The sequence below is a fragment of the Megalops cyprinoides genome, chromosome 8, assembly GCF_013368585.1.
Source record: "Megalops cyprinoides isolate fMegCyp1 chromosome 8, fMegCyp1.pri, whole genome shotgun sequence".
Taxonomy (NCBI): Eukaryota; Metazoa; Chordata; class Actinopteri; order Elopiformes; family Megalopidae; genus Megalops; species Megalops cyprinoides.
This window is the reverse complement of record NC_050590.1, coordinates 19,846,587-19,990,765: the sequence shown is the minus strand read 5'-3', so window position 1 is coordinate 19,990,765 and position 144,179 is coordinate 19,846,587. Positions and strand designations below refer to the sequence as shown.

The 144,179-nt window shown below is 38.8% G+C and overlaps 1 protein-coding gene and 1 long non-coding RNA gene across 6 annotated transcripts; one reads left to right on the top strand and one right to left on the bottom strand.

The window, feature by feature from the left end:
- Positions 1-80,376: 80,376 nt before the first annotated feature.
- On the bottom strand, positions 80,377-81,243 carry LOC118781580. Its single transcript, XR_005005112.1, has 3 exons — positions 81,077-81,243; positions 80,571-80,646; positions 80,377-80,488 (listed from the first exon to the last, which is right to left on the bottom strand). It is a non-coding gene; the product is annotated as an uncharacterized LOC118781580 (long non-coding RNA).
- A 309-nt stretch (positions 81,244-81,552) lies between these two features.
- On the top strand, positions 81,553-142,914 carry LOC118781718 (phosphorylase b kinase regulatory subunit beta-like). Of its 5 annotated transcripts, XM_036534728.1 has the most exons (32): positions 81,554-81,632; positions 84,580-84,682; positions 88,032-88,118; positions 96,355-96,493; positions 97,970-98,069; positions 100,987-101,094; positions 101,806-101,886; positions 104,148-104,263; positions 106,140-106,203; positions 107,836-107,931; positions 108,332-108,529; positions 111,470-111,527; positions 112,044-112,121; positions 112,659-112,817; positions 113,133-113,227; positions 121,063-121,118; positions 124,838-124,931; positions 128,579-128,662; positions 129,223-129,327; positions 131,829-131,911; positions 132,220-132,310; positions 132,832-132,893; positions 133,025-133,187; positions 133,761-133,842; positions 134,659-134,716; positions 135,748-135,838; positions 138,589-138,791; positions 139,110-139,244; positions 139,425-139,554; positions 139,840-139,947; positions 140,286-140,426; positions 140,797-142,914. In XM_036534728.1, the coding sequence occupies exons 2-32, from the start codon at positions 84,628-84,630 to the stop codon at positions 140,944-140,946; spliced, it is 3,270 nt and encodes a 1,089-aa protein (XP_036390621.1). In that variant the 5' UTR covers positions 81,554-81,632; positions 84,580-84,627; the 3' UTR covers positions 140,947-142,914. The 5 variants fall into 5 exon arrangements, with proteins under 5 accessions (XP_036390623.1, XP_036390620.1, XP_036390622.1 ...); XM_036534730.1 differs by lacking the exons at positions 84,580-84,682; positions 135,748-135,838 and adding an exon at positions 137,335-137,425 and having other exon boundaries at positions 81,553-81,632; positions 140,809-142,914; XM_036534727.1 differs by lacking the exons at positions 84,580-84,682; positions 135,748-135,838 and adding an exon at positions 137,335-137,425 and having other exon boundaries at positions 81,553-81,632.
- Positions 142,915-144,179: the final 1,265 nt, after the last annotated feature.

Sequence of the window (144,179 nt, the reverse complement as noted above, 5' to 3'; positions counted from 1 at the left end):
ATCAGTCCTCTGCGATAACCACGGATATGAGAGATAAGGCTATTTTGAAAGAAAATGGAGCACAAGAAAGCATTGATTAATCCACTGATTACAGCCCTGATAGAAGGCTTCTTAACCCAGTCTGGTGCTGAATCATCCACAATCTCTTCTGCTCTTACTGGTTCTGTTCTATTAACTAGCTTGACCTGGACTCTATATGATGGACAGCACCACAGCATTTGCCCAAGACCAACCTATTAGCCTTGCTCACTGGATGCATTCTTCAGGAACCCATTGGAGTCCATGAAGGTGTACATGACATAGGGACCAGGGCATAGGGACCACTCCAAAAGGCTGCATAAAAAATTGAGATGGGAAAAGGTTTGAAGAAGCAGGAAAAAAGCACCTCTGCTCACATTTATGTCACTGGTGAGGATTCTAAAGCATGGCCATTCAGATGATGGGACTCTGAGCACCATAAGCCCACAAGTAACGGAGCTTCCGTCAAAATAACATGGTCAAGTCCATATATGACGTATCAGCTATGGCATATCAGCTATGATGTATCAGACATGACGACTGATATTCAGGGGAGGGCCATTGTTACTTCAGATCAAAAAAAATGCCATGCTGGCTCATGGATGTCTATTCAAATAATCTTCAGCGTTACATGTTTTGACACATACACAAGCACAGCTGACAGTCTGAACCTTGGCAAATACACTGAAGGGGTTCAGCTACAAAAATAATGTGCTTGCCACTTTCTCTGATGTCATATCAAAATATGGCACACATCCAAAACTCTGGGTGACCTGCTCCAAAACCAATGGGCAAAATAAAAGGGGAATTCAATTGGAGTTCACCAGAGAATATGACTGAGAGTTCTTCAGAGAATCTTTTTACTCTGGGAGCTTCAGTAGCTACATTTTCATCATCAAGGTTGTATGCCACATCTAAAGTTATTTTCACACTGTTTTGCAAACTGATATGATCCTCAGATTTATCAACAATTAAATAATCTTTTCACATGTGACCTTTTCACATATGGCCCTCAAGCTTTATGTTAAATTTCTCAATTTCTTGACAAATTCCATTTCTTGAAAATTACTGTCTGGAAAAGGGTTAGGTGGGATCTAATGTTTCTGGCACACAGCATGCGGGCACCAAGTGAACAGAACCATAGGTGCTCTGTTCATCTAACTTATGTCAATCGAGTTTATTTCTTCTCCACATCATTCCCAGAATTCATCACACTAGGAGTCTCTCAAGCAGGGGAATCAGGGGGCCATCAGGAAGACATGACATGTCTTCGTTAGAAGGTTGACACCTAATAAAGAGAACTATTTGTCTGGAGAGGCTGTGTTTTTACTACTTAATGAAAAGATATTACAGTCTGTCACCTCTGTTACCACAGTTGACAGGACACCACCCTCTCTCCCTCTCTCTCTCTCTCTCTCTCTCTCTCTTTTTGTGTCTCTCAGTAACTGCTCAGAGATGACAAGACTGACCTGTGAGGTACCAGTCAACACTCGACTGCACTTTAAGACCTAGACATGTAGCGTCAACCACACCTGTATTTTTAACCGACAATCACATCTTTATTAATGCCATCTTTCCTATTACTCCCAATACGGGAAGTCCAATTGTATTACCATACTTTTTTTGCCACAACCACATTGCCACAACCTCCTGCAACAATCCACAAGAACGCAGGCAAGCATGTGATGAGAAACATTTGATGTCAACTCCTGCTTCCCTTAACACCACAGTGTGCAGTGCACAGAAATGAGTCGGTGGAAGACACTTCGTGTACAGAGGACAAATCCTTCATGAGATGGCCAAACCCTGGCTGATCCATGACCCCTATCCCCAAAAGAATGAATACAATTTATTCCACTGCTATGGCCTCCTGGTTTTCATTGACAGATAACACATCAGGGATAGAACCCAGGCTGTAGATGTCAGCTTGCATTCGAAGGGAATGCCTTAACCACTGAGCTACTCTAGGCTTGTCACCAACGAAACAACAACCAGTCAACCTACTCAGGAGCATGAGGCGAGACGTATGCCACACAAGCATGCCTACCATGACTATTTTTCACATTCCCACAGTGCAACAGGATGCAAATTCTATTGGAAGATAGGTGCATCTGCTTGACAGTATTTGAGTAAGTCATAGACACCCAAGCAATACCCAGGTTACATTGGCGTGATGAGGGGATCCTGGTTCATGTGGGCTCCCAATCACTGTTGACAGATGACATGGTCAGTTTCAAACCTGGGGTGTAGGGCTCAGTGCATGTTTACGGTATATGAGAGTAGTGGCTTGTGGGAATGAGTTTGACCCTGTTTACTGTAGATATAAGATGCCCCACACTCTCATAGTTTGAGTGAACTCCAATAAGCTCGGTGGTGTATTCCTGAATAATACATTGTTATTCCCATACTTCAGAAACCTTAAAAACAGCCTTACTTTCCCTCTTTTGATCTCTCCCAAGCTCTTTTGCCCCTGCTGAAAGAGAATAGCTTCTAACCTAATCTTGTTCCAAAAAACTACTCCAAAAAGCTCCAAAAACAACTCTATACAAATCAGCCTAAACCAAGAAGGCAGTGGTCAAACACCCACAAACCCTAACAACACATTTCCCCAAAAATTCCACAGAGGTTTGGTTTCCAGTTTCTCACTATCGAACAGGACACCATTCTCTCCTGTAATCCAAACCACTTGTCTCTCACCTCTGAGCTCCATCATGGAGAAGGATGGATCTCATGCATCCTCCCCTTGACATTCCCTGGGCAGTCTTTGGATCATAGTCCACTGAGCACTGTTAAGAAAATATACACATACAAGAATGTCATTTCATCAGTGATGTGGCAAATAGCAGATTTAATTCATATCATCAGAAAAGACGGGTCCTTTTGGACATTTTATGGTGTTTTTAGTTGATGCTTCAACTAGGTAGATATGAAGGTAGATATGTTGGTGCAACATGGCCAATGGTCCTTAGGGTCCACTTTACTTTGAGATTGGCACATACATACCCTCAAGCAAATGAACACTCTGTCAAAAACAGTACCATTGTAATACCTAGGCAAAGACTGTTTAAAATGTACCTGACTAACGCACATTGGTGTTTCAGATGAATAATGCCTTTATAGCTCTATCAGGGTTGAGAAGGGCCCAGGCTATTTTGCAATTTGAGAGTTCACTGCTGTAGTCCATACCCAGAAAAATTCAGCATGCATCCTTAATGGCATGACAAAGTGCTGTTTAGAAAGACTGCATCTGTACAGCACTGGCTGCAATTTTAACTAAAGTCTATACTACATCAAGCTAATTACTCCTGATAATGGAACTCCAACAGTCTGAAAGTTTGTCAGGATATCATTTTGCCATGTTGATCACTGAGAAACAAAACAAATAAAACACACTAACATGCTTCAAAAATTGCTGCTACATGTTACATGAGTAAATGTAATTGCCCATTTCATTTTGTTAAAATGGGCTGTTATTCTTGGTTAATAAATGTTACTGAATATTAATCTGAAATACTTGTTTTCTCTGCATTTTTAAAAATTCATAATACTTACCAAATCTAAATAGGTCATTTAATACAATCTGAAGTTAAGGAGGATGCTTTACTTATTCTGAACATGATAGTTACACTGTTTACTCCACATACATATTCCTTATTCATACATAGTTTTATCAATAGGTGAAAATGTTTGGTCTGCCAGCACAACAAATATCATCCCCTGCCCCCATGAAAGAGTAGCTGAATCTGTTCACACAGTCCCAACAGGTTCCTACTGAGTCTAAGGAAAAAAAATAACCACCCTATAACAGTAGGACCCAATTTTAAGATTCATTCACAGTTGTTCCCTTTCATTTTTCAACAGCTGACAAAGACATGTATAATTACCATTCACCCAGCCAGATGCAACACATGTTTTATGACAAAGTCAGAGGTTTCAGTCAGGTCCACAAACTGGTATTACTTTTTTTTTTTTTTTTTTTAGCAAATCAGAGCTAGGAGTCAAACTAAGGAACTGATGAAGCATCTGACTTTACTCTAATTATTTATCCCTTACAGCTACCCATAAGCACAACCACAAAATAGGCACCTCTGAAGAGGAGGACTGATTTTTAAGATTTGTTCATGGTTGCTTTCTTTCACTTTTCAATAAGTAGCTTAACAGTTAATGGTAACACAAATCATGCTTGCCATTTTAAATGATGAAATAAAAAGTCTTCTAGTACATCCAATGGAAGCAGTCAATCTTAATAAAAGTCACACATCTCTCTAAAAGTTTATGTCTCCTGTCACTTAGGATGAAGAAAGTGAGACACAATTCCATTTCCATAATGCACAAGAGTTTGCACACTGATGAGAAATCATACATTCTTAATCAAGAATAAGAGGAATTACTATTAGCATACTGATTGAGTTCTTTGGACTTCGCCTATTAGTGTCTGGCTGGTGAGTGCAGCTTTAATATTTCTCCAGTGCTTATGCATGCTCTTGCAGCAACCACATCATTCAAAATAAGCATAAAATTCTTCTTCAGGGAGAATATACACAGTCAGATACATCAGGAGCCGGATAGATGGTGAGAAGTGTTGAATGCATGTCTGACATCTGGAAGATGTCTATGATACACCACATCCATCTTATAATTAGAATGAAACTAAAGCTGCTGAACTCAGTTCACAGAAGAAAAAAATATATTATTGTACTATTCAAGAAAGCATCACACAAGAATGAAAGCTGAAAGAAAAGTGATCATTTCAATGAAACAAACCAATTAATGGTGCTGAACACTTTTCTTGCACTGAATCAAAGGTTTCACACTAACTGCAATGAGATAATGGAATCCAATTCCAACCACTCTCAAACATGAGAGAGACAGGGGATTGAAGATTATCTATCAAGGATGTAAAAGAATTATTTTCAGATGTTGTAAACATCCTAAGACAGGGAGGAGCTTACAGACTATAATATCCTATAGTCTGCACAGACTGTGCTTTATACTGTATAGTTTTGCTCAGAAATTAACTGATCCTTTACCAGAGCTCTCTTAATGTAAAGGCCTATACAAATTAGAATTCTTTCATGAAGTATTGCATCTAAAGTCCTTACTGCCTCAAGCTATCTTGAGGAACTATCTTGTGACTACCAACTCATCAGGACATTTTAGTAACTTTGAGGTCAGACATTTTACATGTCTTGCCACAATCAAAATGGGTTCTCAAACTGAGCCTGCACAAAAAGAGCACAGCACTTATTTTAACCCGACTTGTCCCCACCATATCCGATTGGCTTAAAGATGTCCAGAGAGTAGAGGAGATTATATATGGAGTTTGGAAAAAATGGGCCCTACCATCTCTCATTGTCACTTTGTCACATTGTTACATTGTCACTTTGTCAAATAATTATATTGGGAGTTGTTGAAATGGGTCGGACCCCTACAAACCCAGTTCCCAGACAAGCTGGCTTGCTCTATGAGACACTTAAAACTTTCCTTCAAGGTAGGCAGGTTCTATTCAAGATTTTCACCGTCGGTACCAAGTGTTTAACATCAACATGCCCTGTAGCAGCTATAATACTTATTCTATTCAATAACATCATATGGGAGAGGACAATTGCAATTGTGAAACAAAGCTCTGTAACTCTAAAACATACTTTTTCTGGCTGACATATCTATGATGTGTATTTTTCTTTATATTCAATTTTATTACTATACACAAAAACCTCATCATTGCTTTCATTTTGAGATTCCACAATCTCAATAATAGCTGGTGTTGCTTGTGTACAAGTCTGAGAAACAGCAGGTAGTGCACTGAATGGCACACTCCTTCAGGCAAAAGCTGCCTAACAAGGATGAAGGTGCCTATATGCTTTTATTGACAGCTCTATTCCTCTGAACAGACTTCACTGTGAGGGCAGCCTTACTCCAAGCTGGCTGTCCTCCCAAAGTGAGAGCCATACACAAGCTCAAGGTCAGGGGTCACTGGGAGCTGGTCTGGTTAGTACATGGCCTCTCATTCTTCAGCAGCACTCTATCTCTCTCAGTCACTTTCTCTCTGGCTTCCATTCACTCCCATGAGACTGAGCCGTCAAGGCCTGGTGACTGATCAAAGGCTTCCAATTAACCTTTCACATCTCCGTGAAGTAGTCGGATTGTGGTCTGCTTTGAAATGGCCCGGCAGGGACTAATGATCGTGTGGGAGACTGGCATGCATCATCTTCTATGCCTATAGTAGAGTGTGGGTGGCTGGGAGATTAATACTCTCAAAGTGCCCTCAGTCTTTTGCTGTGCAGAGAGTGCAGTCACATCAGCATGTCTGAGAGTAAAGAGGAATCATCAGCAGGCTCTTTCCCACTTCACTTTAATTTAACATCCTTCTCTTGCAAGTCTCTCCCTGTGTTCACATCGACTCACAAACTTTATCAGTAGAGTGGCTTTCCAGTTTCACCTGCCAATATGGAGCTTTTGATCACAGCTAAACTGAAACATAAAAACTAAAAACAACAAAAAAACATTATTAAAGCTTGAGAACATTTCACTGCTATTTTTTGCTACAAAAATCATATGTCCAGCTCCACTTACATTCCCTCACATTGTTGAGATCTAGAATTAGACCACATCATGAAAAACATGCTGAAATCTTAGCCACCTAACACTGTTGCACGATGGACTAAATAAAGGCCTAATAAATCATTATTGCTTCCCTGTTATGCCACAAAGGCCTTCATCAGTGATTTGTTTCTATCTCTACTGAAAGGTGTACTAATAATATAACAGAAAAGGAATTAATTGGTATCTCATTGAAATTCAAATCATGACAGAAGTGATGCAATTAAAAATCATATCCCTGTAAGAGTGAGTGAAATGTATACTCCATATATGGATTTTCACTGAGTAAACCAGCTGATGTAAAACAGATACATACAAAGAGAATAAAAGCTTTCACTCCAGCAGTCAGCAAGAATGTGTTCTACTCCACACACCATACGTGTAGTTTAGTTGTTTTCTTGAAGCACAGAAACATGCAGCAGTCACAAACTAAAATAAATAAAACATGGGAATTGGTTCACCTGAATGTTCATTGAAGTGTTATTGTGTTCTTAAATGCACAGGCTCTATGCTGCCGTTTGCACTCACAGACAGAGGCTGCATACAGAAGTCTATACAGTGCACTGCATATACTGTCAGACAGAGGCCGAGAGGCTGCTTAAGAGAGCCATTTCTCACTGAGTGCGCTCAGACGAGGGCAATGTCACAGCTGATGGCAATCACACAGCAGGGTATGCACAATGAGCAGGAGGATTAAATGGTCTGCTCTCACACAGTGAGTCATTTCAGAACAACCATTTTCAACAGTGTGGAGGTGGAATAAAAGAAATTTTATTGAGATCACAAAGAGAGAGAGGAAAAAAAGTATAAACACTGAAGACACAATAATCCTCAAATCATGCATTAAAATATGTATTTCACAATTTTATGGATTCATCTGATGGATTACAAACTCATTCTGTCTTACACTGAAAAGCTTGTGGATGCTCTGGCTAAATCGTCCTTCGAATAAAAAGATGGGACAATATATAGCAGGCAACCACTATTTTGATTAAAATGAAACAATAAAAAAACAGTAAAATTAAATAATTTCCATTAGATAGACAACCATATCATTAAAGTTGTATAGACATTCATTAAGTCAGTTCTCTGAAAACAGTGGACAGAAGGTACTTATTTGTAAATACAAAAAGTAAGAAAATAATATTACTAAAATTGTGTGGCAAATTTATGATTATGCTATTCTGTAAAACATTACATTAAAGAACACAGCCTCGAATTCAATCAATACTTGTCCTTTACTAAATGAAAGTGTTACTTTTGTCTTACCAGGAACAGTTTGGTGAGATGAGCAGTCACCAAAAATTAGTTTATATTGAAAAAAATGACATTCATTTGTAACGGAATAATATTCCTTTTATTATTTATTTCATTCATTAATTTTATATTATCTTATGCAACACACACACACACACACACACATTCAGTTAGCTCAGCTAAAGTCCCCATAGATTGACCTGCACAGCTCAATGAGGGGACAGAGAGCTGGACAGTTAACTTTCTCTTCACTCTTGTCCAGTGGGAACAAGCAAGAATAAAGAAAGGCATCCATTACCCAGATATTAAGTGAACAACACCTACAGGACTTGAAAACACCCTCAGAGGGAGGGCCCCTTAATCAGTTCCCATCCCATCTGACTGAACAGAGTTCTTGGGTTACAGAACGATTATACCAGAAGACAAGCCTAGCCAGGGCCCTGGGGTGTTATAGATGTGTCTGGATTTCTAATGAAACTTTAAGTCATGTATATGGGCATCACTGGAGCAAACTATGTGTTAGAGAAATCCCTAAGTGTGTATTAATAGGCTTCCCTGCCTTCCTATTTTCTGTTCTCTCCTGCTTATAGATACTGCACAACAGCCTTCCCTCAGTCCCATACCAGAGGGATACCCCCAAAAAGAACACAATAAAAAGTAACATAAACCATATTGTGTCCAGCTGTTGCATTTCCTTCCCAGGGAGTAACAATGGGCCATCAAATGAGCAAAGCAATAACATTGTAGGAGCTGTTGATTACATTAAATCTCATAACTAGGCAGAGGAAATAATACAATTGCAGACAGCACAGTAGTCCAGCAGCATTACTATAATCTCACATTAGTAGCTTCTTGAAGATTTAGAAATGAATTTTCCCAGGACATAATCTGAGCTGGCGGTGGTAAACTCCAGATGGCTGGTATTACAATGTAGAAGAACATAGACTACTTAAGCAGGGATGGGGTATGTCCTCACTCTCTCCATCTCCATACCCTAGTCCCAGTTATGTGCCTTCTACCCTTAAAAAAAACAAAACTAACCACCCTGCTTGGGAAAGATAATTACATGAGGAAAAAATCACTTTCAAGGGTATGTATGTAGAGTTTTATGAGAACGTGCAAGAAAAGGACTATGCAGTTATCCTGATTTTCCCTGCAGACATGTCAATGCCATCTCCTCACTGCACACTGAGATCATTCCCTGGCCACGCAGAAGGGATACAGCTATCAATCAACAGGATGTTAAATATTCTGTACATACTTACTGCTTCAGCAAACATGGATGGGGATTTAAAAGGGAATAAAGAAACAACATAAGGGAAGATTTAGCATTTTATCACAGCTGCAACACTCAATTCTGTTTCAAAGTTATTCCCCTGCAGCGGGGCTAAAGAAAACATAATGGAATGTTTCCCTTTTCAAATCTTCACATTACAGATATCTCTATTCTTCACAGATTTAACTCTGACAGATACCTCTGACAGTGTTACACATTCATACTGTTTTTTGCCTGAGCAAATGAGGGTAAATGCCTTGTACCAGTGTGTAGCAGAAAATGTCCTATTTAGGATTCAAATGGCTGGTTTGAACATTTAATATTTCATCCATACATAAGGCTGAATATTTACTCTGAGCAGGAGACGTTGCTCCAGGGAACATACAGCAATGTCACACAGGATTTACTCCTTCTGGTTTTAAGCCCATTGTCTTAATCATCCTCCACCCCTCTGCCGTTTTCCCTCTTTAAGGTTCCTCCATCAATTTTCTACACAACTGTCCTCCTCCACCTCAGTAGAGACAGTAGAGCAGTCAGATCAATCCTTAGTTTGCTCTACCTGCTCTGACCAAGGAAGATCTTTCTTTCCTGCCTCTTCTGTGCACTTGGTGCTCCCTGGAGGACCATCTCCAGCAGATGGGAGGACTTGGAAATGCCACTTCAGTAAACTGCAAGGTCAAACACTTTCCTGGAGGAGGTGCAGTCTGCTCCTTCTGATCCAGAACACAGTCATCCAACATCCAAGTGAAGAATGCTGGGGCCCTCCTTTATGTTGTCATAGGTGAATACTGTATACTCAGCCAAGGCCCTGAGCTAAGACTTCTCCGATAGTTCATATTGCCACCACATCATCTAATTCCTCTCATGTCAGCATCTGCAGTATTTACAAAAAAATGGCATGCACCTGTCCAGAGCAACAGTTTACACTCGCATCAAGTAAATTCAAATTCTTTTGCATTATGTCTATTGATATCAAAGTAATACAGCACTGACAATTTGAGATATTAATATAACTACTTGAATAGAAATCACAGCATTTGTTGCCCATAAGCAAATAGCATGTACATGCATTGCATTGCATTTTCAGCAGACAAGTCAGTAAACACCTACATAAAATGGAATTGTTTACCATATTTGGCAAACATCATTATAAAAACATTATAAGGTAAAATGCACTTCCAGGTGAAGGAAAATAGATGTTTTGCTGAATTTCACATACATTACAATACAAGGGAAAGGGAGAAGCAACATTGTCTGCCCTTATTTTGCACACCAGAGGGAAAAAACAATGTGTTCTTGAGTGTTACTGGATAGTATGCTTTACAAGAAAAATGTGTGACATTCTTCTCTCTCTATAATTATGTGAGTCACCCGATATAGAACTTCTGCCAAGTTCCTCTCTGGCCACGTGCAGCAGTATAAATGTTTCCCTGTACCACAGATATTCAGCGTTGACATCAGTCTCTCTGCAGGGCTCTAGACTGAGTTTACAGTACATACCTACACAGGATGTGTAGTATTGGAGAATTACAGCCTCTCTTTCATTTACTAAACTCAGACACATGGGAATAAATTATTGTGACACTAACACTCTCTCACTCACATCACCACTCACTACACACCAGGATGTGTACCTGAGTCTCCCCACCATTCATTAAAAATGTATATCAGGAAGAATGGGTCTACCATATATACTGTCTCCACCATTCATTAAACATGTTTTCCAAGAGTAAAGGGTTGACCACACACACTCTCTACTACTCATTAACCATGGATACCAGGAAGAAAGTGTCCACCACACACACATATACCCACTACCATTCATTAAATCATATGCAAGAAGGCAAGTGCCTCCCACGCACACTGTCTCTACTGCATATGTATAAGACGAGGAAAGGGTGTACTACACAGTGACGAAATGTGTTCTGCACTGTCTGTACCAATTCCTCACACAGTCAATACCAGGAGGAAACAACACACTACATATGCCTGCACACACATGCACATATGCACACATGCGTGCACACACACACCTCCTCTTTCTCTCTGTCTGTCTCTCTCCCTCTCTCTCTCAACATCTCTACTGCTTCCACTCCTTACAATCACCAAATTGATAGGACTTTCAGAAAGATGATGTTTCATTTGTGAAAGGCGGCAGAGACTGTTCTGAGAAAAGATCTGCCATGGTTGTAACAAAGACTGCAGATGTGTTTGAATCCTGGGTAATTAGCATCCCAATAGGCGAAGCAGGAAAGCAATCAACACCCTTAGTTTCCTCTCTCTCCCGCTCTCTGTCAGAAGGTATCTGTGAGACAGGATATGACACAGTAGAGGGACCTTATTTGCAGTTCTGTCACCTGGGACTTCACTGAGTGATGTACACTATGATTCCTAACACTCGTTGAACACACTCTCCACAAGCTCTTCATCCATCACAGTTTCGACCTCTGGCTGAGTACACTACAGGTGGTGATGCCTAGGTACCTAAAATGATCTGATGGAACCATTGGAGTCTTTCTTTTTCTCATTGTTATAGGCGGACATGTTCAGCCTCATTGATGTACCTCTTTTCTTCTTTGTGTTTCTCTCCTCTTTCTCTCTCAGTACTGGAGGGCAGAGGTCTGCGTATCTGCGTATTCCCAATGACAGATAAGTTATTATTTAAGTGAACAGTCTGCTGAAAGACATATGACAGGCATAGGTGTGAAAGCAAAAATAACTGGCATATGGCTCAACCACATCTCTTGAGCTCTTCTCGTGCCAGCTGGAACAGGTCACATTATGTAACCTGCTTGTGGTGTCTCAAATGACACAATGAGACTGGCATCACCTGCAAATGAGTCTGTCCTCTGCTGGACATGTCAGAAGGTTGATTACTTCCTCATTATGGAGCAGTGTATAGTGGCAAACATTCGTTGCCTTAACCACATTCATCTGTAGATCATATGTAGAGCATCTGTTGAATTAGATTGGACATCTGTATTTCACCAACAATACTGACAAACGATCTGACTCTTCTGCCTTCCTCCATATTTGAGTAATATTTGAGTCTTTCTGGGTAATTGTTTATATTCTGTCTTTTTGCACGTTTTTACAAAAGTGAAGAAAGAGTCACTTCACAGTGTCATCTCACAGTATCAGATGACAAAAACACAGCTGACACACATCTAGACAGTATTGTAGAACCATGATGTGAAACCTGTCACTGCCATAAATAAACACAACTATTAACTTGTAACACACAAAACACACAAACACACAAAATAACACTACAGCTTAGGTAAATACAGGAGATGTTAATACTGACTGTTGAATTATGTTTTATAAGTCTTCATTATGGTAATTGCATTTTCATGAGGAAGGCTCTACAAGATGAGGGTTGAATTACAGTAATAACATGGACACCACATGCTGAGTTAATGTCAACTCCTTCACCCCTCAAGCCACGGGTAGCCTCTTCATTTCCTCCTCATGTGACACATCACTCCCAGATCAATTTCCACTTTATTAACTCTTCTAATTGAAAAGCCAGTTTGAGTTAACAAAAACCTAAATGACAGTGTGATTAGAGTTGATTTTTATAGCCCAATAAAGAGCAGCATCGGCACAGTAAAAACAAAGCAGGCAGTCTGCGCAAACGAGTGCAGGAGGGGAGCCCTGTGAATTAACTGCTACCAACAGCTCTGAAGTCATATTGGCTGGTGTTTGAAGATGCATTTCAAAAGATCAATCCTGGTGAGTAATAGTGCTCACTGCAGCAATTAACTCCATCTATGAGCCATCCTGAAAACCATGTTTTATAATTTCATTCTCTAAGAGAGTCAGACTTAAAGTCAATACTACAGCATGATGTTCAATAAGAGCTCAGGGGATTGATGCTGACGGATATCTGCCGATGCCCCTGTGGGTGAAGAAAAGAGTGCCACTGCACAAATGATGGGGCAGACAGAATGACTGTTGTCTCCTCTGACTGATTTCACCCTTCAACCCAGCCATGTCAGTACTTCTGTTGTTTTGGTGTTTCTTCCTGTCTGTCAGTGTCGTCCATGTGCTTTTGTTTACAGTTCCCTTGTGATCCAGCCCCGCCCTGCTCTCCACCCTGTCTCTGCCCACCTGATTACCTGATCACCTCCACCTGCCTGCCTGCCCACCTGCATCCCAATTCCTCGTCAGCCCAGGCATTTATATAACCTGCTTGTCTCTGTCTTGTTGCCAGTTTGTCTCAGTGTTTCCTCTGTTACGTTCCTGCCTTGTTACTCGTGCTGCTGATCCCGTACCGACTTCTGCCTGACTTGCTACCTTGTCCCTGCCTGCCGCCCTGCCTTGGCTGCCTCATCTGCCTGCCTTCCCGGTTTTGACCCGGCCTGTTCCTGTTTTGATCCCCGCTCCCTGTTTGTTCTGCCTTGGACTGCCTTCCTAGTTTTTGACCCTGCCTGTACTGCCACCACGAACTTGCCCTGTGATTCGAATAAAGCTGCTTGGAACCTGAATTCGCCTGGTCTGCATTTGAGTCCATGCCTGTGCCCTGACAAGCCAGCCAGCCAGTTTCTGCCCTTCACCTGTCCTGCCCTGTCATGCTCCAGCTTAGCTGTGTGCCTCACACCTTCTACTCACATCTCACCCTGCAACATTTCATTTATGATAGTTCAGATTGTAGCATTGTGCTTCCAGGCAAAAAACAGTGGACACCATTTTAGGGCGTTCCCGTGGGTTGGATTTATAAGCCACTGATGGATTCCCATCATGGAGAGGACAGAAATCACAAAGGAACATGATACCATCATACCAAGAAGGGTAATCCTGGAGAAGGGGTAAACATTATAAGTGAACACTGGGGATAGTGTACCAGCAATTGTAATGGAATGTGTGTTATTTTTAAAGCTCAGCTAAAATAATCTGCCTGTGTGAAACACATGTCAACTCTACTCAGAACACCTCACCCCCTCATTTTGCATTACATAAAGGTAACCTTGTCTTTAACAATACTTTGTTATACAGTGCTTTGTATAACACTACATTGTTGACTGTGATTGGGATGACTGTTTCAAATTACCACAGAATTTACCCTAAACTTTGAAAACACTTATTTACTTGTCTGTTCTGGCCACATTGATTTTAGAATGACAGTCATGCTTAGTATTTAGTAGTGCAAAGTACCTTCATAATAGAGAGAGGACTTTAGTTAAATAGGTAATGTGCTAGTCTATGGTGGGTACTGGCGGAGTAAGTTTAAATCTTGTAATTTATATAGACATAAACTAAAGAACATTTTTAGTTAAAACAAAAAACCTTTCTTTTGTGAAGGGCATTAAAGACCTTACAAGTTATTCTTTTGGTATAGTGATGGTGGCAACCAAGCTGATGTTAGTTGGATAGTTAACATATCACACAGTATGTGAACGACAAATAATGCATAATGTACAGGGGCGGGAAGCAGGGATGAGATGCTAGGAGAAGATAAGGAGGACAAGTGATGTTTGAAAAGAATGGGGATGACATCTCAGTAAAGGATAAGGTCTGAAGATCAGACGTTAAGACTTTATCACAGATACACTTGCACACACACACACACACACACACACACACACACACAGACATACACACAAACACACAAACATGTAGTACATTTGCAAATAGGTATGAACACACAAACAACCACATTTCTCAACATCCTCTCTTCATCTGAGGATGCACATTCACATTAAATCACAGTTGACATTATTATCTCATCAGTGTGTAGCTGTACCAGCACAGAACACATGTTAGCTATTAAGGCTTTACTGAAGATCAATAACCAGCAGCAGACAGCCTTCTGGGTGACATAGACCTTTAGGCCTGAGCTGGGCTAAGTAAACATAATAAGCCTAATAAATTGCTGATCGATGGAGATGGCTAATCTGTGATAAGAGGTGGTATGTGTATATAGGGCTGAGTGAGCCTCCCACCTTTCATTGGACAAAACAACAAGAGAACACTGCCAGGGGTGTCCAGGAGAGAATACACTGCTGTTCGGCCTTAATTAAAGCCTGGGAGTCAGGATTAAAGGCCATTTATCCTCTTTTGACAGTTTTCGGTTTCTAAAATGTCAGCATTTTAAATGCCATCAATATGAAAACCACCACCACTAACCTAGTATGAGTGTTTTCTTAATATGGAGAAAAGAAAGACTTAAAACCTGCAGTTAGAAAAAAACACTGGCAGGGATGCTAGAAAAGACAGACTCTGTATTCATCTGTGTTTTTATTGATGCATATCTGACATTACAGTCATGGCCCAGATTAAACACGCAGGACACAGATATACCTTGATATTTTGAAAACAGACCGTAGGTGAAAGATGTGACTTCTTTGGTGTCCTATATTCTATTTATCTATCAGTGGCATTTGCCTACTTTATGACTATGCTTATTTATGTCTGAGCCATGTCTGAGGGAGAGTCAACTCAAAGGGTTTCCGTTGGTGAAAATGCTAATATGGTGCTCTGTCGATCACAACTGCACTCTGGATAAGGGTGCAGCATTTCTTATCTATGCAGAAAGCACATGATGGCATGAAAAAGTGGAAATTGTTTGAAATGGGAGTTTGAGAGGAAGCGAGTTTTTTGACTCAAAGTAGGCGTCAGCTTCGAAGTTGTTCTTCAATGCATAGATTGTGAGTTCCCCTTTCGCTCCTCCTCTGCTGAGGATGATCATCTCTAATATTCCCTGCAAACGTGAAATAGGAATTAATCTTCCACAAAGCGAGCAAAAGCTGGGATTTTCCCCTTACTTTCTAATGTGCCATTTCATCTTCTTAATGGACTAAAAAAAGATCTTTCATTATAACTGTAATCCGTAATTGTCTTAGACTTTCATGGGATTCTAAACTGATTTTAAGAAAAAGGGAACAGCTATTTAACTCTTTTTTTTTCATATAAATGAAAGCAGGCTTTGGTAGTTTTGCTATATGCATCATGAAAAATAGAAAACAAACACAATAGTTAATTACACAGTCATATCGCAACAACTGTGGTTGAAAAAAGCTGATATGGTTGGTGATGAGGGGGTTAACTCCCAGATGACTCTTTGGTGGGGGGGGGTGGGGGGGTGGGGGGGTAGGAAGACTGTGTGTGAATAAGACATAAGCTGTCCCAGATGGTGCATCTTTGACAGGATGAAAGCTACATGTCTATTAAAAGACTGAATAAGACAAAGATGCACTCTCAATCTCCGGAGCAGACTGTGAGCTGCTCTGGTGGTCTGCAGGGAGAACGACCCCCCCCCCACCACCACCACCACCTTTTGCTCCTGACAGGGTGATAAAGGCTGTGGGGGGGTGGACTACGAGATAATTGGGGTCCTCAGGGGACCAGGGCCAGGCGCTGACTGTCATGCCCTTTTGCTTCATGGTGCCAAAGCAGTGCTGGCATCCGGAGCTAATCGTGCCCTGTAGTGCCGCGCTTGTCTTGGCAGATCCTCGTCTCGGCTGAAGGAGGATTATGGAGGAGGAAAATGCAGCTGTAATCTGCTGCCAGACGCACAGGCGTCTCGCGAGCTATTTGCAGTGCATGTACTGCCACTTCGAGATGAGATGGTCAACAAAAGACACTTCCATGGCACCGGCAAAGCCTAGTAGAACAATTAAAAGAGATGATTTGATCCTGCACATATCGAAACTCACTGAAAATTTTAAATACATACATTTAGAGCTTGTCAGAGAAATCTACATTTTAGCTGTAAAACAGCAATGCAGCTATCAAACGCAAAGCCCGATGTGATATAAAGGCTGCATGTTTCAGTACAGTCTGGCTTTAACCCATCATCTGTCTAGCTGTCTCCAGTCAATTATTTCCTACAGGATAGTGCCCGATTGTAATTTATCACTAACCTGCCTGTTATGAAAAGGTTTTACTTTGATTTAATCTACAGTTATTTGGAGTGGACTGCTCAACTAGGATCCTAGTGCAGACACAATGTCACACCAGTAAATTGGTTAATTGTGAGATTTAAGCCTCTGGTAATGAATGGGCTTCCCCTAACTAAATCACAGCCATTTTTTATTAATCCCTTGTTAGGCATGCGGATAAGAGGTTTTGTTGGAAAATGCTGTTAATTAAAAAGAGTCCAGAGGACACAGGGTGATACTCACATCCTCACAGATGTTGAAGAAGGTGGCCACCACAGCTCCTGGGATGGAGGTGAGGTCAGACAGGCCATAGGACATTGAACATGCAGCCAGCCTCCCTGCAGCTGATGTTGCCGCATTGGACATTTTCCAGTAGGAAAGCCTGTTGACCACTGGAGAACAAACAGTGCGGAGACCAACATCAACACACAATCCAAAGCAACCCCTGAAAGAAAAAAATATATCTACAGAAAATATACAATATCAGGACTCCATCAACTCAAGACCACACATGGAAGAGGACTTTCTCTGGTTGGGATTCAAATTTTTTTTGATTAGGGCAAATTATTAATTTGTGTGTTGCTTTTCATGATTTTCCCCAGAGGATCATGGATTAAAACACCACACCTACACATTATTTAATTCTTTATTCCCAGTTCCTATTTCTGATAAGAAGAGGCTAGCCACATCTGCTGCTTCAGATCTCTCACTGTGTCAAACTGAAAAAAAAAGCGCTGTCTAAAAATAGAAACAGCACTGAGGATTTATTTTATTTCTCCTGTCTGTATTTTCTCTCCCTTTTTTCTAGCTGTGGTTTTCATGCACAGCATTGGTGGGTGAAGCTGTGTATGACCACTGTGGACAGCAGGCTGAGAGACACATTGACCATGGGAAACTAATCAGTGATGCAGTCAATAAAAGATAACTCTAACAGCAGAGTTGGAATGGGGAGTGTAAAGAGAGAGAGAAAGTGAGAGAAAGGGGAAGAGAGACAGTGGGGATAGAGAGAGAGAGAGAGAGAGAGAGAGAGAGAGAGAGAGAGAGAGAGAGAGAAAGAGATCACTGCGATCACTGTTACAGATGGGCTCCAAGCAGCACAAAATTACACAGACCTGCAACTGACATTAGTGAAATCAAAAACATTCCAAATCACACAGGATCCAAAGATCTGTGAAGGCTGAAAACCACAAAGCCTAAATTAAAAAGAATAAATCTGAAAAATATCAAAACAATACATTTAAAGAAAACTGGTTTGATGCAGTCTAAAAAAAAAACAAAACAATTATTTATACAAAAATATACCCTGCTCAAACTCTTTAAGTTGGAATATTTTTGGTAATATCTGAAATCAATGGATAATGACATCAATTAGTAATAGTACAGACAATCTTGACTTAAAAAAACTATAGAGACATCATTGTGAACTATAATGTGGGGAAGGTGTTCTATACCATAATGAATCCCTGCATACTGGCCTTCCTAACCAAACACAACATCCTGAGTAAAAGTCAGTCTGGCATTCTTCCAAACCACATGCATCTAAAAATATTTGCATCCTACATGACCTAATGAACAAATGTGTCTAGCAGTTTAGTTTGTGTGAAAAGGCTTTTTGATTCAATTTGGCATGAAGGTACTCTGTACCTTATACAAAGTGCTGTAAGTGACGAAGAATATGACATCAGAAAATTGATGTACTCCTGAAAATAAATACTGTGTAAAACTGAGAATCAAAGAACAGATTTCATACATGTAGAGTGAGACAGGGCTGCCACCTGAGCCAAAAGCTATTCGGCATCTACATCAATGAATTAGATATGCCCAAGAAGTCTGCTGGTCCTGGACGTACTCTGTATGACACTGAAGTCAGATTCGTGCTCCATGCAAAAGACCTGGTCCTGCTGTCAAAGCCTGGGGTCTGGCTCTGTTAGAGCAGTACCACCAGATATGGGCCCTGATACTAAACATAAGATTGCAGTCATAATATTTCAGAAAAAAAATCAAGTAAATCATAGGTAAAATCACAAGTAATAAATACCATTTTACTCTGGGCAACAATACCCTAAAGCACACCTGCTAGTGGTTGCTTAGAAAGAGACACACAGAACTTGTTGAGCCCATCAATTAAATTTCACCTCAAAAATTTTCAAAGCATCATTCAACCAATTACCCTTTAGGATAATGAGGTGTGGGGCGCCATTACAAAACTGGATCACACAATTGGGATCTGCACTATACCAAAATATTGCATGCAGAAAACCCCCAAACAATGCGTGCAGGGCTGCATTAGGTATGTGTGCCTTGGTTATTAACACTCAGAAAAGAGCATTAAAATTGTGGACTAACTTGAAACACAGTGATCCATTATAGCACACTGCAATATTGAGCTAAGCTCAACAAGAGTCCTGTCTACCAGTTGTTTCTGCAGACAAACACCATCACCAGTCATCTTCAGGATAGCGCTGCAACAAATCCAATTAGAGCAAATAAATGAAAAAAAAAAACACCTCAAGCACTCTTATCTGGACCATTTGGAGACACACTAAAACACAAAACAAAATTGAATGGAATGCAATCGGCCCCTTAAATGAGATTACACCCTGGCAGAATTTCAGATCACCATCAAAAATGTAAAGTAAAGGCAGGTCCCGACCAATTTCGCCTGAGGGATCACAGCCTGGCTATTGAAAATGGCTGACACCAGCAAATCTGACAAGCCAGAGAAGACTGGTGATCACTGCAAAACAGGAAAGGCTGAGACAGACATCCACTTTCATTTAAAATGTAATAAATACTCCCAAGTCCTCCTAAGTCATAAAAAGATACCTGATACAGAAAAGATGTCAGCCATGCAAGGAGATGGCCCTATAGCACTGCTATTTATATGTATTACAATGTGTTACAACATCTTACATATATCCCTGTACGTCTGTTTGCATACATGATTTTGACATTTCATAGTTGTACTTAGATATTATATTTGTTTATATTATTGCTCTGGCAACACTGGTTTTGTTTCTCCTGTCAATAAAGAACAATTGAATTGAACTGACATTAATTGAAAGAGGAGAGAAAAGAGACAGCGAGATGAGGAAGGAACAGGGACGGGGGTGTGTGCATTCCTGGCGTTTTGCTGTATTCAGTATGAATTTAGCACAGACTCAACTTTGTAAGAATTCTGTTCTTTTTATGCCTTATTGTTAGTTTGAATCCTCCCAGTAATACCTTTCTTGAATAACAGAGCATTCCTCGCTGTGATTAGACATACTGATATCCACAAGAAATGCAGTCTCCAGTGTAAATACAGGCCTTTTTCTAACCTTCCTTCAAATCTACTTTTGATTTTGGTTTATGATTAGGGACAAATTGATCAGGACTACTTTGATTTCAATCCATACTGTGTACTCCTCAATCACACCAGTCCTTGTGGGTATTGATCGATTCCTTTGCCCTGTTCAAGTCCTTTAAATGCACACTCCAAGTCCACACTCTGAAAGAGTTGTCTAAGGAAAGCATGTGATGTTTCATAACTTAAATAAAAACTTTGTAGTGCAAGATTGCTATTCAGTGCTTGTCACCTTCTACTGTGGACTTTACTTTCATCAAAAGAACATTTCTTTTTCAAAAGATACATGAAGGCAAGGACTCTCAGGGTCATTGCTGCATTTTGACACACAGAAGGATGACCAGAGTGTATGTGAGACTGAATGATCTCACACACGCCCACATGCGCTCACACACACACAGACAGACACCACAGTGATTCATTCTTAAGGATCATTACCAGTCTTTCACTGATACATTGACCCTTCTGAAATCTGAGACTTACTGCAACCATATTGCCAAAAATATGGCTAAAATATTGCTTGCTTCACAATTGGTCAAAGGCTACTTTATCATTCTCCTCTGAAAAGTAGCATTAATAGCCCACTCTTCCATTTGAAGTCCTGACTCTGTGGGAACATAATTATGGAGAGTGTGCAACATTCATAGTATATCTAGTCTACAATCAATCCACATTCAAGTAAAGGATAGATTTCTATTTTGCTGTGCACAACAGAGTATAAGCAAAACAAAAGATTAGACTTCAAGTGAGCTTGCATGATTCTTCAGCCTTCAGCCCAATGGCCCATTAGCCTGACAGGGCAAACCATGCAAAAATGGCTAGAATTATTCTAGTGTTTTGTTTACTTCACTTCTAAAGAAAGTCTTTACATCTTGAGAGTCAGCCAACTTCGTACTTATGGAGAAGGTAACATATAAATAAAATATGCAAATAAGTGATTTGGGTCGGAAGAGAATGAATTGAAGGGTCGAACTTGATTAGTCCTTTGATGGGTGACCTTCAGGTGAGCCAGTAGGTCTTTGTCTGAGACAAACAGAAAACCAATGCAACTGTGACGGGGACATAGTGCTGTAGGACACTGATTCTCAATCCAGCTCCTGGGGGCTCCCTGCTCTGCACGTTTTCCATCTTTCCCTGCTCTACCTACCTGACTGAACTCATCAGTGGCACTTTTCATTAGCTGAGCACACCTGATTTAATCAAGAGCACACACTAATTTCAATCAGGTGTGTTTGGAGCAAGGATAGATAGAAGATATGCAGGACAGGGGGGCTCCAGGAGTAGGATTGAGAAACACTGCTGAAGGAGATCAGAAGGAGAATCTGAAGGAGATCAGTATTCATTCATTAAAAACCATGCTACATGACTCAAACATGGTGTTGTTCTGTTGCTAACTTTTTTATATCTAACTATAGAACACATTCACAGGTCTAGCATTTCATTCCCTGTAAAAAGCACATAGGGCCTCTAAGGCCATTACAATTCCTTAACTCATGGTAGCGAATAAATATGCATTTAACAGTAATGGATTCTGCTCTTATTACAGTCTATAGGTCTAGAGGTATACAGATCATTTTAGAACTTCCATAAAATCCACACTAAACATTTCTAAAGATGATACTAAGATTTCCCATATTAAATGGCTAATCCCTCTCTCTCCATGCATTGAGCGGTTTGAATTTTGGTGCAAAATGGCGGTTGAGCATCATGCAGGTGGGACTAAATGCTGTTATCAGTTGAGGTGGGTCATCCTCACTCATTGTCAGGTGCTATGAGATACACTAATGCACTAAGGGTATTATGGACTGTGAATCAGCATTTTTGATCTGATTTTTTTTTCAAATTATTATTGAGAACTGGTTTTACTTTTCCATTTGGTCTGAGACAGCAAAAAGAAATGATAGTCCAGATTTTCATATGTGTAAAGAAACTAAATGTTTAACAAACAGACTGTTAATTCATTTCCTTGTGCCTTCATATGTGTGTTGTGTGTACATGCAGGACTCTGCCTAGTGTGGCTGTGCTGACAATGGCAAATGCTGTTAATGAAGTAACTAACAATTTTTTTTATTTTGGGAAAGCTAACAGACAGGCAGAAATACATTCTATTTCCCATCACTATTCATGCACACAGTGACTAAGGGCATATCCCCCTCCCCCAAATACACACACACTAAGCTTAGCACAACCATTGTTAAAAACCTCCTAGCTCTAAGGTGTGGATCTCTAACTAATCCTTTGTCTTCACTTTAGTCACAGTCACTGTCATGATGTGCTGCTGTCTGCAGGGTAGAGCAGGTCTTCACCAGTGTTCAGCAGACAAGTCCTTTGTTCCAATGTTGTCAGGGAGAGCTAGACAGGGAGAAATGACCACTGACGTGCTTCACAGTGACCTCCTCAGTCATTTCTCCACTCTCTTCACACAAGTGCCTTCACTTTGCTCTCCCTCTGCTTTGTAGTCCCATAATAATGCCACATCAAAGAGACACAGCAGCGTCTCCTGCCCAAGTCAAGGATGCTGTGAGAATGTGCAAATGGAGATTCACTTATCTCTTATAACATTTCTTTCATTCTAAATCTTACTAGACTGCTCAGAACACCATGACCTCTTCAGTGCCAGGTCACATTTTATGCTCTTAGCCACCTGTAATCAATCTCTGGATGACAAACATGTGATACCAGTTTACACTACCTATTCCAATCAAACGAAATGCACACAAAGTTTTATCTCAATAAAAGTAGCTCAACAGCTGGCAACAACTTGCATAAAACAAGGAAACCTGCAGCACGGAGCTCAGTGTAGTTCCTCAATATAGCACAAGGTGCACTGTGAAGCCGCATGTCCAGTCCTCCAGCCAGCCTGCTCTCATGCTGTCATAATGCTGGGTGCCGAGGACCACCACTAATTGGCCCGGTGCCAGAGCCAAACTGCTCTAGACTGACGGGGAGCAAATCACCTGGGCCTCTAGCAGTCAGCACTCAGGAAATGCTGTAGACAAGCTCTTCTGGAGCGTGGACTCTGTTTTGAGCGGGAGGGTGCAATCCAACAAGTGTAATTACTGGCTTGCCAGAAATGATTACCTCTTTAAACATTTGCTGGGGGGGAGATGGTGAAGGAAATGAAAGTGAAACACAAAGCAAAAAAAAAAAAATCTATGCCAGATACCTGAAGGGGAATCACTTTGAATGTTACCAGACTATAACAAAAAGCTGCATCTCAATATGATGATTATATATGAGTGAAAACAGTCAGCAATCGCCTGTCCTCTTTGTTTCCTCCCCACTGTTCTCTTTTCTAGACAGGAAATGAAATTCTTGGAGGGTGAGAAAGAGAACGCCTCCAGGGGGTGTGCTCTTCTTTCACAGCAGCATAGGCGCTGCTACCATTGATTCTACAAATCACATTAACACCTGCCTTTTCCAACCTGACTCTCATCAAGTGAAGGACTTCTCCTCCTCCATTACCACTAGGCTGCAGTTTCCTAAAGAAAACAGGACAGGAGGACCCCCTGCCATTTCAAGTATTTGGGAGATATTGCTACCTAACCTGTCACCACAACCATCACTTCTGTTGTTTCTCCTCTCCCTCTGTGTGTGTATGTGTGAGGGTGGGGTTCAAAAACCTTTTCAGTTTATTGCAATAATGCGGGTATTCCTGTGTACAGAAGCCTGCCAGAAGCACCAGACTTTTGGTGACCAGAAGAAGGAAGCAGAGCAGAAGGTGCGGAGGGCTATGCTTGCACTGTGAGTGTCTGACACAGATGTGCCCACATCTTTCATGGGCTTTGTGTGAATGCTCTCCATTTTTCTATATATGTTAAGGTTGGCTCTTGCAAGCCACATGCTTGAGTGTATTGTCAAGCAACTCCATGCTATGGTACAAAATAAGTTATTTAATCGAATATGTTTACAGGAAACTCTGTCTGAAATCATATATTCAAAACTGATGCAATGCTGTGGACTCTGAAATAGCTTAGTGGCATTTGCCCTGAGCAATAACTCAGCTCTATGGTCCAGGTTTGATCCCAACTGAATTATCTGCTGACAATGATTGGAAGCCCACAGTGGAAGAACAAATTGGATTCCACTGGGGACAGAGGTGGGTAGGGAAGCCAGGATGACTGCTCTAAGGTACCCCATGACTCATCAGGCACTGGCAATTTGCTCAGATGATGCCAGTGAAGTAGTGCCTATCTTCCAATGAGTGCCCACTTTGCTATATTATACCGTGCCAGAAAAATCTGCTGGTTGTGTGAAAATGTGGTCGACTCATATGAAGACTCCTGTATGAGTACAGAGGTTGCTGTGGTGAGACAAGCCTACAATACAAGTTGCCAATTCCAAAAGTAGGCTTTCATAAATGTGGAAAAGCAAATAAAAAACATTTTCTTTTATAATGGATTTGTCCTATACCAATCACTGGAAAAAATGCTAAACTAATATACAAATACAACTTATTTTTTTTAAAAAAGGCATTGCAAACTAACCAGGTGGGGTTCCAAATGGATGAGATGTATAACAGGTACTTAGCACAACTGCAGTACAATTAGAGGATCTCACAAAAGACTTTAAATACAGTATGGCTGGTTCATCTGTATTTGAGTGATAGTGACTTCCAAGTTGTTAGGAATGATTTCTTGCTGATTACTCCCTGTGTACTTATGCAATCTGCAAGTGTCAGAGTTTAACCAGATTATTAAGTGCAACTAAACTGCTTCCTATTGACTTGCTGTGCACGGAGCTGCAAATAAATGCTTGCAGAGTCTCTTTACAAAACCAGCCCAGCCAGTAATATGTCTCAAGCACATCTGAAAACCAAAACCATGATCTAATGAAAAAAAAAAACTTTGTATTATGCTGAAAATGGTGCTTCTTATTAAATTGAAGTTGCTTCTTTTTTCCAATTATTGTTGTTTCACATCTTGGTCGTTAGCAATTACTTCCCTTCCTTACCCTCTTTTCCCCAACCCCTCTAACCCCGCAGTCGGTGATATGGCATTTGAAGGTTATTTTTAAGGAGAATTGCAATGCAGCACCCATTCCTATTTGGACAGCCATTCAGGCTGCTGAATGCTGAAAATGACAGGGACTGCATTGTGTTGCCCTCCGGCTGCCTGCTCTGGGGAATGTCACTGTTATCTTAGCAGCTGGGTCCTCTCTTTCCTTTCTATTTCCTCTGTTTCACCCAAATAAATGACTCCCTCTAAATGTACTCTTTAGTGGCACAGTCGGCCAAGATGCTCGTTATGAGCACAGGCTTAGTCCTATAGCTCAGACTCCTATTCAAATCTGAGCTGAGACATCTGCCATAGTGGCATAACACAAAAGGGCCCAGTTCCACCAGTACAGGGTAGGGTTCATTGGCCAATGTGCTGCCATCATACCAGTCTCCTGGCATCCTGTGACTTGTCAGGGACCTATGTCTAAGTCACTCATGACATCAGAAAGAGTTCCCTCTACTCCATTCAGGATCTGCCTGGTGCAATGGGGGGCTTATGGTTTGAAAAATAGTTGTGGCTGGCACCTTTGTGTATTCGCAAGGCCATAGCACTCCAGCAGACGTACAAAGGATGTCACAGTGAGATGACCATGATGTACAACTGATGATTTCAAAACATTCAAAGGTGGGAAAAAGCATTTTAAAAAATCTATCTCTGAGCTGACGGTCCTTTTTCTTTCATACGATGTCAGAGGACTGCCTCACCCTGACTGGTCAGTGTTGTATACAGTCCCAGTTATATATAGTGTAGTATATATATATATATATATATATATATATATATATATATATATATATATACACGCATATACTACATGTCTATAGAGGTATATGTACACACACATATGCGTCCTCCCGAATATAAACATGGAAATGCACTTACAAAGAGGCAGAGACATACGGAAGCCTGCTTGCGCTGATAAGAACCCAGTCTCTCTAAACAAATTACATTTACGATGACCAGAGCATTCACTGCATGCTCCAATCAGTAACTGGGAAGATTTCACACATTTAAAAAACTGAAAGAAGATGGTTTTTACTAAGATGAGTATGCCATATAAAAACACTGAGAATTGGAGAGAAAAACAAAATATGAATAAACAGTTACTGTTAAATCAAGAGCCTTTTTCAGTTTATGAGTTTCAGAAAAAAAATACACAAACTCTGACAAAGAATGAAAACAAATATTTTGACCACAAAATTGCAAATGTACCAAAAACACACACACATATGCACACAACACACACACACGCGCTTGGGCACCCATTGACACCCATTGTGCACTCATTGATAGACATAAAGCAAATTTACAATCAACAGGGATGCCCACACATACTAAACATTACAGCTTCCGAAATGTTTTCTGATTAGTGTCAAGCTGTTCCACAAACATATATTTAGAAAATTTTACGGATTGACTATAACTGTTGAAAAAGATCATTTTCCACTAAGATGAAGCAAGAGCTCTGTCCTAGCTGGAGTAAAGCCCAGGGGAAACAGCCCTCTGGCTGGCTGTCCTCTTTACCACTACCTTGACTGCTCAGGGGAGTCATATGAAATGCCCCTAAAAATATCAGATCTAAATCATTTTTCCATTTTTCTGACACTAAAATGGAAGCTCGGGGGCCTACCAACAGTGGTAGTGGTGGTGGGGGTGGGGAGGAGGGGGCAAAATGAAAATCAGTTGCCATCAATGTTATTAAGTCCTTTTCTTTGACAGAAATAAGAGAACATTTTTGGGTGACATGTATTGTGTTGTGGAGACATGATTGGCAGTTAGGAGTTGAAGAATAAGGAACACAGGGACGAGTCATCACCTGCGGGGGCCGCTGACACACACCTGTTGTTGAGTGAGAAGTGTGTTCACCGTAGGGCCTAACAGCTTTTCACTGCATGCTCTATTATCTGCTGCTAATGGAAATCTAGAGCACTCTGTGGGAAGGAGGGGCCTAGCATGGCCCAGGAACCACAACAACCGCTACACGTTCCACAGGGAGAGACCGAGATGAAATCCCATTTGTTTATTCATCTCTGTATTGATTCAATTATTCATTCATTTATTCCAACTGGAAAGGTGAATGGAACTGAAAAGCATCGCCCTTAAAATTCAACAAGGTAAATAAGTCTCATTTGCAGTTCAAACACTGCCTCTTTTTCCTCCAATCGATCATGCTCTGAGTGACAGTGGGAAGCAGATGGCTCAGAGGAAGTGGAGAAGATACTGTGGGAGGAAGGCCATTGGACAGCTCAGTCAATTAAACTGTGACCAGCGGCCATGGTCTCAGCCCGGGTCATATGGAGAATTTAAATTTGTTGAAAGGATCAACACCAAAACAGGAAAAAAAAGTTTTGTTTTTTTTAATGCAAAATTCAAAACACTAATTATATATTGACTAAGTTAAGTATTTTGGCTCTTACATTGTTGTCACCCATCTAGAATTCTAGAAAACAGACCTTCAGCCTTGATGCTGGGCATTTCCTCTGTTATTTTATCCATTAAAGGCATATAAATTTTATCTTTACCATGACCTTCATCCTTTATATTCAAATTTAAGGAACTTATGTACCTTCTTTTGATTTTTGTTGCCTTTCTGGTCTGTAGGCTTGCTGTACATATGTCACAGTAGCTTTTTAAGACATTAAAATGAATAAATAAGACAGAATTGACTTTGACCTGAAAGGTTTCTGCTTTGGGAAGGGCTTCCGGGAACTAGCCCCACCCGCATTATAAATCAACTTGCCACTTTCTGCCACAGGACCTGCTGTTGCATACTGCCCTTGGCCCATTGCAAATAAAATTGAAACCCCACAACACAGAACAGGACCTAGTTTTCAAAAGGTTGAAATAAATGGATGGTGGACAGCATTATCTATCTCATAGCTAAGCTGGTCCCATGAAGTGAATTTCACTAGTGGCAGAGAATGACTTTGATCTAAAAAAGAAAAAAAAAACAAAACAAAACAAAACAAAAAAAAAACACTTGAGTTAATGGCTCTCTTTAATCTGGAGTACTTTCAGAAAGGGCTAGTCTGGTTTAAATTTAAATGCATATCTGCAACCTGTTGGGAACAATTGTTAAAATTAAATAATTTGTCAACATTTATCTCTTCTAACAAAACCTCCTTGTTCCACTGAGTGGACTCCCAGAACACAAAGCATGGAAATTGAAAGAACAAAGTGTGTAGTTACTGGTGCTTCCACTATCAAATGCTTACTCCAGCTGTTGATTTTATTTCTATAAATTACCTCTTGATTTCAGGGGCAATTTTGAGCTGCCAAACACACAACACAGTGAGTCAGTACTATCCCAAATCAGAGGAGGTAGCAAGTAGATCACAGAATATGGTTTCCTTTTCTGAGTGCAGATGAAATGGAAGGGCCAAGGGGAGTAACATAACATCAGGTACGGATGGGAGTCACCACTTGTGTCTGACCTAGCGGCTTGACCCTTACTTCTAGCACATTGCATATTGTACTGCATGAAGCCTGTTGTTCATGTAAGGAAGCTGAAAATATTAATTTGGGCTTTTCCACAGAACTTATGACTTCAGCTCTGTGATTGACAGGCATTTTTTATGATCTGATTTGAGTGCATTTACTAAATTCAGCCATATTATTACTGACAGATCACGTCAGCTGCCCTGTTAACCCTGTATAACAACATACAGTAGAATGGGATGGTAAGCGGGGGTGGAGTGGGTGTGTAGTGATGTGAATGTGGAAACGGAATGAGAAGAGAAAGTAAAATGGTACAAGGCCTGCCTGTCAATCATACCCACTGCTACATGAGACTGCTTGTCAGTGAGTATTCCTGTGTTGTTCCACCATGATAAACTGTCAAGATAGCAGGGAGAGAAAAAAATAACCTTGCAGTAAACAGAAAACTCATCTCACAATTGCACATTTTAAATGGCTAAGAACAACACAGACAAATAAATAATGCGTGTAAGTCTGCCTATTATGTGAACCCTAACGTGAGTGTAATAAAGAGCAGCAGGGAGAGTTTTATATGGCACAGGGAGCAAAAACACACTTATTAAAGTGTGTCTGCTGAGAGTACTACAGGAGGGAGAAGCACACTTCAAACCACAGCATGCTCTCTGCACTCAAATAGCATGGCAGAACAGACCGATAGCCACTCCCACTGACAGAAGGGTGCTGGGCCTTTCATGAGAAAGTCTTGGATCTGAATCTGTGCAATTTCAGGCAGATGGATCTTTGTCCTAATGCTTCATACTGTCACTGATGTCCTCTTCCACTCATCTTTATCCTGCCAGCACTCCAGCTTGCCACCTACGTAAAATAATATCAAAAAACTTCTTTTTTGACTGTATTAATTGAGGGAATGACAACCATGGAGTAGTACAGAGGAAAATGCATTTGCAGTATTCATAGTGCTGGCACCTTCCAGTACTGAAGTCAGACATAGTGAGCTTGTGGCCTCTGCACAGATAGAACATCACAGCATCTGTCTCTTAGGCTCAGTCCTACCAATGACCTCATCTCTATGTAGGCAACAGGATAGGAAATATGGTGGCAGTTTATTTTTCTGAGGATGTTAAAACACACTACCTCTGATTAATGTAACTACAAGGTGATAAGCAAATATTCAACATGATAAAAAGCAACAAAATCACTTTTTACTTGAAAGATAGAAAGCTGAATCTGCTGAGCCCTAGATTCACTGACAATCCCTTCAAAGTGACCTGTTACTGAGGTCAGAACTTAAGCATGGAGCTGTTGCCTGTTGATAGGGCAATAGAGCAATGCTGGTAGTGAGGTGATTACAAGGGAAAGATAGGGTCCTTCACTGACCTGACACTAGAGATACCGCAAGGTGATTATATGGGCAAGTCTGGGCTCATTGGTGAGTTAGGAGTGGTGGAGAGCAGCGGTAATTATGTGAAGAGGCCTGAGCTTGGCAATGGGCCAACCCTGGGGAGGAGCTGAGGTGATTATATGTGGGGCCTGTGTCCTGTGATGGGCCTACCTTGGAGATGACTGGAGTTGATTATCTGGCAAAGCCAGGAGTCTTTCGCTGGGCCTACTCTGGGGGTTAACAGAGGTGATTATGTGGGCATGCCCAGGTTCTATGAGGGGTTAGCCCTGGGGATAAGCAGAAGTGATTACATGGGGTAGCCTGGGTCCATTGTTAGGGATGATTACATGAGGAGGCCTAGGCTTGACAACTAGCTAACAGTGGGGGGCAGCAGCAGAGATTATAAGGAGAAGGCTGGACCCATTCACAGGCTGATTCTGGGGATGAGCAGAGCAAATTACATGGAGAGGTCAGTCACCAGCTGCCAGGGAGGGCAAAGATATGGGGAGAGCAGCATGAAATAACCTGGTCACGGCATACACACACAGTGAGCAAACTTTCATCTGTCGCACTGTTACACCACAAACATCACCTCACTGCTTTATCTGACAGTAGGTTTTACATCCACGGTTAAAATACTGTTTACTTGAGACATTCTTTGGGGACGCATATCCAAAAGTTAAAAATAGAATATTATTATGTGACAATTTTTCTATTTCACTGCAGAAGAAAAGTCACTGATGCCCTGTGGTGAAGACCTAGAAGAGAAAAAGGAAACAGCCCAGAGCAAAATCTTAAAAAAATTATTGTGTAAAATAGTAAGATTGATGGGCTTCACTCTATACTAATAAAAACATTTGCATTGGCTTGATGTGTCAGACAAGTAATTTCAGGACCTCCTTCTGTTCCCTTTTACAGCTACCTCTTTTGCTTGGATTCCACAGGGTGACATGATCACATTCCATATGTAATGCAAAGAATTGTGAATCTACCAAGAAAATATACAATCCAGCAGATCCAAAGCCTGGCCCAAACTTATGTTTTGCATAAAACACAGATTAATAGCCTCATGAATAAACACCAGTGAAGGCCATTCATGCGTGATATATTCTTGCCTGATGTTTATCACATTTAAACCATTTTCATTTCAAGAAAGTTAAATGACAATCTCTTTAGCAAGGAAAGAACTGGAAACCACTCTCATTGTTTCTCAGAGGGTAGTAATCACTGCTATAGTTCTATGCTGCTGTCAGTACCATTCATCATCTATTTTTGTTTATCCTTTAGTTTGTAGAATTTATGGAGTTGCTGTTTTTTTGCTGCACAGGCAACATTGATTTCTTTCTGGGGCTCCTTTGAGGACTAGTTTTCAAGTTATCCACCTTAAAATTCAAATATAAATACATTCTGCAGAGATGGACACAAATGACTTCAATCCAAAACGAAACTATGACTAACAAAATCCAGCATTTTACAACTGAAGGGTGAAACATCTTTTGACTGTTAGTGTAAATTCTGGATAAAGGCTGGCAATTAAGGGGAAAACATCTCTCTCTCCCTCCTCTCTTGCTCTCTCTCTCTCTCGATGTATATATATATATATATATATATATATATATATATACACTCATGAGTCACGACATTATGACCGCTCACAGGTGAACCGAATAACGTTGATCATCTCCAAACAAGGGCACATGTCAAGGTCTGGGTAGATTAGATGGTAAGGGAACAATCAGTTCTCATAGTCAACGTGTTGGATGCAGGAGAAATGGGCAGGAGTAAAGACCTGAGCAATTTTTTCAGAGTATATCTGAAACAGCAAGGCTTGTGGGGTGCTCCCGGTCAGCAGTGGTGAGTACCTACCGACAGTGGTCCGAGGAGGGACAAACCACAAACTGGCGACAGGGTGTTGGGCGCGGCACCCAAGGCTCATTGATGCGCGAGAGCAACGAAGGCTATCCCGTCTGGTCCAAACCGACAGAAGGTGTACTGTGGCACAGGTCACAGAAAATTCTAATGATGGTTACGGGAGGAATGTATCACAATACACAGTGCATCACACCCGGCTGCGTTTGGGGCTGTGTGGCCGCAGACCGGTCAGAGTACCTGGGGAAATGATGGTACCAGGATGCACTGTGGGAAGACAACAAGCCGGTGGGGGGAGTGTGATGCTCTGGGCAATGTTCTGCTGGGAAACCCTGGGTCCGGCCATTCATGTGGACATCAATTTGACACGTGCCACCTACCTAAACATCACTGCAGACCAGGTACACCCCTTCATGGCAATGGTATTCCCTGATGGCAGTGGCCTCTTTTAGCAGGATAATGCGCCCTGCCACACTGCACACATTGCTCGGGAATGTTTGAGGAACATGATGAAGTGTTCAAGGTGTTGCCCTGGCCTCCAATTCTCCAGATCTCAATTCAAATGAGCATCTGTGGGATGTACTGGACCGACAAGTCCGATCCTTGGTGGCTCCACCTCGCAACTTGCAGGACTTGAAGGATCTACTGCTACACACACACACACACACAAACATATAAGCAAACAGTAATGACTCACAACATGTTCAGTCGTTCCAAACAAGAACAACAGATGCAGCTTAAATAGACAAAACACTGACAGAGCTTCCTTAGCAACACAAAATTTTGCTTTTATTAACAAATAATTAAATAAATAATAAAATTGAAAAGATACATTCCATTTTAGTCAATGATATTTTGTTCCTGCTGCTGCCACCCTACCCAGATGGATCTGACATGTCATTTGTGTTATTCATTTATTTATTTATTTACTTACTTATTAATTAAAACCCACTAGTGTAGAAGTCAAACTTCATGGAACAAAGCATAGACCAGCCCCAAAAACACTATGAAATTCCATCACGGACACACAACATGAAGACTGCAGCCCTCAAAAAAAAAAAAAAAATCCAAAGCAATCTTTAAGAGCCATATGCTTGGTGAAGAAGGGACTGGTTAAAAAAAAATGTTACTGGATGCAATGATGCGGTGCAGGATGGAATTAAGGGTCTGAGTAAGACCTGACCATCTGTGTACTTTGAGAAAATAAAGCTCTGCTTCTCTAGCAATTTTAGGAGAGATCAATCCGGTACAACATCATTATCTCCTCATCGCCAACATGCCCTCTCTGTATTGACTGTTCTGGCTTTACATATGTTTGCTTGGTCACTCCCCCTGCCTGCTCCACCTTCACATGTGGAAAGACCCAGCTGTTAAAGATTCATTCTGGTCATGGAGGGTGAAAATTTGGGTGTGATTAAATTGTCCCAAAAGGCCGTAAGCCATCTGATGAAAATGACCCAAAGGGAAAGTAGGGTTAAGCTCTGGTGCCACAGCAATTAGTCTGGCCTCAGCTCCAAATCAGTGTTCTTTGAGTCAAAACCCAAAGATATCAAAGACCATGACACTCTGCAATCTTCTACGGAATTATTTATTATGTCATAAATAGTCATCTTTTACCCCTTCTAGTCTCGCCAAAGTCTACATATGTAAACACACAAGCGGGTTCGGGCACTAAGTTAAATCATATCTACATCTCAGTTTTTACTCAGACTGCACACACTTCCTGCTATTTAAATCTAATCTTTATATCAATCTTACAGGCCACATTGAGCCTCTTTGCCCGTCCAAATCAATACCTAGACATCCAGTTGTGTGATGGGTTCCAATAAAAGCAATGGCTAATTGGTCCAATGAATTAATCAGTTACATCTATTAACGCCTGCTCATTTCACAAAACGCACTGCAGTCGAGGCCATATACTTCTGGTGTACAATGAACACACACAGTCTTCATCTCTGAGCCATCATTTCCAAGAATTTGAGATGAATAAATAATAGGACATTTAAGTTAATAAATGGAGCAACGGCAGATGAAAGACAAAAAAAAATAATTCAAAGCAAACTATATGCACCTGGCTTTCCAGGAATAAAATTTGAGAGCCTGCCTCTGAACAGCCATGAACAGCCACTCACTCAACGCCCCACATGGCGTTCATCCTCTCAACATCCTGGAAATCCTGGAAATCTGTCAAGATGGGAATCTACTGGAACAAGGAGAGGGAGGGGGAACCTGCCCGACAGCACTTGCAACAGTTTGTTCAGAATAAACACAAGACCATTTATTCTGAAAAAAAATAAGAATGGCATTAATGTTTGTGTTAGGACCAGAAACAGAATACAACGATTACAGGTTATACAAAACAAAAACCAATATTGACTCTGGCATAACACTATGTAGCAACTGCACATGAAAGATAAGATAAATACAAGCACATTAAAAAATATAAGCACAGGGATAGATGGTTAGAGGTGTGGTAGCAGCTCCAGCCACAGAAGGGGCATTTTGAGCCCTGTTTCCTCACAAATGATCTTTGCCTTGTTGTGGTCGCAGCAACTCAGCTCTCAGGGTCAGATTTTACAGGAAGGTGTTACTGCTAGTGCTGCTCTGCATTCCCCCCGGCATCAAACAGTGTTCTCAGCATAGCAAAGGGGAGTGAGCTTTTTCCAACAGCACAGACGCTTTTCGTTATTAGGGTCAAAGGGACAAGAAACTTCAAGAATGAGGAGATTTTATCAGGCTATCACTCCACAATGCAGTCTCAGAAAGAGAAAAATATGTCCATTGTAGATTTAGTGCTTTACATACTGTACTTTGATTGATGTGATAGTACATCTATGGATTTACAGACATAGAAGTGGAGAGGTCAGTTGAAAAGAAAAGATTAGAGGAATATTCATTTCTGCTCCAGGTACTATGAGCAAGGCTGTCTCACTTGAAGAGGTTTGATCAGAGAAATGTATTTTAATATTGCTGCATGTCTGCAATTCTGAATCCTTCTGATTAGCCACTCAAGCAGCAATGAACACAAATCAGTCCTTACAGCAACAATCTCAGTTAAATTAAAAATGAACTCTGAGGCATCAGTACATAGAATAGTGATTGATATCATTAAAGGTAATGAGGCTAGTAATTAATGCACCACAGATACATTCAACTTAATTTACTTGAGAAATAAATATGTAAAAGGATAAAGGATTATGTCTGATTAGTTGAGGGAAGTGTGAAGAGAAATTTGCATACTGAAAATAGCCACAGTGTCTTCATAGCACATGTAACAGGACATGATTTTCACCCTGTTACAATCAATGAAAATATATTCTTGTATTAATTTATGCACAACATATCAAACATTATCAAACATTAAAGACAACAACAATATTTGCCACAACAACACAACAGAAGATGGAACTGTAATATATCACATAAATAACGTGCAATCAGTTATTCAGATCAATAACTCACTTTGGGAAATTGATTTAGCAGAATATACACTAAGAAAGCGACTGCGTGGAAATGGTGCAGACTGTAGTTGTATGCAGTCTGATATTGGTCCGGTGCAGACAGTGAGATGCTGGCCAGCATTACAGTTGTGTCAGTTTGGAAAGGTAGCAGTATGCATGCAGAGATGCATGGTTAGGCAGTGAGTGCAGAGTAAGTCTGATACAGCATTGTGATGAGAGAGAGGAGCATGATGAATAAGTAAAGCAGCCTCTCCAGCTCTCCTGCAGGGAAAGGGCAGGGGTGCATGCCTGACTGAGCTGTGTGGGCCAGCTGGGACACATTGCAGCCTGAGACAAACTAGACCGGTGCCAATCTAGCAGGTCTCCCAGCTCTTAAAGTCAGGAAGGAGGGGATCAGCTACGTGGGTATAATCAAAGCAATGATTACATGACTCCATTAATTTAGAGTCTGAGACCAAAAAAGGCATGCAGACTTTGCAGCCCTAGGGACCAGGGTGAGTAGCTCTAACAGATACCAAGGAAGACATGCAGGCTATCCAGAAGACTGAGTAGACCCAGTTAACCTGCATGGCCACATGTGTGTATGTATGTATGTTTGTTTGTGTGTGTGTTTTCTTTGGAGCTGTAAGATTATTAAGTATGTTTCCATGATGTAAGATCAACCTATAGTTGTGTATCATCAGTTAAGTGAATAGACCGGCATTTAAATTTGAGAGATTCCTGACAGGGTGTCTGTAACCTGCTTACATTATTTCTTGATAATTGGGCCTTCCTTAAACACCACATGTGCACTAATGGAAAACACTTAACAGCACGGGATCCGTGCATGACCTTGCACTCATTACATGAGCCACTGAAATTCCGCTCCTCTTGTCTGAAACCATGGTACATCATTTACACACTGCTCCTCTGATCAAATGTCAATGAATTCTATTTCTATTGTGTATGATTTTGAGGAGTGTGAAAACCATAACATTCTGGTAAATGGAAGCAAAGCTATTTTCCTCTTGAAGGCAAAATGATATTTTGGAGGGGAGGAAAGCAGAGGGAATACAAATGCATGTATCCATTCTTGTGAATTCGCTTCACCCCACTTCACCTGTCTGTCCTATTGTTTATTAAAGTGAGAAAGCCATGATATAAGCAGATTGTAGTTCTATCGATTCTTCATGATGTGGGGTATGGCTCATTAGTCCAAGAAATTAACATTTCAGAAATCTGGAATGCAGCAAAATGTTATTATTTGAATACAGTGTTTGGTCTGGAGAAAAAAAAAAAAGCTTCATGAGGGGAGGTAGCAGTAGATAATGAAAGAGGACACTAATGTACTTCTGGCTTCAAAATCTGTTTATTATAGTATTACAAGGGAAGTTCTCTATGTAAGGCAGAGACAGTCATATATTAATCTAATTCCTTATGAGCTGTTTCACTATATACGTTCTACCCTGTCAAAAGTATATTACTCAAACAGAATGTAAACATTTAAATGTAAGATTGTATAAAGCATGTCCCATCTCTTTAATAAAATATACAGAAGGATCATGACATAGCTGAGATAGGTTTTGCAGATGATGCTAATATTAAATCCACACACAAATGACATGGCTGGAACGAGTGCACTCTGTTGGACAACATCATAGTGCAGATTAACATAAAAACATGTCCCTGGTTATAGCCTCAGGGGAATGCTTGAATGGACCTTCCATGTAAGATATGACTCATACACTGATGTGAGGAAAACAGTGTCGCTTGGAACAGCAACTCACAGGAAGAGGGAGAGGGAAGAGAAAGAACTCAACTCAGACCAAGAAAACTGTATTACACAAGCAGCAAAATCCTGACTGCCCTGTTATCTGCCACATACACTTACACACAGAAAGACAGGAATGCACATTTCTCTGAGCCCACTCCCACATAAAGGTGGCTAAAAGACATGCATACACACACATATAAACAGAGGTGTATACACACACTTCCTCTTGTGAGCAAACACACAAACTCAAGGATAGACTATGTACCCACACACTGTCCTGCAATTATTTAATGTGATTGCAAAGCTCATAAACACCCACCATTCCTTCCAATAGGGACTGTGCACTTTGCTGCTGCACCGTTGTCCTAACACACTGGGTGGAGCCACCCTACAGAGAAGGTTTTCTCCCCTCTGCTACTTAGGTGACAACGCGCCAGCTCCCCTCAGACAGTGGCTCTAATGCATCTGCCATGCCAAATGGCTCCCAGCACCGGTTTGTGCAAAGGGAGCACAGTGACAGAGTGAGCCAAGCTGGCCAGTGACAAACTATGTGTAGGCCTGATGAACCTATGTCAGTGTGAGAGAGAGTGTGCTTCTGGGCTGACACCTGGAGCAACGGCACACTGTAGCAGCCTAACTCTGTGTGAGAGCTTGATGTATTCACCTGTGCCAACACCATGGTGGAGGACTTGGCAACATGCCCTGTTAGTGCAAAGCAGGAGTATTAAAATGTGCGTAAGTTACTCAAACAGAGGTTCTAGTGATTGAAGGTGCTATACACCAAAATTTGCTCCTCCCTAGGGGGCATCAGGACCCCTAGGAGACTCACCTGCTGCTGCCCCTGTCCCCTGGTGCCCTGCACCTCCAACAGCCTGTTATGCAAATGCCTCATTAAAAGCAGTAGGGCACTCAGGTGACAACATAATGAGTGGGGGAAATCTGCATTGCTGCATAACACACCACACTCAACCTTGAAAAGACCTCTCACTCTACCCCTCAACTAGCAATCTCCTCCCCTCCCAGGACTCTTCTGGCAGTTTAAACCCTTGCAACTCTCATATGAAGGTAGAATTGTGCCTTAAATACGAAGAAGCACAGAGTAAGATTTGCGCTTGTAAACGGTGAACTGTAAAAGCGAAACACTAATTGCAATTGTAATTCACAACTTGCGAAACCGTATTTTGAAGTTTGCAATAGTAACTTCCAATCTGTAAAACTGCAAAAAACAAATTGCAATCTTAACTTCATACTTGCAAAACTGCACCACAGGATTTGCATTTTGTAACTTCCGGTCTGAGCGCTCATGAGCGTAATCTTTCACGTGATTTTTGGCCACTTTCTCTCGCCAGTCTGAGTGCCAAAAATGAAAAAAGCGCGACTTACTCTCATGAAACCGTAAGCTGTGGCTGTTCTAACACAAGTATCCAGTAGGTGGCAGTGTACACGATTGATTGGCTAGGAACCTTGCAAGAGTCATGCAATGCTGTTCTGCTCAATGCAAGATGAAGGGAAGAGAAGCTCAACAGCGCGTAAGTAACGTTATGGTTTGAATAATAACTGCGAAGTCATGGGTTCAGGTAAACACTGTTCCCACCCAGTTAGTAAAATTAACCAATTTGTGAGAAGAAAAGCAGCCTTGAGGAGTAACATTAGTTAGCTATCTATCATAGCTAGCTAACAATAGCTTATCTGGGTAGATTTGAATTACATGTTAAACTTACAGACAAAGGTTATTTTTTAGTTAAAAACATGGGGACCATAAGCAAGATTGCATTTTGTTTGCTTATACATGGAAGCAAGGGTACATCACATGGTGACTATTTTGTGCTTCTGCTGTACTTATCCCACGTCTTGATATTGTCCTAGCAATCCAAATTTTCAGATTTCAATAGTTCATATATCACACACAGTACAAGAGGATCTTCATTTTACATATGCCTGCATGTACTCATGCATTTAGTAGCTATAGCAAGTTAACTTACAAATAAATCTGATGTTTGCAAGTGTTAGTCTAAAATGTGAATTTTAACACCCCCCCCCCACACACACACACCTTGTTCAAAGGGATTTAACTTTGCTTAATTTTAAATACTGTCAATGAAATTCTGAAAATACATAATATACTTCATATGTGTTGAAAATAAAACTAGCAAGCTAACATACCCAGCTATCCTTACTATGACCTGGCTAAGAATGGAAAAGGTACCATTTTCAAAAGTACTTTATTTTTTACATGATGTCTCTGCTTCTCCAAACAGGGCAGTTTGTCTATATGGGACGCGGCACCGAACCTCCCATCTGTCTTACAACCAATCGTCAGGCAATTGTTAAGTGAACCTGAGGCAACATCTCAACCTGAAAGTACCCTGACTCCAAGACAACAGCCTACAGTTCAACAGGAAATGACCAGTTTAGGACCTTCCACAAATGATAGTAACAAAGATAAACCGTTCTACTACTGATAGAAGAAAGAAACAACATTCTGTTTGTGCCGATGGCCCTGTCCCTCTCTTCTCGTGATATTTATGGCATTAGGGATGATATTGATAACTGATGAAGGGTGGCCTCTTTTTTGTGACCTTGGTTTTCTGAGACTCAACTGAGCTTTGAATATTCAACTGAAATTTGAATAGGTCTTGTTGCTATTAACATTTTATCACATTTTGAGTAAGTGGGAAGTTGCAATGCTTCAACACATAAGGTGTTTGACTTGTCATTAGATTTAATAGAAATATCAATGAATCCACTACACTAACAGCAAAGGTTTTCCCTAGTCAAGACATTGGTGCATTTCTTTTTTCCCTCAGTACAGTATGGTACTATGGTAATCATGCATGTATTTATTATTGTTTTTTTTTCCCATTCAGGTAATTTCCTGGACTTTTCCATCGTGAGCAAAGGGGTAGGTAGAGGCCACGTTCTGGAGCAGGGCCAAAGGTGTTAGTCTCCAAGACATGTGCTCTTAATTTCTACCTTCTCCCAAAATCTATGACACGGACACCACAGCCATGTGATGAAGTCATTTACTTGATGGCAGGGCTTGGCCAGAGGCACCTGAGTATGCCAGAAGACAGTGATCATGCTCAGGTACAAATTAATTGACGGCTGACCCCAGGGCCGGCCCGATGCATAAGTGAACTAAGCCCTGCTTAGGGCCCCCCGTGGCCACCAGAGGGCCCCCAAGAGTTCTTGAAATGTCCCACAAGAGACCTTGAAATGTTTTTTTTTATTATATGTCAATGATAATCATACAAAAATTCAATATTATGGTAACGGGCTGGCTAGCTAATACTACTGGTTTAATCAATTCCCGCTGCCTCTGTCAGAGCTGGTATCATGCGCACTGTAATGGACGTTAACTGCATTTTGATGCAAGCACCCCCGTAGCCAGCTATGAGGTCGCCCAGGTCTGGACCTCAGTAATTTTTTCACTCTCAGGCTGATGTTTTGCATTATATGTGTGTATGAATTAATCTGATTTTATTTTGTGAACGAAAGTGTTTTGACATCATTATAAATCCCACTGCCGACGTGCATAACCTGGACAGAACAGAACAAATCTGAGCGAATTCTCTGTAGGCCCTATGGTCGTATCGATCCACCAAATAAGACTTATTTCAGCCAATTAGAACTTATTCCTCAGTAATAAGCTACCGTGTTTCTGTCACATCTGACATTGAATGACATTTTGTAGCAGCTAAACGTTATCAAGCTAGCTAGCTAGCTAATTAGCTTGCGTTAGCTAATGTAATCTAATGTTAGCTAGCTAGCTAGGCTTGCTAGCTAACGCTCACTGTTATCAAACGCTATGTATAATACTGCATTGTATGGTATACTAACTGACAAAAATGATTCAGGAAGAGCCTGCCTAGAAGTTTTAGAAAAACTGTTTGTTGAGGAAAGAGTGTGAGAGAGAGTGGTAGCAGGCAGCGCATACATACATTTGAGGCAACTGTCAAACGTTTCTGAAACAGCTAGCTAGCTTGTAACGTTAACCAAACTATAACAACCTCATCAGTAATCACAAGGACAGCACTGGCTGGTACTCTGCCTCTTGTCAATGTGATTTCATCTTACAGCACTGGCTAGCCTCATAATTTGACAGCATTAAAAATTATTGATACCTGTGCAATGTGGACCAATGCAATGTGGTCCAACAGAGTTACGATATGTTGATATATCAACTAACTTACACGACTCAAGGCTAGCTAACGTCGGTCACCTTGGGCCACTGTCTTTTTTAACCCATTCATGTCCATAACAGAAACATGTTTGCTCACAAGAAGGGACTAGGCTACTGATTTTACAGGAATGGTTCAAAATGCCTTAAAAGTGAGTTGATGGTAAGAAAGAAGGGATGTTTGTTTAGCCTACATTTTTGTTACACAATAGCTTATTAGAATTAGCCTACAAATTTTCCTGGGAAAAAAGTAAAAAAAAAAAAAAAGTACAAATGTACAGCTATAAAATAAACCCGCTTTACTTATGTTTCTGGACCTCAGTTAAAATTTTGCCCTGGCTACGGCCCATCATGCAAGCACAGTCAGTCAGACTAACGTTAGGTTACAGTCCATGCAAATGATCAAGCATTGACAATAGTCAATAGTATTGGTGGCGCCAAGGCGATGGGGGGCCCCCAAATCAAATTCTGCTTAGGGCCCCATAAAGGCTTGGGCCTGCCCTGGCTGACCCAATATTATATGTCAGCCTGTACTACATCTGTCTTGGGCTTAAGTTTCGCCTTCTGCTAGATCACATCACAGCTAATCAAGGAGTTCCCCAAAATGGAGGGTTTAACAGGGGGATGGCTCCTCTACAAAGCGACAGGTAGTATTTGCTGAAACAGAACTCAGGTTATTCCATTTAGATCAAAGTTATTATGAAAGAGTTGCGTGGATAATGTATACCATTGTGTAATTGTTTTTAGGAGGGACCGGACGATGAGAATTGGGCTTAGTTCCTTCTGAAGCAGAGGGGTATTCAGCAAAACAATTAAAAAATGTTTCATACAGTGGCAAAAACACTTATATTCATAATGCCTCTACAGGATGAGACACCACTCCCCTCCCACAAAATGACAATGTTTTCTCCAAAATGCCCAAAAGGGCCTGCAAAAAATGTGGGTCAAGCATGCTGGTACAGGTTCTGCTACTCCACCTGGAGGAATGTCATGGGACACAACAGGTTAACTCATTTACTAACAAACCAAAAATAATGATTACTATTATTATTATTACTCTAGTATTATTATTATTACTCTAGTATTGTTTACAAAGCATCCATGGTCCTGCTGTTATTTACAATACAGTATACAGTTATTTACAAGACAAATAAAAACCATCTCATGACTGTAGTTGTAAATGACTTCCTAAATTTTTCTGTTTTACTTTTTAATGTTAGGAATCTGTTACTTATGTTGCTCCAGTAACAAAAAAATGTAACATGAATTTTTTTTTGATTACTTCCATGATCATAAAACTTATAGAGTATCTAAATTTGAGTTTTCTTTCCAATACAGGTTGTCATTTGATGATGGCAAGACATTTAAATAATCTTATATTTGTAATGTCATATCAACTGCAATAGTGTTACTAGCCTTCCTCCTAAAAGTGATAATTATCTCTTTGGTTATGTTTCACAACTTTATGGAACATTTTACTAGGGCTGTACTGAAAAATTCTAAGCTTCGAAGCTTCGTTCATTGAATTGGCATTCGATTGTGAAATTAAGCATTCAATTATTAGGATGGGTGCTCAGTTGCAGTTTTAAGGTTATTGCTACTGTAATACAAGAAATTTAGATGTTAAAGAAGCATACTTTTTATTATCATTTAACATAAACAATTTTGCCAATAAACTGTGGGGCACCAAGTGTAACAGACCTTTTTTCGTAGACAGAATGCCTTCTGTGCTACGAAACAAAAATTTATTATGAAACCATGTAACATCTTAACGTGTTTTGTCCACGAAAAACACAAACGCATTAGCATTGTGTCCACGAAATATTGAAGAAAGCACATACTTTCGTGCACAGAAAACAAAATGGATAATTCCTTTTGTGCACTGAATTGACCGTTGTGCTTTTCATTTTGTGGACAAAAGTAATTCTGTCCACGTGATAGATGTCCTGGGCCAGCATTTATGCACGAAATGCAGAATGCGCTGTACTATCATCATTTTGTGCCATCGAATGTACATTTTGTTCACTTAACTGTTTTGCTATATTACTGAAAGTATGATGTGCAAGAAACGGATTTAGTGCAATATATTCCGTGACTCGGCAGTTACAGAAGGCATTCAGTCCACGAAAGCAAAGGCTGCTTGAACTTTCGTAGACATCAGTGTTTTGCTTAAATACAAAATTAATTATGTTCATAGGCTATAATACTGAAGGTATGATGTGCATGAAAGGGCTTTGGTCCAATACATTCCGTGAGTCAGCAGTTTACAGAATGAATTATGTCATGAATTCACAGAGGAATAATTCTGTACACTAAAGTAAATGCTGGTTGAACTTTTGTAGACAGAACTGTTTGTTACATTCATTTGGCCAAAACGATGAAGTCACATCACAGACATTTGAAGCTTCATTTGAAAAAGGTTGGCTAAAATTCGAATGGCAAAAAATGGCATTCAATACAGCCCTACATTTTACTGAATATAAAGCGTATGTGGTTATTTTGTTCACCATTTCTTTCCAAATTCAGGCCTCTGAAGCATGTGACAAAATGCCAGAGTACAACTTAATCTGTCCGCTGTGTTTGGAGGTATTCTCTTCAAAACAGATAGAAATGCATGCCAGCAGGTGTGGTGAGAGGTATATGCTTGTTTACTTTTTTGGTCGATTTCCAGATGAGTACAGTTAGTCCAATAGACGGACCATCCTACCCCTGCAGTTCATAAAGTGATGGAAAGGAGCTGTGTACCACACCATAGTTGCCACGATTGTCACCGTGCATATCACAGAAATGTTACTTCCTCGTAAAAATGTACATTTTGTACATACTTTCAAAGATGTGAACCTTTTCGAGAATCTTTTCACACTTTTTTGTAATTATATAGTTTTTGGAAATTCAGCTTTACTATCTGAATATTGAAATGGGGTTGTGAGTGGCAGAATTACATTAGTCAGTGTGTTGTGTTTATATAAGTACAAGGGACACCCATCCATCAGATGTTGCAGTTGGAGGCAAGCTGGAGGTCATGGAAAGTCCATACACTAGTTTCTCAGTAGCAGCTCCTTGTTAACAAGTATATTTGGTCAAACGATTTATCATGGGCTACACACCTGCCTGGTAACCACCATAACTGGTTAGTTAATATGAAAACATGAAGAGCTTGTGTATTTTTGTATTATTGTTTATGTTCCTCCCTTTACTGTTTGAACAGAGTGGCACACAGTCTCGGATCCTGTCAAAGCAGCCTTGCTGTTCAGAGAGGTTCTGCTCAAAACACATGAGTTTGGACCCACACTGTGTTTGAGCATGGATTTAAGAAAGAGCTCAGAGGATCAGGACAGGATGCTTATTGCTTTCTATAAAGCACCCAGAAAAAAACTGGGCAGGCCCATTGACTTGCAAATTGGAGGGTAGGAATGAAGCATAGATACATACAACTTTTATGGGAGAAGGTGAGAGAAGAGCAAAAGAGCCCCACCAGGGATGTACAGTTAATCTGGGCACGTAAAGCCTCAAAATGTTTTTGCCTCAAAACAAAATAATGTTATCCATAACCAAGGAGACTGTATTCTCACAGTAGATATGCTCTGTGTTATGTGATGTGTTGTACTGTTTCCCATTGTTAAGGTCATTGGACGCACCACCAGACAGGTAAAGCAACTCAGTAAGGGTCTAAAAAAGACCCTTCTGTGGCATCTTATGACAGAACGACCTGACATGGTACCCTGCATTTTTCCAAGAGAGACAGATGCCGCATTCACTTCAGAGGTAAAAAAACAACAACACTGGAGTGCAAAATGCATAGCCTCTAAGTAAAGCTGTGGTTGATCTCAGGTCCACATAACTGCCATTCTAAAAATGTTTCATTTTAGGCCATTCTTCATAGTTACCTGGCACTATGCTTGTGACGAGGACTCCGATGATGAATTTCCAGCAGCAACAACATGTCGCATACCAGGATGCCCTTCGTGAATTTATTGAGACCCGTAAGCGAACACAGAAATTTGTAAGAACTGTGGACTACCTTCTACTAGGGATGCACAATGATATCGGCATGACATCGGCATCAGCCGTTAAAAAATTAAGAAGTTAGTTATCGGCATCAGCAGATATGAAAATGTCTGGGCGATGTGCCTGGCCGATAAGGTGACGCGTTAACTATGCACACACGATGACACTAAATGTTTATTATGAGCGCCAGCAGCAAGCTTCAACATGTCAGCTGTATGGAAGTATTTCAAAGTATCTGAAACAGATAACAAAATTGCTATTTGCAATGCTTGTAAAGCACCAGTGATGCGAGGAGGGGTAAAATATATAGCTACGTTTCTCACTCTGGGAGGAGCTAGCTGTGTGCTGCTAAGCTTCTGTTTGCTTCTGGAGGGGCGTGAGACCATTTTTAAATAGTAAGGAGAGAATGCGATTTGAAATAAAACAATGTAGCCCACGATCGCCAAGCTCGTGCTTTGGGACTCGAACGGAGGTCCTAATGATTTTGACCGACCTCTAGCTAAGTTTCTCACCCTGGGAGGATGCTAGCTGTGTGCTGCTTTCTCTGCTTCTGGAGGGGGTGTGAGAAAAATTTTAAATAACGCGGCACAGGAATCAGAGATGGCAATGGGAAATAAAACAAGACAACCCGCGATCGCCTGGTTCCTGCTTTAGGACTAATAGCCTATTATTAGGACTCAAACAGAGGGTGTAATTTTTGTGTTTGTACACTTACACAACAACACTGGACAGACCATTTTTAAATTACGTGGCATAAATATATATATATATATATATATATATATATATATATATATATATATATATATACACACATGCCATGAATAGGTGCACGTTATCTGAAATGTCTACAAGACCATCATCCTCCAGGAAATGGAAGGTGTTGTAGAAGCCATTTGTCACTGACCATACATCCCGCCACAGCCTCTCTATGCTAGGAGTACATAAAACATTCACAAGACCAACTCAATACGTCACACCATACAGTTGTATGCAAAAGTATGGCCATCCCAGTGGAAATGACAGATTGTGTTGATTTTTTTTAATGAAAAATATAAAAATGTAACTAATTGTGGCATGTGCAAAAGTTTGGGCATCCTACTAAGTGTGAACCTAGTAACACTCCATTTGTAGATATTACAACTTGTTTTAAATGTTTTTTGAAGACGGCTAAGAGTCTATTCTTGATTTATGAATTATCACCCACTCTTCCTTGCAGATCATGCTGTTTTATCTGAAATTTTGCTTGGTCTTCCAGATCTCATCTTGACAGCCATTTCTTAACAATTCAGTCATTGGAAAATGCATGTTAGAAATGCTTTGATCTCTTTTTTAAAACCTTCTGCTGCTTTGTGGGCATCAAATAGTTTCATTCAGGTCTTTTATCAGTTGCTTAGAGGAGCCCATGTTTGTTGAGTGTTACCACAACATTTGAAGAGTCAGAGTTTATCAGCTCTGGAATTGTCTTACAAGTCTTAATGAGCTAAATGAGGCCTAACAAGTTGGTGTTAGTTCTGAGACTTTAAAAGTGGAAGGGTGCCCAAACTTTTCAAAATGCCGTAATTACTGTTCGTTTTTATCAATTTTTAAGTTCATGACATAAAAGGTAACACTGCATTAAAATTTGAATAAATACTAATTTCCACAGGGGTGCCCAAAGTTTTGCTTACAGCTGTATATCCCACTCAGACATTGATTCATTCAATGATGATTAAACAGTAATAGCAAATGGCTTATATTTGGTCAATGGAACAGATTTAACCACAAGCTAACAAAATGTTTGTGTTAAATTGATGAAAATTACATAATAAAATACACGTGGTATTATTCTCACACAGGTTAGCCTTTTCTTATATTACCTTTAGTGCCAATTAACTGAAGTGGTTGTAAGCCATCTCAGAACTTACTGCTGATTGTGTACACTCTTCCCAGCTATAAAGCTGCCTCTCCCTGTGCCACAGACGGAAAACATCAAACGAGCCACATCAACGTTTTCTACACCATGATAAACCAAAGTATCCTATTCAAATTATTTTCCTAATTCTCATTACTTTGATGTGTGCTCAATCATTTCTGTTTCAATGTTGATTTACATTTCAAAACACCATTACCATAGTGGGAAGCCAAACTGGTCCAGTGCTGCCATGAAGAAGTCCAGGGTGGTCGAGGCTAGATTGTTAGAGGCAGCCCCTGGATACATGATCTGCATTGACACATCAGACACACACAGTTTGTAAGCTTGAATATTTACCATTAACACTGAGTTGTCAAAACTTGTGGATGGAGATCTGGCACCAGAGTTGCAGTCCTGATCCCTATTCCACTCCAATTTCTCCAACCTCCCTCATTACCACTCTGGCTGCTTGTTGCAGTCCTGTTCTGATTTCCCATATCTTTTCCCATATCACCTCATTGAAACATGAATGGCATTGGCCATAACACTCAATGTGGCGGTTGCATTAAGTGAAGTCCCGCTTTTCCACCAAAAGGTCAATCTCTGTGTTGGTAAAGGCGTAACCTAGAAAAAGCCAGGCCTATCATATTCTTAAGGCAAAAAATGAATGCCCACAGCCCACTCTACTGTCACAATTATAGCTACGCAGCACACAAACTGGGCAAATCTACACAATAAGTAATATTAGGTACCAAGCTAACGTCCTATATAATGTCTCTGATGGAGATCGGCGCACTATTGCGCCAGCTTTTCTGCCAAATATTACATGTAAAAGACAACACAATTGTGTCTGACAGAATTAAAGTATAGTCCATTTTTAGATTGTATGATCGTAATAGCGTGAGCATTTATTAACATTTGGCATTTATTGTGCTTTTTTCAACTTCTATCGAAGCAGAAATTAGCTTGCTAACTAGGTGTATCAATTAGCTAGCTAGCTTGCAAGCTAAAGTTAGCTTTCTAGTCACCTGCAGCTAGCTCTCGGCAAACTGAAGAAAGTAGCTATAAAACAAACAACAACATGTTGAGCATGATTCGGGAAGGACTCGGCCAGACACTTCTCCGTTCTCAGCTGAGATGGACGGCATAGCGCTGCAACACGTGTCTTTCAGTTTAATGAAAGGCATTCATTTTAAGGATTCTGTTATTCTACAGTATTATTGTTAGTACAGTCATGCGCCGCTTAACGTCCATTCGGACAATGTCCGTTCGCACATACGTCCGTAGTCCCATAAGGTTATGATAAAGTTTAAAAACCCAATCGCAATCGCCGGCTACTTTTCATTTCCCATCGCCGTCTCTGCGATATTTGAAAATAGTCTCACGCCCCTCCAGAAGCAGAGAGAAGCATGGCATCGCTGTAGCTAGCACCCTCCCAGGGTGACAAACTTGGGGGTTGGTCGAAACAATCAGACCCACTGTTCGAGTCCCAAAGCACGAGTTCGCCGATCACCGGCTAATTTCCTATCACCGTGATGTTCACGGTGTGAGTGAGAGGGATGTCAGGCGCTGAAGCTGACAGTGCAATTAAAAAGTATAAATATAATAAAAGAATGTGATGACAAAATGTATTTAGCAGTTCGCCTTTGTTGATAGCCTACATTTAGCAAAAAAAAAAAAAAAAAAGAATATCCGAATAGTCGAATATTTGGGTCCAGCCCTACAAATGATACTATCAAGGAATGAAATCTGAGAACCAGTTTAGATAAGGGGCCTGGCCCAATCCATAAAACACAAATCCCTGATGCAATTCAAACAGCAGCCACCTACCCCTAATTTGTCTAAAATGGTCATGTATAAGAAAATTACATTTTCTCAACACACTTATGTAAACCGCTTCCAAAGATGTGGGAGGTTGTGAATCAGGGTTTCCGTTATCCGGTAATTACCCCTTTTTGCCTGGTAAATTTTATAAAAAACTGATAAATCAAAAACTCGCCAGTCAAAATGTCCAGTAATAATGCTCATACAAAGCGTAGCTATAATGAAGGGTATCCCTAAATAGGACATTTGTGTTTTGACAGCGAAACGTGCTTATTTATGAGTTTTTTTTGTTTTTTTTTGCAGTTTTACAAATTGGAAGTTACAATCGCAAACTCCAAAATGTGGTTTCTCAAGTTGTCAATTACAATTGCAATTAGTGTTTTGCTTTTACAGCTTGCCGTTTACAAGCACAAGTCTTACTCTGCGCTTCTTCGTATTTAAGGTACGATTTTACCTTCATACCCTCACAACTGCACACTTCCATGAGCACAGATAGATGTGCACTCAAACATACAATTAACACATTCTTTCTCTCTCTCTCTCTCTCTCTCTTTCTCACACACACACACAAACTTACATATTCTCACAGACATGTGCTCGTGCATCCACACACATTGTCACGTGTGCACACTCATACACTTTCACACACAGTCATATCTGCACACTGTGAAGGAGGGCCTTCACCACCTCTTCCTTGGACTAAATGCTAATTGTAAATTGTCAATTACTAGCTAATTGATGTCAATCATTGTTAATTGTGTCAATCATTTGTTAATTGTGTGCACTTGTGTTAATTTGTGTGGGGTATCAGCCTATTGGGTAATGAGCCACACCTTGCTAATGGAAGCCTGATTGAATACAGGTGTGGCTGGGGAGGCTCACTGTGTCTCTGTTATTGGCTTGCATAGACTGGTTTCTTTGACTGTTTGATTTTAGAATAAACTATTGGTGTTTAACCTTTTGTTTCTGGCTCGTTTATGGAGAAGTGTCAGCCAGCTTATCTACAGACACGTACAAACAAACACACACACACACACATGCACAGCAGTCCACTTAGTACAAAGAGCTGGACTGACCATATTTTACTCTGGAGTGGTCTTGGGATGTGGGCTACTGGAACAGCAGACACTTTTCGGTGTCATTAATTTTACACTTCTGACTTAGTATGGAACAATGCTCTTATCCTAAACCTTCCATTTTATATATTCTCCATATTATATAACATGGAAACAGTGAAGACAAATGCTAGGTCCCACCCAGATATTTGGTATGAGTCAATTCTCCACCCACTGTTCTACAATGCTGTGCTTGTTAGATAATTGTACATTTCATACAATAAATCTCGGAAGATGCAAGTTCAGAGGACACTCATCAATCTATAGATACTGTTGTTCTCAATAAACATTTCACTCCCAACGTTCTCCCTTCAGACTGCAGGGCAACCCAAGCTGGGATGGCAAAGTAATGAGAAAAGGGGTGCAACATAAATATTATTTATCAGCTTGAAGATGGGGAAAAAACACTGATCAGGCAAGTGGCTGAAAGTGTCAAGTCAATTTTGTGACAAAGATGCTATTACACAGTACATGAAAATGAAATGAATAGCTGTGTGATGAATTAAGACTGCAGGGGAAGTGATATCTCTCCTCCTCTGGGACTCTGGCATTCTGCACACATCCCGCAGCACCTGCTCAAAACCTCCTCAGACAATACACAGCATCGCACTGTGTCTGCAGTTCAAATATGAATAATAGATGGATGTCCCTTGCAAAATGATTTAGATGTAATCAAAACCCAGGGCATCTCCAAGCCCAGATTCCCCCATATTTCCATAGCTCGGAGGCTAATATCCCTATCAACATGTATAGATCACATCATGACAGGATTTCTTTTGGGATAAAATCAATGAAATAGCAACAAAACCCCTCACTAGCAAACAAGAGGAAACATAGAGCTAGTTGTTACTGGAACAGACGGGCTATAAAATAACAGCAGCTGAAAGGTTAGGAAAGAAAAATGGTTTTCTTTAACACATATGCAAAAATCATTAACTACAAAAACATAAAGTACTATCTAAACACATTCCAAAAAGCACAATGTTGGTGCAGATTTGTTATATTAGAATTTATTTGTAAAAAACTTGACCCTTATGTTTTTTGGAACAATATTCACTTTGTGACATGAACTGAAAGTATAACAGAAAACAGATAAACAGAACAAAATCATTCATTGTAGTTTTTTTGTAATATTATGCTGACTATTCCGCTTTAATCTGGGGAATGAATATGAAACTAACACACGTTTTCAGTTAGCAAATGTGTCAACAAAAATGTTTATTCAATGCATAACAAGTAAATTTGCCCACAGTGTAAATGAAACATGCATCAATTTAAACTGGAGCATGAAAGAGAAGGATATAATTCTGTGCTGCGCTGTCTGATGAGGCAGGGCGATTGCTTTTGTGCTGCTGTGGACATCCACACAGCGGTGGCTTCTGTTCACCTCAAATGCAATTATATCACCTGCTGTAGCTCAGTCAGATCCAGCACATAGCTTGGAGCAATTCAACACTGTGCGACTCCCCTCTGAGGCCACTTGTTATTACTCATGTAGGCTCTGTCTCATATCACAGCCCTCATTTCAGACTGAGAAACAGTAAGATGGGTGGATACCATCGCCCTTGACAAGCACACAAAGGCAGGTGCTTTTTACAGATGCCTGCCAAAGTGTGAAGCAATTATCTTTACTTTCAAATGGCCATTTGTCTGCGCATCTGTGCTTTGTGATGACTGACTTCCTAATATAGTCTTGACACAAAGGCATAAAGCTGGGTGTAATTATGAGACAGTGTTATGATTCATTCCATCTTGCACACTTCATACTTTGAGAGTAGATTACTTAGCCAAGACGGACAGTTTCCAGAATGAGATCTTTCTTTTTGTGTTTGGGGAACAAGCCCATTAGGCATTCAAAATAACAGTTAAAGAATGAACACAAAAGGTTGATGAGGAATTTGTGTATTTGTGTATGTGTACAAACTTTTTCTACAGGATTAACAATGCCTTCTTTTCTGTGGGCTTAATCTGAAACACAGCTTTCTAAGTGCTTCTCATAGCTATGCAATAGCTTTCTGACCCTCTCTGGATAAACACACACAATCATCAGCTCACCACAAAAAAAAACTAAGTGGAAATGGCCTTGGTACCTCAGCTTCACCAGGCTTTGCCAGGTAGATGGCACTTTTCTGACAGATATCATCCATACACACAGGGAGCAGGTGGTCCCATCTGAAAGGAGAGAGAGGGAGTGAAGGAAGGAGAGGGGGCAGGGAGAACGGGAGGGAGATAGAGAGTAGGAGAGATAAGAAAGAAAGAGAGAGGGAGAAAGGGACAGAGAGGAAGGGAAAACACATGGTGAGGAAGAGTCATGATGTAGGATGGCATTCCTATTGACATTCATGGGATACAACAGAGACCCAATAACAATGCAAATCAGATACCAGCCTGGGAGAACTCAGCGGCCAGCAGATGCACACCAGGAAATTACAAGCCCTGGTCTTTACTTTGTCCCTGAGCCTGTGGTGTTAAAAGCACTCTGCTCTCTGATCATGTCTGGGTGGTGTAAGGCAAGGACAGTGGCATGGGTTGACTCTATGTTGACTGATGGGTGAGCGATGGTTGAGGATGAGGTGAAATGCATTTGATTTGTTAACCACCTGAAGAAGACATCATACTCCCAACTCCTTCAGTTTAATTAAACACAAAAACACTACATTTCCAATCAAAAAATACTTGCTTTTTCAACCTTTTTTCCAATGCAAAGGGAAAATAAGGTAGATTCAGTGTTTCATTAACCCTTGTGATCAATATTGCAATCAATCTAGACTGTGACTTATCAAACTTACTCATGGAATTAGGGTGCTGTACATCCTGAGAATTTTACTGTATTTATTCAACATAAATTGATCATGTCTGAAATACCTAGGCTTTTGATAATATGCTTTATCGTATTGCCAAATTCAAAGTTCTTCAAATGTGCGTTAATCTTGTCAACTTCCAATATTGTTACATTGTCTACTGCGAATACACATACAGTACACAAAAACCTGAGCTGTTGTGTGACTCAGAACATTTTGGTCCTAAATGTCACATCACAGCATGAGGCACTTCTGATTAAAAATGAATGCATAATGCCAGTATGCTAATGCAGGAAGTTGTTTTGTACATTTTATCTTCTTGGCAGCAAACTCGTCACCGTGTTCCTTGATTGTGTAAATCCCATTAATGAATTATGCATTGGGGTCCTGTCACGTTTAAAAAAAAGCAATTAATGCTATAATAAAGCAGATGGAATGTTTTGTCTAGCATATGTTCTGCATCTATTAAGTCTTCAGCTGCATTACAATAAAATGAAAGGCTGTGATTTAACCATTGTGATCAGTGCCTCAGTATACTTCAAAATAATACAGTTTGATGAATACATGGTGCCTCCTACTAATTTTTTAATGTACAAACAGACACATAAAGCTGAACTTTAGAGGATTAGGAGTCAATGGTCAACCCTGAGAGAAATTGAACACACTGTGACGATAATAAAAGGACCAAAGATGACCGATATATATATATATATATATATATATATATATATATATATATATATATAAAACGCTGTTAATCCAAATATGGTCACACAACAAGATGGGACAAACATGTGCACAGTTTATGGCACACCAATTCGGAGCATTCAAAGAGGGTATTTATGAGCTTGAGAAGAGTGTCCCTTTTGATTTTTATTGAGGTGCACTGACTGCTGTCTTTGCCATGAAAACACACTCATAAGATTTTATTTATGCATCATTAACATTGCACTGTTATTAGAAAGTAGGAATGAGGGGAATGTGGCTCTGTGGTGTTATTGGATAGTTAACAGCAAACTGTGTGTGTGTATGTGTGTGTGTTTATTTTGTTATTCATTTTGTTAGTTATTTATTTTTAACTGACTTAAACCTCCTCATACACAATTATGTTATTTTGAAGCTGAAAACACCTTACATTATTGGTTATTGTCTGTATTAATATATTTACACTAACATTTATTGGTGGGAAATGATCAAATCAGTAACAGAATCACTGCACAGTACACAATTTAGGATTTAAAAGGGAAATGTTTTGGAAGAAGGCTCATAGATCAGTGCAGTGGCTTGAAAAAGGAGTGAAGCCGAGGAGGGGAATGAGAGTAAAGACTGACGGGAACAATGCATTCTACACTTCCCTCACACCCCTCCTCTTCATTTCCACACTAATTCACTGCTTTTTCCTTGTTTCAAAAGACTTGATCCCAAAAAATCCTTTTCCTTCTTTCTTTGATTCCTTGAGGTAAAACCTCTGTTTCCAAACAACACAGGTTCCCATTATGAAACACTTCTTTCATTAGCTGAGTTATACAACTCTAAATCCAACTCAGAATAGATGCTGTTGTTTGGAACAATGGTGAAATCACAGACAATGAGCTTTGAAGACCATCATAATCAAGCCCCATCAAACCATTACCTAGTTCAGTGGAATATATGAACAACAGTATGAACTTATAATGTAACTTCTCTTTGGAAGTGTGCAAACTGAAGTGCACTGGAGTCAGGCTGTATGTGTTTGAGTTGCTTTTTATTTTTGCTTTTCACTGTAGTGGAAGTGCACTCTGTTCCCAACAGAATATTTTCATTCAACCATGTGCCAATGTTGCAATGTCTCTGCTGAATATGGAGCCAGGATCCTTACATAAAGATTGTCTTTCCATGGTTTTATTTAATACCAGAGCTTGCAGAAAACTGTCTGTAATACCATTCTTAATGTTACCATGTACAGTATACATTAGTGCACTGTAATGAGAAGGAGTTTTTCCAAGACCCAGAAACTAAAGAAGAGATCTAATACAGATGCACAGAACCAAAAACTTTCATCATTTTCAAGTTTCAGTCTTGCTGTTATATGATGTTCAGGCTTTTTCATTCTGTAGATGGCCTTGTTTATCTTTCAATGACCAGGGATCAGGAGGGCACACTTCCACAGTGTTCCATTCCAAAAACAGCACTTCTATTCACAACCATGTACTCCTGCTTTTTTGAAAGGCCTGGTGAGTCTTCTCCCACATACTGGGACATTGATAGATGTCTGTTTCAAATGTGGTTGGGTCCAGGACTGGCTCCATGTCAATCAAAACACACTACGATCAATGACAAGACCTTCTGGACCTATTAACATTAAGATGCCTTTAGCATCTTAGTTTTGAGATGAAATGTCAAATACAACCAAGAGCGCATTAGGATACCAATCAGATGTTCTGGGAAAGAAGTGATGCTCATGAGTTATATAATGCATTTTAAAGATCCAGCATCTGCATGACTCTAGTGTAAGTTAGTGTACAGTCAAAACATGTCTCTGCTGCCTTTTTTCACAGCTGGGGTACCTGGCTGTTCAAGCTGAAAGAGAGCATCTTCAACTGATTCAGGAATAAAGAAATGTTGTCATATGAGAACACTTACTGTTGGAAGAATGTTATGCATCCAGCCATATTTGCACAGCAAATTAGAACATTAGAACAAAGAGTACAAGATATAGAAAAATGGCGCAGAAGAAGAGACAGTGGTGTTGCATCATCCTGTATCTATTGTTTATGCTTTTGAAGCCACAGTGATTGATTTTGAATCTATGCCCCAAATGAGGCCTGTCCCAATGAAATCTGAAAGTGAATGTCACTACAATCTACCCTGCAGGGGAAGCCTGCTTAAATACTTAGCCTCTTGAGGTTTGATCATCTAAACCATAGCAACCAATTGAGATGACATTTCCGAACTGAGAAAGAGACTGAAGAAATGAAAGCTTCTTGCCACTCAACTTGCAGTACTTTCAACAAAAAAAGGCCACATATATGTCACCTCACATTTGTAGTAAATTATTAAAATGACATGAAATGCTCCTTCAACTGCTATTTCTGTGTCCCATGATACAATGCTGTTGGGATGATGACATTTAAATTCTAAATTTTTAATGGTCATCCCTGTGCTCCTGAAAACACTCAGTATGTGATCTAGAGTTCAAGGGACAATAGAGAGAGACAAGGGAAGGAGGGCGAGAAGGGTAAACTAGTCATATATTAAAGTCTATTGCTGTGATTGTAATGTATTACATCTACATAAAAGATACATGAATGAGAAAAACACATGAATGACAGGAAACAACGGGACCTCCATAACCTTCAGTAATGACACAAGTGCACATTGATTCACACTGAGTGCACATTGAGTCACTGCTGATGTTATTTTCACAGTGGAAAGTTGAGGACAAGGCCAATTTTATCCAAGTGGAGATTTGACATGTCATTTCCTTAGAGTACAGGCAAACATAAAAGAGATTTAAAGACAAAAAAATTATGATAATGACAGAAAATGATGCACTAAAGTTAACTGTGAGATGCCATTTTGTTCCCTCACACAAACTTCATGAAGACACAGAGCTGGTGGCTCAACACACAGTCCAGCTGGGGTAGGGGGTATTAAAATTGGGTCTTATCACATTCCATGAAAGCAAACTGGCCAACAATCTTGACATTGTCTGGTGTGCATCCTGGAATTGTTTTGGTGAAGCTTCCATCCTGGTAAATAACAAACAGACTATTTTAAAGGAATGGCTGCATGATACCCTTAAGAGCATAACAATGAAACACAGAGAACAACTAGAACATATGTGTTTTCTACCTGTAGGCAAGATGTTAAACTCTGTGTTTCCCTGCATGCATTGTCCTTTTCTCCTGTTAAACCACACAACCAATGAGCTGTTTCTAGAAAAAAAAAATGTTTTCCTTTGATGTAATACACCACAATTAGTGGGGCCATACCGAATTTGTATTACTTCATCCAAAATGACTAATCCAAGCAGACCAATTAGGCAGCAAGAATACACATTTTGTTAAGGTTACATCACTTAATATGAATTAATGTCTTAGTTATGAATAAATGATCAATTTATGTGTGACACAGCACATAGGTAATGATACATAAACATGAATTCTGCACTTGACGCCAAATGTTCCAAAGCTAGTTTGGTTATAATGACATTAGAAGCTGACACATTAATTACACATTAGTCTTAACTAATGTAACCTTAGCTTAAAGAGTTACTGGACATTTTTGTGCGCATAAGTAAATGATTTCAATTACACAGGCAAATGCCTGTACCTGTTAATTGTAACAATGTAAAGGTTTCAATTAAAAAAAAGAAAACATAAAAATGCCGTATGAGTATTCTACATGGCATGGCACGAGCTAGCTAAGGTCAAGGTCAAGGTATCGTTATTATCCCCAAGGGGGCAATTTGTTTCACAGCCAGCAGACAAGCTCAATCATCATCAAGGGCATAGAAGATATAAAGTGGACTGTACAGGACGTAAAAAAAAAAATCATAAAATACAAAAAAATGCTAAAATAAAATAAAAATAACAAAGATAAAAAAAAATAAAATAAAATAAAATAAAATAAAAATGGTAAAATGCTCATGTGAGGGTATTTAGGAAGCCAATAACAGCAGGTACAAATGAGTTCTTGTATCTGTTTGTTCTACACCTCCTTGAAACAAATCTACGGCCTGACGGGAGCAGAGAGAACTCTAAAAACAGAGGGTGGCAAGAGTCAGCCAGAATTGACTGGGCCTTCTTGACAGACCTGTTCTCGTATAGGACAAGCTAATGTCAGATAATATCCAGACGAAGATACAGATACAGATACTTTGTACAGATACTTTCAAAACTGAATACATTCACACATTACAATAGACAATACTGCACATAAAAGTGAGGGATAACATCTGTGATCTTCCTGGTGTCAACAAACTATTTCCATACCAAATGTGTCAACAGCAGTCCTGCCTTCACGGTGATCGCTGGTCACTGTTCACAGAAATCTTCCACTCAACTAAGAGCTCATTCTCCCACAATGTCATTCATAGACTTGGAGTCACAGCTGTCAACACAGATTCATAAATGCATGCATCTGTCCAGTCTGGCTTGGTGTGCCTTTTACAGAATAGAACAGTGGAATTGAAAAGACTAGAACGGACTGTAGGGGTGAAAGCACAGTGCATCCCCTGTTCCCCTGCGGGGTAGAACCATCTTGGAACACAGGGAAGAAACAGTTGTTAGGGGGTACCTGCAGGCTGGCATTCCCCCCTGTAGGGTATTTCTGAGTGAATTGGGTTGTGCCTCTTGATTGACAGGGGAGACAGAGCACAGTAAGAGGCTTGTTTCTGACTGACAAGAGGGTGGGAAACTGGTTTTAGCTAATGGGTGGGGGAGACTGAACACAGTGGGAGACTTACTCCTGCCAAGTGTCAGCTTGGGTAGAAGTCCACGGTGGGGGCACCTCATGCTGAGGGACGCTGGAACATCATGGTATAGCTGTTCCTGCTGATTGATGCGCTCCTGCAGCTTAATACCAAGGAAGACGGGAACAGCACGCAACTCCACATGATAAGCCTGATGCATCAATAAGCTACCCCATTGCAATGTGCTGCCAGGAACAGCACTTCACTGACTGCAGACGAAAAGCAAAAGGGGTCTGAACTCAATTCATAAAAATGCAGAGGATATACTCAACAAAACATCTATTTTCAGTTTAAAATTAGCTGCACGCCACACCTATGATGGCAGTAATGACATTGGATATCTACATAATAGACAATGAAAACCCAGATTACATAAGGATTTCATAATGAGGAAGGAAAAGAGGGATTACAACGTACCATGACTCTAAGGTTGGCACAGATGCCTGTAGCACTTAATACAGCTTGCATTTGTCCTTTTAAGGTTATTGATGGCACTCTTGAGGTATACAGAGGGATCCTGGAAGAACACATGACTGTATCTCTTTATCTCCAAGATAATGCAGTGTTTCCTTGTCTATACATTACAGCCCCTCACAGGAAAGCAAGTCATAAGGCATTCTTTCCTTCCTTCCCACCCCACTATCATTCACTAATGCATGCAAAAGATCAAAATATTTAAAATTTGAAACGTATCACAAAGTTAAACCAATATATCAAAAGAAAAATAATATATCTTCTTACTGTGGTATAGCTATCTCACCTTGGACAATAATGGCTGAGACAGTACAAAAGACCAAAAAACCAGATTGTTGAAATTGTTATTACTCTGGAGTCTTAAAAAACTATGAAAGCAACTAGAGACTATGTTCAGACATAAAAGCTTTCACTTCATGTTTACACTTTTTTTTTTTTTTCTTTGCTGTTTCTTTCCCCTTCTGGGCCTTCCTTGAACAGCACTCAGCTCTGGCAGCCTGTCTCTTCGCAGCAATGCTGCACTTGATTGACGTAAGATCATAGGTGTTGCCACTGGCACCGCCTACAAATGCTTACCATCCTTTTGCCATTTTCCATCCCAGCATTTTATTGAAAAAATTGTGATACTCTTCTGTCAGGGATCTTCTTCAGTTCTTTTCCTCCATTTAGTTTTTTGTGCACCATCTAATAATTCCAGATTTATGGTAGCTATCTTACATGAAGAATAATTTTTGAACTCCTAATAATAGGATACAGCTAATGTAACAATTACACTGTGCAATTTTATCTCTGCGATCATGTCACCACCACCCTATGAGCACTTCCAATAGCCCACAGGAACTCAGCATGAATGAAAAGCTGATAAAAGTAAACAACAGTCAGAAAGATACAAAAGACTGAATCATTGAGCTATGGCAGGACCAGGACTGTCTATTTAACACAGGAATGGCTATCATGACCAGATGAAGAAAGATAGGGTACATTCAGCCATTCCTACATCTCAAATTGGATGTGTAATAAACTGACAGCTTGTGTGTGTGTGTGTGTGTGTAAGAAAGAGGTCAAATTACCATATATTAAGCACAGGTTGATCCCCTTTTTGGTCTGATCCTGCTTATTCTTGTACCAAATTGGAAACAAGTGTTTTTACATCTGAGGAATTTTAATCAGACACTTGCATCTGCGCTGTGCAATCAACTAATGTTCTACATTTACTTTTACTTTTACAATTGACACAAAAGGAATAGAAATACACGGATAAAGTGTAATTTTTATTACATTCCTTTTTACAATGAGTTAAATGTCTGATGAACTTCTTTTCCTTTTTTTTTGAAGTTGTCAATATCAGATGTGTTTCTGAAATGCACACACGCTTAAAGTATATACACATACCTAAAAATCCTATTACTGCCCTTTTTGTGATTCTACTTTTAGTTTTTTGACACACAACATAAATAAACTGACAGAAATTAGATATGCATTGATTTCAACAAAATTATGTGTACCACAGATATAATAAAAAAAAATGTCTTCTTATTCTAATCCCCCTCTTTGATCTCCACTTTTTGTACTTGATGAGGGCGTATGGCTGCAATTAAGTAGAAGGAGAGCCAGAGTGGGTTTCACAGGCATGGCAGAAGTCATACAATGTAAGCCAGACATTAGTTTTTTAAAGTGTCTGTGTTGTAGCTTCATATTCAAGACAACAATTAAACCATTAGTACTTTCTTTAATTGTTATTTATTTGGATAAATCTAAAAAAAGACCTGACTCACACTGACCTCAATCAATTTCCATGTGCTGTAGACCATGACCTTGTCATCTGGTCACTCCTGAGGGTATGATGTGGAGAGCAATAACACACATCTACACTTGTGGTTTGAACTTTGAGCCACAGGCCTCATTCTTCAATTAATGCTAAAGTCCTGTGCCAAAGTACACCAGAATATTTGTGCTTAGAGACTGGCATCACACCAAGGTGCTTTTATTGACACGCACTGGTGAGTGCTCTTGGAACCCATTTGCAATTGCACAATTGGGCAAAAATACTGGTGAGAGCAGTATAGTGCACTCCTGTTATCCACATCAGGACACAGATATGACCTTTACCCTTTTCCTTGAGCCATAGTGAAAGGGCTCTGAGGAAAGAGGATACGTACAAAGACGCCATCTTGCCCTTTAAGATGAGAGCACAGCACCATCTGAACTTTTCACTGGAGAGATATTCAGCCCTGTAGGTCTATGCAGGAGACAGTATAGTCCATTAGAGCCTTTAGAATATGACACTGTAGGGAAAAATGGTGTGATGAATTGGAGGCAGGCAAAATCTAAATGTCCAGATGTGACATTCATATGAATGGCAAATGTGCTCACGATCTGAAGCTTTATGTCCTGATCTCTTCAAACTTATGAGAATCTTCTGACCTTCTCTGTCATGTTTTTATGGACCCTCAGTGTCCAAAAGTATTTCACACTCATGATAAACTAAGCACAACACATTTAAGTACACAGGGCAGTGTGTTCAACACAAATGTCTATACAATAAAACACTAACACCTATGAAAATGACAATTCTGATAACACATTTGATTTTATTATGAAAGAACAAACAAAGAAAGCCATGGGAATGTCTGCATCAACTTCTGTAAATTCACAGTCAGAAACCCAGCTTTAGATTTAGACAAAATAGAATAAGTAAATCCAACTTAAAAAGAGGGAAAATTCTCAGTATACATTTTCTCTTCTTGTCCTCTTATCTCTCCTTCCCTTCTGGAGGAGCAGATGCAGAAGCAGAGAAGCCAAGTGGTCGGAAGGGAGCCTGTGATTCTGCCCATTAGTGATTTATGGGAATCTTTGGGGAAAAAAAAAATAAAAAATAAAACGACCTGAACTATTTCACTGCTGGTGTTTATTAGATCCTAAAATGATTCCGTCTGTTGGGCAAAATGCAAAAGAGCAGTTTGCATTACTTTGTCAACTGCTCCATCTGATCATGGAATACAGATCATTCACCTGCTCTGACAGCTCTATCAATAAGCAGCAGCCAGCTGTATTCATGGAGATCCCCACTGAGTTTGTGCATCTATTTTCCACTCATGACGCACTGTTTTAATTGCATTGCAAAAAACAATAAATACACATGCTGTTATGATACCTCAGTCCTCATTTCCTTTAATATTTACTTTGTTCAAACAAATGCATTTCAAATGGTTTGGAAATGACAAATGAAATCTATTGGTGTGATAATGCCTTGCGGGTAGCTCATCATCACTGTGTACTGGTTTTGTCTGTTGTTTTTTCCTTTTTTGATGACTTTTAATTTAGACGATTACAAGAAGCTTGTCTCTGTAATCAGGCCTAGAATGATGCTCACGCGGGTTTAGCAAAATGCAATTAAAATGAAGTAGTGAGAAAGGGGCGTGCAGTGGCCCACGGCGAGCCACACTTAAAGGAGAGGGTGTCTAACAGAATGGGAGGCAGGGATTACTCTGCTGTAATACACAGTGTAGTAGGAAATGAGTGTCCTCATCTGTTGGAGGGTGTGGCAAGGACATGCGCCAGCGACACAGAGGCCAGCTTCCAGCTTCATTATTTACCATCAGTTTGCACCTCAGCTGCAGAAAAACAGGGTCAGACAGGCTGAATTATTTGTGAACCCTTCACACCATTTAATTATACATCCAATTGAGCTCTCCTGGATTAAATCTCCAAGTTTACCTGGGAGACTTAGGCAAAGCCACTTTTACCTTGAGGACATCAGGGTAAAGATTACAGACTTCTGAGAGAGGGAGTCATTTTCACTCCACTTCAAAGATGTTCAGTCAGCCAAGAGACCACAAGAAGGAAAAAAGTATTCAAGGAGTTCCTGACCTTTCCAGGGTCTTATGAAAGTCTTTTCCAGGGTTCTGAGGTGACAGTGGGTCTTTGTTAGTGAGATCTCTCTGCCTGCATTTCCACTGAATCCTGGGGGTTCCTCCTCTCCAAGCCTCACGGAGCATTAATCACGCAGGGCCAAAACACAGCGATAAGGCCGAGCACAGCACTCCGTGTGCAGGTGGTGAAATGCACTCACTGAATGTTAAACAGCCAAAAGAGCTACAGCATTTGGAGTGTACAGCTGCCTGTGTAGCTCCTTGCTAAATGATGTACAGGGATAACATTTTACAAGAAATGCTCAATACTTAATATTCTGTCAGTTTATGTGGATACACCACCTCTGTGGTAATGCTTGTCTTCTTTTACAGTTCTGAAGGAAAGGCTTTAAAAGTGCACATCTGCGTACATGCATAGATGTATCTAAATAGTAAACAGAGCTGATTCCAATTATAAACAAAATGCAAATGCACTCTATTTTTATATGCATACACAAAAGAGGACAGGAGAACATTTTTGAAGATGGACAGTCAATTCTGATTGCCTGGCTAGTGTTTTGAAAGAAATACAAGCTTGCAAGCATAATTAGGAATTATTTGATTATCCTTTTCAAATGAAGCTGTTCAAAGTAAAGACAAGCCAGTATGCAAATAAAAAAAAAAAAAAAAAACACAGACAAGGAGACAAAGAATAACCCTAGCAAAGCACTGGGCCAATGCACAAAAAATGTCAACAGTAACAGGATGCAGCATTTCAGAATTACTGGTCTTTATACAATAATAAGGAAAACAGTGTACCAAGTTGTCATCCTCTAGGAGTCTAGGTCATCATCATTTTGTTGCCATTTTAAACATGCTTAAGCTGTGTGTTTATCTTTGTGTGCATGGCTTAACACACACACACACACACACACACACACACAGGTCCACAATCATGCACAAACTAGTGATGGTTGCTTAGAGGAGGCAAGAAAAGCCAAGCCTCCTCTAAAAATTTTCACCTTTTTTCTTCTATAAATCCCTGATTAAATATAAATATAAAGCAGCATTGTATGTGCTTTCATCTGTCAGTTTAACTGTTTTCAATTTTTGGTGAAACTGAAAGCTTTATGAAACTGAACTAAAATCCCCTCTTGTACAGTTCAAGATGTCCCATGGAAACCAGGCTTCCCATTGAAATCTATGAGAAAAATAGATTTCAGCCAAGGTCAGGTCTGAGATGTTTTGTTGGACTCTGATTTGATGGTAACGACATTAGGATGAACACTATTATATTAATTTTGCCTGGCTTCCCAAGGCATCCCATAGAAATCCATGACAAAAAAAATATTTCAATTGAAGTCAATGTAATGTTTTATCTGGCCCTGACTGGACAATAACAACATTTAGCCCCTCAAAATCCTGAGGTCATCCTGCAGTGTTAATTACATTAGAGTGCACCCCAAAAATTGCTATCTAATTGGCTCAAAAGTCTGGATGTAGAAACTTCCTTTTTCAGTCCTTCTATTATAACAAGGTAGAGTGACTTAAGCTGACTGCTAAACCAATGTACTGCTGACAGGTGGCTGTGATGATTAGTCAGTATATACTTTTGTGGATTCATTTATAATGAAAGCAAATAATTTGCTTTATTCATTTTCATTGGTAGAAGTGAAGGATAGCATTCAGTTCAGGAGAGACATAATTCACAGAAATCTGGTCTATCCTGAAATGGTAAACACTTTGAATGCTTATACAATTCTGAGATTGCAATTGATAAGGTGTATAAGATATTTTGTGTTCAAAGATCTGAAGAATTGAATCCTGTGTTACTGTTGCTTTTGTCCTTTATGAAAGAGCATTTTTCTAAGCCACTGTCTCCCTGGTCTTGCTTTTGCAGATTTTAAGCATTTCACAATGTATGAGGACATGTTTCCAAATGAATTGTATTAGATATTAATTGTAAGTAATGAGCTTGTGCAACACTGTATTTTGTTTCTGAAAGAGTAACATTCTCCCTCGAAAAGTCACTGAGACTAACAATTCCCTGGAAACCCCTCCAGCCTCCTCCTCATGTACACACATATGCCAGGGCCTTCAGTGAACAAACCTAATAAAACTATCACAATCTACAGTAACAAGCAACCGTAAAATAAAGAGTCAGAGCACACATAGTGAGCAAAAGCATGTGCCTTTTCAGTTAGTTACTGGTCAGCACATTCCCAACACACAACAAACACAGACTGTAGCCCTGCAGGAAACAGCTCACATAAAATAGTTGCTTGTTGTTGGCACGTTACAACATTGCATGTTTATTTTTCATTGTCTGTAAGCAGTTTCTCACGGCTCATGAGAGCAGACATTTTCTACAATTTCTACATTTCTATTAGACTTGAAAACTGCTGGTAGGTGGTCTTATACTTTACGATGAACATCCAACCAAAGCACAGTTTCAGAGCAGACACACACCTCACAACAAATTCACAGCAATTTGTAATAGTTATTACAAGAGCTAAACTGGGACTAAGACCATAATAAGCACAGTAGGCTTTAAAACATAGCGATAAACACTTTCCTGAACACAGCAACACATGCTTTATGGTTTCGGAATACTGTGATTATTAGAGTTAATGTTATTTTTTAAGGCTCTGCTTGGTAAATGACAGGATATCAGTACACGATCCAAGTATCCCAAAAGATTTACTCTACTATACCTTATTTATCCATGTTGTAAAAGTTGTACTTCCAGTAGCATCCACCATTGTGAGAAACAAATCTGTAACAGATAAACAAAACACATGTGCTGGAATAGTACCTGATCATTGTTTTAACTGAACATACTAGCACGTGAATGAACCAAACTGAAAGATTTTTACTGCACTCAAAGAGGCACTGCTCAGTGTACACACTCTTTACTCTTCATACAGTCCTTTATCGCTGATTTCAGCTTTTGCAGGATCAGTGTGAAATGCTTCATTACACTCTGTGAGTCAATAATTGGGCCAATGGCAACAATTTCAGAGAAATGAAAACCAGGAGCAAATCAAAGCTGAGCCTTTTCATATTTTGTTACACCACTACACCACAAAAACATGTGTGAGACTGGAGGATATTTCCAACTCAGAGTTTGGAGGTCAGCAAACCAAGCTAGGCCATAACTGCTTATACATACACAGGCACACACAGGCACACACACACAGGCACACACACACACACACACACATACGCACGCGCACACACACACACATACACACACACACACACACACACACACACATATACACTCCAAGGGACAAGGCCTATAGCGGGCAAAACTGATCCAGCTATTATAACCCACAGCAACAGAAAGCCTACAACAGCCTGGGCACACACGGTAGGCACACACTGAATAGCAGACAAATTTGTTCAATTAGTTACTGGCCAGCATCATGCTAAGCCAACAACAACAACAAAAAAAAACAGCTGCTTTGAAGTGTCTCATAAAAATCTAATCAATTTCAGTTTACTTCAGGATCCAAATACAAACAAAAACCTAGATTGTGTTAGAGCTGTCATGTGACTTATATGATTGAATTTCACAGCCATGTGGAACGCATATTTGTTGATGTGGGTAAACTGTCTACTCTTAATTTTTTTAATCTTCATTTTTAATCATATAAGTACAATATTTTACAGCAATAAGTCTATTTCATGGTTTCAGGCCTCAGCAGGATACAAGATTGTGGCCAGATGAAAGGAAGCAATGTTTTTCATGCAAAGATAACTTTATCTTCTTCATAGTCCAATCAAAAAGACAGGCTGAACCTGTCCGCCTAGGAAGATGCAGTGTGTTCGTTGGAGAAGATTAATCCATGCCAATCAGAATTGCTTCTCAAAGCTACTGCTGCGTAAGCAGCAGCTGAAAGACTTTGCCTCTGCAGGTACTTCTCTGGCACCTCCACACAGCTGATAAGGTTTTGTATGCTCATCAACAGGTGTATGGCAGCATTCCTTGAAAGTTTCCCCACAACAACTTATAACACGCCATCCAGGCTTTCTTCTCCATCAACAATAGCATTTCTTTGATGCGGCCCTGTATTCACTCCCCAAGGGAATACAATGTTTCCATAGCAGTTACCACTTATAGGATGCATCAGATAAATCAAACTATACTGCCATTCACCACTAAGGCCCTGTTTACACTTGGTTTTAAAATGCGTCTTGGGTGATCGGATCACAAGTGGACAGCTGAGACACATCGCCGTTTACACCTGTGTCTATCATGCGTCTCCAAGGTGTCCAAGGTGACCACTTGTGTTCAGATTTCGTTACTGCCTACGTCACCCCACCTACGTCAGTCTCTGTCGCCAGACAAGCGCCAGATTTGTTTAGCATGGGCTAGCTAAGAAAACAAAAACGTTTCAAGAATTAATATACATGGGCTATTCCAACTGTTGAGATTGGCAGGACAAAGTCATTTGCGACTTGCAAAAGAGCGCAGGACAAGACGAGAAAGGAAGAATGTTAGAAAAGCAAGCGTTGGCTCGCTGTCACCAAAACAACCACCACGTCCTGCATTGATGACATATTCTCCTGTTACGTCCTTGTCGGGGACGCATCAGTACACATTCGCGTTTACACTACAAAAGATATGTGGTCAAATGCGTCCCAGACCACCTTGGCAAGTGGTTTGAGTGATCGGATCACAATGCGTCTTGGTGGTTGTTTACACTTGTATTTAGCGCTGTCCACTTGTGATCCAATCGCCCAAGACACATTTTAAAACCAAGTGTAAACGGGGCCTAAGTTGCATCACTTATGACCTAGAGCAAATCTGTTGCACACCGTCTGTTTCTGCTTCCTGCTATTTCAATGGTTCTTTTACTGGGTAGTCACAAAAGACTAAAGAGGTTATAGAGTTTGTTTAATCATATTGATCCGGCATTCTGACATGCATGAAACATGAACAGAGTTTGTTTTGTTGTTTTTTATTGAATTTATATAAAAATGTCAAGGCTCTCTTCAATTAGGATCTAACAGCATCACTGCACAGCCAAATTGATTTGTATGAACATTAACACATTAGCATCAAGATTAAATAAATGACATGTGATATTGTGAAAACCTATAATGTCCCACAAGACAGACCTTTCCCAGATCAATAAGATGTTGCTGAGGGTGGCTGGCCATGAGGGTGGCTGCTTGATGCATGCACGACAATGTAATGTTTAAACACCAACCAATCTGCTTCCCGTTTACGTTATTACCACATACTTCCCTTCAGAAAGAAACTGACACAATAATTTATCACAGGATGAACATTACCATGTCTGTAATGGTGGCCACAGTAATCTCTATGTGTCAATGTTATGTTTTGACACTTCTCTACTTTGGTTAGTTGTGTCACTAGCTCTATGAAAATATGCTTTGCTGTCAAAGAGGCATTGATGCAGTCAATTCATTCAGCTATGCTGCACTTTTTTTGTGTGTCAAGCATTTTCATGGTTTTTAAATTTTAAACAAATTTTGCCAAATTCTATTCATATTTTCCTTGAAAATTTCATAACCAGCCCCTGCTACTTTACCTACAGTACTATCCTACACCTTTACGAGAAGAATGATTCCATTTTAACTGTTGATTAAGTGCACATTTTATTTGTTTTGACCATTAATTCAAATAATTGATTATTTGCTAAATCCCTGCTGTAACACATAAAACAGGGTATACCTGTATTCTACTTTTCCTAATGCGGGTGTAATGATGTGCCATGGCGCAGGTGCGAACACTCTTCCCAAGATAATGTGGCCGAAGTCCTGACCTTTGTTACACCCTCTGCTCATTAAAGAGTTACTCAGAGCCCACTTGGGCTTTGGCTGCAGGCACTTGCACCATTAGAATACCAAATGTGATTCGGACATATCTTTTTGAAAACTGCATTTGCTTGTTGTGTCTGTGTTTGAAAGATGCACTGACCGTACTGAAACAGGCCTTTGAATCATAGGTACAGTATGTTTCGAGTTTGATTAATTTGGAGGTCTGAATGATGACAGTTAATTTGATTAATTTAATTAATTGATAGTTAATTTCATGATAACATCACAACTATCACTGTAACTTAAAGGGGTTATAAAAAGCCAAGTGAGAACACAACATTAAATAGAAGCACACATCTAAGCGAGGACTTCACTTCCAAAAGTGCATCATTAACTGCCTACTTTTAATTTAGTGAGCAGGAGCAAAAGGCCAAAAACAAGCCTTTATTAAGTGGTCAAAGTTCTCAAGATAAAATGTGCTCATTTTATTGCATATTTTAAATCAGATAGCAATAAAATAACTTCTAGCTGTGCATTTTGTAGTATATATTTCTGAGCCCGGTACTGGCCCTCAGCTTCCCCTAAGGCTGAATTACCATCCCAGGCCTGAGCACATATTAAAAGAACAAATATTTTTTCATTGTTTATTCCTTACATATTCTGCATAGGTTCCATGGGTTGCATAAGAATAGCAGAATGAACAACCAGGAAATACAAAATAAATAGGAAAGCACAACTAGGCTAATACATATGACAAAGTGATTTTTACTTTTTTACATGTATGGTGCACTACTCTGAATGACAGAGCTTATATAGCACTGACAAATATATCAGCATACATAAGTGTAAGTCAAAATAATATTTCCAAATCCAATTTATTTCACACTCAAATTCCCCCTCCAAGCCCCACTATTCCTCTGAAGACACTAAAATGAAGTCTTGATGAAATGAAATGAAATGATGAGAGTATGTAAGGGAAAAGGGTGGAAGTGGCTCCCCATGTAAAGAACATCAAATGCTGAGATGTATTACCATACTCTTTTGCTTGGCAGCAAAGCTGTTTTTCCTCAGGCGTGTTTAGAATAGGAGAGGCAAAGTGAAGCAACTATTCAAGGGGAACAATCCCAGCAATCGTAAGAGTAAAACAGCTACACACTAGATTTTGTCTGCTCTCCCTGCAATTTAATGACAGAATCTAGCGAGGCTTTCTACAGCACATGGGTGTAAATTAAGGCTGTTCATGGCAGCTGAAAGATATGACTAGCTTCATTCTGGAGACTGTGACAGTGTCTGGAACAGATGGAATCAGAACTGTGTTTTTTTTTTTCTGTGTTGAATGACTAATGACTAAAGTCACTGCCAGAGCATTTCCGTCAATCCAAAGAGCAGACAGATGGTTGTAAGGGTTCAACAGTTCCAAGTGATTTCAAGGCCTGTTTGGTTTATTTATCAACTCACTTTCACAGTAGCTCCAACTATCTGAGGCTGAGAGGGATGTTTTTTCAGTGATTTTGTGAAATCATTCACAGGTAACTTTATCAACATTTGATCTCCACAAAAACAGGTTTCAGTTTTTACAAAAACAACACGTAAAAAAATACTTTTTGCTCTTTATGGAAGTAAAACACCTGAAAATAAGTCCAGCATTAAAATAGTTGATATCAAAATGAAGCCAGGTTACCACAAACAATTTGCAACACATAACCTCACACTAAACAAACACCATTCCAGAGAAAACATACTCATAGTTTCCTAAATTCATTCTTATAACATGGCCTTGTCTTTTTTTTTTTTTCATCACAGACAGCAATAAACACCTTAAAATTTCAGGTCAATCAAAAATGTAGTAAATCACTTCTATTACTGGCAGACACCTCCAACCACCCACTGTCACCTTAAATCCCTGCTTACTTGCCACAGTCCCCTTATTTACCCATGTCAGGAGCTTCTGTTCCCTGAGTCCAAGCTGTCAGAGTGGAAAGAACACAGGCACTCACATTGCTGCAGTGTAATCTCTATATCAGCGTACAGCAGAAAGTAATTTCTGAGAATTATGTTGCCTGGAATGGCCACCAGCCTCTCACTCCTGTTTGAAAACCAAGTAATGAACTGCCCATCTCCAGGACAGTAGTGCTGCTAAAGTTAAATGCTGGATGCCTCTAATACAGGTTCAACCCTCCCTTCAAGCACTTCTGTCCTCAAAGAAGCACTGACATGGGGATTTCACAAAACCAGGCAGTGGAAGGTTTTGGAATGTGCTACAGATCAAAATATGATGGTATGAATAAAATAATCCCAGTCTGATAAATATATAGCCCAAAATAACAAGATAATGAGGGCAGAACTGCACTTCTGCAGTTAATTATAGCCCATCAACTGCTCCTTCCAGCAGCAATTATTACCTTGATAATATCTGCCCTAAGCACCCGACACCCCCCCCCCCCCCCCCCCCCCACACAAAACAAAAAAAAATTACAAGTTTGTCCAAGGACAGCAATAGATGAACTGGTCTTATTCCCCTCAACGGTTTTGCATTAGAGTCTTCTGAACAGTGGTGCTCACAGATTCCACCTGTCCATAGATATCACTCACTCTCACTCCTGCCTTATTTCATTTGCCAAGCACATGGGAGCTTTATGCTTGTTTCTCCCAGGGTTTAATGTTTCTCAGCAGACTTATTTGTTTGGCAGTTGCTCTCCTGACATGCAATAAGTTCAATTCTCAGACAGTGACAAATTACAGAAATAAAAGTAATGCATTCCCCTCATCAATATTGTGATAGGATCAAAAATGGGCTATTTGCATTGGAAGACGAGATGGGAAAGACATACACAGTAATCATAACAAGTGAATCTGTTAGCCCTGGAGAATAAGTGGAATGTGTGCTTGCACATGGGTGTAGTGTGTGTGTGTGTGTGTGTGTGTGTGTGTGTGTGTTTGTGTACACATGTATATATGCATATCATACTTAGACAACCTGAAATAGTATATTTATAGTCTTTGCAGTACAACAAGACTGCACTCTCACATAGACCTACACAACACTTTTCTATCACAACAACAGCACCACAAATTCACAACAAAAAAAACCCCCCATCCTATACCACAAAACTGCTTTTTCTAAGCTGCTGCATTAAAATACTAGCAATTATCATAAAGTGATAAAGTGACGGACACCAGATAGGAGGTGGGCTCATGAAGCTTATTTTTTTTATTTGGAGGATTTAAGATGATGTTAATTAATTAACTTAAACTAAAAACTAAAAGCAAAAAAAAAAAAAAAAAAAAATCAAGGAAGAAAATAAAACAAAACTTTGAATTTAAGTCACAGGGCACTTCCTTCCCTTGTACATCTATTTTTCGTATTCTTTAATACATGAAACGTTCATAATTAATTAGAATAGTTCTTTTTATGTAATTACAAGGTGTAATTATATAGAATCTGTCAACAAGCAACATAAATGTGACCCCTGCAGCAGTCACAATACAACTAACTCATTCTATATGCATTTATCAAGCCGGTCGAGCAACAGATGCAAAGCAAAGCTTGTTTTTCATCCAATGTGATCTCCTTGGTGAATAAATTCAATAACATGGATTCTGATTCCAACTAGAACTTGAACACAGTAAGAGTTTCAGCAGTCACTGAAGTGTATTAACCAAATTAAGCACACCATATGGAGATATGTTGCACCCCACTACCCCATCCTGAAGATCATGTCCTCAACATTTAATGAATGAACGTCTCCCTATGGGTGGTCCAGTGCACACCACAGTATGTGTGCCTAGCCAAGCTTTAAATTAAACAGGGTCCATATGTATACAAAAGGTCATCCAACTGTGACAGCATGTCAGCAATTCAGCATTATCCTAAGTCAAAAAGTTCAAAATGGTGTTTCTGGAATTACTACGAAATACAGAAGATACAAACAAAATGAGGAATCTGAATGGTTTGAAAAAGCCACAATCCCCACTGTTAAACAAAAACACTGTCCAATGAGAGGACCAAACACAGCAGTCTCTATGGTGTTGTGTTCTCAGGCTGCAGAACACAACACTGTCTAAGGCAGCATTGTGGTGGAGGAACTGGATGTGTAAGCTAGACTAATATTGACAAATATAATATCTACAGACTTGCTTGCTTAAATCCTGAGTGGTTTGCTGCTGTTGTACCCTTGGTCATGTTTCCTAACCTAAATTATTTCAGTACATTTCAAGTTGTAAAAATCAATATCAAATGTAAGCCATGTAAATTAGATAACACTGGTGTATCTACAAAGCAAATACAAAATGGAAAGCGATGAAGAAAAATACTGATTAAACGTATTGTCATTGCAAAAAAAAAAAAGATGTGCAAAGAGACTTGATTCACTGTGTTGTTTTTTATAGGCTAGGGTACAGATTTCCTATCATTTCCTGTAAGTCTTGCTGATAATAAGGAATGTGTGTGCTTCTGAAAGTGGAACTGCTTCCCTCTTATCCAGAGCTAAGGCGCATGAGCCTACTTTTGCCCAAGGCGACACAAACACAGCTTCATTTGTTCCTCAAATCTGAGATGCTTATTTTCAGAGCCCTTTTAATACAGAGGAACGGGACTTTGTAAACAGTCATCTGTGCCAAAGGCATGCTTTTTACTTGCTTGAAGACTGAACTCTGTAGTGTCAATCTGTAAAGAACAGAGAACAGCCCTATTGTGTCCTCAGGCCTGTTACTGAGTAACACGTGCATTAACACAAACGACTTCCATTTCTTTTTGGTTACCTATGCATACAGTATTTCATGATCATGTTTCTGAAAATGAACATTTTAGACTTTCCATTCATGCCTGTATTCAATCTAACTAAAAAATGCTCTGCTCACTTACTTCTTACCAATTCATCAATAAATCCATAAATAAATAAATAGACATATTGGGTGGGTGCTCTTACCAACAGTGACTTGCAATGCCATCAGAGTGGTATTCATGCTATGTATGTCATTGGAGCTGGGAACTGGAGCATAGTACAGAACACATTTGTGACAAATCAGCAAGGTAAATAAGCAAGATGAGCACATAGGGTCACTAAAACACAGATCAACCAATGTCTCATGCCCTGTGGTCTCAGGTTCACTTTCACCAGCTGTTAGCAATTATTCTGTAATGATTCATATGCAGAAATTAGAAATTTACATTCTGTATCGCAAGTACTTCTTTAATATATAGGTTTCCAACTGACCTTGAAAATGTCAGCCACAATTTTATTAATTTTGAAGTGAGTATCTTATCAGGAGTTGGTCTTTGATGCAAAGAACCTGCATTACAATCGGATGGATCAAATGTGAAAATCTCAGAGGCTGAATTGAAGATGTGTAGGAAATAAAAAATGCCACTCAAAGAAAAGACCAATCAACTGGACTGAATCATTATCTGGGACTGAATGGAGATCTTAGTCACATTCTACACACACATACATGCTCTACATGTCTTCAGCATCTCAAGCCCCACGACATAATTAAAAATACATAATAATCACATCTAAACATTAAAACAACAATGTGAACTTAAGGGGATTAATCCGATATCGCTTATATTTTATTTCACGTTGTGGGTCCTTGATTGTCACTTTATAAAAGCATAATTAGGGTACTGCAATATGCAAAGTGGGCAAAACCCTGTTCATCTGTATAAAACTATGCAATTCAAGTAATTCTCATGACTTTCCTTCAAATACAGCACATAAGCAAACCACAAAAGTCAACAGAAGTTACCCCAAATAAATGCCATATAAATAATATGAGTGACAGGGATTTTGTCATGCTAATGGCATACAGCAGAAGCAGCAGAGACCTTTCGGCACATTTCTCTGGAGTCTACACTTTCCAGCGCTTTCACCTGTTCAGCTGGAAGCCAGGATCAGTACGATATGTTTTTTTTTTTTTAAAGAAAACCTAATGTTTACCAATCTAAATGATACAAATTTCTCTTTGATACACTGCCAACAGTCAATGGCCCACAGTTAAGACATCAAGGCTCTGGCTGGTCCTTTGCCAGAACATCTTGTGCCTTTCAGTACAAACATAAATTCAGAAATTTAAATCAACCCTGTGTATTCAATTTTAGATAAGGATGATAACCATACGACAGAACTGTGTAGTCAGTAATAATGTCATGTCTTTTCTATTACACCCAGAGTTGTCTGATTAAGTGTGGAAAGAAAAGCACTGTTTTCAATATGTTGATGGTTTTGTAACTGGTGAAACGTTTGTTAAGCTATTATTAATCACACAAATTGTTGCTTTTTAAACAAAGATGCCACCTGAACTTGCCACCATTACTGCTAACTGGGCTTCTGAAAGCAAAAAAGGATAGCAATACTGGCAAAATCCCATGTCCTGCTGCATGGATGGTCTTAGGACTGTGCAACATTTTTCTGATATTGCCACTGACCAGTGCAACCTATCACACCATCATTTTATGTGGATCTAAAGAAAAGACAGTGTTGAGCCAATTTACCATTTTTTAATATCGCCAATGTAAGGAGTAGAAATAACACAGATCTGCCTACATGATATGTCTCAGTTAAAAGAAATGCACCCATACATGATGTACAGCATTTTAGAGCACACTCTGATCTGTAGCAAACGTCCTTCCTGATATATATCATTACCACCAACACCATATTAATAACCTTACTATCATGTACATACAAATTCACTCACAATTCTCCAAAGCACTATCTATCTGCATGCTCCACTGAGCAATGAGATGACAGCTCTGCATAAAGTTTATATTTTTCTTTCCTTGCTTTCAAATGAATGTCAAAGTTTCAGAAGAACACAGGCTATCCAGCAAGAAATTGAATGATTGAGATGACTGAGATTCTGTTCACCAGAAGTAGAGGGCCAAGGTTAGTAAACAGAATTCATTAAAAGGCATTCATGGCTATTCATCGCAGGAATTATTTTTTAGGAACGAACTTAAATTTTATTATTGAAATTGTAAGTAACTCAGAGTTGAGGACAAAGCACCCCCACCACACCATTTCAATGTCTCTACCATTGGCATTATTAAACAATTATAAATGTATAAAAATTATGCTGACACAACAAACAGTCAGAATAATTTTTATATGAGGTTCTGAACTAAAGATAACAGGTGTCTCAACTGCTTGGCCTCTTAATCGAAAGAGCAGGCTATGAGACATTGCCTACACCTTTCTGTGCTGTAATTTACATCTGGAGTTAATCCTTTCATGAACTCTAGCTCCAGCAACCTCTTCATTTGGCAAATCTGTTTTCCTTATATGACAGTACAAGACACTGCAATTATCTTGTCATTCCCACAGAAAAGACTGCCTAAATGGTTGTTGCTGAGAGCACCTCAATGTGATGCTGCTTAGCAACCAGTCCTACTGCATTATCATTATCTATGTGTGTATTTTTCTGTAATGACTTTTCCATAATTGTTTGGCTATAACAACCTAATTTAAATGAACTGGCCCACAGCCTCTTACCAAGACTTTACAGAAACTTATCAAGATGTGAAATGAGATTTCGATTTCAAAGTAACTTCATGTTGAAAAATCAGTTTTTCCACTGGGTAATTCTCTAAGATGGAAGATTATCCAAACTCATTTCCTTTTCAAGTATCGTTTGCTCCTTTATTGTAAGTGATACTGACTTCAACATAGCAGTATGAAGCCACTCATCTATGACTGCATTAGCCTATTAGAAAGGCTTAATAGTATTTATCTATTAGTCTGTCTTTGGTAATGTTATCTGGCTTGTCTTGACTATGTGGCCAGACAGCAGATTAAGTATGAAGTACAAATAAACTCACATGTGAATCACAAAAGCAACAGCCTACTACATAGCAGGGGAAAGGGAATGTCTAATGGTCTGATTTAAATCTTAAATGAGGCCTTGACATAAGATGGGATATTTTATCAGCACCTGATGAACTGGTCAAGATGGATCTGTTTACAGCCTTTCTCATATGAATGGAATTGGGGTTGAGACATGGGCAGGACCTTCATATAAATCCGCTCATTTTTTGTTCTGGTAAATAACCCAGCCTCAAAGAGGATGTAATGAAGATGCAATGTAATTTGTGATCTCTGTCAATATTTTGAAAATGAAAAACCCAGTTCTAGAGGTTGTGAAAACAAAGTAGAAGAAGAGGCTTTACTAAATATTTTAAATGACACATCAGTCAATATCAAATATGAAATAAGTGGCTCTCTAACCCTACTCCTAAACCTTACAAAACTAGGTTTATTCCTCTTTTTTCCTCAGAGTTAATGTGATTAATATAACTTATCTACACAAAAATGCCAGGGCTCAAGCCCCTGTAGTCCTGCCCCTGTGCATGTCTATATGAAGTAAAACTGCAGTTTGTCACTGAAAAGAGACACCCAAGTGAGACCTGACACTTAAGTGTTACAATATGTGCTAAACTGAAAAGTCCCTGAATTCTGTAGAGAAAAGTGCATGTATATATGTCAATACAGTCTCTCAGTCACATCTGAAATCAAATGCAATCACACCTAATTGTATTCCAACACCCAGGACTTTGAGCTAAGTGGTGTAGATGAAACAAACTCTAATTCGTCTGTGAAATCTCACCCTCTTTCCCACAAAATAAAAGTACCATGCAGACTACTATAATTGCAGAGCAGCCTTCAGTTTTGTTAATCTACAGCAATTTCTCCACAGCTGCAGAGATTTAGAAAGCTCTTTTCTTCATTACTGCCAAGTGGAACACATCAAGCTGCTTTCCACAGCATCAGGACACCTTCCAGATCATTTCAGAAGCCTGCTTGCTCTGACAGTGTGATGTCAGCAGAGACTGGCAGCTGTGTTTTGCTACAGATAAAATTGGACTGCAGTTCATAATTCTGATGCTATGTGGCTGCAAGGTGATGTGGTCGCTGTAAGTTACAGCCTTACGTTGAGGATGCAATATTAATAAGATAACAGGTACCACTGTGACTTAAATCCAGGGGAAAAGATTTTCACAAATGGCAATGGTCATTAGATAAGCAAGAGGTACACCTGAAGTCATGGTGACTCACATCAACACTATCACTTCCTTGCAGTATTGTGCAAGTGAGGAACATCAGTATGCAGAGAGGTGCAACATTAATTCTTTTCGCCTTGGTAAAATAGAAACCTGCATCCCGTGCTGTCATGATACGATCAGTTTTATAAATTTTAATGCTCTGATTCATAGACTTTGTAAGCCGGTGTGTGGGGAGAATCAGATTTTTTTCCCCCAGCAGCTTAAATATTCTAATTAAACGTTGTTGCCCTGAAGTTTAAAAACATCAGAAGATTAGCCCTCAGGTTACACTGCAGTGGTCCTGGATTCTGTTAAAATAACCTTTTTTAACCTGTTGGCAAAGCAAGATGATGCAGTCATAGCAGCAGGTAAGACAGTGTCAATTTAGTGATCGACAGGGAAACAATCCAAAGGACAAAACTAATTAATTTTTTCAGTGGTTAAGGAAATCAGTTCACTCTACTTGAAAACTGTTACTTTTTAATCTAATTGCATGGATTAAAAGAACACCTAGGGACCCTGAGACTAGTAAACTAAGGATCAAAATCATTGTATGCAATGGTGCATTCTACACTCTGCATTAGTCCTTCTCCCCGATTTATAACTTTCCACCTGGGGAAAGATGTTTTTAACCACATGAGATTCAAATGCAATGAAAAACAGCAAGGCATATGGCATGTTTAAGAATGTGTCTACAATGTCTTAATTTAAAATTTTAAGAGACTTCCTGTCTGTTAATGTAAGAGTCAATATTGTTGTTTTAGATGTATATATGTGTGATTTTACAGAGTATTAAACAGGGCCCCTTGAGCCTGGTGGGCATAGAGCAGGTTTTCCATATCCACTAACTACGTCAAAAGTGGTAGGAGAAATCAAATTGCATTGACAAAAGAGACAATCAACTAAAACAGAGGGTCAAATGGATGGAGAAAAGAAAAATATCAGTGTAGCCCTGCCATATATTAATATGTAGACATACATATTGGAATATCTTTCAAAAAGACTCAGATTTTCGGTCCAACTAGCACATAGTGCTGAACTCAACTACTGTGGCCATGCCCAATTGCTGACAATGTTCGTTAAAAGGGCAAATTAATATTAAAGGGCAAACATATTGGCAAAATTTTAATCCCAATTCCTTAGGCCAAACCAGTTCTGATTAGAAATTGCACTCCAAATCAGCACTGATATCTAATACACGGAATATATCATCCCTTATGAAAGGGCCTGTCTTTGTTCCACTTTAACCATCACTATATACTTTGACTTCCTGGCAATGAAATCCTTGTTGAGATCAATGAAAGCATTGGAGTAGGGAATGCGCATCTTAGCCTCTGACCCAAAAGCTGACTTCCATACCACAGACCCCGGACCGCCATACCACAGACCTTTTAAATTTGTCATTACAGCAAAAAGAAAAAAAGTATCATTTTGAATTATGTTCATTGGAAAAAATGAGCAATTAGCCATTATCAGTGGAATGAAAACAGATAAATGGATATCATCACACCAGTTATGAAAATAATGAAGTAATTTTTCCATTTCTACTTCCACAAGATGTACTCTGAAGAAGCTTCAGTATTAATCAGGATCATTATGTGTGAAATCAGAGCTATTCTGGCATGACTATCTCAGATTCTCTTTGGAGTAAGTACAGCATGTTTCTACATTGAGGCAAATTGCACATTTAATTTCTGACTTCTTAATGATCTTAGTTGTGTTTAAAACAGTATTATTTCTTTTGCTATCCAAACTTCCCAAGCAAGACTTTGCTGAATGATACCTGTACTGTGTACTGATACCTGTACAGTTTGGGGTTCAATTTGGGGTTATAATGGTGCAATAAGTCTCTAACACTGTGCACAATGGTGAAGTCCAAAGAGGTGCGACTAGTCTAAAAACCTACTAAGGAGGACTTTTGGTTGCCTTCTGATCTTCGTACAGATAAAAAAGTTGATGACACATCACACAAGCTGATGGCACAAAAAGGTTGTGCATTTCCTTTAAGTAAAACACACATGTGATGGCATGGCTGGCATACTACCATGACAATAAGTGAATGGATCCCTGATGGTGACATGAAGTACAAATATGTACACCATTACTACTTCGCTGTCTACAGTTTCTCTTTTAAAACGTTAACTATCTCCCATCAGTGTGCAAAGTACCAAGGCAAACAGGATGAAAATAGCAAATGCAGGGACTACTGCGTTAACATTGAATACAACTGACCTGGGTACATTAGATGACTGCACCAATTATTGGTGCCATTAAAATGGGCCACGGGTATCTGTTTGTATGCCCCTTTATGCTGGTGGCCTTCTGCCTTGACAAACATTTTACATGAATCTATCAATATTTGAAATTATGAATATGAATATAAATATTCTACATATATGATTTTGTAAGACAGTCAATAATATCATAAATTGCTTGAGGAATGAATAAATTAATCAAGTAAAAGCGTTATAAATAACGCAGAATCAGGATTGCCTACAAAGCTGCTTTATGTGTAGTCCATGCACCTACCTACATTGAGTGCCAAGATGTATGTTTTTTGCTGCAGGTAGGCATTTCATTTAATTCAATGCACATTTTATGGAACTATGGAACTGGACAGAAATTAGGTTACCTAAAGTTTGATTATTGCCCCAGAAAACATAAACAGTTGTCTCCAAAGAGGACTTTCTCCTGGGATGGGTTGTGGGGAGGCATCCATCTGGGAGTCTCCATTGTGGTCGGCAGGAACTATGCTGCTGATGATGGCATCACTAAAAGAGCGCAGCATCCTGTCAGTGGTGTATGCGTCTTATTCAAATCGACAGAAAATCAGCTCGAGGCACACATGCTCACTTAGGGAAGACCTCTTTGGGTGGATGTACTTTAGGCTTGAAGTATGGAACTTCCAACTCTGCCACGAGCTCAGTATCTGAAAGGTGGAAGAGGGAAAATGCATGGTTACAGATTGCAACACCTGGATTGCCAAAGTGAGGCTTAATATAAACCCCGTTATACCTTTGCAGACGGACAGTCGTGATAACGTGCATCAATGAATCTGAAACCGTGCATATTCTGGGATTGTTTACTGTTTAACTTAAATAACGATAGATAGCCATTGTGGGATTATGTGAGATAATGTCTTAACATTAAACACGACTATGAACCTGTAAAACAAGCAAATGACAATATCCATCAAACTAGCTTTGCTATGTGTATAGCGTGTAGGCTACACCTCCGTATTTGCGGGTAGCTAACTAGACCACCTAACTGGAAAACTGGACAGTTAATAAGATAATTTGGAAATGATTTCGGTAGTAGTGTTTGCACAGGTCAGGTAGCTAACGAGATCATATACTAACGTTCTCTGATGATGAAATATCAGACTGCTTGTCAGAGTTAAAATCTCCAAATGCAGAAACACTGCCACAATATTCAGACCCAAACAAATAAGCCGATACATCCTGGAGCGCAAAATCGGCATAGTGTTGCTTGTAAACAAAAACACACTGCAATCAAGCAAGACATGATATCCACATCTCCGCTGCTTGGAAACTAACGGGGAAACTAATATGACACACAACGCTTTACGGCAGTGTGGCAAGTGCCCTCATTTGCAAACATGTATTATTTTATTGACATAAACAAGACATTGAGAATTCAGACTCTCGTTGACCATACGCTACCTGAAAGTCTATTCTGATTGTGGTAGGTGTTAACAATATAAGTGCTGGCTATTTCACCACCCTCTCTTAGTCAAATGAGCACAGATGAAACAACGTCACAATATCACACTTCCCATCGTTACTTTACAACAGTGTCGCACAGTATTATTATTTCTCACTTCTATAGACATGGCTAGCTTGGCGGATGTCGGGTGGAAGCTGTTGGAGTTCAAAGCCAAATCAAAACGTTCAGGTTTGAATTATTAGCTAACTTGCATGGTGTTCAGTCTCTGTTTTAACATGTGCAATGCAGTTTTTGTCTGTGCTTGGTTGATATGAAATGCACTGTGCAGAGAGCTGCAAACTGCTACTGTCTTTCCAATGTTAAACGAGGGGACTGGGGATTGAAAAGGTCAGATTATAAAGTTCAGGCTCTATTTTAAGCGCTCCAAAGCAGTTCTTCTTTTTCCAAACAGCAATTAAGGGAAGTACTTTTCACTCTAAAAACAAATATTTTGATCCTGGAAGAGATTTCACAAGCGACTTTCCTGCTAGTTGACGTTCGATGATTATTTGTTTTACAATGTTATTTGGCAATTTTTCATTTCCTTGATAGACTGCCAACAGGTTTGCCTTAACTATACATTGTAGCGGGCACTAGCTAGATAGGCAGGAACGGTTTGGAATCACTATGGAATTTAATTAAAATTCTAACAGCTGCTGTTAATTGCGTTAGACAGTACTGGAGGTGATGCAAAACTTCAGTAGTTACGTTCTGCATTATTTGCTTTATAGATGAATCAGTACATCCCCTGTTTCATGTTGTTTCCTTTCTACTGTAGCTATCTTGCATTTGCCTCTGCTTCCAAACCTCGATAATAATGCGATCATGATGACCAAAAACAATGTAGCATTTGTAATACTGGACTATTTTATAAGGAACCTGCATTCAGAGTAATATTATAGCTGTGCCGTACTGAGTGTTAACAGTACTGAGCATAACACGTGCCCTTCATCTAACAGTCAGAAATGATGAGTCGAAAAGAATGTCCTGCCTTTTAGTTTTTAGTTTGCTTCTTATGATAAATAAAAAAAGTCCCAAATTGTGATCCATTGCAGCTGAAAATATCCTTATTCCACACCCCACATTCATCACCAGACTGACCGTGCTTTCTGAATTCTTTGTAATTGGGGATTGCACCTCATATCACACACTGCTTACACACTGTCATACACTACTGTCAATGCACAGCTGTGACTCCAACAACTCTGCCTGCTCTCATCACTCCAAAGGTAATACATCTAATAGTAATTTAAATACTAAAAGTGGTACAACACATTAATTGTATTTAAGAGTTAGATTTATTAATACATCATATCAATTATGTGGGCGTCACCATTGCATTATCAAGTACACCGCATACACTTTTTCCAGTGGTTATCTGTCTCTCTGTTAGAGGTTCCTGCTCTGTCAGGTTCCTACTCTGGTCTCCTACAAAAAATCTTTTTGCATTCATAAATCACATAAGAGTGCCACTGTGTTGCTTTGCTAGTGATACAGACATAAAAAATAACTAGTCATAGTATATAAATTACTTGATGTTTTGCTCTCATAGAGTAGCTAGCAAATAGGTTTCCTTTATATGCACAGATATCCTTTCTTAATGAAATATCCTTCTGTCTAGCCTGGTGTACACATCTGAGGTCACAGTTATATCCTTCTATTGACTAATTTTAATAAATGTTGTTCAATAATATATTTTACACACTGCCTTACAGAATTACTTTGCTGTTTCTTCAGTCCTGCCCCTTTAATTTAAAAGCATAAGACAGAGTAAAGCAGTAAAAACTACAGATCCATGGACAGAAGTAAAAGGGAATATAATATTGCAAGTTACAGGAGCAGAGTGTCATTAATTTTGAGCTAAATGATTAAGTACTCACTACATGTTTCCAGATTTAGCCTGGAAACATGGGTACTTCATAGTTACATAGGGTGGAAGGAAATAGTAGAAGTGTATTCATTATTAGTTATTCCACAATATCTGTCCTCAGTCTACCAACACAAACTACTTGTGTTTTTTTGAGAATTTAGAAGACTGTGGTCAATACTGTTCAATAAGAAATTAATCTGAAAGTGCCAACAGAGCAAAGATGGAGTTGCACGATAATTGCCCTCATTATATTATTTTCTGTGTATGTTTTACTTGTTAAATACTGTTGTGTATAAATGTATTCAGTATTTTAAGAATAAACATATACTTGTTGTAAAAGGCTTCATTCCAATAGTACCTCTGTGATCTGTTTGCCAGAGGCATTTGATAGAATCCATGCTCCGGCAACCTACATCTTTTATACAGTTTGTGTTTGCAATGAATAATGAACTGACATTAGCATGGCCACAAGGTCTGCCAACTTCTTTTTGAAAAGACCATGAGACAAAACACGATTGGTTATGTAGCCTTTTTTTGTCTGACTGTGGAAACATGGCCCAAATTAGCTGGTACATCAAGGATGATTAAATGTTATTGAAAATCTGAAAATTTGAAGGGGTGGGCTCATTGTTATTTCAGTTAGCACAATACCTCTGCCTTATTTTCTGTGAAAAATTGCAACAAATATGTACACTGAAAGGATATGAAAACAATTTAAGTGGCACCGCTCATAGTTTTAGGAGAATGCACAACAGAGGGGAATTGTTTGGGTTTATATGCCATACATTTATAAATCAATTGTATAAACACCACTGACTTGGTCTGTGGCTAATACATCCAAATAAGCACTTTGCCTGTGTTTCAGATAGGCCTGCCTATTCACTTTTCCCTAAAAACTCCAAATTCGATTCAAACTCAGAGTGGATCCTATATTATTGTGACTGCTAGAAAATATAAATAATCCTTAAATAGATAAAGACCTAGGTCGCCTGAACACAACACAGCACAACACAATGGTACCTTACCCATATATCAGTTAATCATACCCCATCACTCTAGCTAATTGTCAGAATATTCTGTTATTAATCAAACCTTACGTTAAATGTTAGCATTCAAAGGCATCATAAGTAAAAGCTGAAAAATGTCCTCCACTGCATTGCAATTTGCTTTAATTTACTGCCTGTCTGAATTAACCATGCTAAACGAGCTTGCTATGCAATTTCCTGTTGATTTCCAATAACCCCCTACTAACCATTTGAATTGCAGTAGTTTTGTAGTTTAGATGAAAGACGATTGCCTTTACACCTTTTGAAAATGGCCAGCTCAGCGTATGAGATTTCCAGCGCCCGACACAAACTTCAAAGATATGGTAAGTGGTTAATTCAGTGTAAGACCTAGGATATATATTCACCTTGATTGAGCATCCATCTGAAATTTTAAATAACTGATCTGTTTTAGGTTGAGAGTTGCTGAATATATGGGAAGTGACCACACTTTTTTTCACCAGTGTATAGAGATTGTAATCATTTTAAAATAATTTATATTTAACTTATTTCACATTGAACACATGACTTTTTATTGTTGCATGAAACAGAACAGACTTTATCAAAGCCAACCTCAAGATGATGGATAATATAGACTGCATGACTGAAGCTGATGTTGGGTACAGTGTAGTGATGACAGAGGTACACAGCTTATTTGTGATGTTGGACTTACTTGAATAGGTGCTTCACAGTACCCAAAAAATAACATTCATTTTGGGTGCTTGGTGCAAGATCATTTAAATGAGTATAACTCTTAAAATAGGTTGATCTCAAATCAGTCTGATCTTTCTTTGTTTACCTTTTGGCAAAAATGAGCTATACAGAAGTTCAGAATCAGCTTTAGGCTTAATGACACCTCTTACCTGCGCTGGTTGGTGTTCATATCGTTTGGTTTATATAGTGAAGTTAATTTTGCTTTAAGGTGAATGGAACAAATTATTCAGTCTCAACTTGTTTAAGCCAGAAACTGAAAATAGTAGAACAGAAAGTTAGCTATGTATCTGCCACTGGGCCCTATGACAAAGTTCAGTACAACAGACTTATTTAGGTAGTGCTTTGTAGTCTATGTCACCAGTGATCATGGTTGAATGTAGGTAGGGACATTGGCTACACCATGACATAGCCTAAAAATCTCCAGCAATTCTCATAGGAACAGCCAAATAATTAGTCAGGTCTAATAATGTAACTCCAGCTTTATCAACTGGTCATAATTTGTCACTCAAACCAAAATAATCTTAAAATCGTCAAGGCAGCTTTGTTAAACATTCACACATCTCAAAAATCCCTCCAGTATTACTGTAACTATGTTCAAGGTAAGAAAATGCTTAATTGTTAAGACTTGGCCACCCAATGACAATGTAAGCAGTGGATTTATACACAAAGTTAAAAATAATTTCTTTTCTGTTTATCAGTCAATATTATTGTAGAGGTGTTCCATTTAATGGAATTACTAGGATATTATCACAGGACCAAAAGCTTGTTACAGTCATACAGGGTTAAAAGGAAGCTTTAGTTGGCTTTCTGCAGCTACAGTGCTTTGCAGTTATCTCAAAAGTGATGGTTTTGTGCCTGCTGTTTAAAAGCTGATGGAAATTATGGTGATTTGCCTGTCCTTACGTGAATTCCACTGCCTGAAGTATTGACCCATGGTCGATCCCATTAAAATGCAAATCTCTCCAAACTTAAATGTGTCTGAAATAAATGTGGTTCAATAAATGATTTTTCCTTAACTTTGCTGTGCCAAGAATATTGGGTGACTATACTGGTGACAGGTTCGATTATTCTGAATTTCTGCTGCTATCCTTCATTTGTAATCATGCTCTGTACGAAGGGCTTTCTGTGATGTTTGCTTTGATGAAGGCGATCTGGAAAAAAGGGCTTGGTGTGACTGCATGCTTTGTTGTCTACTGTTATTGATCTGCAATTTTATTCATTCTTGAGTGACAGCATCATTTGCCTGTAGTTTTCCACTGCAAACAGAAGAGGAAAACAGCATTTTTGATAGTGTATTTTGATACTGTGTCAGGCCTTTTTAATCTGTCATTCTCATTTGAACAACACACAAAGTAGTTTTACATTATGCAGTCTTCATGTATTTGTATACAGTGCCTTGCAAAGTAGTACAGACCTTTAACCAATTCTCATATTTTACTGAATTACAAATGATACATTGAATTTTCTTTCTGTGATATTTAGAAAGACTGAAATCATGTTTTTTAACATGATATTAGTTTTATGTTAAAAAATATTTAAGAAAAATGAAAAAATAAAAAACTGAAGTATGCTGTTTGCATAAGTATTCAACCCTGGTGCCCTGGAAGATTACACAGATTAAAACAAACTGCCCTAACGCGGACATACCTGCTTTATGATTGGTCTCTACCTGTGAACTATTAAAGTAACTCCCACTTTCTGGATAAAAACTCCACACTGTTTAAGGCTGTGAATCTTAAGGAAAGGTGTACAAATAAAGACTAAAGAGCATTCTGTGGAAGTTAGAAATAAAGTAATACTAATGCATAAATAAGGAAAAGGGTTTAAAAAATCCAAGTGTTTGGGTATCCCAGTGAACACTGTTGGATCAATAATCACGACGTAGAATCTGCATCACACCACCCAAGCATTGCCTAGAAAAAGCCATCCCTCAAAACTCAGCATCCAAGCAAGAAGGAGACTTGTGAGAGAAGCCACAGAGAGGCTAACAATCACAGGAGCTACAGAGTTCAGTGACTGAGAGTAGTGTAAAAGCGTGCCAATCAACAGTATCAACAGCTCTGCATAAAACCTGCCTCTGTACAAACAGAGCAAAATACACGGGAAAAACTGCAAGAATTATGCTTCAGTCTGATAAAAACTGTGGCTTGAGAGAAAGTTCACCTTTCAGCAACACAGTGATCCTTAGCACAAGGCCAAAGCAACATTGGAGGGCTCAAGAACAAAAAGATGAATGCCCTACAGTAGCCCAGTCAAAGTCCTGATCTCAATCCCATTGAGAATGTGTGGCGCTTTTTGAAAATTGGGGTCCATAAGCTTCATCCGTTCAACCTGAACAACCTGAAGCAAATATGCCAAGAATGGGCAAAAATTACTCACAATCAATGTGTTAAGCTGGTAGATACTTACCCCAAAGGACTTAAAGCTAATGTTGCAGCAATAGGTGACTCTGCTAAATGTTAATGTTTGGAGGTTGAACACTTATGCATACTGCATATTTCAGTTTTGTATTTTTCTTACAAATATTTTCTAACATAAAACCAATGTCAATTAATGTTATTAATGTTGGACTCCCTGTTGTCATAAAAAGATACTGAATTTTTAGACATACCAAAACAGTGAAAATGCATTGGTTTATGTTAGCAACAAGAATGACTGATGAATGTTACAGGTTTATTGATTAGTATGTTTTAATTTTAAGTTTAGTAGTAGCTTTGTTGTGAAAATGTCCAATAGTTGCAATGTGTAATGTTCTACAACTATCTTCTAATAGTATGTAAAGTGTAGTAAGTGAACCCTCAAGCCAAAATGTTTTTGCACTTCATTTGTCTGCTTCACAAACCAGCAGTGGAACCATACACAAAAAACCCAGAATGGATCAAAATGCAGCTTATTTGACTCCCTCAGTGAAATCACAATAGAGAGAAATTAATTGTTTTAATGTGTTAATTTCTTCTCCAGGCTCAATCTATGAGCCCCTCAAGCTCTCCATCCTCCATCGTGAAGATGAGCCCCTGTGGGAGAAACTGGACCGGTACTACAATGCAGGTAAGATGTTCACTTTGGAAGGAGCATGTCATACCATCCCTGCTATATGTGCTGACTGTTGTATATTAAGTCTGCATCTGGACCTAATCATGCCATAAATAGCTTTCTCCATTGGCAGCATGCAGAACATCTAGCTATACTCGCTATGAAAGCTAACATATTTGCAAATAGAATAATTTTTTTATCCATTACTTCATTATGCATAAGGTTTAGATTCAGTCAGATTAAAAGAACATATTGCAGGCCATTAAAGCATACTCATTTGTAAATAGCATTCATTCATGGTACATTATAGGTATTGGGGTCTCTGGAAAAATCTTTAAAATATTATTTGTCCCTTGCAATTGCCACTAAAAATGTATTTTAATCCTTAAAGCCCATCCAAATTCACATCCCTTCTTCTCGGTTGAATTGCTCACGAAGTATTCATCACTAACAATGCTAGTTGCTTGTCTATTCGATGAAGTGTTGGCGAGAAAAATAATTTTGAATTTACATCAAATTTAAATTACAATCTGCATACAACTCTGCATCCATCTCCACACCCATTACTCTTGTTTGAATTACTCATGAACTTGTCATTGCATAGATATGGAACACATATCACAAGAAAGAGCAGAACCAGAGATTTGTAATGATGCTAGTCACATATTTGTACATACCGAAGTAATCACGTTATGAAAACAGATCAAACTTCAGCAAAGTAATATCTTTTCTATTTTTTTCACCCATTTTAACACTCCTACTTCTCGGTTGAAGAAGTCACAAAGTCCCTATCGCTTCATAACGTATTGCATATCAAAATAAACAGGAGAACTATCAGCTAACAGCTATTCAGCTGGCCCCTAAAGAAGTTACCTGGGCAGAGGAGTCCTGGTGCATCCCTCACCACATGGTTCAGCATAACGGCAAGAATCGCCTTCTGGAGGGGTGCTACTCTGCTTCCGTGAGCACACGGTAGCTAGCCAGGCTCTTTGGCGTCGCGGTCAAAGTCGCATGGTTGGTACCCTGTAGACCCAGGTTCAAGGCCGGGTGGGGGTGACTGCTCTCGCCCTTCGCTACAGGGCCACATGTCTTTGTCTTTGTTTGTGCACCACCCTCACCTCTCACAGGCACTTTGTTTACGACTCAGTTGAAACCTGCCCAAACCGGTCCTGCTGCTCCCCTTATCAGCAGGAGCCCCGCAGGTAACCCGAGGCACAGGCACACCCCCAAGGACGGTGCCCAGGTCACCATTTGCCCTCTGACCTGTCTGTATCCTTTGGCCACCAATAAGAACCAAACAGGGCCAAGGATACGGGATAATATAAAGTAGTGGTGACCAGGCAGAGTGGGAAAAATGCCCTTGTGTGTCTTATCCAACCCAGGATAGACTCCACAGACACATCACCACGTGTCCACCATTGCCTCCAGGACGTTTTGCTGTGCGTAGGGGTTGTGGTCGTACACTCTCCACTACCATGCTGAGAAAAATTCCTCAAGACAGATTCAAAAATGGGGAATATGCTGGCAAAAACAGCTGTGCTGCTGTTGTACAAGTTAACATTTATGATTTAAACAGGATAGCCATTGGTGCCATTCTTGCATTGAAATGCTTTCTTTACAAGTGTATTTTTTGTGTTCTGGTTTGGATGGTATTTAAAGAGCTAATCAAACTCGTTTGGTTTTGGGTGCGCAAAATAATTCATGGCAGGCTCAGTATGGCGAATCCCCTTTGGCCTAGCTCCGTTAGCTCTGCTAGCTCCGTTAACACTGTTACTACATGCAGTATCACCTGCGAGGTTGTCATGTCACTCATCCTCAGCAGTGGCCTCCTCTTCTTTCCCCTGCTCTCCACTGGTCTGACTGCATCCAGACTCTTTCCTCCTCCTCTTCATTTGGCGCCGGTGGACTGTTAATGTTATCACTGCAGCCTGAAACATTTCACTGCAAAACATATAACTGCAACTTAAAACATTTTGCAGCATCAGCCTCAAGATTTTTTTTCTTTTTCTCTCTGACCTTTTCTGCTCCACCTTTTCTCTTTTTGGGACCTTTATCCATTTGTATTTTTGATTGCTATCTAATCTTCATAATAGCCTCTTTCTGTCTTGATTTGATTATTTCCCACCCGACCTCTGACATTACATGGATGGACGAATCCACTTTAAGGGGTGGGGGAAGGGGACGATGGTAGCACTTTCTGCAACTGCCTTACAGTACAAGATGGTCCCCGACTTACGATGGCTCGACTTACGATTTTTTCACAAAAGCGATAGTAGAAACCGTACTTCAAATTTTGAATTTTGATCTTTTCCCAGGCTAGTGATATGTGGTGCGAGACTCTTGTGATGCTGGGCAGATCGCGATGCGCAAGGGCAACAAAGGCTATCCCGTCTGGTCCGAACCAACAGAAGGTCTACTGTGGCACAAGTCACAGCAAATTTTAATGATGGTTATGGGAGGAATGTGTCACAACATACAGTGCATCGCACCCTGCTGCGTATGGGGCTGCATAGCCGCAGACTGGTCACAGTGCCCATGATGACCCCTGTCCACCGTCAAAAGTGCCTACAATGGGCATGCGAGCGTCAGAACTGGACCTTGGAGCAGTGGTAGAAGGTCGCCTAGTCTGATGAGTCCCGTTTTCTTTTAGATCATGTGGATGGCCGTGTATGTGTGCGCCATTTACCCGGGGAACTGATGTCACCGGGATGCACTGTGGGAAGACGACAAGCCGGTGGAGGGAGTGTGATGCTCTGGCCAATGTTCTGTTGGGAAACCCTGGGTCCGGCCATTCATGTAGACGTCAATTTGACACGTGCCACCTACCTAAACATTGTTGCAGACCAGGTACACCCCTTCATGGCAATGGTATTCCCTGACGGCAGTGGCCTCTTTCAGCAGGATAATGTGCCCTGCCACACTGCACACATTATTCGGGAATGGTTTGAGGAACATGATGAAGTGTACAAGGTGTTGCCCTGGCCTCCAAATTCTCCAGATCTCAATCCGATTGAGCATCTGTGGGATGTGCTGGACCGACAAGTCTGATCCACGGTGGCTCCACCTTGCACTTGGAGGATCTGCTGCGAATGTTCTGGTGCCAGATACCACAGGACACCTTCAGGGGTCTTGTAGAGTCCATGCCTAGGCGGGTTGGCACACGGAGGACCAACTAGCACAATAACGTCTCCACCGCTACCTCCTCCATTTTTGGTGGCTATTATGGGAAATGACAGGTGTCACTACTTCGCTTGTGATGGGTCAGCTGTCAAAAAAGCGCTTGACATAGGGTGTTTTTTTCTGAGAAGGTGAACTTTTTTCAACTGAAAAAAAAAAAAACACCCTGAGCTGCAGAAAAAAAAATGCCAGCGGCGGTCTTTAAAAAAAAAACGCTCAGGATGTTTTTGAAAACACTGTCTACTCCACAGGATTATTATGTAAAACAGACGCTGACAGCTTCAAAAAAGACGCTCCGTGTGAGAACAGCCTTACAGTGTGTTTTAACCAAACATGACGTGAAATTTCGCTTCACTTTCCTCGCGCGGGTTTGATCGCTTGCCTGAAAAATGAACAAGTGAATTTTGCGCCACGTCACAGCAAGCATTTTTGATTACACCAACATTGCTAGCAAGTTTGCTAGACACAATAGAAAACAGCTATCTTGCGTTGGTAGCTAGCTAGTTAATTAGCATATATAAATACCGCACACAAGCAGTTTGTCATTTCTCTCATTTTTAAGAAGTAATGTTCCTCTAAAGTTTCAAAGTTAACATCAACACAGTGATGGGTCCAGGTTTTGAAACTTCAGCTAATGGACAATACCAGTCAGCCTGAGATTTCTGGAAAGGGGCCGTGGCTTCTAGCCCTACTTGAAGGTGGTTGGCTTTCGCACGTTTCGGTTGACTGACCATCAGAGCATAAAAAAGTTATGCACGTAACATGAGTGGTTAAAACTAGACTCGGATTGCAATGCGCAACGAACTTAATGTCCTGTACCGAACGGTACGGTACAAATACGTGTACTGTAACACCCCTATTAAATAGAATAATAATTTCGTGATTTACATGTGTTATAGTGTTAATTGTGAAATGAAAAATGAGTTTTGTTACATTAGAAGTGTAATGAGAGCTGCAGCGGATTGGGGTTGGGGTTGGGGTTGGGGTTGGTTGGGGAGGGGGGGGTCCGCGGTTCTGTCTTCCGGAACCACGACACAAGACCGTGGACGTTTGTATCGCGTATATATGAGTGTGTATGTACATGTGTATGTGTGTGTGTGTGTGTCTGTGTGTGTAAAGTTTAAGTCACATATTACATTTGGCTTCAATGGCAGTTTGACTGAACCTGTAAAAAAAAAAGAGCAGTATGAGCTTTGCAGTTTACTGGAGGGTAAAATGGTATTTTTTCAGTCATGGAATAAATTTGTAAATTAACAATTTAGATGCGTCCGTTTCTGCAGTACTTTATCCAGTTATTATTAGTAGTTTTTTACTGTCAGTATATTGGCTTTAGTCAGTAATACATCCTACTGTCTCAAGTACCCCTCTCAATTTGACTTCCAAAAGCAAAAACATTATTTTGTGTTTTGAATATGCCCACTTGATTTTCTCCATCAGCCACCTGCTAGACTGAGAAATGTTAATGAAATTGTAAGAAGTAACGTATAGCAATTGACATGCTCTTAATGTTACATACTGTATGTTGTATCAATAAATGTTGTCATTATGGTTAGCCACACTACTGTATGCTATTATTGAAACATTTGTACTTAAGCAGTACATTGATATGCAATACTGTAATTGTAGTACAGAATACCAGTAAAATGTAAAAAAAAAAAAATTCTTATAGTTGTGAAAACCTGTTAATTTCACGCTTTTTTCTGCATAGGAGAAACGAATCTGTCAATCAGCATGTTATGCATACATACATATATATAATACATATAGTGCCTCTTATAGCTTCAAAAGACTATAATTTGAACATTCAAAAGGCATCCTGCCTGGCAACTTTCCCTTCTGAATCCATTGATGAAACTGAAGAATGAATTTACTGTTACAAGAACAGATTAGCACATCTTTTTAGGTATGTGTGCATTTGACCTTATAAAGTATTTTTTTTCTGTCTCAGATACAGCAATCTTATTTTCTCAGTCTTAAGGTTAACATGAAACTCTCTGGGGGAAAGTTACAAGTTTTGCAAGCAGTTTTGTACTGTCTAGAGCATTCTCTTCTCTACTGAATGAATTCAGTTCAATGCACTGCACATACTTTTTTTTTCAGAATTTGTTCTGAGGAACTCTCAAAGACACGTTACAGGTTACTGAGGTTGAAATGAGAATACTAAAAGGAAAGCTCTGACAAGAAGAAGAAACCTGGGTGATGTCAGAAATGGCAGTTGGATTCATACTTGCATAACTAGAAAATGAAAATCATAAGTACAGTAATCTTTAACCTAAGCCATTGTTCTACAGCTGTAGGGACTCCATGTAAACTGAACTCAACTTTCGCATTACCCTCTTTCACTTCTGAGTGTTGATGCAGGCACTTAATAATAATTAATAGAGATAAGTATTTATAGTACCTTATAGCTTACCACTTTTTCGGAGGCCTCTTTGGAAATAGTGATGGCATCAGTATACACTTTTTTGCTATGGCAAAGTCTGAAGAACATTGTTTATGCAATCATTTTTTACAAAGCTGAATAGTTAATAAATTGATATTCAGATTTTCATTCCAGCAAAATTTATTCTCCAATGCAATGCTCAACATAAGTGAAAGTATAATTCAAAGTTCAAACACTGTGTATTTGATAGATATCTAATAACAATAACCTCATTGTCAATCTTTGTGAACTCTTAAGATGTTTTAGTCTATAATCAAGAGAAACTGAAATAGACATGAAATTGTCATTTAAGTGTTTCACTGAAAATGCAAAATGACTACTCATTCACTTATCTCCACCCTACGATCAAACAACATGCATTTCCTTGTTACACACACCTTTATAAAAAAGTTTGTTTGATTTTTGAATGTGTTGAAGGTTCTGTTAGTTTTGCTGTTTTGTTATTGTTGATTCTTTGAATAATTGAATAATTAAGTGAGTATTAGAATGAATATTCAAAGACTTACAAAATGAAATTAATCATCCAGTCAAAGGACATTATCTGGTAAACATATTTCTGGATATTTGATAACTTTCCATGGCCCGTATTTGCATAATGCATGGGACATTAATCATGTCTTTTAATGTACATTGGGACTTGTCGCTGTCATCATTCATAAAAATTTGGTTCCATATACCACAACACTCTGCAAGTCAGATAATAAGAATGAAAGAATAGCTCTAACTTTATAACACACCCTTTTTAATCTTCTGACAAAGTGATATACCGCTGGACTCGAACCTTATTTATCTAGAAAAGGTCAAATTGCCTCAGGTTTTACTTTTGCAGGGAAAATGTGCTAAACATTAAGAAAGCATGAAAATATCATACTAGGACTGAGCAATTTTCAGACAGTAGTGATCTGTTCATCTCCAAGGCTTTAAATTAAGGTTGTACTGTAATTCTGAACAATTTGGGATCAGGTAAGGTGTGGTTTTAGAGCATATGTTGTCCTCACAGTGAGTAGTAAGGCATAGATCATGATAATGCATACTTTTGCATCTGGAGTAGTGGTCATTTGAAATGCTTAGGCTGATGAAGTAACACTTGGTGAGTCAGATCTCTTAAGTGCATTGTTGTGGCATCAGTGGCACAACTGTGATCTATAGCATTACACAAACTGTGAGAATGTGAATGCAGGGGTATTCCTTAGGTCAGACCATTAGGAAGAGCACAGAGGGTTTTTTCTTGGGATATTTGTGGTTCTTCCTTTGTTGTTTATGTGATGATTCTGACATGCTTCACTGAATTAAATTTTTACCTGCCGATTGCAGTAGATGCAACAGGCTTTCTGTCTGTCCCCTGCCTGTGAGAGATTAAGGATGGGGAAAAAACACACAGTGTTTTAATGAAATGTTTAGCAAAGCCATATTTTTGTTGGACACTTGTAAAATTGCCTGTGCTGAGAAACATACTGATCTTGTCTTTGGTATTAGCAATTCATTGAGAAGGTTATTATAATGATCTATGATGAGAAGGAGCCTCAGGTTTTAACTGTAGACTATTATGAAGTTGTGTGAGCAGTATGGTATTTATAGTATATGATCTTATTTATTTATTTATTTTTGCAAAACAGTTATCTATTACAAGGAGTATCCACCATACATGTGTATGCCTGTGATGAAGAATTAGGCTTAGGAAGCTACTTTCTCAGATAATGTTTATTCTGTTCCTGGCTACTTAGATGCATATTTGTAATTTTTTGTTTGCACCATAATTGAGTGATGCTATTAGTATCACTTATCATATGCTTTTTAATCAGTGAATATTGGAACAGATATCACAGTAAGCTTTTTCATGTGTTATGAAATATTGCCATTGGCACAAAATATGACACAGATGTTGATGAGTGTATTAATATTCAGCGTATTTCTCCACCCACTCCCTTGTTGTACACATGCGCTTTTGTAACTTTGAATTGACAAAGACTTTCTCCAACAAATGATCACACAAAAGAAATGTCCCTTTCATTTGTGGCGACTTAATGTGGTGAAGAAAATGGACTGCACTATCCAGGCTGATTATGCATCATTAATGGAGCTGAGGTAGAGGGAGAGGGATTGGTGCAGTATGAGATAAATCACCACTCCTCCCTCCACTGAGTATGAGTTATTAAAGTAGGTGTTGGAAATAGCATTTGGTCAGTCTGAAGTCCTCTAAAGGTGAAGGTGTAGTGATACTGGAGAATGATGATACGATTTCAGTATCAGAAATGATGTTTGTGTTTCTTGGAAGTAATTTGACCTGGCAAAAGTTATAACCATCTTTGCATGGTCAATCATATTGTCTATTTTCTTAGCCAGGTTGTTCATTTCTCATTTCCACATAGATATAAGATGCATGAATGATGTTGGTTGTTTAGTAGCTTTTGAAATTTAATATTAAAGGGTTTATGTGAACAAGCACTTTATGCATTACTTTTTTATTCCACATGTATCTGTTTAAGAGAGTCTTTTGTTTATGTTTGTTCTGCTTTTGGAGGCCTCTAGGATATTCAGATTTTCAGCTTTTTCCTATCTGAGTCAGTCTTTCCTGTATGTCCTCTCTCATTATAAGTGTAATCTCCTCACTCTCTCTTTCTTTCTTTGCAGTGAAGTCAACCATCCTTAATTTCCAGAGCCCCACAACTGGCCTGTTCCCAGTGAGGACATGCTCAGATTGCAAAGAGGCCAAAGTACGGGACTCTCTGTACTGTGCAGCCAGTGCCTGGGCTCTGTCCCTGGCCTACAGGTCAGCCTCACATCCCATTAAGTATGAATGAGCTCTCAGTTTACCATGGCATTGCACTATAATGTCTCTCTGTGAGTTTGTCATGCCTTATACTAAATATACACACATATCTACAAATGTCTCTCTCCCTCCGTCACATCTGGGTCATGAACTTGGCCATACAAGTAGTATTATTTTCTATCAATGTAAGTGACTCAAACTACTCTGTAAAACTTGATCCCAGCTTAGCCTCCCTGGTTTGCCATCTGAAATACATGCCACAGAACATATTGCTTTTCTCATGAATAGTTACAGTAGCCAGCTTGGGTATGAATCCTTCACAATATAAAATGACGATACAGAATCACTTCTTTCTTGAATATGCCTGATCAAATTTCCCTTTAAATGTATATATGAATATTACATTATGTTTGAATAAATACATTTTAACACTGATTGTCAGTAGCATTAATTGGTGGGCAGCAAACACAGTTCCAGTTTAGAGAGAATAAAAATGCAGTGGTGTAGTAGAACAGAGGAGTCTACAATCACTCATGATTTGCTTCTATTACTATTGTCAGAAGAATTTAATTAGGAGGATTTCAAAATGACAGCTGAGGCCAAGTACATCACTTATCCTCTATGTACATTAATCAAGAAATGTGGATACATTGGAGCAGATATTCTCATCTGTGTGCTCCAATGGGCATAGTGTATAAATGGAATGCTCCATTCAGCAGAGTTTATTTTAGAAGTAATGTCTGGAGTTTTCCTGTTTCCTAACACATAACAAAACATTAAAGGCATCCAACAAAAGGTAAAGATGGAATTATGATTTCTTAAGATTTCTCACTGGTGATTGTTGGCTTCTGTTTTCTTGATTAACTGCATTCGGTGCTCCCTGGCATTACGATTAATTATTTCCACTCATTTCCTGGCAGTGTGACTCATTAATCCTGTAATGAAGCTCTTTTTCTGCATGTCTCTCACATCTCCCTGGTTGCTCTGCTTTGTGATGTTTTCAAGGGCACTTGATTTTGATAAATCCTTAGCATTGTTATAGGTGCATGACACACCATGAATTTGTTCAGATTGCCTTGGCAGAAACTGAATAGCACTTTCAAAATAAAGTGATAACTGAAAGCAATACAGCATGAAAGTAGATTTTACATCTACAGGAAATATGAAGATAAAAAATCACCAGGGGTCATCCTTTGAGAAAATAACCATGTGTCCAGATAAACAGATTCCCTGGGATTCAGTCTTAAGTATTAATCTTTCTTCTTCAGAAAAAGTTGGTTTTACATTCATATTAAATTACAAGATACAGCTAACCACAAACTGCTGTAGGTACCCTTTAAGTACTGATAGGCTTAACCCAACAATTTAACACTTAGCCCAACTTCTACTTTCTAGACCATTATTTAAACTATAAACTGTTCCATAGCCTAATATGGCTTGCTGTATTCTTTTCTGCCTGTTCTGTGATGTGTGTAGACGCATTGATGATGACATGGGGCGCACTCACGAGCTGGAGCACTCAGCCATCAAGTGCATGAGAGGGATACTGTACTGCTACATGCGCCAGTCTGACAAGGTGAGGGCCTGTCTGTGTCAGGTCTGTGTTTGAGGGCATGCTGTTGCTGAATGCGTCAGTATGACAATACAGAGTCCTCCTCAAAGACACAGTTAAGAGCTCCTGTCAAATACATTCCCTTTTATTAATCCTATTTGTTTGTGTAACAGATACCCTTGCCATGTAATGCTCAACATTCTGTAAGGCATTTCATGCTATCAAGTACAGTAGTACTGTCTATGCATACTCATAAAATTCACATCTAGAATGCTTTTCGTCACACTGTTGTCCATCCCGATCATATCCACCAGTGCCATTTTCAACATTCAAAGGAAACAAAGAAATTATTATTGTGTACAGAATTAATAAGAAAAATAATCTGACTCACTGAAATGAGTTGGAGGATGATTTGGTTCAGCATAATTTGAATAAAGAAATTGAATTCTCTCTGTTGCCTTTATTTGGGGCCAAGTCAGTTACAGTTTTGTGAATAAATTGTTTGCAGACCTTTTGTTTCATGGGCAAGTTAGGAAGTGGAAATAAACCATGTGTGAAAAGATGACATGTGTGTAAATGTTAGAGATCAAGTAATTAAATCTTAGGACATTGCATCACAATTTTTGGGCTTCTTTTTCCTTTGAACTGACTATTTCCACTTTCTTACAAGCATAGCATTTACTTTAATGAATATATTTCCTTTCATAAATATTTCATAGAATTTTCATGAATTTGTTCATCACCATTCATGAACATTTTTGATTATATAATTACATGAACCTTGAAAGTATTGTATTTATGTAATATTATTTGGGTGAGGACTGTGAAGAAAAATGGAATGCGTAAAATCACTGGAATATTTGATTTTCAGTGAAGCATTTTTTTTGGTTTTTCTGTGGTATGTAGAGGTTGTGAGTGAATTTTGTTTGTACAAACACTGAGTCATTCATTAGCTAGTGTAGTAAACAAACCAGCATCAATGGTAACCTGGCATGACTGCCAGTCCTGGCTGGACTCTTGTCCACTGAAGCCGCTCAACAGTTAGGAGTTTCGACATTATGCCAGAAAAGTTACTGTCTTTGATTTTCTCTAGTGGGTGTAACATACATGTGGGAATAATGACTGTTTTGCTAAGAAATTATATACTAATCCATTGGAGTAAACCTCTGAAATACCACCACATGTTGGGGACCATACTTTGGTTCTAAAATACTCCCATGCAACATTGCTCTTCAGCAGCACTGTTTGATTTATGTCTGTTTTACATTTGTAGTTGAACTGTGAAAATTGAATTGCACTGAGAGACTCTTTCAAGTATGCTTCTTTTTCTGTTGATGGGTGGATTTTCTGGATATGGATGTATTTTTTGTGTATTTACAGACTTCATATTGTACAATGACTGATGCCATTCTTGAAAAATGTTTTGGGTATCTTTGCTTTGTATTCTGATGAATCTGCATCCCTGAATTGTGTGTGCTCTAAGAAAATTGCATCAAGAAGAGATGGATTACTTTGTCACCCGTGAAAATATGAAAGCAGTGGTCTGGAGTCTTGTATTGCACTTGAGATCATTTATCTTTACCATCTATGTCCTGAGTCAAACCATTGTTAGAAACTACGGTAAGAGAATCATGTTGTGTCACATTGTTCTTTAATTAAGCATATTTCTTGCCTTTAAATTGATTCCATTCCATTGTTCATTTACTCATGACCTCAAGGACCTAATTTAGGGGAAAGCTTTCTTCTGTCTTAATTATAATGTGCCATTTATGCTGTTAATTACACTGCAGAGTACCCATTAGCATCTGTCTCCACTGCTAAAAATTAACAAGCCAATTTAATGTCCTCATAGTGCAAGGGGACCATAAAAAAGAAGTGACAAATGGCAGCTGAAAGGAGGGTGAACAGTGATAGCACAGTATGTACAGTGTCAGTCAGAAAAAAACAAATGTTATAACTGGCAGTTACACCCACGCTAAAATTGCCATGGGTACAGAACTCAGATCTAATCAGATATTACAGTCTCTCTCTCTCTTTTTCTTTCTCTCCCTCTCTCTCTCTCACACACATACACACACACGCACAATTGGGTATGGGTATGTTAAACACTCAATATTCTAAATCCTTTGGTGTGCCATGGGTAGGGTTTTCCAACAGTTTTTATATCCTTACAACCATTGTGAAATTACCTTTATAAATGGATGTGCTATATGTTTGACCTTGTGGCTGTCCATGACTACTGAGTGCCCAAAATGTGATCTTCACCAGCTTGAAGTTGTCTTTCCTGTTTTTTACCTTTCAGTTGGGAGATGGGTCTCTGAACTCAGTCTGTGTCGTCAGCACAGCCCCTAGTGCTCTTATTGTGTAGCTGATAGACACCATATAAGTGTGCGTGTGAATCTGGGACACAACGGTGGTTATGTTGACCTGATGAGTTACCAAGAGAGGGGTGAAAATCTAAAAATAGGTCAGTTATTTATAACACCCCCAGAGAACTGCAGGGGACTGTGTGGCACAGTTGGTGCTAACACTTGGCACAGATTTACCAGATGATGTGTTTCTCACAGTAGCCAAAAAGGCAAATTTCACAGTATGATTTGTAGACTGTTAGACCAATTTTGTTTGAAGTGATCCAAAAGCAATGTGATCAGCAAATTCAGTGTGCTCTAACATTGGACCCATAGTCTAAGACCTAGATACAGGGGGTTTATTAAATCTTGGTTCATTAATATCTTGCTTCATTGAGTTCCTGTGTGTATGCATGTGTGTGTATGTGTGTGTGTGCAAGCATACATGTGTGTTTGTGTTTTTGCACAGGTGGGGGGATGTTGATACGATTTTTTCCTCCCCTCCGCTTTGTATAAAAGAATGTCAGAAATGTTGCCTCTGTGAGCCATTTCCTATGATGAATGACATTCAAGAGCTTTATTCACTCTTTCAGGTTGAGCAGTTTAAGCAGGACCCAAATCCATCCAAATGCCTGCACTCAATATTCAACGTGCACACAGGGGATGAGGTGGTCTCCTACAATGATTATTGTCACCTGCAGGTAACCACTGTAAAAACTGACAGCCCTGTTTATAAGCAAGCAATTCGTACAGCCAGAAATGAATTGATATATTTCAATATTTAAATTATTTTTTGAGTTTTTATTAATGAGTTTTACGTTTGTCCTATTTATTTTGCAAGCCTGATTCTTGATTTTTTCATTACATTCATTGATTACTAAGATTCACACTGTGTCCACCTGAGCTGGAGGTAGGTGTATATTTTATATACTTACTATATATATACTTTGCAATAACTTAATTCCATCCAGTGAATATCTGGAAATTATGTCTGTAACATTGTGGGAGGCTTAATGCATTGTATTTTCAGTTTCCTCTAAATGTAATGAGAATTCCATGGTTGTTGTTATTAGCCAACTGCAAAGAAACAATGAAATGCATTGTTGGGATTCTTGGTTTAGCTCTGTTATTATAGTCATCCTAAACAAGCGAGCCACAGAATGCCTGATTATAAGGTGGTATTTGCTCACTGTGTAGACAATTTACAATTTTTTATTGTTATATCTTAAGCTAATAATAATATTTTAACTGAGTACCAGGTGCTGTCTGACATCCTTCTTGCCCCTCCAGTCCAGGCAGACACCACGTGAATTTTCTGATGAGTCTTTCATAAATGTACCATCCTTGACTGGTGGCTTGGATCTTCCAAATTTTAACTGGCTGAATCTCTAGTTCCGGTCTCCCCTATGCAGATTGATGCTGTCTCCCTGTTCCTGCTCTACCTGGTGGAAATGATCTGCTCTGGCCTTCAGATCATCTACAACACAGATGAGGTAATTCTAGACTATGTAGAACTATGTAGAAACTAGCAGCAACCACAGTCAAAGTAGAAGAGTATGTAACTGGGATTAATAAAGCATAAAACTATGAAATGAAAACATAAAAAGCTATAAATATCTAAACTGAAGTGGGTAGATGACTTTTCTTCTAGTAAAACTGGTGGTGGCCTTCTGGTCTGGAGAGAGTGCACCTGTAAAGTAGTCCCAACACACCCCCATTTGTTTTACGTCTGTTGGAGATTATTGTTATTTTTTAATGCTTGTCTTTGATTCCAGAATTATGTTCTTGGGGAGACTGTATGACTTAACCTGCTGGTGTTGAATAATAGCCTTTAGAAAAATTGCAAGTTCATTTGCCGGGGGTGTTTAAGATTATCTGTGAAAAAGAAGTTGTAATAGAATATTGTGTTGCCGAACAGTAACTGCAAATTTCCGTGGATGATTTGAGGGCACACAATTACTTAATTTACTGAAACAACCACTAATGAAACTATGTTTCCCCAGTGACAAATGTATTACTCATGTGGGTTTTCTGGTATAAAGATACTGGAAAAGTGGGATTAATTTGCATTTTAAAACCCTGCTTATTGGACTGCTTAACACAATTAAAGAGAATGAACATGAAATCAACAACCATTTTTTATCCTTTTATTAAAATATGGCAAAACAAATGAGCAGGAAATAGGAGTCATTATTTGTAGTTATTTCTGCCTGCCATTTCGTTATCTCATTATCCCAGCTGTGACACTTAGCCTTAGCAGAAAAGTTTCAGTGCACAGCGCCCTCCCCCCACTACCACTGTGGGTAATACATTGCCCTGGGCTCCTGGGGGGCACACTTCCCACAGTGCAGTACGCTGATGGATGTTTGTGTGCGGGTCACAGCTCTGATTGCATTTGGGGAGAGGGATAAAGGAAGAAGAGAAATCTACGAGCTGTGATGTTTTCCCTCTTGCGTCAGTGACTGTATTGTAGTCACACTCGCGATCAGATACTAGATTGAGGACAGAAAAAAATAGTTGCATCTCAGGCCTTTAGCATTCATTAAGACGTGATAAAGCTCCCAGCGTTAATAATTTACCCCAGTGGAAAATAAAAGGAGAAATATTCCCTTATCTGTAACTGTGCTTCTCACCCATCATCACTGGCCCAATTTAAGGCACTTGCAGGGCTTTAATTTTCTTCATGTTAGATTAAAATTGCTGTCAGTCATCTCTCTCCTGATGCTTTCACATTTGTTAATTTCTAGAGCACTAACACCCAGACTCAATCTAACTGCAATCCACTCTGTCCTTGAGTAATACATTTAAGCACACCCTCCTTTTTCCTAATACTTACAAACCATAGTGGATGCTGATTGTAACAGAAAATGCTTGTGTATATTTGCTGTGACAGGAATCCTACAAATGTCTTAAGGTCTGATTGAATCTGGGCCTCAGTCATTAGTATTCTGTTTGTTTGTATTTTGACATGCTTATACTGTAAAAAAAATAAATAACTGTGTGCGTGTTGATTTGCCCAAATCAAGGATGTGAATGGGACTGTGTGAAGTGAACTGTTAGACTATTTCAGGCTGATGCATAAGGAACTTAAGTAGACCAGTATTGAAATCAGGAAGTAAAAATACCAAAAACACTGACAGGGACATCTGCATAATCTTATGAGCAACATATCGGTGTATGTGTGTTCTAATCTTCCCCTTTGACAGTGTAAAACCACATGCAGTTGCAAAACTGTCCTTCTTGTTTGATGTTCGTATTGTGCTGGCAACTATGCAGGGGTAAGATAAGGCTGTAGACATATTCATGTGATATTTAGGCCTAAGTACACTCACATGAATTGCACAATACAGCATCCTTTTAAGTGAAAAAGGAGCTTGAAATAGTTTTACTTGTGTTATGGTCATAATTGCAGATAGATGCCAAGAAGGGTCTTATACCTCATTTTATTTGTTATTGTTCCCACAGTCATTTCTTTTTTTATTATTGAATTTCAGTAGTGCATTTAGGGGGGGTTTCAGTCAACTTCATGTTTTCTTTTTGACCTGATGTTTTTTCTCCTATATAAAAAGATAAAAGTTTGTTATGTAATTGTTATTAAAAATGTGGAATGGAGGTGCATATCAAGTAACACGAGCAAAGCTCTGTGTGGAAAGCAATAAAGTTTGATAAATCAGAGAGCCATTGCTTGTGATAGTTCTTAGAGGCAGGACATCACGTTACCTCAGTAACAGCTCTTTCCTCTTTATGTTTAAAGGTTTCTTTCATCCAGAACTTAGTCTTCTGTGTAGAAAGAGCTTACAGAGTCCCTGACTATGGAATGTGGGAAAGAGGAAGCAAGTACAACAACGGAAGCACTGAGCTGCATTCAAGGTGATAATGTTGAATTATCACACATTATCAAACAAGTCTGTGATAAAAAGTCCATTAAAACATGTATAGAACACACTGTTTAGGCTGAACACATACACTGAATTCTAAAACACATTTTAAATTGAATTGTTATTAATTAGACTGTTTACGGATTAGTCAATAAATCCACATGCTCAAGGGTAACACAAATCATAAGCCCCTTTCAGACATGCACTGCAACCCTGAACTTATCTAGCCATTACCCGGAGGAGCGGTATGTGAGAATGCAAATGTCCGAAACAGTTGGACTGGACATTAAACGGACTTTGCCCTGCCAGCTCCCTAGTACAAAGTCCATGTAATGTCCAGTTGAGTCCATGTGTGAACAGAGCAGGTCATTGTCCGGAGAATTCACAGCGAGCAACTGGGGGGTTTGATTACGTTTTGTATCATGCGACTGGCGCAAAATAGGAGGAATACAAACATCTGCTTCATACTCTTTTCTACTTGCCTGTATATTGCCTTCCACTCTTTCGTTGATATTGCGGATATGTCCAAATACATGTTATTTTGAGTCCAAAGATAGTTAGCTATAGCTATACTGCCAAAACCTGTCTCTTACGATGATTAATAATGTTGGTTAGTAGTTTATTATCTGGTTAGTAGCTAGCTAAGCTGTAGCTAAGTAACAGTGATAGGTATAGTGAGATGGGTGAACTGGTGGCCTAACATTACATAGCAAACAACAAAAACTTCCTTCCTGTTATAATGTATAATTAATAATAAATTATGTGTACCGCTAGCACCATTTGGATGGCTATGTGTGATATTTTTTTTTATAGGCTACCCAAAAGTACAATAGCTATGTTCACCTTATCCTCCTCTGTGCCACATTATGTGCCTGTACCACTGAAAGGTAAGACATTGTAAAGAAAAAACCTGAAAATACTTCCAACTCGCAAATACTTTTCGTGAACTCATCAATAATTTTCACTCGTGCGAATGCAAGTGGTGTCTAACTGGAAAATATCACAAGGAAATCTGGACGTTTCTAAACTTGCAATGATTTCACGCGACAATGTGACATACTACAAATGTAATCATTAACGGTCGCATACTGGCTACTACACTGAAAAATAGCATGCAGTAAACAGTATATACTTGTGTAGTACGCAGTACACAGTAAGCAGTAGGTGGTTTCGAATACAGCCACTGCGATTTCTGCAGCATACTTTTTGCGTCATGTCCTGCACGCTCTACCCAGGCGCCACCCCTCACCTAAACCAAACGGAGTATTTCCAGTAGGTGAGAACGCATCTAACACGGACAATCTCCTGTTGTGTGCTACATGTGTGAAAGGGCAAATCCGGACCTGATTCTCCAGGCATTGTCCGGAGTTCATATGTGAAAATGGGTATAGTTCGTAAGAAGTTACATTTTCAATACAATTTGAGGGCATTCAGCAAAAAGTGGTAGAACAATGAAAGTGGGAGGTTACCCTCAACCTTGTGACACTTGCGTATTTGACATCCTTGTTACACTTTTTACTTAAGATTACTATTATATAAGTGTAGGTACAACATGAAATAACTGTAACGTGCCCATGTGGGTACTATGTAATGGCATGTAAATACAGCATAGTTACATGGTGCTCACATACTGTTGGTTGTTTCACTGCAATTGCAGTGTAATAAGGGCAGTGCATTGCACCAGATGATTTGTTTTATCTGAAAGAAACATTTTATACAATTAATTTGGGTGTTGTAATCTGGTATTTAAAATTGTTCCTCTTGACATGTTCATAGTTAGGAAAAGAAGGTGTTGTTTTTATAATATGAGCATTGTAACACAGAAAGTGAAATTCTTGTTTTTGTTCTTGTCTAATTTTATATTGCAGTTCTGTTGGGCTTGCAAAAGCAGCACTTGAAGCTATCAATGGGTTCAACCTGTTTGGAAATCAGGTACTTTTTCAGTCTGATTTCATCTTCTTCCTCTCTTCTTATCTCCTTTATTTGTCAGTAGAAGCCTTGGACTTCCCTGAGCATTTCCGCTGTGGGGATTCTATGGCTGTGAGTCATCAGATGGGTTATTAATGAGGTCTTTCTGGCCTAATTTCCTGGGTGACTTTTCCTCCACTCTCCATTTGAGAACCGAGCAGGAAAAAATGCAGAGGAGGACAGAGGGCCCTCTCCACAAGGCCCTCTGCAAGTCACAGCCAATTACATTTCAGCCCACAAACCCTTGCAATATGCAAATCATCGTGGGTGGCCTGTCGATGGAAATTTTGTTGGGGGATGCATTTGTCTGGATTGATTAAACGGCCCCAAATATAAATCTATAAAAAATACATCTTATTACTAACAGAAACCAATTGGAAGTGTAATTTTTTTGCATATCAGTTTGATGTGAACTCTGCATTTTGTTGATTTGGTATTTATTATATACCAGCTTCTGGCCACAAAGATGACTATGTCAATTTGGACTCGGCAAATGAGAAAATATATAGACAGAATGCGTCCACAATGGACATGTAGTTCATATCACAATAGTTGTTTGGTAAAGAAGAATAACTAGTTTAGCATTATTAGTACAATGACAAAATGAAACTTGTTGGTTGGAATACTTGGACACATTATACTCAATTATACACAATTAAAACAATGTCATGTTAGTTAGCTATCTAATGATCTAGTGACTCGGTTGAAAGGGGCTGGGGGGGGGGGGGGGGGTACAGAATTAGATAGCAGTCTCAGGTCATCCCAGGCAATTTCATTCATTCAGGGTTAGGGTTAGGGTTATCCAAAACAGCCCTTTGAGGCCTCTGAGCTACAGGAGTGGCCTGCACTGAGAGACTTCTTCTTCTCTGTAGACTATTTGTGCAAGTGATGTGGATATCATTGTGATAGCTGCTATGTGACAGGTTTTTTTGTTATTGTATGTTTCTTATTCACACATCACAGTAACCCAGTCAAGGCACCCAGGACCATGTCCACCAGCTTTTTAATAAACCCCACTTAAAAATCGCAATTTAGAAAAGATATAAGTGTAATTAATTCAAGTGATATTAAATACTATCTCCATTCACAGTGAATTTCTCAGAGAAAGGACATAATTTTTTAGATTACACTCATTTTAAGTATTATATATTTCAGTATCTTGGCCCAATTACGCTCAAAAAGGTAGTTATGTTTTTAATGTTGCTTTATACCCCACTTATCTCCCCCTCCATTCGCAGACACATACACATTTGCATGCACGTGCACACACACACTCTCTCTCTCTCTTAAGTTAACCTCCAAATATAAAGATGCAGGATGTTTATCTGACGGGCTGCATTGTGAGGCAAACTCAATGGGGGCTGTTTACTTTACTTGTATTCATGTGATAATGCTGTATTCAACATGCAGCATGTTGACATTGTTAAACTGTAACGCTATTTAAACAAGTGTCTGTATTTTTATTTGTGAATTAAAAGAATACAATTCAATTTGCCTGCATACAATGATAATAACATATAATGATGAAGATTATGTTAAGTATTTGTTCATAAAAAATGCTTCAGTTTGTGTGCCTATGTTTTCATTCTTCTGTAGGGCTGCTCTTGGTCAGTCATTTTCGTTGACTTTGATGCTCACAACAGAAACCGACAGACATTATGCTCCCTGCTTCCAAGAGAGTCACGATCACATGTAAGCAAATCTTTCTGAATACCACTTATCAAGTGTTATTTTTTACCCAATGTAGAGTAGATATGCTCATAGAGAATAACCTGTTTTTCTTCACACAGTGAACAAGGGGAGAGAAAAAAGCACAGCCTTTCTAGAAGATGAAAAATTTGTTTAATTATAAAAGATTAAATGATTAAATGATAGAACTTTCCTTTTTATGTAATTAAATTCTGGTGGGGGGGCTCCAGGCTTATTTAAGTGGCCATTTCATTTGAATTTCTTAATTATATGTGAGCTGTTAGTATGCTATTATTTATTTATTTATTTTTGCGAATAGTGTTTTAAAGTGGTCCTTCAGACAGGGATTTTTCTTTTTCACATTAAACCTTTTGTTTTCCATTTCACCCCTTGTTTCCTAAAGAACACGGATGCTGCCCTCCTGCCCTGCATCAGCTACCCAGCCTTTGCCTTGGATGATGACGCCCTCTATACTCAGACACTGGATAAGATTGTACGCAAACTGAAGGGGAAGTATGGGTTCAAGCGCTTCCTGAGAGATGGCTACAGAACTGCCAATGAGGACAAGAACAGGAGATACTACAAACCTGCGGAAATGAAGGTGCAATATGCTTTTTTCTTTAACGCTGTTTACTGACCCCATTATAGATTACAGAAATATAAAAGTGTTTGAAATCATTCTAATCACTTTATCCATTCTGAGTTTGGGGCAAACATATCAAGGATTTGGAAAACAAGTGAATGGCATTGGTGATCGTTTCTTCTAGTAGAGTGAATGTATGCAATCCACATTTTTTGTAAAGATTCAGTTCATTCCATTTTGCTGGCTTGGAGCCATTAGAATGTGCCTGCTGCAGGTAAATCCATCTGATCCCATGCACTTACTGGATATGATCTTCATGCAGAATATGCTGATTTTTTAATTTGGGTCAGGCCAGCTACTTAGCACTTTGCAAATGGTTGCATTAGCTGTGGTCTTGACCTCTTGAGATTAATGAGCCCGGTTTTGATATGAAAGGAAGCTCAAGCAGATAAAAAAGCATTTTGTTCAGAATAGGAACAGTTAGTGCTTTTGCATATTTTAAAGAAATATGAGAGGAATTTCAAATAGTGCAATCTGATTCTTTACAGCATTCCACAAAATGCTTTCACAACTGCTGTTTTACTTTTAAAATGTCAGTCTGTTTTTATTGTATTCTTTTTCTTCTTATTATTCTATCTGATTTTCTGTATGTAACTCCTCCCAGAGCTTGTCAGCTAGCATGGAGTTACGTTGCCTATGCTTTTTGTGTCAGTACACAAAATATATATTTTTGAGATATTTATCATTTTACATCAAAAACTGATGTCAAAATAGGATTGCTAAAGCTGTCATAGATTCAGACTGTTTCTTGGGCAGAGGTTGCCTGCTACAGTGGCCCCAGGTCCGGAGAAAAGCTTCTAACTCAGGTTTGCCAACTCTCACTCATTTGGTGTGGCTCATGCTTTTAGCCTCAATCGCACATTCTCAACACTCCCTTAAGAAATCTCACATCAGATCTATTCACAGGTCTTTTGTTAAAAGTAGAACTGAACTATCAAGCAAGGTAACTGACTGAAGATAGAATTTACTACCTAGCTAGTACATTACAAACCTAGCAAGCCTCTTAACTAGAATTAGTTCACTATCTAGCTCGCACATTACCTGGCTAAAGTGTGAACTGGCTTAAGTAGCTAGTAAGTGACTTAGCTTGAAAAATTCCAGCCAAAAGACGAATTAGTTAGCTGGCTAACAGTGTAGCTTTCAAGTTAGCCTTCAAGTTGGCTAACTACTTAGCCACAAGCTACTACTAGCTACTATCATGATAGGTTTTTTGAAGCCAAATTAAAGTTTGTCCTCAAACTTTCCTCTCTGGTATTAGTGTTATCATTTTTGACTAACAAAAATAGTTACAGGGAATCGATTGCAGGCTCAAACAGGCTCAAACTGTGAATAGGCCACTGTTGGTCTGCCCTTAGACAAGGTACTTAACTGGAATTGCTTCGGTAAATTACCAAAGATAAATGGATCATATGTAAAATGTAATCAATATAAAATAAGGTCATCTGATAAATAAATAAATCAATTTTATACGATGCTTATGAAGTCCTAAGGCAACATAATAACACTCCAACCAGAGGGTACTCATTTTTAAAGCAAATTGCTGCTTTTCCTTCAGCAAATGTTCAAACAACTCATGTTTTACTAGGGGTTAGGAGAGTACGCTGATGAAAGATAGCTGTTTTCTCTATGTGGGATAAAACCAGTTGAAAGCCCACAGAGTAACTGTGGTGTTTACTGAAAAGGCATGCCGTTTCCACTTGAGCAGTTCCTCTTTCCTCTCGATTATAATTTTAGTAAATGTCCTTGGCATTTCCCCTTAATTTCTTCTGGACTTGTGGAGCACAATAAATAAATATATAAAAATCTGTTTCATAAAAATCATGAGCTAATGAAAGGGTTACTTTACTCACTTTTGCTTTATTGGGTTATATTTATCATGGCAAAACAAACTTTGCAATGTCTTTAGAATGGCTCTAATCAGGTAAACAGGATCAATCGTTCTGCAGGCTACTTTGTGTAATGACCCAGCCGGACAGGGTTTTGAGGTCTGCAGGAATGAAGTCCAGCTCTTTGATTTTGTTCTTGGAGTGTGCAGCATGCCAGTTTTTTTTTTCATTCCCATACTGCCTATGAAACAGCTACCCTGCTCTTAATTAGGGAGTTGGAAATAAATAGTCATGAGCCATCAACACTCGAGTTCATCTATGCAAACACCTACTCCAGTACAGCTGGAGATTTTGATTTACTTGTTGTTCTGAATATTTTCTGCACACTGAAATAGGTTGATATGAGACTATTTTGGTTGATGGTCTTTAATTGCACATTTCTCTTCCATTAAGCTGTAATGTCTCCATAATTAAGATAACAATTGAGAAAATGAGTCTGGTGTGATAACAAAGAAGAGTGAATCTGCTTTTGTTAGTAATTTATTATTAATTTCAATATTTATATGAAATGCCATTTCTTTACAAATACATTCATAATACCCAACATTGTCATTATATAAAGATGGGCTGTCTTAGGGAAGGAATGTGATCTAACTCAGATGTGCTAAGTAGCAGTCTTGCTAAGCATTACACAGTCTGTAATGTTTGTCTGATTGTGAAATGCAGTTGAGACAGTGAAAACTAAACCAAAGAGACTGATGCAGTGGTATTCCAAAAAGAATGTGTGTCATTTGTTACTTTATTTATTTAACCTTTGTGATTTTTTTTCAAATGACTGTAATAGGTCTGTCATTCAAGACTGCCTATGTGTTTGGATTTTTGACAAAAGTGTAATTGATTCAAGTGTTTTATAGAACATGATGCTCAAATGTATCTCCTTTTCTGACAATGAAACAGAACAAGAAAGAAATATTAAATCCTATTAACTTGGTTCTATAGACATAGACATTGTTTTGATGTATGAATATCATTCATTAGATAAAAGTTAACAACGTCTTACTATTTTCTTCAGCTTTTTGATGGAATTGAATGCGAGTTCCCCATATTTTACATCTACATGATAATTGACGGTAAGACATGTTGGGGGGTTGTGAAATCCAACCTTTGTCTGAGCATGTGTGTATAGTAATTAATCAAAAAATGTTAAAAATGAAATTACAAGCTTAATTACAAGCTTAAAGTACCGTATGCAGAAAAAAAACAGTCAGCCTTTATTTATAGACTAGAAAAAACAGAAATTAAACTGTTTCATGCAATTAATTGTATTAGTGATGTCTCAAACTCCCCATAGTAATCACAGCATTTCTACTCTGAGTTGAAATATATTGTACCTAATCAGTGTGCTGTATTTACATGCAGATACATTGTATGTGTTGGGAGATGTACGAGTTATTCTGCTGGGAAAAAAAACCCTGGATGGTTTTTACTGTATCACATTTGATGAAATGTTTTAACCATTGTTACTTTTAATGAGAATTAAATGAAAGTATTGGGGAAAAACAAGACAACGCATCAACTATTGTGCTAATAAATTTCAGTTATAATATCTGCAAAACCTAATGTTATTGGTTTTGCTCACATTGCAGGTGTCTTCAGAGGAAATTCAGCTCAAGTCAAGGAGTATCAAGAATTATTGGACTCCATTATTTTCCAGTCCTTTGATGGTAAACCAAATGTACTATTATTATTTTTTTTTTATTTTAATCAAATACTGTATAGTTTGTATTGCTTCACAATGAATGGAAACCAGTACATCACATTTCTGTACAGAGAGTATTGTAATTTTAAACCTCCGTAGAATGGAATTCCCATAGTGAAGGGAATGTAATTTTCAAAAATTCATTCCAGTCACCTTTGGAATGAGCAATCATATAATTTCAAAATGCCAGTGAGGAACAGAATAAACTGCAACATTAAAAAGGTGGCTATGGTGCGTTATCACACCATAAACCACAGAATGAATACCTTGAGGAAGCCATGTATAGTTATGGCACATCATAAATTCAATGATACGAGGAAAGACATAAGCACAGATGTTTCACCAGTTCTTTTCCTGCTTTCTGAGTGAAAGGAGGACACATAGCCTTTGCCAGTACTCTCTGTAAGTTACTTTTCTTTGTGAGAAGAGCTAATGTTTACCTGTGGCCCTGCACTATGCTCCCTGAACTCATGAAGTGAATGTGTTTCATGTGTCTTAACAGGGCATGCTGTCATCCCCAAATACTACTATGTACCAGCTGACTTTGTGGAGGCTGAGCAGAAGAAGCAGGGGAGCCAGAAGCGTTTCCCCAGTAATTCAGGACGAGACGGCAAGCTCTTCCTCTGGGGGCAGGCCCTCTACAACATCGCCAAGCTGCTTGGTCAGTCTCACTTACCTCATAATTCAATAAACAGAACACGTTTGCTTCATGACCACATATGATTCTTTATAATTAGCTAAATTTACTTGTGAAAGAAAATCCAAAATAGTATATTTTGATGTAATTACTATATAAACAGTGCCAGCAAGGTTGTTTGGAGAGCAGGCTGGTGAAGAATCGCAAGGTTGACTGTTAAAAATCTCATTAATTTACAGAACTGAAAATTTTCCACAAATGTCATTTGAATAAGTAAATCAGGAATGAGGTACATGAAGTCCCTGTGTTTAAGTAGCCTACTTTGTAATGGATTTTCAGTGGATGGCTTGGTTAGCCCCAAGGACATTGACCCCATTCACCGCTACGTTCCGCGGGAAGACCAGAGGAGTGTCAACATGAGATACTCTAATCAGGTATTGCACCTACAGTAATCCCACCAGTGTCTGAATCACATATGCACATTGTGGTTACCAAAAGTGGTACATTGATCAAATGTAAGTGGTTCACATATAATAAATATTTAGGTGCATGATACATGGCAAACAATTACACTTGTGCTAAAATTGCTGTTTTCCATTTCTCTGGGATTTAGGTAAATTGGTGTGACCATTTGTTTGGCATCTGGATTGGTGTTAACTTAACGCACAGTAGTATTATAATGATCCTGAAAATCCACCAGGTAAAAGGTGCTTTTAATGCTATGGATATCTATGTTACCATAATACTTGATTGTATGATTGTGTGATCATGAGTTTATTGAATAGGTCTCTTTGGGGTAGGCATCCACACACAGATACTACTATAGATACTACTATTTTATTTTCTCCTTTTTTTCATTGCGGCAAAGTCCTCTGCTGCTGACTTGAAATCAAACATGCCCAATGTGTCGTTGCAGCTTGCAATGTGCATAAGCCGCGTCACTCTCTCCTCCTCCAGATGACTTTGCAGCGTCGTCTTTATTCGATTCTGCAGAGAGAAGCCCCTCTCTGCTGGCATGCTTGACATGGGCAGAACACAGGCAACTTTAGCCAGTATAGCCTGATCGGGGTACAGCTTGCTGAATTCATAAATAAGCACGCTTTGCTGTCAAAACACGAATGTCCTGTTTAGGGATAGCCTTCTTTACAGCTACGTTTTGTGTGAGCATTATTACTGGACATTTTGACTGGCAAGTTTATAATTTATTGGTTTTTTATAAATTTTACCAGGCAAAAACCGGTAATTACCAGTTAACGGAAACCCTGGTCACAAGCACTTTTATTAGAACAGACTATGATGAAAATAAAATGCAAAGACAGGGTTTCATTCCCTGTTTGAAAATACACAGGTGCAATCCATGTTGCAGGGGAACATGTGAGCGAGTGGGTTAGTCCGCAGACACAGAGGGAGAGTGGGGACGGGGTTGCGTGGTGAGTGTGAGAGAGGAGAAACGCAAATACTGGCACACCTTTACAGAAGAAACAGGGTAAAGTAACGCAACATCCAACTATATCAATATAAACAGTATTGTCTCATCCTATATCTCGTTTGAAAATATATCGATATACCTTAAAAAGTCGATATACCACCCAGCCCTGCAGTTTATGGTTAATGTCTGTGGGCAGTGGCTTTGGATAATGGATATAATGGGGAACATAGGCTTTCAAATGGAGTACACAGACAGCATGGGCAGATTAGTAGTCAGATATTTGTGGTGTTAAAACCTGAGAGAAAGCTGAATCTGCCTGGTCAAGTTTTTAACATTATGTCTCATACCATGAAGAAAATCTTGAAACCCGTTCACCATGGACAGAGGTCTGGATCACTCAGCCTAATGGTCAATTCATTTTTAAGACGTTATAACCTATCCCTTAACCTATCCTTTCCCTGCAATAAGAGTGTTAAATTACAATTTTGTTAACTTTGCAGTCATTTTATGTGTTTTATTATAATTTTTTTGTTTTTGTTTAATTTTGTAAATTTGCATTCTGTTGTATCCACACAGCATTTGGTATACCTGTGTTCTATATCTGCACCATCCTTCTGCCACTACTTCTGCTTCTCCCATTATTGCATAAATAATGATCACAGTGAAATGTTTTTTTACAGTAATGTGACAATGTCTCAGGTTCTGATTTACCTGTCATTGTTTCCTTTCCATTATGTCACACCTTCAACTCATTATAGACTTATCATCCGATTAGTGACTTGCACCTCATACTCTCATGTCTACTTACTGACTGCAAGATTAAAATACCATTTGGAAGCAGTACCACCTACTTTTAACTGTGCTACCACTACTGGATGTCTATTCAAGCACTGAAAAGACAAAGGCAGCATCAACCACAGACCGTTAGTAATATGAACATCTAAATGTGCCCTCTGTGATGTTTTCCACACACATGCATTGCAGCTGAGTGAAAATAAGCCTCTCATGAGAGGAGCACCTCATTAGTAACACAGCATTGTTCAGAATACAAGCCTGAGGTATTTTTAAGTGCTTGGCCTGTGAAGTTGAATGCACCTAAATGCAAGAGGAGGGAATTACATAACGTATACAAATAAGCTGTTTATTGCTTTGCATTACATACAGCCTCACATCCCAGTTCATATTTGTTTCAAGCTGTAATGTTGTGTGGGTGTTCTGAGCTTTCACATTGTGTTTATGATTTGCATACAGTTTCTTGAGAGCCATTTCTTCAAAAATGGTTGCATCCCTGCAGTGTACATCCATGTTACCTGTCCTTAAACTGAGTCACATGATATATTGCTATTGAAGTTTGCTTGGTGTAATAAATACTGATACAGGAATACACTGCATACAGTTCATCATTATGGAAAAAACGCTGGGACGGGGTCATTTCTGTACTAATGCTGTTCATACTCCGTTTTAAAGAATCAAGCGGTCTGCCTATAAGAATCATTTTGGGCTCACTCGTAGGTAATATTGTGCTCAAGTCAAGTTCCATGGCACATTATTGGAAAAAAAAATGAATTAAAAATTTGAGCACATTCATATTTCAGATTCATAGATTGTTGTAATTACTAAAGTACCATGCATGTCAAGTATTTTGAGAAAAAAGGTGTTCTGGATGTCTGAATGTTTAGCCATGTGCCTGGATAACATGACTAGAAAAAGATGATGTTTGATACATTTCGATAAGAATGTATCTTAATTAAGCATGATAAAACATGTTTGAAACATAGACAGTTTCATCCACTTTTAAGGGTAAACCTGAGTAGAGCTAAGTAGTATATTAAAACAGCAGGTAGGTACAGCTATATCAACAGCTCATTGATATATATTTTCCATTACTGTTTCCCAAAAGCCATTAAGCCATGCTCATTTAGCTTGATTGCTTTCATTATTACCAACTTATTTGGCATCATTGTCAATGCACATATTTATAATATGATATACCTTCAAAACATAATTTTATATATGTAAATATTATCTAGTATTGGTACTGTATCTATATCAGTGCATAGTAAATCCAACTATATTTGATCATATAAACCTGTACATAAACATTTATGCCCAGAAAAGCTTATCTTCAGAATAAACATTTGTACAAACAGATGGCATAGTATATATTGATAGGTTGGTAGAAATGTCCTGTAAACATGGCTTAATATGAAACACAGATTGTTTTGAAGACAGTAAATTTTTGGTGTCCATAAATGTTGTATGTCTATATATAGATATCTGTATTCTTTTTGTCTATATATGGTATACTGCCATGAAGGTTATGTATGAAATATTCAGGGGTTGCAGAGCAGAGGTGCAAACTATTCTGCCGTTCCAGCTGCAACAGCAGCTAAGGAGAATAAGGAATCACACCTGATGGCTGTGCAATAAATGTATTGTGACTGAGTTTCACATTTGGATGGAAGTGTTACTTCCATTTAGGAGAGTCTCGCTCTTTTTACTTTGTAAATAAAATGGCTCAATATTTTGAAGGCCACAAGGTTAATGGAAATTTCCGATTCGCTGTAGGGTCCTGGTATCCACGCTCACCCACATACTTTGCCATGAAATCTTAAGGTGAGAGGGCAGCATTGGTCTTCCATGATTGAGGCAGTACAAGCAATTCTGTTCAAAGAAAGAGACGAACTGAACCTGAGTTAGTGGGTGGAGTGTGACACTGTCCAGGTAGGTTTTCATGAGGCAAGTGCCCTCTCCATGTCCTGTGCCTGCCTAAACCAGTCTGATGCTCCGTTTGTTCTGTGTAGACATTGCAAGGTTCTGTTGGGAACTGGAGCTCAGAGGGCTAACTGCTGGATAAATACAAAGGCTGCAGATGGTACACTAAAAGCGCAGAGGGTCTGTGCATGTTCTGTTCTGTATTGCTTACAGTGAAATGCCCTGTCATCAATGAAGGGATATACAGTATGTGTGAAAATACATGCTGTGAAAAGGAAGTTATGTAAGTCACCCTGGATAAGTGCACCTGCTAGGCAAATAAATCCAATCAAGTGGTGAGTGCCTATTTAAAAGAGGTGGGCTGGAAGACACTTCAGTTTTTTTTGGCATGTACATTTGCCATAATTAAATTTGACTGTATTCAGTTTTTGATGCACAAACATTTTCTTTGCCGTTTTCATCCTCAGGGTCATAGGTGACCACAAGGAGCATGTTGTAGGAGGTTTCTGTTTCCTGCTGGCATTGTGGAGTAATAATCATCATCTTGACCTCATGTTCTTGCATTTGCCCTCCACATCACATAGAATGGTAAATGTAAATGGTAAATGCCCTTTGAGTATTAATGTGAGGTGCTTTGCCCCAGCTTTTACGGAATGATTAAAACCGATGCCATTAAAATAATTCTTGTTGAATAGGTTAACAGCAGGCCAGATATATTATTACAGAGGTTAATACTAGTGGGCTGGTGGTGAATTTTCACCAGAGTTTTAATATAAACGTGGATCCCAAACCTGTGCAAGTGTGCTGTAACAGAAATAATTATTTCGTATTTGCATTTGCTTTTTGAGTTTGGCATAAATCACCCTCCATAGCCATAAACTGTGTATGACAAGCACTGTATTTGATTTATCTTGCCATAGTAGCCCATTAAGTTTGCCAAATAAATAATAAGGATAAAAAGGCACAAAGGTCCATGTTTACTAAAACCAATCATTTGTCAGTTGTCAGTAACAGCACGTTATGCCAAATGAGCCCTGATGGGTTGATGAACCATCAGTGCATTAATTGGTACAGGTTTTTATGCATCCAAGTGTAATCTTGTATACGTATTTCATGGGAGACATACTACACGCTAAAATGCAAATAAAGGGAATATTGCAAGGCAGCTTTTTAAATGTGAGTGTGTGTGATCTATAACCTATTATATAATGTATATGTTATGCTTATTGGACAGGTTAAATGACAGTTGTCAACAATGGCCAACTTTCATTAAACATTTACGTGTCAGTGGTACTTATACAATATGTTGTGTGCTTTAACAAACAAGCATTACTGACTGCTTTTCAGAGGTCTTAATTTCCATGCAAAATGCAGTGCTTACACCTGCGTATGCTTAAGTAACTGAAATACTTAATAAAATTGATGAACATTTTAATCCATATTTGGACATTTACACATGAAAGATGAAACATTTACCAAAGACATGTATGCTCTGTGCTGAATTTGCGATGGCATTTCTGGAAACTGTGTGAAATTTTTAGTTTGACCCATTGTGTTTGTGAAGTCAGCACACATTTTTTTTTTTTTTTTTTTTTGAGTCCGTATGTCAAATTTCAGTGCTATGGCCAGGTGATACAATAAGTATATCTTCAAGAGTTGAAGTGAGTTCTTCATTAAATGTGACCCACCCTCCTTTGAAACAATTTGTAGTTCAAGTTAAATCGGTCATATTTTGTACCCTTTATTTTCTATCACATCACAAGCTACCCATTGCAGCAGTGCATTAATGTGTCAGCTTTCAGCAGACACCTTTCTAGCCTGTGTGCCTGGAATAGTGTTGGCATATTGTTTCTGATAAGTTTAAAATCATATTGATCACACCATCTAGTCACACATTATTATTAGTCTTTAATATATTGAATGACTTACATAGCTATCATTTTACATGTTATGCATATAGATATCAGTATGAATATTGTTAATGTACATATGGACCACACCATATATACATACATAATGTCATATCAGTATTATAACACATTTGAACAGGTTTCTACACTTCTGAATGAATGGTGTATGCATTAAAATAGTTTACAACTTACACAGTCACAGTATACTTGGTAAAATACAAAATGACATAGACTGGATACTTATGTAGTGGAAGAAATCTGTAGGAAGTCTACAGGTCAGCCCCACACTATTAATGCTGCTGCTTTCAAGTAGTTCAATTTCTTATGGATCGGTAATCTGCTCCCCTGATAAATCTTGTTTGCAAATGAGAAATTTTGTCAACTCAACCTTGAAATTTAATTTGAGAAGATGGAGGTTTTTTGCTAATGCAAACTGTATGGTTGAGTGGGAGTATTGCAGCATTTAGTTTATTGCCCTTACTTATCTGCAAATCTCACTGTCAGGAACTGTAGGAGGAAAATTTGTCATGGAGGTAGATGGTGACATTTCAGCATTCACTCTGACCAAAGTATCTGAGGAAAGTAGCTACAGTGTAAGGAAAGAAATACAACAGGAAATTGTTATTAATCCGAAAGGGAAAAAAAAAAACAAGATCATGAATATAGACAATAGGTTTGTACTTCAGTGATTAATTAAAAAAAAAAAAGTGTCTGCAGTTTAAGGCAGAGGTGTGTGTGTGTGTGTTTGCACTTATGCATGTTTTTCTCAGTGTATGTGTGTTTTGTTTTGTTTTTGTTGTTATATTTGTTTTTGTTGTTTGTGTTGTTTTTGATAAGCATCAAATAATCTGCATTGCTTCTTGAACCTTTTTGGTACTTGGCAGCTACATTCCAGTCAGTTTACCTGCTGTTTATCCATGATGAGGAGGAATCTCAGAAATGGAGAGAGGGGGTGACTTAATTCTAGTTAAGGCAGTGTTTTGTTGAATGCATAGTAAAGTGCTCCGGTTGAGAAAAATCTTTCCGCATTATGATTTTGCACCCCCTACTCTAGATCCTTCTACTTCATGCAGAGCTCATTCAAAAGCAACCCAAGGAAGCACTTTTGTTCACGTATCTACAAAGTAACAAAATCTGAGAGAAATCATCTGTCAGTTTTTGTTAAAAAGCAGAATAATAATGTGCCTGACTTCTATTGCCCTGCTTGAGAACTGTTAGTGATTAATCAAATGAGTTTTCCCCTCTGCCTGCAATGAAAACTGCTGATTGATTATAACAAGGGTGATAAACCTGTTCATTTTACCAAGCTAAAACTCCCTCACCCAACCCGATCATCAGGGTTCCAACAGTGCTTAAGACAGCAGCGGTCAATAAATGTCTTGATCATATAAGTCACAACATCTCAAAAATGTTTTCATTACAACAGCCACTATTAATTGCAACTGAGTATTGAAAATCAGGTATTTAAGATGGTGTTCCTTGCACAGTTGCATATGTGCACAGCATACATGCATGAAATGATTTCATGTCTTTACTCCTTCAGCTGAGTGTAAATGAAATCTTTTGACATAACTGTGCTGCAAATTGTTGTGGAGGAAGATTGTAAGTGGTGGCATATTATATTATGTTATATGGTCACACACAGACACACTCTGATGTTGTAATTATACCGGTAAATAAACATCATGACATAGCTCTAATTTCAGCCCACTTAAGCATGAGCAGTCAGTCTTTTTGTTGGTACATTGTCAGACACATTATGATTGTATTTGGGTTTTAGGATGAGGTATACTTTATAGCAGCAACTATTCTGTATCTCTCTCTCTCTCTCTCTCTCTCTCTCTCTCTCTCACCTGTCTTTGCTAGTATCCCCCTCTTTCCCCTTTCCCTGAACACACTGGTCCCTCAGGAACCTGTTCAGATTTACAGCTGTCAGTCCCATGTCATGCTGTTATCCTGTCTGCACAGCCAGGGTGATTAATAGCTCCTCTAAACCTTTCTGAGGGAGCATTACTTTGGAAACATATTTCCTTACCTGTTAATCACCTGCTCTAAAAGAAACTTTTGGGCCCTGTCCAGGACCTCAGAAACTAAATTTATACCCTCTGCATCTTCCTATTATTTCCCAAATATGTGTGGATGCCTTAATGGAACTGAACATGTGCTCAGGGAGGAGTCTTACCTGGCTTTTTGTTTGTGCTGTCCTGTCTGCCAGGGCCCCATTGAAAATGACGTGGTGATCCATGTGGCCCTGATTGCTGAGAGTCAGAGGTAGGTATGGAAATTGTCTACAGTTTTGAGTTTTTCTAAGGAGCAGGGCTCATAACCCAAAGATTTCTTGTTCTATTCTCAAATGTTATAGCTTTGTACCCTTGAGCAAAAATGGATAAAATGTAAGCCATGTAAGTTGCACTGGATATGGGTGTCTGTTTTGAAATGAAACAATATTAACTTATTTCCCCAGATAACCCATTGTTAAAATTTACAATTTTTAATTAATGAAGTACAAAGTACTATGGGTGCTTGTAAAATGTTAATTTTAGCACATCCTGTTTAATGATGTACACAGTTTAAAAAGAGACAAATAATGGGAGTCATTTCTCATTTCAATTAGCCAGCATTTTTACATTGTTATATAATATATTCAAAATCTTTTTGAATTTTACTCTCTGCAAAGGCAATCATGCAGGCTGTTTTGTAATAGTGTCATGTTTAATTCAGTAACACTGTTTTCAGAGAACTGTGTACTTTTTCAGCTTGTCTTGAGATTCAGTCAGCCCAAATTTAGATTTTGTATGCAGCTTGATTTTTCTTTAGGGTGAGCTATCAGTCTGAAAAGAGTCTTAACACTTGCATTGACATTGAAGATTAATAGCTTTCAGGATGGAACATGTATAAAGTACAACATGCACTTAGTGATGCAGGCTATTGAAATAGATCCATTAAATAATGGAGATGCATTATTTTAAATTTTTAAATTTAAAATGTTTAAGTTAATTAAACTCCAATCCTTCAAATGTTAATAATTCACTATTATTTAATAATTATGTTGGTACCTAATAGGAGCAAAGCATGTTTAATTTCCAAATACATGTTCTGTTTATCTCCCTTTGATTATTAAACTTAGTTATGCACTGAGTTAGTTATATTCTATTATGTTGAATATTGAGTTAGATAATGATGATGTGTTTTTGGTTAGGATAAAATTTTGCTTTGAAATCAACTAATTATCATCTGGTAACATGCTGCTGAGCTGAGAAAAAATATGATAAAGTTAAAGCATAGTAGAAGAACACATTATGGGGCTCATGAAGTGATCTAGGTGTGAAATGACCACATGCCCCTATGACGGTATACCGCAGTATAACATTATGAAATGGTAATATGATAAATCAAATGGTATACTGTTGGTATATAATGAAATCATATAACCAGGTTTTAGCATGAATATTGTACCTACCACAAAACTATGTGAAACAATGGGAGACAGTCCCCACATTCTTTTATTAGCTTTTGAAAAAGTCAGCTTTTAAAAGTTTGATTTGTTACATTTTCTGCCCACACCTCCATGTATGTATGTAACCTTAAAATGTTTGAGGATGTCATTGTTTCTGACTAATTATAAGATCATTATGTGTCCCCACTGTGTCATTAAAAAAATAGCTGTTTTGTGGTAGAAAATTAAGCTGTAATCTGCAGACAATGTGGAAGAACATCATGGCTAAAGGAGGCAATATATCAAACCTAGCTTCCCACCTCTGTGAGCATCATCCCTCAGTTTATAACAGTGTGGCGCAAGTGATTTAGAGTATTTACTAACTTGCAAGTAGGATATGATGTTAAGCAGTAACATAATTTAAACTTTTACCGTAGTTGACAGAAACAGTATTGAATGTTTTAAGTATTAGCTGGTTATATTGTAGCACAAAGGTAACAGGTCTATGAAAGACACCTACGAAACTGAAATGTATATTTTCAGTCATTACTAAAAAATGTTATAAATGATGATGTAGCAGCCCTTGGATCCAGAGAGTCTCAACTGATGCGTGGGGTTTCTGTATTTAAGTTCATCTCAGCAACAGTTCGTTCAAACAGCAACTTAAATCCATATCGGCGAATCACCGTATAGCACCGTGAAAACTATATCAAAACATACAAACGACAACTTCACAACCCTGTTCCACAGCCAAACTCATCATATGAAAATATTAACAGCAGCGAAGTTTATCTACATTGTACAACAATAAAATCGTTCACACGTTTCCATGGTTATACATTTTATGAAATGAATAAATGTCATACCTCACTGCGCTCACCAAGGAATGCAAACTAAAAATATGATAATCCTTTCTTCTGTTGTTAAATGTGCGTCAATTCCACTCTTTTTTACAAAGTGCAAATCCACTTAGAAATAATGTAGGCCCAAACAAATCAGCGTTCCCCATTCAGACCCGCCAGCCAACTTTAAAGCTCATCTCACTTGATGCAAAACTATGGTGTCACCAGAAGGACAATTTTCAATGCTACAGGTGTACAGTCAAAGTTCACACACACACAAATCACAAAGACATTCAAATTACAAACATTTGTTAAGTTACAGAATAAATTGCACAAATATCTTATCACAACCCATACTTATTTCATAATAAACAGCAAAAAATACAAATTGCAAAAATGGTCCCTTACAGATGATATTGTGATATATTGAATTGTGCTATCTTATGGGATGATTTTACTGTGAAGATCTCGAACTATTTCAACTCTAGTTTGATCCCAGCCAAGCATGACAGGGAGCCCACAGCTGCTGAGCAAATTGGCTTAGTTCCACTAGGTATAGGCATGGGCATGTTGGCAGGGGTTGCTCGTCTTGCTGCTCTCAGACACACATCAGGCACCTGCAAGTTGCTCGCATACCATCATTGAAACAACCCCTTTCTCCAGTAAGCTCTTTGCTCACTGTAGTGCACCCCTGCAACTAGCAGAATGAAAAATAGTAATGTTGGCATGTGTAGCCCGACCAAACCCGCGTACTTTAATACCCGAACCAAACCTAGCCTGAGCGAAATTAGCATTCATGCAAATATGCAAATAATGACCAAACTGACTACTGATAATAATTAAATCAGATCAAAATCATGTTCAGCAGCTTACATGTATGAAATTATCTTTCTGAAACATCTCGTTTTCAGTAAAATACAGTGTACCTTGTGAATAAGGGTCTGGGGGGAAAAAAGTAAGTAATGTTCAGCATTTTAACAGATTAACACAATACGGTCTCTCTTTGTTGGGAAAACAGTGCACTACATGGTAAATAAAGTCTGGTGAGGAGCCCAAAAATAAATTCTTCCTAAGTCAATCATTCAATCGTAGTATGTTTGACAGACATTCAAAATGAGATTTCAACCAAGATTTTAGACAGCAGTGCATTCAAAATCAGACATCCACCAACAATGACCCTGCCCAACCCAAATGCTTGTGCTATAATGCAATTATAGACCAGTACTCGCCCGAACTTGACATGTCTCATTGGGTCCAGCACAGATTCAGGTTGGCTAGCAGGGCCTTAGTTGGTGAATTGAATTTACTATACCTCACGAGTGAGTACGGTAGATCATTGCAGTGTGAGACGACAATTTTCAATTGGCTATGCCAAAAGAGGGAGGTGCATAAAGGGGAAAAAGCATTTAAAAAATCGTTGTGTTGTCTTTGACTGTTTATGATTGATAATGACTGAAGGCAAGGGAAAGGCAAGACTTGAAAGGTAAACATGTCATTAAAATTCTTATACTTGTGTGATACTTTCAGTATGTTTTGTGCATGTTTGTGCATAAAGGAGGTCCTCCAAGCCCCCACAGTCTACTCATTAAATTCTGGCATAGTATCTAGTAATGATTTATGGATACACACATTTACCTGTGCTGTGATTGGTGGGATGGGGGCCTTTATGAGACCAACAGAAGCCAATTATATAGCTGCTATGTTTAATTCAGATTACAGGTCTTCCTGAACACCTATGGCATCCAGACCCAGACACCTCAGCAAGTAGAGCCCATTCAGATCTGGCCCCAAAAGGAGCTGGTGAAGGTAATCCAATCAATCTCCATGTGAATGTCCAATGAATGTCCATTCATTAATCCGCCTGCTCATCAGTTAAACCTGTAATCAGTCCCATGTCAAACTGCAGTTAATTAATCACTCTTTCTGTCAGTCGTTATGTCTGATATCCTTAATGCTACCAGGTATTCTTAAATTCAACTCTGTATACAAACTCAAAATTATGAACTCGTGGTACACCAATCAATGAACTTAAGGGGCCTCTAAGTTTCAGTCAAATATCATACTTCCCACTTCAGGTTAGACTCAGAAATGCCTCAGTGATGAATGATGTTACCATGTTTACAAATATTGATTGGATAAATATTGGTTATGACTGCATTCTGTGTCCACTATAATTATTCATACTACTCACTAACAATAGGACCAATAACATGCTGTAAAATAATTTGAAAATGTACATATTTAATTTTTACTTTGAACAAAAAGTTACACTTCAGCCTTCTATAGAGGGGGTCACTACTATCTACTATCACTCGCATATTGGTTTGAGGGAGCTGTCCCCCTGTGATGAGGCCCTCTACAGATGGGCACTGTTGGCAGTAAAATACGAGTGATGCTGGAGGTTGTGGTGAATAGTTGCTTTTATTTTAGAAAAAAAACGTTTCTACATGTTACATTTTCTTTTCTGTGGAATTATGTTTTCAGAAGCTCCCTGAAGGCACAAGCCCAGTAATTATGTTTAGCAGCATGTTATTTATCAAGTTATGCTACAGCAACAGAGTGGGCAAAATAAAATCTGTTATATGTTCTAGTTGGTGAAACTTTAGGAATATCTGTCTGATTATTTGTTATTTTTATGGTTCAATTCAACTGTGAATGCTTTCAAATGAGGTCAAATTCAAGATTCAAGTGCTCAGTTAAATGAAATGTTTATTGCAACGCCAGTACTGAATTATGTTACATTACCAAAATTCTGGAGTAATGACATTTTTTCTATTTATCTTCATAATGTGTAAATTCCTCATTGAAAAGGCTTAAAACAAGGTGTTGTCAGTCCTGTTTCATTCTCATTAGTATTCTGCACAGAATGAACATTTGAAAGGTACTGTATTGAGCTCCACACAGCACCTCTCTTTAAACATTCCACAGTGCTAGGGGCAATGCAATTTGCTATGTGATTTAATTCTGAATTAATGTTTCGGTTTTTATTATTTCATTGACTTTACCTTATTTGGTGACTTTGGTGACTTTGGGATGATTATTTCATATCTCTCATAGGTTTTTTTCCTGTCTATTGATAAGAGAGTGAGGGGGTATAGTGCTCCACCTAGTGGCATCATAAATGAAGCAAATTCATTAATTTGAATAAAAGTAAGATGAATTGACACTGCATTATAATTGGAAAGCTTTTGTAGAATTGAACAGCAGCTCCTCCCAAAGAACTTACATTATCAATGAATTTGAATTATCCATGTTGTTTCTGTCATTATTGACAGGCAGTAGGGTGGCTGCCTCATGTGGCCTGTCCTGGTGTGGACCCCTTTTTCTGTCTCATGCTCTGTGATATGTAGTAAAATCAGTGGTGGGGTACTACATCTCTCTAGTAATGTCTTGCAAATCACTCTTGGTCACCAATTTATCACTCAGTGTGCTGTAACTCCTACATGTAAGTGTATGTGCTATGTAGAGGCTCCTGGGCTGATACAACTTCCAAGTTAAGTAGAGAGAACATATGTTATTGCTGAAATGTTTTTCCCTTTCCCTGCCTGTCAGCCAGCATTAGAAATGTATCTGTTGAAATAGCATATCTCAATACCCCCAAATCTACAGAGTTTGAGAGAACATACAGTATGATTGAGAAAACTAAATAATTGAGCATCCCCACATCTGTCGGTTGGCACATAGAGAGATCACACCAATGAAAGTAGTTTGACAATATACCCCAACGAGAGTACAACTGTTCTTTCATTACTTGTATCTGGAGGAGAATATGATAATTCCAGGATTTTCCTCAGAACCTCAGGTATACTGAAAAGTTTAGTCTTGATAGACAGTGGCACAGAATGCAAGATTCTCCAGTCGGTTATAGCAGCATTTACCTGCATTGCGTAAAACCTGCATAGAGTAAAACAGCTGAGGGCTGGAACATTACTCTTTACTGCTTTACTATAAAGCAGTTTGAATTCCAAATGAATGTTATTGAATATGAATGTTTATTATATACAACACCTGCAAATAGGTGCAAGGGGACAGTAGGGACAAGTTGTAAGACATGGATTCTGATTTTGAACAGAATGTACAAAATCAGGGACGATGCAATAAAATGCCCTTAGTGTCCATCTGCAATTTTGCAGGCTTACCCCTTGTCATTGTGCACTAGCTAGAAGTTGGGATAGGACGAGAATGCACTGTTGAGGTGTGCTATCCAATAACGTTGTGCTGAAATACTACTTTAAACTAGACAATGTGTTCTTCATTGTGTGTACATAACTCCTGCCAGTAGGTGATTGATTTCAAAGCTAAACAGTACTGCTCATTCCACATTTAAGAGAGGATGGCTTTGGAAAATTTGGAAATGAAATACTTTTACTGAAAACATTATCAGGCTAATTTCTCCAGTGTAACGTAAAATGTGCAATGATATGCTCAATGAACACATAGCCAGCAGATCACAAACATCACCCAGTGTAGTTGTGTTCATATAAATATTACTTGTTCATACTGCATGAATAATAAAAAATTAGCCTATAAATGGTATTCTAACATTAAGAGGTTAATATGTGTGACCATTGGAGAGAGTTTTGGGATATTCACTGAGACCTTGTGTGCGCTTTTACGTCAGTATGACTTAATATCAGAGGACCAAGGAAGTCCAACTATAGTCAAGATGTGTCTATAGAAAATACTGAAACCTGAAACATTTATTTATGCATGCCTCTCACAGGGCTTTCTTCTCACACACTTAACAGAAAAGTGTGCATGTATTAGCAAGAGCAGTGTTTTTTATTATCTTTTTTACCATTATACTTAATATCAAATGTGAAAAAATGCCTTGAGTAAGAGGTGGGCTCGTTTGGCAGAACAGATTGGTGCTGCTGCTGCCTCTTAACATTTCAAAAGGAGAGAAACATGAAAGCGAATTTAAAAATGACAAGGGCTGAACTGTCCAGAACTACTGAAGCAACCACCTGGAGGTTTGCTGTGGACCTAGAGAGCCTTATCTTAGTGCTGACCTTCAGAGTGACTGTTAAGCACTATCAGCATGGTATTTCAGGGCCTGCCTGCATCCTCTGCAGAGGGAATAGGTTGTGATCAGAATAATATCAGCCTGTAATATAATACCAATGGCTGTACATGGGTGGTTAATCACAGTCATGTTTCATTAAGAAATCATTTTAGAATATGGAACACTAGGACAGGAAACATTACCCTTCTAAACAAAATCAGACACTGCTGTTTAAGGCTGTCTGTGCTTGCTTGTACCTCATTTTTTCCAATTCAAAATGGGTTGGAGTTGACTCACAGGTTGTAAAACTGAGAGAGTTCTTGGTTTTGTCAGTCAACTCTGAAGGTTCAGATTGTAGAAGGGAAAAGGATCATTTGTGAGTCACTGTAATGGGTAAGGAGGTCTTAGAAAGGAGAGAGGATCTTACTGTAGTATGCTTTATCTACAGGCCTACCGGTTCCTGGCTGTCAACAAGAAGCTGGGACTGAGTGGGCGCCCAGAGAGACCAGTGGGCTGCATTGGGACCTGCAAGGTAAGCAGTTTGCCTTTTTATTTGCATCTAATTTTTCCTACCCTTTCTATCATTAGTGACTTGTTGGCTTTGCAAGCAAATATGCTGGTTTAGTAACTGTTGCCTTCAAGGCACATATACAGCTTTTCGTTTTATATTTGCTTGTGTATTCATGCATTTTTCCCTACGAAATTCATTTTGAAATCACAATTCATATCAGTGTTAGAAAATGGTACTGATACGCTGAGGACAGCTGAGTTGATAAATGCAGGGACTGTGTATATGTGTTAAATATATATTAAAGACAGTTACATTGCACCCAGTGTAAGTATTATAGACAACTGAAAAAATCAGTTTTGAGTCTAAAAACTTGGGATGAAAGAGATCAATTTATCGAAATATGAGCAGGAAGTCTGTCAGAAATTATACAGTACAGGATAATGCGTGTGTCAGTGTTTCTGTGTGTGTTCACTGTCAGAATCAATAGGTTGTCTTACAGAATGCATATTTTTGTGTCTAAGAGTCATTAATCTTCTTTTTAAAGCCCATGTAATACTCTGTCTTTTTTCTCTTCCTCAAAGATTTATCGAATTCTGGGGAAGACTGTGGTTTGCTATCCGATTGTCTTTGACTTGAGTGACTTCTACTTGTCTCAGGATGTCATGTTGTTGATTGATGACATCAAGGTGAGTCAGGCTAATACATATTTTTAAACTGAAAAACCTGTAATTATTTAGAAGGGAGTTAATGGGGTTAATAATGAAATGAGCAAACACATGAGAGATGAAGGATAAATTCCAGCCATTACAATTAGAAATATTAATATTGTGCATCTTGCAATTTCTTGTAGAAATAGCAGCTCACTTTTTATCCATCACAATGCATGCAGTTGAATTGATCCATGAGTCTATAGCATTGACTTTATGACAGACCAGGCCAGAACAAGTGTAAAGTCATCAGTATCCATCACAGCATGTGAGCATCCTGTGACTGTAGCTTTAACTGGAAAAATATGAAAAGAGATGAGGGTTTTAAATGTTGTTGCTGGTGAATCCCTGTTGTGAAGAGACACATCAGCTCCTAGGCTGATGGCATTATACAATGAACACTCTTGGTATAAGTTCATGTGTGAAACCAAGGAACATGGACACCTCTTTGTTCTTAAACAACATAGAAATGTGTGTGGAAACAATTGGATCGCTTAGCTTATAAGTAGGGCTGCCAGATTTAGGGCTGCCAGATATAACCGTTGCGATTAATCAACTAGCTATTTTTACCACAGTAGCAGCTATCCCCAGTATGTGGTGTTAGGTTTCTTCCCGTATTTTTTTTCCCTTTAGTCATACCTGATGCAGGAGCACACCTCCAAAGTTCAGTGAAATGCTTCCAGGGCAGTGGCGGCAGGTGAGCTGGACACAGGGGAAGCCCGAACACTACCTTTAAATCTATCATTACTTTCAACCTGTTGCCCTTAATCGCCTAATTAGAATAAATGATTATGCTTGCAAAACACCGCAGATTGTCTGAAATTTGTGTGCTATTGCGAAAGCTGCAGCATTTGATTGTTTAATTAACAAGGATGGCAATTTGAATAATTAAGTGGCAACTCATCCCAAAACTTTCTCTTAAATGTTTCATATTATAGCTTTCTTGTGTTACAAAATTCAAATTACAAAACGGAACTAAATATAGTTAGATCTATTTAAATTACTGAGAATAAACTCTTAGGTTAGGTTGAGTGCGATGAACAATAACGTTTAGAACACAAACCTCACAAAAGCTGTGATGTGTCATGAGCATTTAACGTAATTTAAATCGATAAATGCCATCCTAAACAATCTCACATTGTAGCTTTCGCAAACACACAAACTACAGACATCTGCGGTGTTTTGCGAGCCTAATCATTTATTGTAATTACGCGATTGGTGTCAGTTATTCTGTGAATTATTTGTTTTTTGTTAATCAAGAAGGATAAAGGGGAACAGGTTGAAAGTAATGATAGATTTAAAGGTAGCATTCGGGCTTCCCCTGGTTCCAGCTCACCTGCCACCATTGTTCCGGGACAGAAAAATATCACTTGTATCTATATGTTGGTTAACTTACCTATTAGCTTTGAAAAACACATAGCATATGTTTTCACTCTTTATTTTTGTAGCCATGTGTTTCTATTTACCACATGGAAGCAGCATAGTGCTGTTGCTGTGATATCAACATTGAATAGATACGAGTGGCATTGCTTCCCCCGGAAGCATTTCACGTGGCCTCGGGAAAACTGGAGGTGTGCTCCTGCATCAGGTATGACTAAAGGGAAGAAACATACGGGAAGAAACCGAATGCCACATACCGGGGATAGCTGTTATTGCGCTAAATATAGCTATATCCGGCAGCCCTACTTATAAGGGCACACCAGAACTGCTTAAGTTAGAAGTCCCTATAAGGTTAAAAATCTTTTAATATACAGATGAAAATACAGTACCAGTCAAAAGTTTGGACACACCTGATTAAGAAAATGGGAAACATGCATTCAAAGACGTTTTGATCTGAAGATTTATGCTTAAATGCTTGAAATTTTTTTTCTTAGTCAAATATAAAAAATGCAGTTGATACCTATGTATGAATTTCTTTAAAATTTATTTTTTGCCTATTTTGAATAATCTGAAATATATGATAGGTTTGATTTGTTGTAATACTTTTTGGTCACTGCATAATTCCATTTGTGTTATTTCATGTCTTTACTATTGTTCTAAAATGTGGAAAATAGTAAAAATGACCAAATTTGATATGTTGACAGAAATAAATATCTTAATGGATTTATGTAATTTACATTTATTTGTGTCTTCTACATATGTCTGGTCTACATACATTCACAAATATATTCATGGATATATATTTACTCTTTTTAATCTTCCATTAGATAGACTATGAGAATTTTTCTGAATTATCATTGCAGACCAATTTCCAGGCAACAGCTGATGAGCTAGATTTTTCCCTAACAATGTTACAATGCAAAGACCTCACATAAAAATGTAGTGATGTCCATTGCATATGTATGAACTCTGTCTCACAGTCTAAATGTAAGCAGAGAAGGTGCACTGTACTGTACTATTCCTCTTCTCAGCTAGTTAATGGATACTCCTAAACTATCTTGAACATGGTAGATAGAAATATTCTATTTTTATGTTTGTAGAATGCCTTGCAGTTCATCAAACATTGCTGGAAAATGCCTGGTCGACCACTTTTCCTTGTACTCATTAGGGAAGATAACATCAGGTAAGATTTGCTTCTGCATATTCAGGGCTCAAAAGTATAGAAATAAAAAGCTTTATACTTTTAATTTAAGATTCAAATATTCAAATGATTTTACGATTCAAATGACCCTATTTCCTGCATCAGGAAACATAGAAATTCATTCAGGACAGACTTGTAACTCAGATCCATTAAGCACTTTCATAAATATTGCTCTAAAAGTAGTTCAACTAGTATGTGTTGTTTGTTCTTCTCCCTTGGTAAGGCATTGTTGTGCATAATATTATTATGTAATATCCATGATAAATCACATTAATGTTTCTGTCCTCCAGGGGAAGCCGCTTCAACCCTGTCCTGGATATGCTGGCATCTTTCAAAAAGGGAAACATCGGAGGGGTAAAAGTCCATGTGGACAGACTGCAGGTGCTCTTTTGTTAGTGTGTGTTTAGTTGCATGTCATTTTTTGCTGAAAAAACAAATGTTACCTATTCTACAAATAATTTGCTCTATTAGAAATGATATCTCATTTGATCAGTCAGGTTTTAAGATTTCATAAAAGACAATGTAGCTTTTTTCAACAAACAAACAAACATATAAACAAACAGAACAGTATGCCGATCATTTTCATGCCAATGAATCACAACAATGAATCAGCTGCTTGTCATTGTATTGTTTTCAGAATTCCATCACAGTCAACTGATGTACCTTAGTCTGTCACCTCAGTCTGGGGAAAAAAAACACCACTTTATTTTCCATACACATATTGTCTTGCCTCTCATTCCCTACCCTATGTAGCTGTTCTCAGAAATATTTTCGGCATGTTATCTTTCCATGTTTTTTTTACTTCCATATGAAAGATGCTTGGTAGCCGGGAGTCACAGTGTGTGCCTGGCCGCTGGCTTTGAGTTGGTATTGGTGATGCAACTTCAGAATTAATCTTTCAGACTCTGATATCTGGTGTGGTGGTGGAACAGCTGGACTTTCTCCGTGTAAATGAAGTCGATGAGTAAGAAGCCTGTCTCTTTTTTTTTGTTATTTTGATGAATCACAGGAAAATTAGCTTTGTGTGTGTGTGTGTGTGTGTGTGTATGTGCACTTTTGTGTGCTCATTCAATTGTTTCTATAATTTTTTTACAGAATTCCTGAATTTAAGAGCTTTGAGGAGCTGGAGCTGCCAAAAAATTCAAAAGTGAAGAGGCAGACTAGCACACCCAATGCCTCCGGCCTGGTGCAGCAGCCTGAAATCAACATTGAAGAGTGGACTCAGAAATCCACCTCCGAAATCCTGCAGAAGTTTCACGTGAGCGCTGTGCCTGTTGTGTTTTTTTTTTGCCTCTGCCTAATAGCCATGCTCCGAGAGTCACTTATTCCCGCTCACATGAGCCTATTAATCAGATTGAATCAAACCACAAAGCAATTTGTGCTCAACCTTGGTAAGATACTAAAGTAACCTTTTATGTTGCTTACAGCATTTTGTTCATTTCCATGACTGCTGTTGTTAAAATGTGCTTAAAAAATAAAATGCCTCAGAAAGATGTGCTGTTCTTGTTCTTTGTTAATTTCTCATTTATTAAGAAGTAGAAACTTTAGAAACACTTTTTACTGTAGGTGGCCTTGTGTTATTGCATTTCTTGTAGCAGTATGTCTGCACATACTGTGTTGTGTTGGACGTTCTGGGCATTAGATTGCATTAAGCAGTTCTATCCCTTTTTCTACTAACCTTTTTATTATGCAGAATTGCTAGGGAGCTCACTGAAACATAACATAATGAAGCCATTTGAGCTTTGATGAGCATACAGTTGTAATATAACAGGACAAGTACTTTACTGCCAATTTGTTTTGTCCCCATGACCTTTTTGATTTTGTCTCTTAGGACTGTGACTGCCTGGCCAGCCAGGCACAGCTCGCCGGCATCCTCCTGAAGAAAGAGGGACCTGATTTCATTGAAAAAGATGGTATGTACAGTTCACATGTTGGTCCGCTATATGTTATTTTTGTTGTGCAAATGAAAGGCCTCATTTAGAGGAATGAGTAAATAACATGCTCCAAAGTACAGTACTTCTGAACTATTGGGGTTACATAACAAAGCCCCTTGCTGTGACACCAAGCTGTTTGTGTGCTTTTAAGTGCTGTTTGCTTTAAACCTGAATGCCAGCCAGTGCAGCACAAAATGGAAATCTCTTCACTTCAAATAAAGCCACTGTAAATTAGATGCACAGAAGTTAATCCATTTAGCGCCCTACAGCTAAGCGATTGTGTCTGGAATAGCTTTTCTCAGTGTTTGAAATAAAAACAGGCCAGAGTAAAGGACTTCAGCCTGTCTGACAGTTCAATTTTGCCATGCAGAAGCAGGGTTAATAATCCTCTGATTTTACATGGAGACCTCTAATATAAAAAAGGGTTGTGAAACAGTTGCTTCATCTCAAGCTGTGAAATTTTTTTGATGGCTGACATTTTGGATGCTGAGTCTGAGTGCAGAGGATAATTGAATCTGCTGGTTTAAGTATTACAATACAGTCTGGTATGCTGCCTGATTGAACACTTCAGGACAAAACTCTAATGGAACTCAATATTGAACATTCATGATTTGACTTTGGAACCAGGGTTGATGTGCAGTTCTTATTTGCTAAGCTGTATAATAGTGATGTAATCAGCCTACTGTTTTGAGGTCCTTATGTAACAGTGTGTGGATTTCTTTTATTCTGACACACTAAATGTGATATGATTTGTTCAGCTCACTCATAACACACTTTATTGTTTTTTGTTGACAGCAAACCTCCTTGAGGAACTGGAACAGATCTATAGACGAGCCGGAAGCCGAAAACTTTGGTCAGATTTGTTCCCAAGTGTAATTTTGTTTTTATTGCATGACATTCACACCAAGAAGTAAATACAATCATTATAGTCATGCAAGCATGTGTAGTAACATAAGTAGGTTTTTGTAAGATTATAATTGATTTATAAATTACAATTATAAAAACATACATGCACTCTTAATGATTTTTAAAAACCCATACTTGAATAGATATTTGAAAATGATAAAATCATCTTTGTTAAATACAGGCAGTCCATACTGTATGAATCACATTTATGTCATTCATAAAAATTCTGACATTGTTTTACAACACAAAATTCAGATTTAGAATGAGAAAGTTTTTTTAGTGAGAACTACAGATAGAAAGCTGAAAAATAAAAACAGTCTGCAAAGGCAAAAAAAGGATTACTTTTCCCATGGGGGGTCTCTGAATTTGTTGTGTGGTCTTTCTAAAGTTAGTTTGTTGTTTGCATTTATGGAACCACTGAGGAGCTAAGGAAGATTTATTTATTTTATACTTTGTGGTTGCATTGTCTGGATCAGCATGTAAAATGACGGTTTTAAAATGGAAAAATTTGCTGTTCTCATTGTCATGTCATTCCTGAATCATGACACAGCAGGTATCACAATATTTAAACTTAGTACTAAATATTAAAGTACTGTACATATAAGCATGTGTAAATATACAAGTATTTATATCAAATTAAGATCTGATTAGTTATTTATTTATTTGTTTGTTTTTTATTTATTTACCTGTGCCTAGGGGATCATGCCTATAATGTTATGTCTATATGGATTTCATTTCCTGACAATATCATTTATGTCTGGATTTCCGGGAATGTATTCTGTTGTAAAGGGAGCGACTGCCTGTATTTAATTTCAGAATTATAGCTTTTTCTGCATTTTTAAGCTTGTAAAATAGTTGTGTAGTTATGTTAATGCATCCTTCTTCTTTTACTGTCTTTGTGTTTGTCTGTTTAAATGCCCATCAATCATTTACCCTTTTGAAATCAAACTTCAAAAAATGAAATCAAACCCTTTGTAGGCTGGCAGTCCGTTACTCTGCAGCTTTAACCACGAAGTTTGCCAGCTCTATAGCACCACATATTACCACTCTGGTAGTTCATGGCAAACAGGTAATAGAACACAGTGAGTTCTTAGCACTGCATGTGTGGTTTCATTAGTTTAATTATAAGCCCTGGAATTCGCTGACTGTTCCCTATTCACATTAACTGTGTGTGCACTTTTTCTTTCCCTCCTGCTGGTATCTCGAGCTGTGCCCCGCCAAGTTTTGATCTGTTTCAAATGCTCAGCCTAACTGCAGCAGCTGTATGTGGGCGAAATCAACCTGTGGGCTTATGCATTGCTGTTGTGTTTTACATCACCCTGTGCCAGTATTCTACAACCTCATCCTCATTCACAGAAAAAAAAACAATCAAATGGAAACGGCAGTACTGCAGCATAAAGGGTATCTTGAGTTTAATATACGAAACACCATTAATACAGCGCGTTTGTAATTTACAATGTATATCTCATGGACGTTTGACAATTTTATAAGTATTAATACATATTTTAAATAAAACTGTATAGAATAGTTTTAGTATATTAGTCTATTAGTCCAATTTACCATGGTCTGTTGCTTTAAAAAAAAGCACTTCATAGTTTTTATTATAAATCTGCTTAGATTATCATGTAGAACTGTAGATTTGATCTTCCGTAAGATCAGCCGATAATACAAAAGAAAATTTCTTGTTTTGTATGGAGCTACGTGCCCTAATGTACTGCTTGCTATAATACACCAGAGGATAGGCAGCATAGTAGTAGGAATCAATCAGTTACGGAGTGACATGTTCTGTGATACACAGTTGCTCTTGCACATTATTTAATCATAAATTAGTGAGCACTAAAATACGTTGCTGCTCCATTTATCAAATTAATGTGAATAATGAATTGGCTGTGTCTGAGGAGACAGGCAGAACCAGTACTTGAACCAGCTTTAAAAAGCCAAAAAAAGCCATAGCTTCTTAGCCATAGCTGCTCTAGATGAAGTTTGAGTCTTTTTAATTGGCTGGCCTGAGGCTTGTGAATACTAATGTCACTGTCACAAAACCTGTGCTTTATGGTTCAATACAGTATGCATTTAAATATGGATACATACTGGTCATTTAACAGGGGTGTAATATTCAGCAATAATGAATTGGCTTTTCGATCCTTTCTCTGTTGAAATAGACAGTGGTGACAATTTTTTTGCAAAATAGGTAAGTTTTAATAAATAGTGTTCCTAGTATCATGACATACAATGCAAATGCCAGAAGGTGGCAGTACCTTTTAAAGACCATGATAATCAGTTATCAAAGTGTTGATTTTGAAATAATCAAGCTAGAGATAGTTAAACTGATTCTGACATAGCCGCCTCTCTATATCATTTCCCTGAGATGCAGTGTTTTTTTCTCCAGTTAGCTGTGTAGTTACTTAAACTTCTTTGCAATATCCGAGGAATAATGATAAATGTAAAAAGAACACAATTCCCATATGTCCTATAGATCTTTGCAGTACTGTGTACTGTGACCTTTTCAGAATGATCAATATGCTTTGACCTCTTTGAGGATCTCCCTGTTTCTCTGTCCACCAGGTCTGTTGTACGACTGGCTGCCAGTCTGTTAACTAAACTAGTGGACAGCCTCGCTCCCTCTATTACTAGCATTTTAGTTCATGGGAAGCAGGTAAGTTGAAAACGACATTAACTGGTGACATTGTCTTCAAAGAATTTTCTTAAATATTTAAAATGGTAAGCATTACAAAAAACTATGTTATTGTAACAGAATAAATTTTAATGTTCACTGATCAGCTATATGTCAAAATGTTCTACATTTTTTAAAATTAAAATTTACTGATGCAAAGCATATTCCCTTAAAATGCTTCTCTTTGTATGACTCTGTAGGAAATACATCCAGTGTAGTGCATGTTCCATTGTCTGCTTGCTAACGCCAACTGCCTCTGCCTCTTGTACCTGGGCTGCTAATGGTGTGATGTTCAATTCAGCAAGGCCTCCATGTTTACCCTGTGCTGTTTAGTTTGCGTGTTTTATGATGATACTGTGACTTCTCAACTGATTTGTTGTCTGCTTATCCTTGCACTGTCTTTTTAGACTAGAGACTCTCACTTTAGGTTTTGCCTACTTTGACATCTTAATCTTAGCTTATTTTCACTGGTAATGCTTCGTAATGTGGCTTAATGCCTCAATGATGCTGAATCAGTTGAACATGAAGAGGTCAAGATTGAAATTTGGCTTAATGAAGCCGGGGATGGTGGTGCTATTCAGTTTAATTAATTTTAAAAGCAAAAAAATTTTCAAGTAATCCATGCTTATGTGTTTTGCTTTTTTATCCCATTTACATCCAACTTTATGACTGCCAGTTGTACACATTAGGCTCATCTCACTCATGCAGGAGTGCAGGGCAAAATGAATGCAATCCTCTGATACACTGTCAGGCCAAGGCAATGCATTTTTTTTACATTAGAAATCCCCCTGTGAAGTGGGCACCAGTTGGTAGATACACACTACTCCACTGCAGCCCAGCAAGTCGCTGAGGGTAGTGTGATGAAGAGACCCTGGCCATCCACCCACCCCTATCCCTGGCGGGACTAAGCAGATTTGTTCTACCACTGTGGGCCCCCAGTTATTGCTGAAAGATGACATAGCTGAACTTGATAGGGTTCAGTCTGCTCCTGGAACAATTTTAGGTGGTTTCTTTTTTGTCCGCATAAAAGAGGAATCAATTTTGAGTGATTACATTCAATAATTGGAATACTATGAGTCATCCCCCAAGTAATAAAATGGAATGGAAAAATCCGATACAGGCTGGGCATGCTTCTCCTTTGCCAGGTGACACTGGGGATATTTGGGCAGGAGGAGGAGGTGATCTCAAACCCCTTATCTCCAGCGGTCATCAAAGACATCATCTACAGCAAGTGCAGCCCCCATGACGAGCGTGAGTCTGTGCTGCAGCAGGAGCTGGTCATCCACATCGGCTGGATCATCTCCAACAACCCCGAGCTCTTCAGTGGCATGCTCAAGATCAGGATCGGGTATGAAGCACAGAAGAATTACTTATAATTTAGATGTTTCAATCGCTCACTGTGGTGGATTTGTTTGTTTGTGTGTGTCCCTGTAAGTATATTTTCCTGAATTTGTATGCTAGTTTATTTTGAAGTTATTTTGGCATTTTAGCTGTTTTTGAAATGCAAGTCTGCTTTATGTAGTCACGGCTATGTTTGCTCTGGTCTACAAGGATCAGTGAAAAAATTTCAGTATTCCATCACTGTTGTTTAATGTGTGTTCTTTATATTTTCATTTAAACAACATGTTTTCAGTACTGGAATTTACAGTGTATTATTCCTGTACAGTTGGATTGTGCAAGCCATGAAGCATGAGCTGGAGATCAGGGCAGGAGATATGCCACCCCAAGACATATACCAGATGTCTCCCAGTGATGTCAAACAGCTGCTCCTGGATGTGCTCCAGCCACAGCAGACTGGGAGGTAAGACTACTGTCACTCAGGTTACCATGGACACCTGCAGAGCTTTTCCTTCAGTGTGCATTAATGTAATTCTAGGTTGATTGAGCATTGCGGTAATTCAAATAACGTGTCTGCAAACACAGAAGATGTATTTCTTGTCTATTATTCACCAGTAATTTCCACCCCCTCTGGTTTCTTTAGGACCTGGCTGAACAGGCGCCAGATTGATGGCTCTCTCAACAGGACACCTCTAGGTTTTTACGACCGGGTCTGGCAGATTTTGGAGAGGACCCACAATGGCATTGTTGTTGCCGGTGTGCATCTCCCACAGGTACAACATTTTTTAAAAATTAGTTGCTTAAGGTCAAAGTTGGCCAATAACATAAAATGTAATGTGCCAGTGCCATGTGTCTCGCAACTATATTGCATGGAACATTTCCCAAATGAAATCTCCTGTAATGAAAATCTGTTTTGAGGAGGTCCTAGCAGGAATTTTACCTGATTATGATTAAATTATCCCATGTGGTGCTGTGCAATCAGTTGTTCTAAACATTCAGAGATGAATTCACCAAGGTTTTGTTAAGAGAATATCCCTTTATCTACCCTCCCACTTAAGCAACCCACCCTGTCGGACATGACGATGTACGAAATGAACTTCTCTCTGCTTGTGGAGGACATGCTAAAGAACATCATTCTACCTGAGTACAGGCAGATAATTGTTGAGGTAGGATTCTGTATTCCATTCTTCGGGCTTCTGATGTGGATTGGGCTTTTTACAACCAGCAAAACTTTCCCATTGATCATTTTCAGATGTTTATTTCAAGCTCGAATCAGATATGAATTACAGTTATGATTTAAGGATAATTTCTTCAGGGAACAGCTGCAGATGCTCTCTGATTTTCTCTGATTGCTTCTGTGGCAGTGAATGATGATTTGGATCATGATGCTGTGCATGTTGTCACGTGTTTCAGAGGGCTTTCATATGGTTTGGGGTTCCCTTATATTATCATATTGCTTATTTGCTTATCCTTATTCTTTTTTTTCCCCCACACATAATTCTAGCTGCTGATGGTTGTGTCTATTATCCTGGAGAGAAATCCCGAGCTGGAGTTCCAGGAAAAAGTAGACCTGGACTCTCTGGTCAAAGAGGCTTTTAATGACTTCCAGAGGGACCATGGCAAGCCTCAGGGGGTCAAGAAAGAGGTGGGTACTCCCACTAGTGCCGGAGCAGCCAGAACTAACACATGTACCAGTACCAGTTTATCCCTGCCATGGTGTGTGCCCTACAGGCTCTGAGATGATGTAATTTCCCTTTTTCTGCATGTAGTCACTATAAAACCACACCATAAAAGGGGATTTGCATTATGGGATGGTCTATTCCTCTGTCTGTGAGCAGGAGTAGGTTTGTTTGAGATTTTTTTTTTTTTTATGGTTCAGGACAATGACTTTTCCAGGCACAATTACCCATCAGGATCAGTTTATATGTAGACTTCTGCATTCATGTATCTGACTGTAATCTCATTGCACTACAAAAGGTAATTTGGAAAATAGTAACAGCTCTTGCTCACCTCAGTGTTTTTCACAGGAGGACATGGAAGCATTCTACAACACCCCTCCTTTGGGGAAACGTGGCACCTCCAGCTACATGACCAAAGCTGTTATGATCCTGCTGCTCCAGGGAGAAGTGAAGCCTAGTAAGGATGACCCCTGCTCTGTCAGCTAAGCTCCACTGCACCCCACAGGACAAGAGCAGCCTACTCCATTGGCCAAACAAAAACATGAAAGTCAAGGAGAAAGCTCCACAGAATATGCTGTAATTCTAATATCCCGAAAGATGTCTTTGAACAACACAAGAATGTTTTGCATGGCATGGCAAGGTGTGTTTTGAGTATTTGCAGTATGACTTAAATAAAGGCAAGCTAAGCCAAACTCATTGGCGCCTTGGCTATTTTAAAATGCAGCTTATCAGGGGCAGCCAGAAGATTTGGTGAATGCATGTTTGGCTGTAAGTGCTTCTGGGTAGTGTTTGTTTGCTGGTTTGTATGAGTTTTAGAGCTGATAAGAGATTCCTCTTAAATGCAATGGGTATATTTACTGACAAAGCCACTTGTCAGTTTTACTTGAGTTGGTGTCAGCCATTCTTCTTGTCTGGCAGTCAATTTTCAGAACTAGGTTATGTGCCATTTCACTTTCCTTTTCTCATCACAAACATTGTGCCAATCAGATATCATAGATGTGCTGGCTGTAGGTGACAAGTGTGAAAGTAAAATTTGAGTGGTTCTCACAGCATGAAGTTTGGTGTTATTTTATTAACAATGTTTAGGAATGGAGAGAGATCACCTAAATTAAAACAGCAAACATACATTTTGTAATAATATTATGTATATATTCTGTCCTTTCCAAAGTCATGGGGTATAACATTTGATTGCATGAAAACAGGTGTCACTACAAGTGTGACTACATGTGATGAAGAGAGTCACATCAAAATATTGTAGTGGTCACAGCACAGAACTTTGACTTCAAACCAACAGAACCAAATGCAGAATTAGGGAAAAGTTAAGACAGCCCACTTTGGTAGTGGAGCTTATTAATGCTTTAAAGGAGGAATGTAGGACAATACCATCTATATATACAGTCTGACAACAACAACAACAACAAAATTCTGCTCATAAGCTTTGCGGACACCAAGGAGAAAAATGAAAAATACTGATTTCATGTTGAACAGCAAAACAACTCTGAGACTATTTCTCAGAAGAAGAACCTCCTAGTCTGAATGCATTAAGGGAATAAGGCTTTACGTAAAACCATTGTAAATGGTCACATGCAATGATAGAGTTCAGTAAACTGAATGTGGAGAATACGCTGAAGAAAACCCAACCCATATTCAGAGTAAGTGACATTCTTAGGCCATATATGATGTAAAATTTACCTTTTATTCCAGGCCAATACTGAGCAGCTTGTTTTCCCATGTGGAGAGTTGTGGGTTTGCAAATGGGTAACAAAATGTGAGACATGATATTATAAATTAAACTGGATAGGATTATGCAGTAACTTGCTTCTTACAAGTCAGTGGCAGTAATAGGATGGCAAAGGAGCAAGGATGGCTAAGGAGCAAAGGAGACATAGCCGTTGAACAGTACAGTTCATTCACGTTAACTAAAATGAGATACTCTGTTTAACTGCACACCGTTCAAGCTCAATTTTAATGTAACTGATTTGACTGAATTCCATAATATCACAATCGTCCAGAGAATATGCCATTATCTTGTTCAACCTGTTCAGTAAATTTATATATATATATAAAAACAGCATGCTGTTGGGATGATTTGGAGTTAAATTTTAAATGTGGAGAGTGTATTTGTGTGCATTATTTTGTTTTTCTGGTTTGAACTGCATGCAGCTGTCAAACTAATTCTGTCATTGGATGTCCTGAAAACATATCATTTGGAAGATTATGTCACAAAATTAGCCAGCTTGCTATATGAAGGGTTATGAGAACAGAGGGAACAGGAACCAAAAAATCTGCTTCTAGTCATAACTAACAGGTCAGGAAAAAAAGAATTTATTTTCTCCCCATCCAAATGAGAAGAAGTCCTTGCCTTAACACTGAGAACAATTTTATCCCCTGTTAAATCTTTATATGCTGTTATGAAACTCATAGCACATACATAAAAGTTATTTGTAGTTTATAGTCCAACTTGAGTTTTGTTAGAAGCAATAAAATGGTGCTTTAAAGCATTTTACATGTCTCTTCTCCAGTGTCTACCTGTCTCTTCTCCACTGTCCTGTTTGTAATTCCACTGTCCTGAGTACAGTACTAGCTAGAGTCACTGGGTGCACACAGACATGGTAACAAATCGATAGTCTCTTTCCGCAATGTTATGATTCACAGCACATTTGCACTGATGCGCTCTGACAGCCTCCCTCCCCTCTCATCTCCCATTTATGGAAGGACATGCTGAAAGAGACATGAAAGGTAAATGTGTTTTGGATCTAAAAACATTTAACCCCTCTCAACCTCATTCACCCACTATAGGCAAACGCGAATGAAACAACAACAAAAAACTCCAATGCAAGAGTAACCTGTTGTTTTATTGCATTTCACCCATGAAGGTTTATGGGTTTATGGTCAAGTACAGGGCAGTTAAACATAGTCAGAGGGGGAGGTAAAAGTAAAAAAGCCACTGTTTCTTCTTGTTCCTGGTAAAATGCACACAGTGGTTGGTCCAACTTTACAATACACTGCCCTTATTTCACTGGAATAATAGTGGAACAACTTATGTGAGTACCATGTAATAAAGCTGTATTTACATGCAATTACATAGTACCTTCATGGGCAATTCCAAATATTTTGTGTTGCACTTACACACATATAATAGTATTTATAAGTAGAATTTGCATGACAGATTATTTGGACAGGTGAAAGCTCCCCCTTCACACCATACCCCACTGTGACTCACATTCCCACTTGTGCATAATGTAAAGAGGACTGAAAGCATTTCCTGACCTAGCAGTTAGCCCAAACCATGTTGAGGAAGAGTACTATAGATATATATTTGGTGTGTTGTTACATATTTCTGATATTTCTTCTTTGTGATTTTTATTGTTTTGTCTACAAAGGGGAAATTACTGAATGATAAACATGTTTACATTGCATAGCAACCATCTGTAAGAGCACCACAACTACATTATATCATATTAATGTACACACAGAGCCTAATTGTCAGGGCTCAGGCAGGGACTCAGGCGCAGAGATGGAGGATGCACAAAAGATTTTTTTCAGTCCAATTTAAAATCTGGAAAACGGGGACAAAAACAGGCGAAGTCAAAAAGCCAGGAAAACACAGCGAACAGTAAAAAATCAGATCCAGAAATCGTGGTCGGGAAAACAGGCAAGGTCAACAACAACTGGCAGGCAGAACAGGGAAAAAGGCTGGTAGTGTAACAGAAAACTGA

Excerpts from the sequence above, each read along its gene's own strand:
- LOC118781718 (XM_036534727.1), top strand. The coding sequence starts at position 81,569 with ATGGCTAGCTTGGCGGATGTCGGGTGGAAGCTGTTGGAGTTCAAAGCC. Across the intron at positions 108,530-111,469 it reads ACAAACCTGCGGAAATGAAG|CTTTTTGATGGAATTGAATG; the intron begins GTGCAATATGCT and ends TATTTTCTTCAG. Across the intron at positions 137,426-138,588 it reads TTTTAGTTCATGGGAAGCAG|GTGACACTGGGGATATTTGG; the intron begins GTAAGTTGAAAA and ends CTCCTTTGCCAG.